This window comes from Pezoporus wallicus, unplaced genomic scaffold, assembly GCF_028554395.1.
Source record: "Pezoporus wallicus isolate ANWC-B61680 ecotype Strahan unplaced genomic scaffold, APGP_CSIRO_Pwel_v1 contig_5116, whole genome shotgun sequence".
NCBI classification, from domain to species: Eukaryota; Metazoa; Chordata; class Aves; order Psittaciformes; family Psittacidae; genus Pezoporus; species Pezoporus wallicus.
In genome coordinates, this window is record NW_026642000.1 from 987792 (window position 1) to 1131970 (window position 144179).

Here is a 144179-nt window from a genome sequence, read left to right on the forward strand (position 1 = left end):
ACCTGACATAGGTATGTTGGTTTTAATTAAGCCATAGAGGGTTCTGATGGGCAGCTGCCTCCCTCTTTGCTGGAGTATTTTCCATCTATCCAAGCAGACATTGGGAACTAAGGTCTCTAGCCTGCTGCAGGGTTACTGCTTCAGAAATGGGAGAAAAGCTTCCGAAATCTGCTGCTGTATCCCTTCTGCAGAGCAGGCTGAAAGGTTTGGCTTGTGTTTAAAAACAGCAGCAAAAGCACATTTCAAAATAATGAATCCTTTTTTTATAGCAAAGTACCTATCTTCATCAAATCCTCCTACAATAGGCATCTAACAACGTAATTTATAGGCTTAGCAGCTGAGTGAGCAAGAACTGTAAGTGGAAAAATGCCTGTTATGAAACTCTGCTGTGTCCTGAGCAAACTGGGAGACAATAGCACATCTGGTATGACAACATGGTTCATAAAACTCTTTTTCAGATAATACAGCAACAGCAAAACATGAACAGATTTTCAGCCTAGTGGTCAGCCCTACATTTGCCGTATGTAAACATTCACAAATCAAGAAAGGCCAATACCTACTCTGCCTTGTTTTTCCCAATGCTACCTATATGGTAAATCACTCATTTAAGAGAAATAAAATGTGAACTTTATCACTGCTTCCTGGTCTCCAGGCTTTTAGGATTCCCTCATTTGATTTCCATATTCTTTCCAGAAGACTGGAATTTTACTCCTGCATTTTCAAGAGGTCTTTTTAGTGAAAATTTGACATTCACATACAGTCATCAGAGCCATGAAAACTAGGTCTCATTGCAGAGAGACCTGGACTGCAACCTATACCACCTGTATGGAAACCCCAGCACCCATTCACATCAGTCTCTGCGTTGTCCAGTGTTTTCCCTTAGGGGTCTTTTTACCTAGACTCATGCTTAGCATAAAACTTGTCAATGTATTACTGCCCTACCCACATCTCTAAATCACTCTCTGTTCAGGAATTTTGCCTCTTGCTTCTATTTAAACTGAGTCAGCAGCTGCATTGTAATCGTTCAGTTTTGACCAGCAAGAATGACTTGTTAGGCTAATACTTCTTTAAGCATTCTTTTGAACAGGGTTTGTGTAGGGGGCAGAATGACAAGATCTTCTTCTTGCAAGAAGATTAAAGAACACTGTAAGTTACATCAGCCATGTTCATGTCATTTCTACATATAATCTGTAAAATTGCTTTTTAAAATTACTTCAGAGCTGGAATGTATTTGTTCATATTAATAATGTCCTAAAGGGTATGGAAAATGAACTGAGACTCATGTCATCTCCTTCACCAAACTGGATGCTCTGTCTCTAATGTGCAGCCTGTTTTTCCGGCTGGTAGTTTGCTGTGGATGGGTATCGGAGGATGTTTAGAACGTGGAAATGTTATTACAAAGACAAGTCAGGGCTCTCAAAGTCTGGTGTTTGGAGAGTTTATCCTGTTTATCACAGTGGCTGCACTTCTGCTTCCCTGTCAATTGTCCTGACGAGGCAGTGCAGCTCTAGGCCTTGCATCATGCTGCCTGTGAGCCTGTGGGCTTTCCCTGCCTTGCCAACATGTCCTATGTACTGACCACAGCTATTTTGTTGAGGCTGCCTGGAGGCTTGATCTGTACAAAGCACTTCTTCCATATGCAATGACATCAACCAATGAGTTCCTAAAAACTGTTTATTCAGCACCAAGCATAGGTTTTTCTTCTTCCATAATCATGGAAGAAGGGACAAAGCTACTCTCATTGCCAGCACAGGCCTCCAGAGAAGTAGCCTGTGTCATCTGAAAGACAATTCTACCCCATCTCAGGTGGGAGCCTGTGTTTTATGGGCTTCTAAGTTTTGGGATGTCCTTGATCCCCAGGCCAATGAATGCACAGGGCTTCAGCTTTGGTGGTACAGTTCTGCTCTGCAGTGCTGCATCTCGTGCTCAGGTGAGCGCCTCACCATTGTCACACCCTCTTCAGCTTTCTTCTCAGTGCAAGTTCCTACCAAGTGACTTCAGCCCAGCAGGAAATGCTTCAACTTCTACCCCTCAGCCTGCCATTGTGGCTAGTAAGTACCTAGCTGGGTTCTTTTGTAGAGCAGGGGCTGGAGTAAGGAGGTGAGAACTCCTGACCTGGGGTTTGACAGGGGCCCTCCTCCTCTTTGCAGGAGTAGGGCTATCTCAGGGACATGGCTGCTGACAGCATCTCCTTATTGCTGTGGTGGGGATCACAGGAATGACAGAGCCCCAGAAGGACTGAGGTTGACAGCAACCTGTGGAGGTCATCTGGTCCAACCCTGCTGCTCCCACAAGGCCCCTGAGAGACAGGTGAGATGTAAGAGTGAGCTGGAACTGCTGTGAGTGTTTATATTACAGAGGGTATGCAAACTCCCTGCAATTAAAGGCAGCTAATGGCTCCCAGACCAGTGTTAAATAAACATCCTACATTAATAATTATATGTGGTTTCTCACTTCTCCGTTGTATGGGAACTGACACTGTAGGTTTGTGAATAATAAGCTCTTGCTACTGAAAGGAAAGTACTGGTTTAGTTTTCCCTTTCTCTAGGGTTGTTTGCAAGTCGCTCGTATTCAAAATGATTACAGTAGGGCTGAGTTTGAACCATGGGGTGTGCTCTGCTAAACCAGTTGGTTTTAGTTTTTCAAAATCAGATCTTCCTTAAGCTACCTAAAATGCAATTGTAACTGATCATCTTTGAAGTCATGCTCCAAATCCAATAGTTTGTTTAAAGAATCTAATTCCCAGACTTTTTTATATTTAAAATTGAATTTGTGTTTTTGTGAGGGAAGTTTTAAAGACAGCTCTAGATAAATTCTTTAGTCCCGAAAATTTATTTGAATGGAAACAAATAGATTTTAAATCACTGTAAGTCTCTTAAGTAGTTTCTGAAAGGTACTTGTAAAAATTTGTACTAAAAGACTTTCAGCTATGTTTAAGAATTAGAAGGGTGTCCCAAGGTGGCAGTGTTAGACAGCCTTTCAGTTGTTTTCTGTTGGACAAGAAGACCCTGTGCTGTGGGCAGACAGGCAGTGGAACAGCATCCATTTTATTATGCAAGACTCTGGATCACTGTTTCACACATCAACATGTGCCACTAATAAAAAACCAAAATGAATAAATGCAATTATTTAGGAGGTCTCATGGCACAAACCAGATGACAAGCTTTTTATTTCTCTTATAAGGCCAAAGAAAATCAGACTGAACTTTAGGTAGAAGACAGTAGGAAGGAACACATGTACTCCAACATCCTTAGGAGGCAATTTTAAATGGTGTTCCCATGCAGTGCTGGCACAGCATTAAGGAACACCTTGCTCTGTGTCATACACACTTTGCTGTCTCCTCCTGGAAAAATCAGTACCTTGTGTACACCAGCTTCTAATCCAGGAATTCCTCTCTCAAACCCACGGGAGAACCAAGGCCATTGCTTTGGACAGCCCCAATAGATTAAGCAGCCTAAACGTGCTTCTGTGCCACTTCATCCTGATCCTTGGTATCTTACCCCTTGCATCAGCACCATTGAGCATGACTGCACCTGGGGACTTGTATCCAGTTCGGCCTTCTCAGAGCAGGGCAGCCATTGACTCCATGGAAAAACTTCAGGAGATGCCAGAGGGATGAGGAGGGTGCTGGAGCACAGCACAACTGGAAAGAGGCAGAGAGAAAGGCCTTTGCTCAGTATGGAGATAAGAAGGAAAAGGAGCACTCCTTTGGATGTCTTCAACTTTTTTTGGGTGGGGGAACAGAAGGAACACAGCTATACTCTTCTCAGAGGTGTAGAAGGACAGCACCAAAGATACTCATCAGAGACAAAAGGACTCTCCCCCAGGAAGATGCCTGACTCACAAAGAGAGCAAAGGGATCTCCACTCCCATGGATCTTCCTAGCTCTACTGGGCAAGGCTTGCAGCAATTCAGCTGGCACTCCTTTAAGGTCCATGGGCAGTGATGGGCAAGTAGTAGATCACAGACCTCTCTACAAGTCTCTTGCGAATGTAATGAACCTGTAATTCTACTGCACAGATTCCTGAATGTTGCTTCAGCTCTGCTCATTTTCCTGAAATACCCCTTTGCAATATGTTAGCTTTCTAGAGCTAACAGGGGTAGTACTCTGTGTGCTGACTGAATTACCCCTTTGGAGGACAAGTGAAGGCAAGGGGAGATAATTTGTTGTGAGGTTTCTTTGCACTGAAGTTGTAATACTGGTGACAACTATCCTGGCTTCAAATCAGCAAATGTATTTCTACTGCCTGTTCTTTAACAAACTAATTGAATCCTCAGATTCTGAAAGTTAATAGTGCTTTAAAAAAGAGACTTTTAATGTGTCATGTTACAGCCTGGCAAATAAGGTGTGATTCATCTACATATATAGCTTTAAGAAAGCCTTACAGGAGGAAAAGGAGTCTGGGGCCTCCATAGGTAAACCTACATGATGCCTTATCTACTGGAGAGGGGTAAGAATGATGGCTGAAACTGTAGTTGCAGCACCAGGTACAAGCAGGTAGAAAGGGCTAATGGCCTGCTCTAGACTCTCTCTTTACAGCTTAGCAAGGAATGGGACAGAGCTGGAATCTAACATGGGCATATGATTTCAGTTTGTGAAAAAAGGGGAATACTATCAGCTTGGCTTGCTGAGAACATGAAGGTTCTTCCAAGGAAATCAGCACAGAACTAAGGGTAACATGTTTCTCTTTACATACAGCTCTTCTACGAAATACTGCGTGGTTCATACCTAGATAGGAACTTCGGAATTATTTTCTAAGTCTTGGGTTTCAGTCTTCTGTCCCATGATTTGCCTTGGCTTCCTTAGTAACAAAACCTCGATGTCCATGCTGAAAAAAATTAGCTGTGATGTTTTTCTAATGAGAAGCTGAAAATGCTGCCTTTGTATTCCTCTGGTATCCAGCTTCACAAATGTACCCATTGTTTCTGCTTGTTTTCTGCCTGTTGCACTAGAAATGCTGAAAAAACAGTGTTGGAGTCAGAGAGCTGTTCTTGGAAATCCAAGAGCCCTCTCACCTCAGTTCCAGATTCCTACATGGCTGGGGCAGTCTTTCTGTCTGCATTTTCAGCTGTTTGAAACATCCTCTTGATCTTTTTAAAGTGTACTCAGCTTCCCTGAAGATCTGGCTGCTTCAGGAGCCATTAACATCTTTTACCATTACAGTCTAAATACGATATACGATATACGAAATACCCTGTGAGTCTTTCATGCATTCTTCATCATGCAGAAACGTGTCTTTTTTTTTTTTTAGATCTGAACTGCAGTAAGCTAGCCCACAAATGTCTTGGCATGATCACACTATTAATCACTGTCATTGTTTCGTGGGATTATGGCATCTCTGTTTATTCTGTGTTCCCAGTTTGCTCCTTGATACTAAGGCTAACCTGGGAGGAGAAGGCTGGGACAGCACCTTCCCTGCCCTCAGGCTTTTGCCCACTCAGGGCTGCAAAAGTTTGTGGAAGTCTTAAGCCACTGAAATAATTCTGCAGCCTGCAGATCCTCCCCCATGTGCTTGGAAATGTTGCACAGATGGAGCTGTGTGCTGTCAGGGGATTTCATACTGGGGGAGAGTGACTATGTACAAGAACCCTAGGAGTGTTTAAACCCACTCACTGGGGGCTCATGGGGGGAGTGGGAGGAACAGAACATGGGGAAGAGCTGTGACATCCCCTCTCTGTGCTAAGTCCTGTCCCAGGGAGGGAAGCACAGCATTATAGGCTCTCTTCTGACCATAGACAGAGGAGTACCTCTGGAAACACACAGTAAAAATGGATTTCTTATCACATGTAGGAAAGCCGTAAGTGAGGCTGATAAATAGATTTTTAAAGATTTTTTTTTTTTTGAATTTACAGTCATAGAATCGGAGAATCATAGAATAGTTAGGGTTGGAAGGGATGCACTCACAGCCCAGAAAGCCAACTCTATGCTAGGCTGCATCAAAAGGAGTATAACCACCAAGTCAAAGGAGGTGATCCTGTCCCTCTCCTCTGTTCTCATGAGACCCCCCCTTGGAGTTCTGTGTACAGGTCTGGTGTCCTCAATATAAGAAGGACATGGAGGTGTTAGAGCAAGTCCAGAGGGCTGGAGCACCCTTATATATGAAGATAGGCTAAGGAAGTTGGGGCTGTTCAGCCTGGAGAAGAGAAGGCTGCGTGGAGACCTCATAGCAGCCTTCCAGTATCTGAAGGGGGCCTACATGGGTGCTGGAAAGAGACTCTTCATCAGGGACTGTAGTGATAGGACAAGGGGTAATGGGTTTAAACTGAAACAGGGGAAATTCAGATTAGATAAAAGGACGAAGCTCTTTACTGTGAGAGTAGTGAGGTACTGGAACAGGCTGCCCAGAGAAGTGGTAAATGCTCCATCCCTGTCAGTATTCAAGGCCAGGTTGGACAGGGCCTTGGGCAACATGGTCTAGGGTGGGGTGTCCCTGCCCATGGCAGGGGGGTTGGAACAATCAAGTAAATAAGTCAAACTGTGTTATGTTTTCTGTCTGCACAGAGTGTATGTTACAACTCGGACCCAAAAAGACCAGATCAGGTCAAATGGAAGTAACTTCTGTCTATCCCTACTTCTCCCTGCAGAGCTGTTTCTTCAAAGCTCCTATTTTAGGGGTACAGTAGCTCCTGCATTGTGCACCACTTGAAGGCTACACATGCTACCACATCAGGATGTGCCGACGATCTTTTTAAGAACATCTCCCCTCCTCACAGAAGAATCATGCACTGATTTGTATTCAGGAGTTTCAAGGCTTCCAGTATGTGTCTTGGTGTTATATATAGAGATAGTAAGAAGGAATTACTTTTGAAGCCATTTACTCAAGCGTAGGTCTATTAGCTCTTGTAGGTTTTTTTATTGCTAGGCTTTCTGAACTATAGTTGAGCATTACATGTATCTCAGATAATATCGTAATTGAGCTGGCATTATTGGCCAAACAGGTTGTATTAATTAAGTGCTGGATGGCTGCACAGTATGCAAGTGTTATAATGACACTGAAGTCAGGAAAGAGAAAAGCACCCGTATGGAAAATGTATATTGTGGCATGCAACAAATCTTTGAATTAGCCAGTGTTACAAGAGCCAAGCTGAATCTTCAAATTAATGGGTATAGATTAAACAGAAACATGGTGGGATGGCTCCTACGACTGGAGTGTTGGAATGGAAGGTTACAGGCTCTTTAGGAAAGACAGGCCTGGCAGGCGGGGAGGAGGAGTTGCCCTTTATGTTAGGGATAGGCTGGAGAGTATGGAACTCTGTCTGGGGACAGGTGAGCAGTCCACAGAGAGTTTGTGGGTCAGGGTTAAAGGGAATACAGCTATGGGAGACATTACTGTGGGGATCTGTTACAGACCACCTGATCAAGGAGAACCTGCAGATGAAGCACGCCATAGAAAGACAGGAAAAGCCTCACGCTCACAGGCCCTTGTTCTCATGGGTGACTTCAACCACCCTGACATCTGTTGGAAGGATGGTACGGCCCGGCACAAGCGATCCAGGAGGTTCCTCGATTATGTAGAAGACAACTTCCTTCTGCAAGTAATAGAGTTGCTGACAGGGAGAGGTGCCATGCTTGACCTCGTGCTCACCATCAGGGAAGGGCTGGTTGGAAATGTGACACTCCAGGGCAGCCTTGGATGCAGCGATCAAGAGATGCTCAAATTTGAGATCCTCAGGACAGTGAGAAGAGCGTGCAGCAAGCTCACTGCCCTGGACTTCAAAAGAGCAGACTTTGGCCTCTTCAGGAACCGGCTTAGGAAGGTTCCATGGGATACAGCCCTAGAGGGCAGAGGGGCCCAAGACTGTTGGTTGATATTCAAGGATCACCTGCTGCAAGCTCAGGAGTGTTGCATCCCAACCAGAAGGAAGTGCAGCAGGAGGGCCAGGAGACCTCCTTGGATGGCTAAGGAGCTGCCGAGGAAAATTCAATTGAAAAAAGAGGCTTATAATAAGTGGAAGCAAGGACAGGTGGCATGGGAAGAGTACAGGGATGTTGTCCAGGAAGCTAGAGACCAGGTTAGGAAAGCTAAGGCTCAGTTAGAATTAAACTTAGCTAGAGGTATTAAAGATAACAGGAAGGGATTCTACAAAAGCAAATAAAAAACAGACTAGGGAGAATGTAGGTCCCCTCCGGAAGCTCTCAGGAGAACTGGATACACGGGATTTGGAGAAGGCTGAGGTTCTGAATGACTTCTTTGCCTCAGTCTTCACTGGCAAAGGCTCTGACCAAACCACCCAAGTCTTGGAAGGCAGACGCAGGGACTGTGAGAATGAAGATCTTGCGCCCACTGTAGGAGAGGAACTGGTTCGAGACCATCTTAAGAACCTGAATGTGCACAAGTCCATGGGTCCTGATGAGATCCATCCGCAGGTCCTGAAGGAGCTGGCACATGAAGTTGCGAAGCTGCTGGCCATCATATTTGAGAAATCATGGCAGTCAGGTGAAGTTTCCGATGACTGGAAAAAGGGAAATATAACCCCCATTTTCAAGAAGGGGAAAATGGATGACCCGGGGAATTACAGACCAGTCAGTCTCACCTCTGTGCCTGACAAAATCTTGGAGCAGATTCTCCTGGAAGGCATGCTAAGGCACATGAAAATCAACAAGGTGCTTGGTGACAGCCAGCATGGGTTCACTAAGGGGAAATCATGCCTGACCAATTTGGTGGCCTTCTATGATGGGGCTACAGAACTGATGGACAGGGGTAGAGCAGGTGATGTCATCTACCTGGACTTGTGTAAAGCGTTTGACACTGTCCCACACGACATCCTTGTCTCTAAATTGGAGCGACATCAGTTTATCGGTGGATAAAGAACTGTCTAGATGGCCGCACGCAAAGAGTTGTGGTCAATGGCTCAATGTCCAGCTGGAGACCAGTAACGAGTGGTGTCCCTCAGGGATCGGTGTTGGGACCGGTCTTGTTTACCATCTTCGTTGCTGACATGGACAGTGGGATTGAGTGCACCCTCAGCAAGTTTGCCGATGACACCAAGCTGTGTGGTTCGGTTGATACCCTGGAGGGAAGGAATGCCATCCAGAGGGACCCTGACACGCTTGTGAGGTGGGCTGATGCCAACCTCATGAAGTTTAACCATGCCAAGTGCAAGGTCCTACACCTGTGTCGGAGCAATCCCAGGCACAGCTACAGGTTGGGCAGAGAAAAGATTCAAAGCAGCCCTGCGGAGAAGGACTTGGGGGTGTTGGTTGATGAGAAAATGAACATGAGCTGGCAGTGTGCGCCTGCAGCCCAGAAAGCCAACCATATCCTGGGCTGCATCAAAAGAAGCGTGACCAGCAGGTCGAAGGAGGTGATCCTGCCCCTCTACTCTGCTCTTGTGAGACCTCACATGGAGTGTTGTGTGCAGTTCTGGTGTCCTCAACAAAAAAAGGACATGGAACTGTTGGAACAAGTCCAGAGAAGGGCCACGAGGATGATCAGGGGACTGGAGCACCTCCCGTATGAAGACAGGCTGAGGAAGTTGGGGCTGTTCAGCCTGGAGAAGAGAAGGCTGCGTGGAGACCTTATAGCAGCCTTCCAGTATCTGAAGGGGGCCTACAGGGATGCTGGAGAGGGACTCTTCATTAGAGACTGTGGTGACAGGAAAGGGGTAACGGGTTAAAACTTAAACAGGGGAAGTTTAGGTTGGATATAAGGAAATTCTTTCCTGTTAGGGTGGTGAGGCACTGGAATAGGTTGCCCAGGGAGGTTGTGAATGCTCCATCATTGTCAGTGTTCAAGACCAGGTTGGACGAGGCCTTGGGTAAAATGATTTAGCATAAGGTGTCCCTGCCCATGGCAGGGGGGGTTGGAACTAGATGATCTTAAGGTCCTTTCCAACCCTAATGATTCTATGATTTTATGATTCTAAACATTAGAGATGTATCTTCAGTAATTGATTCAGTTCTAACTGGCAGCACTCAACAGAATTGTCTTTGCCAGAGATTTGGGCTGCACAGTAGGACCTTCCCCATGCTCCGCAAAACTGAAAGGTCCTCCTGTAGGAATCTGCTGGGGGGTCCATCTCTAAGTGAGGAGGCTAGAACAGGTGTATTTCTGTGCTTGGATGGTCCAAACACTGTCCTCAATCTGTGCAATAGCCTATTGAGCAGAGTGCCCACTTCGGTAGACTGAAGGTAAATGCTGACTTTTGACTCTCTCTTTAACTGTAATGGAAATTTGATTAAAATGTCTTAAGCATAGATTAAGTACAGAAGTTGGTATTCACAAACCTGTTCAGGTTGACACTGGTGGCTGAAGCCAGTTTCAGAGTACCATATGATTGGTGTTAGCCCTGTTAACTTGCTCACCTTCTCCAGAGTCCTTTGCTCTCAGCCTGCTTTTCTCCCAGGTTAACAGTGAGAACCAACTCTCTAAAAAAAAAAAAATAAAAATTGTGATAGTAAGCTAGCGTCTGAGGTACAGAGAAGGCAGAAAAATCTTAGGAAAAAAATCTAGTACTAGGAACTGCTTGCAGTTTTATTCAAGTAGCCTAAGCAATCTTCTTTATTCTCATAGAAACATGGCACTTTTTTATTCAAGACAAAAACTTTAGGGAACCTAAAATGAGCTTTAAGAATGGAAGTAGGCTGCTAACATAATTTTGCTTCTCATTAAAGCAAAAAAAAAAAAAAAAAATTAAAGACTAAAATATTTCAAAAGGGACTAAAGGTATCAATTTAAGAAACCAAAACCAGATGCCTGACTTTCAGAGTGAGTGAGCAAGCAATACTTCCTGTGCTGCACCTCTTTGAAACACTCCAGATTATTAGTTACTCATTAATAACATCATCTTCATAGTTTACAGAAGATATAAATATGCTCCTGCCCATGACTGGGGACCTCAGCAGACTAAGATTCATTAGTCAGCACTGCTTTTTCCTCAAGGAAAATGACAGCACTTCTAAATTTTATCTGTAGTTTTCAAAAAGTGTGGGTGATTTGTCTGACTCATTAACCCTGGAGGAAGATTGTTAATCAGTGGATGACTGTTACATCATGGAATCATAGAATCATAGAATAGTTAGGGTTGGAAAGGACCTTAAGATCATCTAGTTCCAACGCCCTTGCCATGGGCAGGGACATCTCACACTAAACCATGTCACCAAGGCTCTATCCAACCTGGCCTTGCCATTCCAGTGCCTCACCACCCTTACAGTAAAGAACTTCCTTATATCCAATTAAAAGTTACGCTGTTTAAGAGGAAGTTAAGTGCCACAAGCCATGATTCAGATTTGCTTCTTTATGGGAAAGCCTGATTGAAATAAATTGCATGTTTTACACTAAGCTATAGTCTTCTCATTTTGATCCTTACTTTCCTAAGAAGGACAGCTTACTTAAAATGTCCCTGTCTTCTCTGCCATCCCAAAATCTTTGCTTTCCTTTGACAGTCTCCAAAAAATTAAGCAATAGTGACCTCAGTCTTTAATTGTCACCAGGTTTGTAATAGCAGGTGGGGTCAAGACGCACCACATTACTGTCACTCTCTTAGGGGAAACAGTTGCAGTCCTTACTAAACCTGAGTGACAGAAGGGGTACAGAAGCCAGGACTTCACCTTCCCTGTTACATCCAGTGAGTACATGACAGCGGGAAGCAGGTTCTCCTCCTGTGCATCTTTGTGGCCACTAAAGAAGAGTTTTTAGATATGCAATTGCAGATTTCCACAGGATTTAACTGCATTTTTTCCACTCAGACAATTGACTTATTTCTGGTTTTTGAGGTAAATAGTTCTTCTGCATCCCAGTGTGCAGTTACAGAACAGGAAAGACATTGCAGGCATGAAGGGCACTAAAAGGAGGCAGTTAGACTTTATCCAAGTCTTAGGATTCTCTAGTATAAACTACTGTTAAAAAATTATCTTAGTCATAAGCTTAAAGTACTGCAGGGCTTTGTACACACAGCTGGACAAAGGCTAGCTGAGTGCTCCAGTCTGGCAATTCCTTAACTAAAGCTGTTTAAAAGAAATCTAGAAAAGCTTATCCCAGAAGTCCCTGGGGTTTATAGTGGCTGGCTTTTAGAAGAAGGCGTACATGCTGAAATATCCTTTCAAAATTGGATGTAATTTAACAGCTTCAGCTGTACCTTAGTGCAGTGTACCTTGTCTGGAAAGTAAGAGAAAGCAATGCACTAGTGTCAATTTGCAAACACCATACAAATCCAACAAGTCAGGTGGCTTTAGGTCATGGCACATAATCTTGTGCTACCCTCTTAGAACCTCCTGGGCTTAGTCACACACCAAACAGAAAGGGGTCCACCCATTTCATTTTGCCTGCCAATGCTTTCAAGATGCATGCAAGAAAGCAGTGTGTTTGCAATATGGATACCTGAAAATGGTAAATGCAGAATCAGCTTTTATATATAGGCTCTACATGTTCTGCAAAACTAAAGAAAAAAAACAAATCCAAACCTCATATGCTGTCTCCTTCACTTTCTGTCTTCCTCCCCTTCTTTCCCGCCTACAGACTTTCACAACAGTTTATATTGAACTCCTTCCCATCTCTGCAATATTCTTTTCTCCCTCAGTATTAATTTGTGCTAAATTTTTCCCTGCTTAGCTTCCTAGTAGATCTCAGGGTGCATGTCTCCCAGCCTCCCTTTGCTCTTCTTGCACAACCCATTGCTTTGCTCATGGCTATTCTTCCTCACTCCTTGCAGCCATGGGCCCATTGATTTGCCACTCCTTCACGTCTCTGCCTCCTTGCAGTCCTTACTGTTTGCTCCTTCCCATCTTTTTCATTAGTCTTATGTGGTTTTGCCCAATTCTTTCCTTTTGTCTTGTTCCCCAAGTTCCTCAGTAACTTCTTCAAGTCTTGCTCCTCACTAGCGGAGGCTCTCATGCACTCCTAACCTCACTCCAGCTTTCCCCCTTCTTCCTAGGTAGCCACTGCTCCTTATCTCTCCATGGAGAAACCCAAACACAACCTGCAGAGTTTTTTCACTTGTACTGGGCTTATGTGACAAGGTTTCAATAGTGGAGGGGCTGTAGGAAGGCCTCTGTGAGTAAACGCCTGGGCTGCTCTGTGCCAGACCCACCACAGGGCACAGCTGAGCCCCTCAGCCAAGATGGTGGCACCTTAGGGAGGAAGTACTTCAGAAACAGCAAAAATGCCACAAAGGCAAAGAAAGGGGAGAAAAAAAGTGTAAGAAACAGTTCTGCAGTCACCAAGGTCAGTGAAGGAGGCAGATGGTGCTCCAGATGCTGGAGCGGAAATTCCCCTGCAGCCCATAGGGAAGACCATGTGGAACATGTTGTCCCCCAGTAACCCATGGAGGACTATGGTGGAGCAGATACTCACCCATGGAGGACCTCACACTGCAGCAGGTGAAGATGCCCTGAAGGAAGGCGCTGCAGCCTGTGGAGAGCCCATGCCACAGCAGGCTCCTGGCAGGAGCTGTGGCCCATGCAGAGGACCCTACTCATGAGCAGATTTTCTGGCAGAAGCTGCAACCCATGGGAGACCCACAGTGGAACAGACTGTTCCTGAAAGACTCCTGAAAGTGGAGAGGATCCTTGTTGGAGCAGTTTGTGAAAGACTTGATCCCATAGGAGGCACCCCATGCTGGTGCAGGGAAACTGTGTGGAGGAACAAGCAATAGAGAAGAGCTGTTATGAACGAACCACAACCCCCATTATGCATTTCCCTGTGTGTCTGGAGTGAGAAGAAGTAGAGGAGTTGGGAGTGAAGGAGTGGAGTTGAGCCTGAGAAGAAGGGGTAGGGTGAGGGCAAATGTTCTACTCATTTTTGTTTCTCACCATCCTACTCTGATTTGCAATAAATGCATATGATTTTCATGAAGTTGAGTGTGTTTTGCCTGTGATAGTAACTGGCAAGCAAATTGACCCATAAGCTTGTCCCTCGTATTTTCTCACTCTGTCCTGTTGGTAAGGAGCATCTTCCCCTTGCCCAGTTCCTTTAACTGGACTGTCAGCCCTGTGCACTTCCATTTTTAACTTCACCACAGATGTTCTCCACACTTACCTCAGTACTCTTCTCTCCTTTGCCCAGGACTTCCTGGTACTTCACTGCTTGTCTGTGATTTGCCTGCTAGCTGTGGGACTCCATCACTGTCCCATTCTGACATGGCACTGCAACTCTAACCATGTGGGTTCTCACTGCTAGTTCTCTGACCTAGCACATCCAGAAATCAGCTGCCTTCTGAAATCTGGTTTGAACTTCACCTTGGTGTCCACACTCCATTCTTTGATGTAACAACTTCCCCTACATTATCCCCACTCACTATAATCCCATACTGGCATCTATTGATTAGCTTCTTCCTGCTACCCTGGGCAGTGGCTGCCTAGTTTTGCCCTAAGATACTAACAGTCAAGCACAGAAGAAGAAGCATCACAGCAGCTCCTCCTGGCTACTAAAGGAGGTGACATCTAGAGGCAACACTGATGCTGACTGCTCTATCTAGAAAAAGCAATTATGGGCAAGCTGACACCACTCTGTGAAGACAACCTCATTTTTGTTACGACTGGGCTGGATTACCTTACAGAAATGGAATATAGTGTTATCCGCCATCTGCCTTTCCCATGCCACATAAGTATTCGGAGCTCTTTAGCATCACTGAGGCAAAAGACCAAGCTTCACCTCTGCCTCTTGGGAAAAGAGTGATCATAGTGTATCTATGTTAGAAATAAGGGCGATAATTTAGGCAAAGAGGAATTCGGTTTGCCCATCCCTCAAAATTAGCTTGCTGCTTTGAACTCCTGTCTAGTGAGTACTAGAAACATTTTAGCTTGGCCAGTCCTTTCAGGCCAATGCAGGACATAAATAAGGGAATGCATCAAGAATAATCTTGCTGGAATGAAACAGTACAAAAACTAACTTGCCCTGCTGGGAGGAAGGAGGACTCCTTATAGCATCTTTCCAGGCAAAATGATGATGACACCAGAAAAAGTGGCAACTGAGACTGTTTGGAGAAAGGAAAGAAGGTTGATGCAGTGGAGGAGAACTGGGAAATTTTGTCTTGTCTGGAAAAGACATCACTTGATATCTTGCCTAGCTCATAGGCAAAGAAGAGTTGCAGTACTCTGTATTTTACTTGGCAGTTGCCAAGCCCTTGATATGTAACGACCTGTGAACCTTTATCATATCTCTTGGCCATATGACTATTTGCCACCTTATTAAGCAGACTGAGTATTTGTTTTTAGGCTGCAGTTTCCATGTAAGGTTCCAGAACTCCAGTTTTCAGATCTGTCACTGGAGACACGGGCTTGTCAGTGGAGCTTGCCAATGGCTCAGAACTCCTTTTAGGACATGTTTTCTATTCCCTCTTGACTTTCTGCTTTGTTTAGTAGATGGTTCCTTTGGACTTCAACCTTCCCCCATGGCTTCTAGCTAGGTCTGTCCCTCTGTGGTCTTACTGATTCGTTATTTTCCCAGAGAAGTCAACCTGAGCTGTCAATGTAAACCTTGATGCTTGTCTCCATAGTCAGTAATAAATTATCCTGAAGTGGTGTGGTTGTGGCAGCTTGTCCAGGTTGCCTATAGTGTGCAATGGATGGTCCTGGCAAAATTTCTTCAGTAGCTTGAAGGTTTGGAGGAGACACACATTAGCAGGTACACCTTTTGCTTATCAGCTCTAAGTCTTTGTACCATTTGGGGAACTGTTTTTTGTTCACCTAAATTATCTAAAATTTCACCCAGAGTTGAGGTCTTGAAATTATTTTGTCTGCTTGTCCAAAGGGTAAAAACCCTTAGGAAACTGAGAGAAGCCCACCTGCAGCCTCCAAAGATAATCCTTTTCTCCTTAAACCCTCTTCTGTTTGCAGAACTATGAAGAGTGATCCGGAGCCTTGGAGTACATATCTGCTTAAAAAAGCAAATCTGTTCTTTCAACTTGTAATATATTCACTGAAACAGAGCTGTCCTTAGAAGGCTCAAAAAATTCAGCTTATATTCTAACTAAGAATATTTCAAAAACATTTTACATTGAAACAGATAACTTACATAACATCTGACCTCTGATTTAACATGTCCATTGACAATTGCGCTCCCATTTAAAAAGATTAGCAAGTACTGGCTCTGCACAATTGCTCTTGAGGCTGAAGTATCCTTGGAGGAACTGCTGGATATACTGCATGTTGGTGCAGTGGCAAGCAGAACTTAACCAAAGCTCGTGCTGCAACCAAAGTACTAACAAACCATAAATTTTCCTTGTTTTCAAGTTATTGTACATGTCCTGATGAAAACATAGAGAGATGCGCAGACCTCCCCCAAAGCAAAATTTAAACATGGGAAAACAGGGAAGAGCTAAGAAGAAAGCAGTAATGTTTGAAATAAGCTTCTTGAGAAAGAGTAAGTGTTGCACTGGTTTTGGAGTGTCCGTTATTTAGCAAGTTGCTTGGCCTGGTTTATTATAACATTGTCTATTTGAATTCAAGAAGCAGACTGTAGGAAACCTGCCCATGACCTGGTGTGGGACCTTAATTTTTCCAGTGGTACAGACAGAAAATGTACAACTACTTAATAATTTAAATATAAAACTGACAGTGACTTTTGTTGCCTTGAGTACTACATCTCCCCGCAGTGCTGACATGGGCAGACAACATAGATGGTTCTGCCTAGGGCAAGATTCTGCAAGGAGTGGCAAATATGGAGACGTCTGGCTGCAGGTGTATGCAGATGGTGGCCACTCCTGCCTTCCAGCTGTCTACCCTGCTTCTACACCGAAGTGATTTCCCCCTTGCTAGGGATGGCTGATTGACATGCCTATTTGCTTCTGGTCTCCAGTTACTAATTGCACGAATGTAAACTAGGAAGCTGTTCAGAAAGTGGGCAATGTATACTGTTCCCAGTAGGATGTGAGTTTGTACCAATGTTTAGTACAACTAAAGCCCTTCATTAGAACAGTAACATTTTTTTGAAACTTTTGTATGGTTTTGCATAACCCTGAGCCAGCTTTGTCTCCCAGATACAGACAAAACTGTTGTGTTTTTTTTTTTGTTAGATATTTAAATATCTGAAGTAATACTGTTAAATAAAGAATTGGGCAGATATAAACAGGAGGTAAAATGGTACCAGCTCAAAAATCAGACAACTGTAACTAAACTGTATTTAATAATTTCAAAACCAACTTTCATTCTCTTTTAATCTTTAACATTTTAGTTTTAGTTTTCTTGGTGGATTAGATGGTAGATAGGAATGTCAACGTAAAATATTCCCTTGTAGCAGTCAGCTGTTTCCTGTTTTCCCCTTATTCTTCACAGATAAAACAAACCAAAACAAGACTTAGGATGCACTTTCCACCCATCTTACCTCTTAGAAGGGGCAACCGTTTTGAAGCAATCACTGGAATGCTGACTCCCATTTACTTGCCCATCAATCCTGCAAATTCTAAGAATGATCTTATTCTGTGGCCCATATTTTTTTAATCTTGCTGAGCTCTAAAATTTGAAGTACTTTCAAAACGTCAGCTAGGACAAGAATGGCATGCTAGAGGGATGCTAATTTAACTGGTAGGGTTCAAGGCAGAAGCAACATATTTGTCCATTTAATTGTTAGATGTAAGAATCCAGAATCCCTCTTTTTCCGTCATTCTGTAGTTCAGAGGTTCCCAAATTATGCTGTATGTCCTAGTAATGATATGCAAACCATTTCACAATTTTTGCCCCAACAGACTTCAGCCTTCTCCCTCAATGATGGCTTAGTAGTACCTCAGAAAACTTGTAAACCTTTGATCAGACCAGCATAGGCTCTCCAGAAATGCTGAATGAAAGACTAGTGACTCTTCGTCTTTCTCATCTAGCTGAGAGGTGGAGGCACAGAAGAAGTAGTAGAGTCAGACATTGAGATTTCTATTCCGGTGTGCCTCAGTTGCTGGTCCACTGTTTCCTTCGTTGGGAGAGTTTGTCTTTTCCGTGATGAGTACACGGCACAAGGACTTGACTTGGCAATCAGAGAACCTTAAATGCAAGCTCCCAAGCCATGTCATCTCTGGGAAAAAAAAAAAAAAAAAAACAAAAAAAAACCCAACCCAACCCAAAAAAAAACAACAAGCCAAACCAAACCGAAACTAAAACACTCCCAAACACCCCCCCCCCCAAAAAAAAAAAAAATAAAACCCACCACAAAACAACAACAAAAACAACCAAAACACACAAACAATATATGATTAGGTTCTTAGGTAATAAAGTAGTAGAGTCAAAATGCTTACAGTGTTAATATCTACAAGAGATTTGCCTTGACTTGAGATGTCTAAGACTGCTTTTGGACAATTACTCCACAAAAGTATTTGCTTTAAGTCATTAATGTTTCCCATCCCAAAGAAACAGCTGCTCTGGGAACTTACACTCCCCACTAAAAATTTCTCTTTGTCTCCAGGCTACATCTCTTCCTCCTTCCTGGGTAAAGTAGTAAGTAAAGTATTGCAAGTAAAATCCATAAAAGCAGGGCACTTTTGTTAGCCTGTGAGACAGAATAATGAAGACCAACCAGAAAGAAATGGACTTAAAATAAACTGAAGTGCCATTGTGTAAAATGCTATAGGGGAATCTTGTACATAAATTGAAAGCTTAGGGGGGAAAGTCCAAGGATGCTCAGGAAAAGCCTAAAAATAATCTATCACAGGCCACAGGAACCCTCAGCCATACTGGAGATCACAGCATGGGCTATATGGGAAGAATGTGCTTCTTCACTCACAAGACATAAGGTCTTGTTCAGGTCTACAATAACAGTATTTTCTTTTTATTGTAGAAAATATTGACACTTAGGGCTCAAGTTCCTGTATTAGTAAGAGTATTATTATTCTATTATTCTATTAGTAAGCAGCAAAAATGGTTTGTGCTGATTAAGCCAGTTTAACAAAATACGCTGTTTTGATTTTAAAGTTGTGTTTTAAAAGACACTATTAAGAAACCTGAAGAGCAAATTTGTTTTTAGAAATGGAGAACCACATAGCAGATCAAAAATACAGTGAGAAGATATAACTGAAATTTTACAATCAGGAGTATTCAGAAAGAAATAAAAAATGTTGAAGGGGCACTGTATATAGTAATCCCTCTACAGTGTAGCGATTCACCCTAGAGCATGGGAAATTCCAATGCGACCTGATCGCAGTAAATGTGAAGCTAAAAAAGATGCTTGCAAAAGCAAATTAGAATACAAGAATCAAATATAGCTGTGGTATATGCATGAAGGGAAGGAAAACTGACTGGGAGCTGTCAGAGATGATCTCTTGGGCTAACAGGTTTGAATTGTTCACTGAAATTACTTTAATCCCAGAAGTGAAGGCTATTGTCATCCTACAAAATATAGTTCTGTATGATTGCTAAACTGTTCCTGTCTTGGAAATATACATAGAAGCAACTGGTGATTATACTAAGTTCACTTCAGGCAATGTTCTGATGAAGGCCCTTTTGAAAGAGGACAGTTTACTGGAGGATGCACTGGAAGTCAGATTCCCAGAAATAAAAAAATAGGCCACTCACCCCATGGTAAAATCAACTGGATTTACAGATATATCTGTTGTCAGCCTGTCAGATGCTTGTTCAGCCTCCTAGGATAGAGACTACACACCTTCCCTGCACCTTCACAGTTGGATACTGGAAAAAAAAAACATGCTCCACTAGTCTTTCCTCTTACATCTTGTTTTCTACACGCATTTATCCTCATATGCCTTCTCTCATTTCTTTCTCCAGGATGATACTTGACCAGTAGTGGTTCATCATGAACAGGTAGCATTCTATTCTGCCAAATTTCATTGTGGTATCATTGCTGTTTGCACCTCAGTTTTGTATCAAGGCTGCAACTCAGATTAAAAGAAAGGAATCCTCAAGGAAAAGATTACTGCATTCAAATACCTGGGAGCCTATCTGCTTAACAACCCCTTACCACCGCAATTTAGGAGCAGCACATATTGATAATTTCAGGAGGAATTTTGTTGAGCCTTTTCTAAATGTCTGTCACTTCCTCCTGTAGCCTGCTCCTCTTCTCACTATTTCTGATTTTCCATCACTGCTTTTGATTTTGTGAAGGTTGTCTGGGAGTGTATCTGAAACCGAATTACTGGAACTTAAATGGTATTCTTAGTAGTTTCTACATGTGTAGGCAATCAGAAATCTCACCAGTGTTCTGTATTTGTGTAGTCTGGTATGTTAGAAACCAAATGATAACTGGTGGTCATAAAGAACTGCACCAGTCAGTTCTTCCTCTTCAACGTTAATGAAGTAACTACAGCTGACAGTCAAAGGCACAACACATTGACTTGCACAATGCAGTAGGCTGCTGACAGCTTTCATCTTTCTGGAGCAAGCTCCAAGTTCTGAGAATGGAACATCCCAAATGCAGAACTCCTGGGAACTGAGTGTGGGTTTTTCTTTTGTTTCTCCCTGCTGCCCCCTCCCCTCAGTGTACATCTTTCCATTTAACAGTAAGGACATGGCTGAGCCTTTTTGTGTTTAAAAACAAAATCCCTGAAGGGATATAAGCTGTGCTTATGTAAGTAGTTAGTGGTAACAAACAGCTACTTATTTCCTGAGTCATTCTCTATTTCCACATCTCTATCTAATGCTCATCTGTGAAGCACAAAGAGGTCTTCTAGTGAGAAAGAATACATATCCAGAAGTTACTAATTGCTAGTTAACAGTTGCTGACATTCTCTGCCAATAGACTTGATCTTTCACTTAGCAGTGGGAATATTTGTAAACCTAGAGTTACATTAAGTGGCTAGTATTTGCTAAAGTAGTGTGCTTCATTTTTTCCAAATAACTGATTAATCTGTTTGTCTTGTAGACTTGAGTGGATCTGGCTAGAGGGCTTAATGAACCTGATTTATTTAAGTTTGAAACTAGAGAGAAAATCAGGGAAGTTTGGTCCCCCCGTCCCCCCCGTCCCCCCCAGAAATGGGGGAATTTGAAAGCCAAATAACAGTGAGGATTGAAGAGCTCAGGTGGGTTGGAATAACTGAGGGTATAGTTAAATACCTGACTCTTTGGTTTAGATCTCTCTTAGTTTTATTAAATTCTTCAATCATAAAAAAATGCTGCCGCTCAAAATAGCAATAAAACTGACAGGGCGAGACAACATGCCTTGTCAATACTATAGCAGAGAGAATGGGGAACTTCCTAAAACCTCATATGCTTCTTTTTTTTTTCCCCATATTCAAGAATATTGAAAGACATTGAGGTACCTTACTGCTTCACAGACAAAGGAGTTTGCCTAACAGTTATGAGATTAAAAACTGTTACGGATTACACTTAAAGTAAATTTATAACAAAACACCAATTAATACTTCAGAATGCGTTTGAATTTTGTGGGGCAGTGAAACTCCAAGTTGCCTCTGATTTACAGATCCCCAGCACAAGCACTGCATGACAGACTGTACTTTCCTGTTTGTCATAATGTTTCTGGGAGAGTGTGGGTCCCAAGTCAGATTTCTGTCAACAAACTGCATCTCTGGGTTTGTACACATAAGAGCAAAGCATCTGTAAAAGCAGATCCTGTTAAAGGTGCTTTCCTGAGGTAAGGCAAGGTGCCTGTCTGGAAAGAAATGACTGGTGCTGGTCACCCGAAGAGAAATAATAATCTATTGGAACAGGTAATGGCAATAGCTGTGGCAAAGAACATGATGCAGAATGAGGGGAACAGTGGTTATTTCGTCAACAGAGGACTGACTAGAGGTAATATCAGATATTTCACAAGTATTTGAGAAGACAAAGGGTATGAAGTACTTTGTCTACTAAAATCCTAGCAGGAAGAGCAAGGTTAGAAACTGGGAAATACTTTCTAATGGTAAGACCAACTAAGCAAGGTTAGTTGTCAAACCTATCTGAAAGCTTCAGTGGATGGAACACTATGTCTTCACGACTCACTTCTCAGAAGCTTACACAGTAGGTATCACTGATCATATTCCTCAGTAGATCAAATGACCCTTCATAGTCTTACCTCATCCTCCCAGCAAATGGTTGGGGAAAGGGTGAGGAAGTGAGCTCCTAAGGCTAGTATTGCTGGCAAAGCACATGAAGAGGATTTAATGCTAGTACCAGAAAGGCCACTTAGCAAACAATTCTTCACACTGAACACAGGTTGTGCACTGGTTACATGAAACATACCTCTCATCTACTTCAGCATGTTTCACTGCTGAAGCAACAGACGTTGTTTAGTCAGTTTATCTGGTTGATTGGCCTGTCACTTATGTAGCTGTGTGTAGAGGAAACACTAAATCATATTTCCTCCTGTAAAGGACCTCTAGGTCTTGGGTTTTAAATGAGAGGGATGATAGACTACATCTCTGAAGCCAAAATTTACTTGTGGTAAAAGTGACATTCAGAAGATTAGTCCTCAGTGGATTCTGAACAAGAATGAAGTTATAATTCATTCATTAGGTTATTCATACAGAACGTACAATGTAAGCATGGCAGTTTGATACTGTGATAAACAGAGGAAGCAAAAAAGCCTGCTCTACCTGACTGTACTTTGAGCAGGGAGGCTCTCATGGACGATTTCCAAAGGTCCCTTTGAGCCTCATCCATTCTGCAACACTGTCGTAGAATGTTGTGGACCACCTGATTCTTGTTTAAAGACTTGTATGGGCATTAGCAGGAGGATGGAGGCTTACAGGGCTGGAAACACCACCAACTCAGAAATGTCAGTGGTGTCTTCCCAAGATTTTAAAAAAAACATTATTCCATTCCAAAATACTATGACTGACTTAATGCCAGAACAGCACTTCTATATAATTCTGTTGTTATTAAACACTTGAAGCACAGTCACATTGTGTAAGCATTTCTCTAAAACTACATGGTTTTCAAGTTTGTAAAATAAATCTGGATATTCTTGCATGAACAGGAACTTCTGTTTTGCATACTCCAGGAACAGGAATCTTAATATAAAAATGCATGCTAACTTTGCAAAAGTTGGTAATGAAGAATATTTTATACTCTTGATGCAAAGATTCAGAGCAGCTAATGCAATATAATGCAGGACTTTGAGTGGAATATAATATATAGAATCATAGAATCATAGGTTAGGGTTGGAAAGGACCTTAAGATCATCTGGTTTCAACCCCCCTGCCATGGGCAGGGACACCTCACACTAAAACATGACACCCATGGGTTTTAACCCATTACCCCTTGTCCTATCACTACAGTCCCTGATGAAGAGTCCATCCCCAGCATCCTTGTAGGCCCCCTTCAGATACTGGAAGGCTGCTATGAGGTCTCCACGCAGCCTTCTCTTCTCCAGGCTGAACAGCCCCAACTTTCTTACCTTGTCTTCCCATGGGAGGTGCTCCAGTCCCCTGGTCATCCTCATGGCCCTCCTCTGGACTTGTTCCAACAGTTCCATGTCCTTTTCATGGTAAGGACACCAGAACTGTACACAATACCGCAACTGAGGTCTCATGAGAGCAGAGTAGAGGGACAGGATCACCTCCTTCGACCTGCTGGTCACGCTCCTTTTGAAGCAGCCCAGGATATGGTTGGCTCTCTAGGCTGTGAGTGCACATTGCTGGCTCATGTTAAGTTTCTCTCTGATCAAGTCTTTCTCCACAGGGCTGCTCTGAATCTCTTCTCTGCCCAACCTGTAGCTGTGCCTGGGATTGCTCTGACCCAGGTGTAGGACCTTGCACTTGGCATGGTTAAACTTCATAAGGTTGGCATCAGCCCACCTTACAAGCATGTCAAGGTCTCTCTGGATGGCATTTCTTCCCTCCAGCGTATCAACTGAACCACACAGCTTGGTGTCATTGGCAAACTTGCTGAGGGCACACTCTGTCCATGTCACTGACAAAGATGTTGAACAAGACCACTCCCAACACCATTCCCTGAGGGACACCACTTGTTACTGGTCTCCAGCTGGACATTGAGCCATTGACCACAACTCTTTGCGTGCGGCCATCTAGACAGTTCTTTATCCACCGAGTGGTCCACCTATCAAATTGATGTCTCTCCAATTTAGAGACAAGGATGTTGTGTGGGACGGTCTCGAATGCTTTGCACAAGTCCAGGTAAATGACATCACCTGCTCTACCCCTGTCCATCAGTTCTGTAGCCCCATCATAGAAGGCCACCAAATCGGTCAGGCAGGATTTCCCCTTAGTGAAGCCATGCTGGCTGTCACCAAGCACCTTGTTGATTTTCATGTGCCTTAGCATGCCTTCCAGGAGAATCTGCTCCAAGATTTTGTCAGGCACAGAGGTGAGACTGACTGGTCTGTAATTCCCCGGGTCATCCATTTTCCCCTTCTTGAAAATGGGGGTTATATTTCCCTTTTTCCAGTCATTGGGAACTTCACCTGACTGCCATGATTTCTCAAATATGATGGCCGACAAATATGATAGCTTAGCAACTTCATTCACCAGCTCCTTCAGGACCCGCAGATGGATTTCATCAGGTCCCATGGACTTGTGTATGTTCAGGTTCTTAAGACAGTCTCAAATCAGATCCTCTCCTACAGTGGACCTAGGGTCTGCATTCTCACAGTCCCTGTGTCTGCCTTCCAAGACTTGGGTGGTATGGTCAGAGCCTTTGCCAGTGAAGACCGAGGCAAAGAAGTCATTCAGAACCTCGGCCTTCTTCAAATCCAGGGTAGCCAGTTCTCCTGAGAGCTTCCGGAGGGGGCCTACATTCTCCCTAGTCTTTTATTTGCTATGCACCTGTAGAATCCCTTCCTGTTACCCTTAACATCCCTAGCCAAGTTTAATTCTAACTGGGCCTTAGCTTTTCTAATTTGGTCCCTAGCTTCCCAGACAACATCCCTGTATTCTTCCCAGGCTGCCTGTCCTTGCTTCCACCTTTTATAAGCCTCTTTTTTCCTTCAAATTTTCCTCAGCAGCTCCTTATCCATCCAAGGAGGTCTCCTGGCACTCCTGCTACACTTCCTTCTAGTTGAGATGCAACACTCCTGAGCTTCTAGTAGGTCATCCTTGAATAACATCCAACAGTCTTGGGCCCCCCTGCTCTCTAGGGCTACATCTGATGGAACCTTACTAAGTAGGTTCCTGAAGAGGCCAAAGTCTGCTCTTTTGAAGTCCAGGGCAGTGAGCTTGCTGCACGCTCTTCTCACTGTCCTGAGGATCTCAAATTCTCGACCATCTCATGATCGCTGCAACCAAAGCTGCCCTGGAGCGTCGCATTTCCAACCAGCCCTTCCCTGTTGGTGAGCACGAGGTCAAGCATGGCACCTCTCCTTGTCGGCTCCTCTATTACTTGCAGAAAGAAGTTGTCTTCTACATAATTGAGGAACCTCCTGGATTGCTTGTGCCAGGTTGTACTGTTGCTCCAATAGACATCAGGGTGGCTGAAATCTCCAATGGGAACAAGGGCCTGCAAGCATGAGGTGGTTCCTATCTGTCTGTAGAGTGCTTCAGCCACATATTCCTCTTGGTCAGGCGGTCTGTAACAGATCCCCACAGTAATGTCTCCCATAGCTATATTCCCTTTAACCCTGACCCACAAACTCTCTGTGGACTGCTCACCTGTCCCCAGACAGAGTTCCATACTCTCCAGCCTATCCCTAACGTAAAGGGCAACTTCCCCTCCCTGCCTCCCATGCCTGTCTTTCCTAAAGAGCCTGTAACCTTCCATTCCAACACTCCAGTCATAGGAGCCATCCCACCATGTTTCTGTGATGCCTATTATATCATACTAGATATAGTATGATAGTATATATAGTAGACGTGCACACAACTCTAATTCCTCTTGTTTGTTCCCCATGCTACGGATGTTTGTATAGAGGCATCTGAGCCGAACTGCAAATGAAGCCAGCTCATTGGCTGGAGTGGCTAGAATATCTCTACATTGCTCCGAGCATTTATTATAGGTGCTGGCAGCTGACTGGGTGTGTTGAGACAGTGATGCCCCCCTCCCCCAACACAACCGCTTTAAAGCATCCTTGACAAGCCTGGCAAGCCTCCTGCCAAAACCACAGACCAGCTCCACCAGCCCCCAGTAGACCTGGCCTACTAACTTGGGTCCCGTGTTCACACCGCCCAAACCCCTGACTATGGCACCACTGTTCTAACCATTTATTAATCTGGCCAATCCTCCTAGCCTTTTTGGGGTCCTCCCCTGTATCCTGGAGAATTAATGAAAAGACAATTAGAGCTCCAGAGCCCCTAACCACCTCTCCCAGGGCTCTGTAGTCCTTCTTTATGTTCTCCAGGCTACTGTTATCTATGTCACTAGCAATGACATGGACCACTAGAAATGGGTAATAGTCCGTAGGGCTTACTAGAGCAGGTAGCCTCCCTGCAACACCCCTGAGCTGAGCCCCTGGTAGGCAACACAGTTCCCTTGAGACTGGGTCAGGCCGAGAGATGGATGTTTCTGTCCCTTTCAAAGTAGAGTCCCCTACTACTACGACTCGCTGATTTTTCCTGGCAGTGACACATCAGCAGCACCAGTAGAGATCGTTAGCAGTGCACCAGCCGGTTGTTTCTGGTGCGAGGGTGTTTTCCTCATCAGCCCCCTGGAAAACAGCAAAGTGGTTCTGGGTGGGGACGACAGATTTAGGAGGAAGCTCCATGCTTTTAACTGTCCTCTTCCTCATTTTTTTTTTTCTTATTGCTGTTTCCCAGCTTTCTGGGTTAACGGCCTCCTTGTTTCCTGCATGAACTACAGGGGACGCTTGAGGCCCCTGCAGTTTGGGCCTGGAGCAAGCATTCCTACTTCCTCTCAGCTTCCCTGACATCTTGCAGCCCATTAACAACACCCTGCAGCTCAGCCACCTGCTGCAGGAGGACCTCCACCAGGGAGCACCGAGTGCAGCCCTGCCCATTGTGCACCCTCCCCTCACCAGACCAGTGCAGGCACTCTCTACACTCCGAGCTCTGCACTGCAGCCTCCCCTCTCATCGGCTCTGTCTGGGTGCCCACGCTGGCTACCGCCGGGGCAGCCAAAGCAGAACTCCCAGACCGGGCCCTGGTCATACAGCCAGCGCTCACCATCCCACTCGCCTGCCCGCGCAAACTCCCTCAACCCGCACTGGTCACTCGCGCTCCCTGGGGCAGGTTTTCACCCAGTCAGGGCTGGCGCCGCTCCTCCTGGCTCCGCCCCCTGCGAGTCAGCTGCTCTCGTCAGCTGAGCTGCCGGCTCCTGGTCAGGTCCCGTCGACGATTTGAGCCTCCCTCGGTGGCTCTCGCAGCTCCGAGTGGAGGCTCCCGGACGCTGAGCTTCTCCCCACTCCGGTGTTGAAGGCGTCCTCTCTCGAGATACTCACCTGAGCAATTTTTATATATATATATATATATATATATATAAAAATATATAATATAATATAAATATATAATAATATACATAACATATATATAATATACATAATATATATTGCATTTGAGGGGAAAACTCGCATACCTTTGTGCAAATATCTACAAAAGAAACATGACAGTGTATAAAGTGTAAAAAGTTACATTTCAAAATATAGGATTTAATTTATAAATCTATCTGTATATGTGCACGTTTAGTGTGTGGTTCTGATGTAATATTTTTGGGATGTTAATGCCCAAATCTTGTAGATACTTCCATAAGAATAGCTTACTCAAATAATCTGTGCACAGTACATTCACCTAGAAGACAAAAACTGGTGAATGTTTGGAGCCCACCTCTGAGATCTTTGGTTACTACTGCAGTGTTTTGCTTGCTGCCTGTTATTTGAACCTAAGTTAAGACATCTAAGTGAATCCAGTGCTAACTGAAGATTTATGACTGGGAAAGGGGTGATGAGAAATTATCTGAGTTTTCAGATCCAACTAACAGGTATCTGTAGTCAGAGTGCCAGTAATTGGTGAGGACCTGTCAGGATGTAATAACAGCCAAGCTGAAAGATGAAGCATGGAAAAAGCAACCAACAGTTTAACAAAGTTTAGTCTCCTAGAACAGCCTATATAAACACCATCTAAAAGAACAGTTTCAGAAATTTGCTGTCTGACCAGAATGATTCAGCCATTTTAGGTACTCTTTCTTCTCTTTATCTTAATTTTCCTGGACAATTTTGATTTCCCTGCTTTACAGTTTATCTCAGAATTACAAAAACATTTATATGGCAATGACATCCAGAGGTCTGTAGTACAACCTCTTTGTTAAAGCAGGGTTTTGCCCAGCCTTATCTTGAAAACCTCCACAGATGCACAAAGCACAGCCTCTTTGGGAAACCTCTTCCAAAGTTTAACTACCCTCAAGAGTGATTTTTTTTTCTTCTTTCTGTCCCATCAGAATCTTTCCCGATTCACTTTATGACCACTGGCTTTCATTCTCCTGCGAATTGCCTCACTAAAGGGTTTTGCTCTTGCATTTTGTAGGTGGACACCATTGTAAGTATTGAAGGTTGCTATTAGGTCCCCCTGAAGCCATCTCTTCTACAGGCTGAACTATTCCAGTTCCCTCAGATTCTCCTTGTAGAAGATGTTCTCCAGACCTACTACCATCCTGGTGGCCTCTGCTGGACTTGATCAAGTTTATCAGTATCTTTCTCATATTGGTGCACCCAAAACTGGACACACTATGCCAGATCTGTTCTAACAAGTGCCAAGTAAAGAGGAACAGCCAGGTTCCCCAATGTATTGACCTGTTAATACACAAGATGCTGTTAATTCTTATCAATGACAGAGCAACTGGTGGTTTATGTTTAGTCTATTATCCCCAAGAACTCACAAAGTGTTTTCAACAGACCTGTTTTACAGCTACTTGGTCACATGCCAGCCTGTACTGCTGCAGGAAGTTAAGTTTGTTCCAGCTGCAGGACTTTGTTTGTCAAATATTATTCCCACAACCTGTTTAGGTCCCTTCTAATGACAAACCTGTCCTTAGGCATATAGACTGCACTTTGGTGTTGTCCACAAACTTATTTCTGTATGTCCAAGTCACTGACCAAGTTACTAAACAGATCCAAGGGAAAACTGTTGAAGAATTTCATTCTCTCACCAGCCTATGACCCATTAACCAGTACTCTTTCAGACCAACAATCCAGCCAGTATTTCACCCATCCAGTAGTCATCCAGTAGTCATCCAGGCAGTAATGTCCTAATGTGGGGCAAGAATACTGTGGGACATTGTATCAAAAGCCTTGCTACAGCCTAAGTATACAACACCCACAACATTCCTGGCATCCACAAACCCAGTAATTTTATCCATCATTCAAGAAAATTAGGTTGTCTTCTATGCCTGTCTTCAGTAAGATATGTTCTTCTTCACACATTCAGAAATAGCATGGGTGGACTTGCTCCATGATTCTCTCATTGACCAAAGTAAGGCTATAGTTTCCAAAATTATCTTTGCTGTTTTTAAAGATGGGTGAAATGCAATTCTCCAGTGCCGGGGCACTCCCCTAGTTACCATGATCTTGCAAAGGTAACAGGGATTTGTCTTGCAGTGGTACCAACAGGCTCTCAGCACCCTTAGATGCAACCAATCTAGTCCATGACCTATGGGATCAATGCAGCTCTACCATTCTGAGCAACTACTGGAAATATTAGTCCTCATATTTGCTGTTTGTAAACACTGTATTACGGTCAGCCTTAAACTAGAATAATTTTGTCATACATTTGCCTACTTTGTGCTTTAAAACTTCATGAAAACAGCCATTTTGCTGTTTTTCTAGCCATTTCCCTGTTTGTACCATTACTATCAATGTGTTCATCCTGACCAATACCTTTTCACTGTTATCAGTCCTAAAGAAGACAATGAACTTCTTTCACCCGAGATGTTTTTTTTTTTTCTGTCAAGAGGTCTCAGATTCTTGTCCGTGATTTTTTTTTTCCAACTAGCAAATACATGCTTCCAGGAGACAGAGCTTCAATTTACCTGTGTTCACATTATGCTTTTACTTGTATAAAAACTATGAGGACTACGGCATGTAAAGCTCGCAGGAAAAAGGAAAAAAAAATCCTTTAAATGTTATTTCTAGTTCCCTGAGTCATTTACTGGACTTCTGTAGTTTGATCACAGCTCACTGACTGCAATGCTAACAAAAAAGTTTCACTTATTTCCTAATAAGAAGTGCTGCAGTTTAGACAAGGCACTTGTATCTACTGGGTTATGATCTTAGATAGTGTAGTCACTGGCTAAGCTTGTATTTCAGAAATATCACTTACAGGCTACCACATTCTTCAATGACTTTGCCAAAAGCATTGGAACTGGTATTAGGGTAACAAGGTTTTAAGAAGACCAAACCATTGCCTTGGGTGGCTAAGGGTCACCACAGTCCTGCAGCACAGAAAGACAATCGTTATCTTGGACTGCATCCAAAGAAGTGTGGCCAGCAAGTCAAGGGAGGTGATCCTGCCCCTTTGCTCTTGTGAGACTCCACTTGAGAGTACTGTGTGCAGCTCTGGAGTCCTCAGTACAGGAAAGGCATGGGCCTGTTGGAGAGGGCCCAGAAGAGAACCACAAAAATCATCAGAGGGATAGAGCACCTCTCATGAGGACAGGTTCATATGAGAGAGTTGGAGTTGTTCAGCCCCAGGTTCAACTGAATTTTTAAGTACTTGTCCTTGCTATTCAGCCACTTGGTGTGAAGTAGAACTTGGTGCGGGCTTCCCAAGCTTGATGCACGTTCCTTGACCTTTCCACTTTCAGGAAGCCAAAATCTTCATTTCATCAGCTGGAGTGTCTGACCCACCCGCAGTTTGTCAGCAAGTTGTCGAAGTTTCTATGGTCACCAGTTAAAAAAAGCACCTCCGTGCTTTTGAAGCAAACCTGCCAAAAACTCAGTCACTCAGTCCCCTCCACCAGCCTGGCTCTGCGCACAGGTCCAATGGATTTGCAGGACCGGGCTCCTCGCTCTGCCCCCGGGACTGCCCGCGGCGGTCACTTCTCACCCGACCTGCGGGGGACACCACACGCGCGAGGCAGGCCCAATGCTGCAGCGCCGGAGAGGAAGGAGGCGGCCGAAACCGTGCCAGGGTGAGCGCCCCGCGCGCATGCGCCCTTGAGCGCGGCGCCCCCGCTCGGCTACGCTCGGGCCGCGCTCGGCTATTTCCGCCTCTTTGTTTTAAACTCCGGGCCGAGCCTTTTAATTTCATCCCCCCATCACCGCACCCCCCCCCCCCCCCCCCCCCCTTTTTCCCCGCTGTAATTTCCCAGCGTGGCAGGGCCGCAGGGGCTGGTGTTCCTCCTTGCCCCCCGCCACCGCGCTCAGGTCCTCTGCCTTCTGCCTGTGGCGGCGCCTGGGGAAGGACGGGTCGGGGAGCGGAGGATCGGTGGTCAGCGGCGGGGAGGAAACCCCCCCGCCAGCCCCGAGTAGGCGACCGCGCCCCTCCCCTGTAAGGTCAGTGCTGGGCCGCGGTGTGGCGTGGTGGGGAAGGGGGGACGTGGGGGTTCTCCGGTGGCTGGGCCGGGGTACCGGCCTTCCCCGCCCCGCTGTGGGGCTGCGGGCCGTGCGAGGCCAGGCGAGGGGCTTGGAGGCGGGGCGGCCTTACCCCGCGTTCCTCTGAGGTGTTTGCGGTGGGGGATTGCGAGGGGGCTCCCGGCACGGGGGTGCGGAAGGGTGCGGGGTGGGGGGCTGCGGAGGAGCGGGCCTTCTGTCCTCCGTGTGTCTGGGGTTTGGCGGGGGGAGGGCGGGCACACGGTGATTGAACTTTCCGTGCTGTAGCAAGCACGCTGTATTCTCGGGGAGGGAGGAGGTGTTAGTAAGAGAGGTTGAGTTTTGTGTGGGGTTCTGTGCCTCGAACACCCCTCCCAGCTGAGGGAGTCATACGTGCGCCAGGTTAGCGTCTGTCACTTATCTTTCTCTCTTTATGGACAGCTCCCCTTTTAACCTCCCTCCCCTGCTCCAGCGGGAGGTGTCTCTTGTCTTCCGGGGGAAAGGAAGCCCCGACACCCCCAGTCCGCCCGTTTCTAACCCGAGATGAAGTGTCTCTTGTGTAGAGTGGCACACACTGGGGCAGCTCAGTTGCGGGCAAAGTGGTGCTGCCCGTGGGGACCCGGCGTGTATGGAGCTGTCCCGCATTGTCCCTCAGTACTTCTTCCTATTTAGGGCTGTGTTTGCAAGGCTCCAGACCCCCACAGCTTTGGGAGAAAGGGTCGCTTTGGGGAGGTGGGGTGGTGGTTGATAGTAGTTGAGATACCACTTCCACCAAACTAATTGGTGGAGGGGACATGTAGAAGGTGTGTATGACCTCAGCTGTGCCAGAATGTGGCTTCAGTGCTGTGTATCTGAGCGGCATATGGGATTTTAAGGTCTTGTGGGAAATAAGAAATTAAGTGGTATACGTAGGTAAAATATGGAATGCCTGTGGTCTGAGTTGGTTTAATGTTTAAGGATATACACACGTGTGCACACACACACATATAATGTATGATATTACAAAATTCTGATGTTTCCTCAATCACTGAGTTTTGACGAGTTGTGGTGCTGTCAGATCTGGTCTCTGATGTTGGTCACTTTTAGTCTGTTGGGTATTGCTTCACAGTGCCCTGTGTGGAAAGCTTATCATGTTCTGAAGTTGGTAAGTCTCACAGGAGATTTCATTCTTATGGTTTATGAAGTACTTGGATGTTCTTCTGTTGCTTCACATTTCACATGTCTTGGGTTTGTTTTGTTATTGTTGTTTTGTTTGGTTTTTTTTTTTTTGTTTATTTGGCTTTAGTTGTTAAAAAGCTGTCAGTCTCTGTATGCTTTGTGTCAAATCAGTTTAGTAATTTCCTGTCTCTGGGAAACCAGTTCAAGGAAATCTGTTTTATTATCTTAGTATGCGCCGGAATTTTCTTCTGGAAATAGTTTGTTTGGTATCTTTCAAAATAACCTACATAATTGTCTTCCAGAGTTTCAAAGAAGAATTCAGTTTGTGGATGAAAAGGTTTGAGTTGCCCAAGCAAACTAGCAAACAAACAAAAACAAAAAACCCCAAAACACACCTGAGGTGAACATTATGTTTAAGGAGCATCCCTTGTATGTATTTTCTGTTGTAAATTAGTTTCTCTTGTACAGCGTGAACAATTAGGCATATGCTAAATAAGTTGTTAGGAATCGTTTTAGAACTAGGTAGTGTGCTTTTTAAAAATTATTATTGGTTGTTGGGTGGGATACTTACAAATTTTATGTTCATTCCTTTAGTGGCAGGGCCAGTGAGAATCTGAACTGTGATACTTAATCATGTGTCTCATAAAGGTGCTCTGCAGTTCATAAAATTCTTTGATTGATAACCATGTGAGTGCCAATAGAAGCCTTGTACTCTTCCAGTAGCTTTGTATAAGTTGTACTTCTAGATACTTTGCAGTCTCTTTCAGACAGTATGAACCTGTGCAGAACTGAAGTTACTTGGTGAGATCATATACAACGCGTTAGAAAAGGGTCAGACAGTTTTCTGGAGAGATGCACAGGGGTACTGCAACAGGAAATAAAAAAAAGGCATTTCATAAACCACTTTTTGAGGAAAATCTGTTAGATTTTAAGCTTGATCTTAACTCTGCTGTCACCATAGAAAATCAAGACAAAACTTGTAACTGTTGTATTAAAGTTGACTTAGTGTTTGTAACGACGGTAGCCTAATACTAATGCCTAGAATGGCAGAAATTAATTACGATGCTATGAAAGAGACTGTAAAATACAGCTTCTAGTTGCTGCAACTGCCGAACCTCCTCTTAATTCTCCTGATTACTGTCATGATTTAGAGAAGTTGATCTCTAAACTTTATATTTGCCATATAGGTAAGCTTTCTTGTCAAGAAAGTTCTTAACATTTCTAAAGCAAAAGTTACGTATTTACTTTAATAGCTTCAATTTTCCTTTTCCCATATGATTGAGTAATCTAGATGGCCTTTTTAGCTTTTGTCAGGTAGTGATCTTCCAGGACTAAAATAATTCCATCTTGAATTCCTGATCTCTCTAGGAAACTCTGTAAGAAGTAGAAGCAGAATTTCCATTGAAGCTCTAAGCTAGATACCGCCTATGAAATGTGTGAGGACATGGTATTTTGAAACTCTGACAATGTTTCACTTCTCAGCTACTGTCTTAGATAATATATCTCAAAAAAAAGTGTCTTGTATGCTATAAAATAAACATTTCTCCTTTTTTTTTTTTTTTTTTTTTGGAACTGTTGTTCTATTAGTGTACATATGGAAGTAAAGTTACTAAATGGAAGTTTGTATTGATAAAGGTGTTTGAAGGTGCAATGGATTTAAGACTGTTGGCAGTCCTGAGAGATTAGTGGTTTGAAGTCTAATCTTTTTTTTCATTGCTAATAAAGATATTTAATGGTAGTTGAAAGTACTGGTTTGCTATGTTAGGTGTGCTGTCATGTTTAAAGGAAATGTAGAGAACACCTGCTGAGGGCAGTTTGATTAGAGTAAGTTAAAAGCCAGACAGAAGCTGTCCGTATCTTTTTAGCTTATCCAGAGCTCTGGCTTGACGTAAACATAGTTCTGTGTTCCTTGCACCCCCCTTCTTAAAATGCAAGCTTGCCGTATTAGACTATAAGTTTACCTGATATGTGGAAGTCATAGATGCAGTAAAAGGAAGGAAGAAAGAAAGGGGTTAATCTGCATTAAAAGTAATCTTTGCGATTGTGATACGTAACATTTTCATTGCTAGCTGAAGACACACTGTACGTGCTTTGTAATTGCTCTAAAAAGCCAAGATAAAACTTGCTGCTCTTACCTGAATTAGACTTTCTCAGGTGAATTTTATTGAATATGTGCATCTGTATTTAAATCAATAAACTATGAAAATTAAATACTCAGTGTGGTGAGAACTAGGGAGTTTGAAAGCCTTATTTGCTATGGAAAGTTTGACTGGAGTCTGCTACTGCAGAGACCTAGAGTCTTGCAATGGTGTTGCAGAGCCAGCACTGTAGAAAAGAATAAAAGAGCAGTGAGTTGATCAATGATACTGTTTTCCCTTTTTTCTTACTTTTTTTTTTTTTTAATCTTAATCAGAAAAAGTACTTTACACTACAAACTTCATACTATATGTAGAAACTTCAGGGTCTTTTTATTCCTTTGTCAAACACAGCATGTATTATTCAAAAATAGTGAGTACAAATCATTCAGAAGTAGAGAGAATGACATGAAGTATGGTGAGTTCAAGTGGCTGCTCTCAGTTGTGACTGCCCCTTTTTCAAGTCACAGTTATAAGTTGACAGAGTCAGTGGGGGAAATTGTTGAAAAGGTGGTGGGGAGACTGGAAGGTAATCAAGGTGTGTGTGTGTGTGTTGGCATTACTACAATGCTGGTTGAGATTGCAAGAAAGAAATATGCAAGTATGAAGAAAACAAGGCTTTTTTGTAGTTTTGCTGCTAGTGGAAGAACTTTCTTAAACTAGCTCTACCATTTTTTTCCACCTCTGCAAAGTGGCAAGAAGGAGACTTATTATTATCCTTACATACATATATTTAGGTTGATATTAACAGTCCTTGTGACTGACAAAAACTTAGATCTCTGCATTAAAAAGACTCATGTTTTGACTGCAATAAGGATCCCTCTTGGTTGAAATTGAGGCTCTCCTTATTGCGGAAAAATGTGGTATCTTTGCTTTGTGAACAGTACAAACACGTTTTGATTTAGGGAAGGAAACACTCTGTGTGTCTTGTGTGTGGGCAAAAATGTGCTGTGCTGTATTTGCTTAATTAAGATAGGAAAGCTATTTTTTCAGGTTGCCAGAATGAGTATCATGTTATTTGGTGACTTGCAAATGGCCATCCTGTCAAGTTTTTTACTTTTAGTTAAGAACTTGTCGCTCTCTACATAACCAGTCAGTCAGTGTATGATGCTATCTTTAGTCGATTATTATATAATCATTGTGATGTTGCTGGATATAACTGTGTGAATTATATGTGATGTTATGCTGGAACAAGTCATCTCTGCTGTCTTCTCTTGCAGTGTGCATGTGAACATTTTATTAACGTTTGCAACCATAAGCATTGCCATTGCAGTGTTTGCTGATTTGTTTTGTTTTTTTTTTTCCCCAGGTAATGTGATGTGCTGTACAGCTTTTTCTAGTTTGTCATCTGAGAGAACAAGCTGAAAGGTACAGTACAGCTGGCTAACTTATATATTCTTTATTTATGAATAATTGACATTTCTTGTGTCTGAACTATTAGTTTGGGTGCACAGATTGGCATAATGAAGCCATTGGTCAGTTGATTACTTAGTTGAAGGACGTGGCCAAATTTGTTTTAACTTACTAAACAAGATGCTTATTATAACAAAGCTCACTGTACTGAGCAGCAGCAATCAGTAGAATTTACTTGAGGAATAGATTTTTTTTTTTTTTTTTTTTAGCATAGTGGCATGCATCATTCATTCATAGTGAATTTTCAAAAAAATTATTTGCACCAAGAGACATTTGGAATTTAAAGTTTTGTCTTGGGACTAATGTCTGGGATCTTACATTAACTCCTGTGTTTCAGATAATTGTGTTACGTACTGTTTTGTTGTGATAGTAACTGTGGATTTTTTTGTTTTTTTTTTTTCCTAAAATATGAAGTGTGTTCTAGACACAGGGACTTCGATGTTGATTTGAGGATTCAAATTAGGCAAGAGGTAAGGGAATTTTTAATGTGCTTGCTTAAGTACATAATTAAGCTCACTGCTGAAAATGCCCGTTTCTAAAACAAATTATTTCTATTTAAAACTTTAACTTTTGTTAAACTGGTATATGTTAGAGATGCTTTGAATATTATTTCCTCACTTTTAAGGGTGTGCTAACACACTGTAATCAAATCAGTCTGCTTAATGCTTGAAATGCTTTTCTTTCCATCATTGAATTATTCCTTTCTGTCAAGGCGTGGACCCTGAACCAGTGTATAGTGTTTGCCTAGTCAGTTCTGTCTGCACTTATAAAAGCCTCCCAGTTGCACTGCTGCAGTGATTCCCTCAGTCTTTCTTGCTTTAGCATTATACTAATTGGTTGTTTACTGTTTTTCAAGCTTTACTGAATTTTTTTTAGGATCAGTTGCTTGGATTTATTTGTTGAATGAAATAAGTAACTAAACTGCTTTTTCCTGTAGCAGTTTCCTAAGACTGATTGCAAAATTGCCTCGCAGCTTTAATCAATTCAAGCTTTAGGATCACGCGTTTTATACTGGGTTGCCATAAGACTATGATGAATTCACAGGTGTTTAGTTAAAATCCTGGTAAAAGAAAGTTGTTTGATTTATGCTTATACTGCTCTCATGCAAATTGCAAAGAGATGCCTAATTTTTGTATTTTTTTCCCAGGAAAAACCATGTATGCATCTTTCTTCCCAACCCTCTTCTCATAATGTGTTTGGACTTGCTAAATTGTCATTATCTTGCCTTGAATCTGTACTTGTAAACTCTGAAGTGTGTTGCTACAAAGGGTGTCTATTTCTGCAGTGACATATAAAATTTAGTCTGTATGAAAATACTGTGTCAGTAACTTATTTGTCCTTGTTAATAATAACATTATGCTTGGTGACACCAGAGCAAATACTTTATTTGCATACTAATAATCTTGTACTTCTGTTTCTTGACTGGCTAGAATGAGATAGAAATACTTCTCACAAGATTAGGCCATTCTGTAACATTTTCAGAAAAGATATTTATGTTCATAAAATGCTTTATTCTGGACCAGACAAAAAGACTTCTGGGTAGCTAGTGGAGCTAATTTTCTTCAGTTCACCTTCTTGCATGTCAGATTCTTTCAAGATTTGACAGAAGTTACCAGGAGCAGTCTGTGCATATTGATCCATATGGTGTTAAGTGAAAGTTGGCATTTGAAGGTTTAATTTTATTAATATGTAGGTGTAAAAATCTCTGTATTAGTTGCAGTCGTTTTTAATGCAGCTTTCTAGGTATAATCTTAGGTGCTAACACCAGAAATTGTTTATCAAGAATATGTTTGCTGTGCACTGTAATAGTGTCCACTGGGCTTAAACCACGACAAATAATTACTCAGATTATTATCATCTGAGTATGATGTAGCTCATGGGTTGTCTGGTTATGATGTTATGACTAAAAGAGGCTTGAATTTGAATGAAGAGTTAGATGCAGACAGGAGAATGCCTTGGCTTGTTTATTTTTATTTTTTTTTTTTTCCACTAAAGGTATTTTGCCATGTCCTATTTTATTTTTCTATTGAAATTAACAGTGCAATGGGACACAAATAAGTGTAGAACTAACTCTGATATATAAGCCATGCTGCGGTAAGTTATGAAGACAGGCTGAGAAAGTTGGGGCTGTTCAGCCTGGAGAAGAGGATGCATGGAGACCTCATAGCAGTCTTCCAGTATCTGAAGGGGGCCTACAAGGATGATGGAGAGGGACTCTTCATCAGGGAAATGGGTTTAAACTGAATCGGGGGAAATTCAGGTTAGGTAAAAGGAAGAAGCTCTTTACTGTGAGAGTAGTGAGGCACTGGAACAGGTTGCCCAAAGAAGAAGAACACTGCCCATCCCTGGCAGTGTTCAAGGCCAGGCTGGACAGGGCCTTGGGTGATACGGTCTAGTGTGAGGTGTCCCTGCCCATGGCCTGGGGGTTGGAACTAGGTGATCTTAAGGTCCTTTCCGGTCCAAACCATTCTATGATTCTCTAATTTTTGCTATTTGTCTTTGGGAATGGAAAATACATTCTGTCCTCATATTTCAATTTCTCTTCCATTGCTTCACCAAATAGAATCGTAGAATAGTTAGGGTTGGAAAGAACCTTAAGATCATCTAGTTCCAACGCCCCTGCCATGGGCAGGGACACCTCCCATTAAACCATGTCACCCAAGGCTCTTTCCAACCTAGCCTTGAACACTGCCAGGGATGGAGCATTTACAACTTCCCTGGGCAACCCATTCCAGTGCCTCACCACCCTTACAGTAAAGAACTTCTTCCTTATATCCAATCTAAATGGGTCAGATGACTTGGCTAGTGGAACTTTCAGTAGACTTCTAAGGCCACCTCTCTGTCATGTCATTTATTTTCCAGTCACAAACATGAGTTGACATTGTACTGAGTTTCTGGAGGTGATTGGAAGGTTTCATGGAGATTTGTTTTATCTTTAGATATGAAAATACAGAGTATAAGCATAAGTAAAAAGACTCCAGATTTCTCTTCCGTAGCCTTTTAGATCTGATGTGACTGTAAGAGATATTCACTAGAAGAGTGAAGACGAGAAAAATGAGCTGTTTTTTCTTCTCCTTGAGATTCTGTAGCTACTTACTGCTTCCCATGATAAGTATAACCTTTTCTATGAGTTAGTCATACATTTTCACATTCTGCAGACATTGACAATTTTAGCATGCAAATGGGGGTGGGGGGGAGAATTTCAGCTCTCTTCCCAGCTTTAATCCAAAACCAAAGGAATAAACCTTTTCCCCGGGAAAATACATTATAAGCATTTGAAAAAGTATGAAAAGATCTACACGTGGTACATACTGAGACAAAAGGATTTCTTTGTTCTTGTCACACAAACTTCTAATGATGTGTGTTTCTTGTATTTTACTAATTTGTGTTCTAAAGAATGGAGGGAGAGAGTGTCCATGAAGATGTCATCTATTTAAACAACTGGTATATTTTTATTAATGTTTTTAAATTATTTTGATTGTCCCTTATGGGACAGTTCAGTCTCCAAAAGCAATTCTTGGTGAACTGCAAAGAGGAACCAAATTAAAGCCTATATAGATACTTCTTGCAGGCTGCAGTAGTTAACATCTTGCACTGACAGACTGTTTCTTCCCTTTTTACTGTACATGTCACACATCCATCTAGTCTTTGAAATTTGTTATAGGAAGAAATAAGGGTCTATGAAAGTAATTTTGCTTTTAAAAATTCTTGGGAGGAGACTTAAGGTATACCTGGAATACAATTATTATGAGACATAGTAAAGGTAGTGTTTGTTTATTTACTTATTTATTTCTTGCGCAGGCTGTCTGACCCTGTATAGACTGAACCTTTTCAGAGAGTGATTTCTTCCTACAGTTACTGAATGCTTTGAATCAATGTGTAGCTGAAGAGTTCTATTGGTAGCTGCCACCTCTTTGAATGCTGATTATCAATTCTGTGATAATTCTGTAAGTTCAGTGATGTTTTTAATGATGGATACCTTCTCATATAGAAGGAATTAAAGATTGATATGAAAAGCTTTAGCTTGTAGTTGTCTCGCCAAAGCTTTCTTTGTAATTTGCTAATTTCTGATCTGGTGTGGATTAGAAAGGTTCTGCAGTAGATCACAGAATCACTATGTGCATGTGAAATGCTGTTGTGAATGCCAGACTCCTCACAGCATAAAAACCATGAGGTAGTTACTTGTCTGCTTTCATACTAGTTTTCCACAAAGATGTTTCTTAAAAAAACCCAAACATTTTTATTGTCTGTTACTTTGTTTCATCTAGCTATTAGTGCTGTCTTTGTTTACTTGAAGTTGGAAAGAGCTAGCTGTTCAACTACTGGTTTTCTGTGTCAACTTCTCTTTAAAGACAATCTTCCCTTACTTATAAAAGCTGACATCTGTGCCTGGTTTTAAGGGGTTCTGAAGAGTTTTGTGCAAAGATCTAATCATAGAGCGTGTCTTGAGCTCGTTTATGGACTAGAGCTAAACTATCCCAGAGGCTGTAGAGTACCTTTATTGTGACCGAATAAATAGAAGCGACTTTAGCTTCTGTACTGTGCAGAGGTGTGTGTTCTATACTTCTGACTCTAGAGACAGGCTTGTGCATGTGACAAAATGACTATATGCGGGGCTGGAAAGGAAAACCAGCTGGTATATGTGGCTTGTTAGTGCTGTAGCAAGTACTAACTAAGTTGTACGAAGAAAAACTGGCAATCACTTATTTGGAGATTTGGTTAAGATTTTGGTGTTTGGGAATTTAGAAGATATTTTCATGTTTACTCCTTATTAAATTAAAAATCTTCTGAGCAAACGAAGGGAAATATAGACTATCATTTGGGAGGATCTTACTAATATATGCTCTAATAACAGCACTTGAGGGTTATGGCTGACAGGCAAGTTTGTTGACCTAGCTTTCATTCCACCTGCCTTTTTCCTGAAGAGTTTCCTCCTGGTTTTCTACACTGAGACTGTACTGTCATAAAGCTGCGGTCATCAGTGGTTTGTTCAAATATTCGATGCTGTTAAAATAAGCACCTGATATGTAAAGGATATTTTGCTTCAATGTGCCTTCTCCAACGGGGGGGGGTGGGGGGGTGGGGTGGTCAGTTGCAGCCTGTAATTCCTAAACCAGCAGAAATAAGGCTGTCAAAGACCTTACACAAGTGAAACTTGTAAGAAACAAGTGAGATTATTTTGTTGCCTTAATAATAGAGACCTTTCGGCTCCTCCTTACAGCTGAGGAGATTTTCTCCAGTTTAAATAGAATGGCAATAGTCAAGTTAAATGTCACAGCCGTGATTGGGTCACAGTGAAGAATTCAGTTTTATAAGGGCTGAATCCTCTCATGCTATTGGTTTCCAATGGATTTTTCTGTCTGGAGTCCTCCTTGTTCTTTAAACCAGTGTCATGTTGCAGTGTTAGGATTGATGGACAAGATGGTGATACTGTAATGGTATTTTTGGCTAGAGTTTGAAAACTACCTGTTAGTAATGACTTTGATCGGCAGTTTACATTGAATAATATTCCATATGTTAAGTGAGTTTTTCTTGAACTGTGACATATTATTAGATTATGCAGTGAAAAAATGTCTTTAACAGTTACATTTTGGAAATGTTTTCTTGCTGTGACATGGCCAGTGAAACCTCAGAAAATCCCCAAAGAATCTGGACAAAAAAAACCCCAAACCAACAACTAAACAAAGCCAAACAACTAAGCAAAGAAAGGGTTTCATAATTGCAGATGCCTTTTCTGTGAAGTGTCAAGTTTTCATATCGTTAGAATTTAACTTCTTCCCTTCCTTCCTACATGCATGCAGACTACTAGGTCTAATGATGAGGAGGAAATGAAAATAAATGACATGTGAGAGTTTAAAAGGCATAATTCCACAAGTGTAAGCTTTTAGTCACTGTTAACTTTGTTGAGAATGCTGTGAACCTTTTTGCACTGGAAAGTTTGAGCATTTTTTAATTTTTTGCAATGGGGCTGGGTTGGAAACGGACAGTTGTTTCAGTTCTTCAGCACTGTCTTTTCCCCCCCTTTCCCTCCCCTCCAAGATATAAAACTGTTAAAATGACTGGGTTAGACTATCAGTAGCTTTGGGCTGCTCCTTTTCTTTTTTAGTATGGTAAGGTTGGTATGGTCAGCATATCAAAATAAGCCAAGAGCTCAAAAACCTAGACTTACTGAGTTGGAGAAATGTTTTTCAATCTTACTGCATGAATGCAGACTTTCCTCTCTCCCTTCTTCCCCCTCCCCCTGTCTTTATGATCTATTTCATTATAAATAGGAAAGAATTAAAAAAACCTCACACAGTAAATTAGATTACATTTTGGTGTTTGTCTCTTTTCTAGGAGATTAACTTTTTTTTCTTCTTGCTTTGTTCAGACTACTGTTTTTCATTATCTATTACCTGTTGAACATTGCCATTTCTTTCCGAATACTTCTCAGCTATTCATTGTTCTACAAGAGGCATACATGCTTTGGTCACTCTAATGGCAGTCTTCATTGTAAGTGCTGTTTATAATGAAGCCAGTTTCTCAGTCAGTCATTTTGAGTGTGGGGGAAAACAAGAGAAAAGCAGAGTTGTGTGCACTTGTTTGTCCAGGTTGCTGGTTTTCCGGTGTGCCTGTAAAGGATTGACCAGTGCTTATTCATTGCTTGTGATTCTGCAGAGGGAAAAGGTCCTGAGGGTTTTTTTGCACAGTTGTGGAATAGAGAGGGATTCACAGCGTCTTTGCAGTTCAGCTGCTCTGTTAAGGTTGATGGAATGCCTTTTGGGCCTTCAGCATCCTCTCTGGCTGGCTGCTGTCTCTGAAGGGAGGTTTCACGTATAATGGATGATACTTGAATTGAAGACTGAACGTGAGAAATATGTATGCTGCATGAGGCCTGTAGTGCTAACACTAAAGAAGGGTCTGCTAACATAGGAGCTGATGCTGCTTCATGACAACTGTAGCCTCTCTAATAAGTGGTGATTTTCTCCTGGTATGTTAGTGTGGCTGTTACTGGTGGAAGGGGAGGGAGAGAGGAAGACAGCAAACAAATAAGTATGGTTTGGCTTAAAGTTAGGTGACATATAATTTGGGCTAGGAGCTCCATGGTAGGATTTGAAAAGTTCTATGTTACTGTTGTGATCAAAGTAGTTTTTCATAGCATCTTTACTGTGTGAGGCATTAAAACTAAAACCGAGGCACTAAACTTGAAATTGATATGTGAAGTACTGTAGATTTCTCCCTAAAAGATATCTGAAAAGATAGAATTCGGTATTTCAGATACTAGTTTCTACTGTCATAAGCATACTGAACTAAAGATTAATTTTGTTTTAAAAATGCTTAAATTCCTAATATTTATGCTAAAGATTCTACTCGGCAAAGAAATGGAAATGACAATTCATGTCTCACTGAAAAGTTGAAACTTGGTTTTGGTCTGGTCAGCCTAGGACTAACATGTTTTACTGGTTTACTTGACAGAGTCCAAGATACCTTTAATGAACAAAATTACAAGTCCTCATAACAGAAAAGTCAGATGTTACTCTGTTGTCTCCAAATATTAGGATTATTGTGTGCCTGTTATGAAAAATAATCAAGCCTTTTGCACATAAAATGGTGTTGAATTTGTCTAGGTTCTCTTGACTTGTACAGTCAGTTTTATCAGAAAGAAGTAAAAGTATACTGATGTGGTGTTTATCACCTGATGAGGTTTTCTGTACTTTGGAGCTTTTGGGCAGATGTATAGTTGTATCTCAGCTTAGTTTTGGACTGAATTGTCTCTTTGAATGGGTTGAGCGTGTGCTTAGGCTGGTGTGTTTGTTCAAGGAAAGGAGCGGATGTGCATAGCAGAATGAGAATTGCAAATTAGCAATCAGCAGGCCAGAACTAGACTGGCTTAAGCTGTTATCTGAGTCCTTGATTAAAATAGTGGACCTCAAGATGCAGGTATACTAGACTTAGCAACTTGTTTTGGCACCCGCAGCTCCTTCACATTATGCTGAGCAGTGGTGGAAATAAAAAAAAATTAATGGGGACATGTCAAGAAAACTAGCCCTGCTTTGCAGTGCTATTTGGTACTGCTCACCCTTCATCATAAATGGTGCCAGTGCAGGTAATCTGAGGATCTCACTCTCTGTTCTTCTGTTGTAATTGAGGTCTTAAAGCAATGATGAGTTGTTGCAACAGGTGTTTCCCATAAAACTGCCCTGGTTTCAGCTGTAACAGTTATTTTTTTCCTCCTTCCTAGTATCTGGTGCAGTGTTGTGTTTTGGCTTCAGTGTGAAAACAGTGCTGATAACACACTGATGTTTTAATTGTTCAGAAGTAATGCTTCCTCTGATCAAGGACTTTCCAGTCTCTCATGCTCTGGCAGTGAGGAGGGGCGCAAGAAGCCAGGAGGAAGCAGAGACAGAACACCTGACCCAAAGTAGTGAAAAGGGTATTCCATACCATAGCACATCGTGCCCGGTATATAAACTGGGGGTAGTTACCCAGAAGGGACTGTTCGCTGCTAGGGTCTGGCTAGGTCAGTGCATGGTGAGCAGCTGTATTGTACATCAGTTGTGTTTATTGTTTTTTGTTATTTTTTTCTTTTTCTTTCCTCTTTTTAGTTTTTTATTCTCTCCCATTGATATTTTCTTATCATTATTATTATTATCATTTTTAGTAGTAGTTTTGTATTGTACTTTAGTTCTTATCTCAACCTGTGGGATTTATATTTTTTTGATTTTCCTCCCTACACTGCCCAGAGAGGGATGAAAGGGAGAGGCTGGGTGAACGGCTGCATGGTTCTGAGTTACCAGCTGGGTTTAAACCACGACAAAAACTTTGAAAATGGTCACTGTGAAAACAGATTCTATTTCATTGGCAGTAACATCTAGTTAAAAAATGTTGCTTTATGCCTTGCATAGGAAAGACAAAGTTCTCTACTGTTTATGCTCATTGTACTTAGTATCCTCTAAACAAGTACTTGCAGAATACTGTCTCCTATAAAAATAGCAGTCGTGTCTAAAATTGATGCAATGCTTAAAAACCATACAATTTTCATTTTTAAAATCAGTTGGATTTATAATAGTGAAAAAGCTAACTATTTCTCTTAAGTTCACAATGGCTAGCAGTGGAAAGTCCTTTATATTGAACAAAGTGCAACGTTTGTAATGAGAGGAGACTGCTTGGCTACGTGAAAAAATATGCCCCACTAGTGAAATAAAGCAGAAAATTTTGGGGTGATGAATCCAGCCTTTTGCAGGTATATTGACAAAGAATTACAAGCTATTGGAGTAAAGTTCAGAGATTATGAGTATTTTTCCTGCTGGCAGGGATTGACAAGTGCAGCTTTATTCCAACTGTTAATGGGTTGATATATTATTGAAGTGTTTCATACGTCTCCTTTTTAATAAAAAGGAAGCTTTTAATAGCACATTCTACCATGTTATTAACAAGGAGAAATTTTGCAGTCACTGGAAGTTACACATACAAGCCTCTGGCTCTTTGCTGTTTTAATACCTGCAAGTCCCAGCTCAGATGGTCCTGCTTCTTTTATTGCATTCTTGGGTTCCTTCTTCAGTGTTTCACCTTAGCGATCATACTAGTTTTGAGAGAGGGGAAAAAAAGAGGGAAAATATTTTCAAAACTGAAGTATCAAAACCTCAGGATAGGAACTGAGGCAGTCTGATACTGGAAGATACAGAGGAGTGAATAGTTTTTGGTAGATATCACTATCGATTAAAGTCTTACTATATACTTCAATACTAACTAAATAATGCTAACTGTCAGGTTTGTTTTCACATTTGCAGTCAATTGAAAGGCTAGGACTGTGTCTGAAGAAAGCTGTATCAGCAAGAGTTCCAAGGAGACTAAGCAACTGTGTTTTCTCTTGCTTCAATTTATGTCTGAAATAGCTGAATGTTAGAACAATAAAGCGTGAGCAGAGTGCACGTTAAAGCCCTCGTGGGATTTCCAGAACAAAAGAAGAAAGATTTTTCCGTGGCTTATGAATTGTATGGTTAATGGGTAGATAAATTGATCAAAGTTACTATGTGTATACTTGAATCCAGGAAGAGTACAGAGTACCTACTAACCATTTGCAAGGTATGGGGCAATACTGGGAGCATTTGCTCATCTTCTGTCTTAGCAGTAGAGGCACTTATTGGGCAGTTCAGTGAAGTTAAAAGCTTTTATCACTGAGATTTTTTTAACCAAAGACAAGGTAATTTTTCCAGGTAGTTTTAAAGTTTTGTTTGGATTAATTAACCATCAAGTGCTGTTATTTGGGTTTAAACTACATGGGGTTGTTAAAAAGAAGAGTGATTGCTGATAAAATCTTCATTGATCTGAATTGTAGCACCTTCTTAGTTCTTACCTCCTGGTAACTTCTGGCTTCTCAATACAGATTTCTGTTTTGACAGCTGCTGCTTTACTGGGCTGCCAGTGTATCTGGACCAAGAAGTGGAGTGAGGTGACTGAAAATCTGTATTTTTAGAGGCTGTTTACTAAATATCAAAAGGAATTGTCTCTGGTTCCCACACGAGGATTCTTTATCCTCTCTTTTTCAAAAATAGGCAATATTTGCATGAGTATGGGGAAATTCTATATATAGAGACACATAACTGCTTCAGATAAAAGATATAAATGGATGAAAGATATAAAAATCCTAGTACTCAGGTTATCATACAGTTACTTACTAGGGAAACTCCTTTTCACTGTCTTTTTGTAAGTGGTTGGTTTCCGGGGTTGTGTAATCGCATGGAGCATTTTATGTAACCAGATATTTTCATTGTAAGATTAGGGTTATTCAACAATGGAAGTTTTTTAGGAGTTAATGGGATGGGTCCATAAGGCTTCTTATTTCTCCATGTTAAACATTTAAAGCCTTTGTTATCTTGGTTGGAATCAGAGCAGTCGGTGCAGATGTACACCATCAGTTCAAATGACAACTGGAAGTCACTTGGTATTTTGAGTTGCTCATCTGTTCTGCAGAGGGCGTAGTAATGAGATTACAATCTGTTTCAGCTGTGTTTAGGTTCTAAATCACTTTTTCTGAAGTGTATGGATATTAAACATTCAAAAAAATGATGCTCTGCAGAGGGCGTAGTTATGAGGATTACAATCTCTTCCAGCTGTGTTTAAGTCCTAAATCACTTTTTCTGAAGTGTATCATAGTAAACATTAAAAGACTGATGTGGGTGCAGATAGCAGAATCTCACTAAAGTTTTGTTTTTAAAGGACACTGTTCTTCATGGGATTCAAGGCTGATTTGGACTGTCTTTTAATTACACGAAGTCAAGGATCTCTTAATTTCTGTTTTATCTCTGTGTACTGAATTGGAACAAAGTGCCTTTTTAATAGCTTGTAGTTTTGTCCCTAAGTTCTTAACATAAGGATGTTGGAACATGTTTTTCCAGTGTATGAGAAATGTGTCTATAACATTTTATAAAGTCTTAATCTGGGATAGTACTCAGGTTAAGAATAGCCTTGTTTTCAAAAGCCTTCTGCTGCTGGCAGTGATTTTGATTTCTGATAATGAGCCAGATTTTATTTAGAGAAGGTTGTATTTGGTTAGAGAAGGTTGGTATTTGTTAATGAAATGAAGGTTACTCTTGAGATAATGCTATGTTTTCATAGTCTTTTTAAAGACTTTCAGAAGGCTGACACTTTAATACCTCTTCCCAGTTTTATGCACATTTTATATGTGTTGATCAGAAATTATCTTGCACGCTCAGCACTGAAAACAGGAAATAGGATGTAAAGAGAAATTTGAATGTAGTTAAATTAGTGATTCTTTATCAGAAAGAAGACAGAAAATGGAAGATTAATATTGTGGTTTTTATACTTTTTGCTAATTACATGAATGCATGATTTTTTTAATTAATGTTTCTTTGTGTAGGCTGATGGCTTTAGCCAATGGTCAACTCCTTAGCTCTTTTTATATTTTACATTCCCCCACTCTTTTGTAACATAGTAGCAGTCTTTTGGATTAGTTCAGATGACTTCTGAGTATTGATTTTAAGGTAACACATCATAATACAATGAAATTTGTATTGAAATCTATAAGCTTAAGTAGATCACTATAACCACATTTAGGGTAGCTTAAGTTAACACATTAATTGAAAGAAAACAAAGTCTCTATTAAAAAATTCTCATATCATGTATTCTTTTATGTTCCTGATCATGTTTTATTTCTTATAAGAGATGCCTGCCATCTGTTGCCACTTGAAAAGCTTCCTTTGCTGAATTATGAGAATGTGATCTCTTCCATAATTACACTTGCTAGTGTGTCTTGGGTGGATGTAATACATATTTATTCCTTGACTGACTCTACAAGAAGAGTTGAGGCAGTGCAAAAAGTGGAGGAGGAAAGATATGGGGAATAACACACTGGGGCTGACAGTTAGGATGGTAGGTGGAAAGCAATGAAGTAAAGTAGGCCAGGTTGCATTTAGTGTGTCTATACATTTTCCTTACTTTAAAGATCTGCCATTCTCTTTTTACTCTTATTCATCCTTTTCCATAACAGATCCTTCTGAAATGTCAGCTCTGATTCAGTATTGATGCTTTAGGCATGTTCATATAGGCAATTTTCAATGATCATTGCTTGAAGTCTGGAGAATCTTGGTCTTGCATTTCTTTGTGCTGTGTTTGCTTTCACCTTCAGAGCTGAAGGCAGCTAGTGCCAAAGTCTGTCTTCAGTTTGATAAAAAGCAAGGAGCTTAATTTCTGTGCTCCTTTGAATTCCCAGTTGTGCATTTTAAATGTCCTTTCATTTTCATTCCTTATATATATTCCTGCAACAGAGCTCCATAATGGGCTTCTACAAGAAAGATTTGAATAGGTTAAAGGTAGTCTTTGCAAGAGGGGATTAATAACGGATACACTGCAAATTATAGAGTTGAAGGTATGACATGGTATGTGTTTATTGATCTGCAGTTGACATACTAAGAAGGAAAACCATGTATTTATTCTCCTCTACCTGAGTTTGCTGTGACCTAATGCAGTGGATGGGAACCCAGCTGAGGCTTGATTCTCTCTCATGACTGAGAGACATAACAAAGTATGTTTTTTGTCAGAGTGATTCAGTAGAGTATATATGTTTATGTTCATCATTACTCTTTATCAGAAAGAGGCAGGAAAACATAGGTATGCAGCTGTTCTGTGACCTTCATACTTGCCCGCACAAGGGCACCTGGCCAACGCTCTCCACATGAAGAACAGAGAGATCATGAGAAACTGCATGGCCCTATGAGTAAACAATTAAAGATCTGGCATAAAGCTGATTGGTTTTTTGTTTGTTTGTTTGTTTTTTGTTGTTTTTAAAGGGCATGAAAGCAGGACCCTCTTGTGGTTGAATCTGAAGCCTCACCTCTGGGTGGACACACAGCACAGGGGCTCTCCCAGTTGCCTGAGACTCTGGGCATTGGCTGCAGCGGGGCTTCCCAGCTTGAAGTGCGGGCCTGGATAATGATCCACTGGTGACTGGTGATGTATTTCTTCTTAATCTCAGTTCTCTCTATGCAGTAATGATTTGATGCATTTCTAGTTTTCCTCCATATTTTACATGCATATATATATATATATATATATATATGATTTGCTTTATTGTACTTATTTACTATAGAGATATATATTCCTTATTCATGTTAGTGTGCATGTTTGCTTTAGTGTGCTTCTTCACTTTAGTGTCCTTGTTTAATAAACTGTGCATATTATACAGCTAGCATGTGGTCATTTTGTGGCGTAGCCTGCCTGTTAGCAGAACACCTTGCTGTATCAGGGTCTCCATCTTGGAGAAGCAGTAAAAGCCTGAAAAGTAGTTTGGATCATTTAGTTTGCTTATATCTCCACTATATCCTGCCATTTCTAGGTAAGTAAACAAGGTTCCTGATTACCTATGTTAACTGAAGTGTAAGGCTATTGCAGATATTTGGGAACGTTTTTCTGAAGTCTCCCTAAACTTAACTCTTAGATGGTTTAAGCATATGTTTTCTTTCCATTGTACATTTTTAACTTCCAGCTTTCTCCTTGTTTTACAAGTAGCACTCATGCTGCCTTCTTGGACCAGTATGTGATAGGTGAATATAGGAAACTCAGAAGGTTTTTTTATTCATGCTTCATGTTCTCGTAATTGTGATAACCTTTCCTGGTACTTGGTCCAGTTTCATGCCTTAGTGAATACATTTTTCCTTAATGTATTCAACTAGAATTGGACATTATTTCAGAAGGTGTTTCACCAGCAGCTTACAAAATTGTACTGACAGCAGACTGTGGCTATTGAAATTGACCCATGACAGATTTTGGGTTAATATATATCTGCTTATGGCTGCAGTAAATGCTGCTAATGTTCGAAACTTGTGCTTTCACATGTTTGGATGGAAGGCACTGCAAATGGGGGATTTTATATTACTAAGTCATGGTGACTCTGAATTCAGTTTTATTATCAGTCTAATAAAACTCAACATTTACTGAAAATGAAACAGATTCAATGCAGGGATAATGTCCACCTCCTTTGCAGTGTTCCGTTATGCTAAGGGGTAGACAAAGATGTAGGTGAGTTTTTAAACCAAAGTAAAATACTGGATATTACAACTCTTTAATCTTTCTCTTTTTTTTTTTTTTTTTTTTTTAGTGACAAGCTGGTATTTATTGTATTTAGTTGATTTTATTGCAGGAATAACAATTAATTATTTACTAGATTTCCAAAGTGTCATCAGCACCTGTTTCAGGTGAAAAGAACTACCATAATTTGGGTGTTTGTATACCTCTTTGGCTGCAGACACTTTGGGAGATGAGTTGTGTGACCATTTTTAGCTAAAATTTAGCAAGTAGGTAATAGATGTTTGACTGTTCAGGAGTCTAATAGAATTGACTTTAATACAGACTCCAAATCTAAGCAATATATAAGAGAAAAAAATTAAATAAAACCTTACATTAAAATGTCTTAATATCCAGGCCTGGCACCTGGTATTAAACATGTGTCTAGTAACTGAGCTATTTAAGATTAGATGCCAAAGTGAGATTCAGTGCCTCTGGTTTGTTTGTTTTTTAAATATATTTAATGTTTTGACAGTACTTACATTTTGTGACATTTCTAAGAAAGTTAATTCCTGTAAAAGCTGGGAAGAGGTGGTGTTTGATGTTCCTCATTCTTCTTTTCACAGTGAAATGGTGAAAAATGATACCCAAATCTGTGTAAAGGGGCATAGGTCCCAGTTTTGAGTCACTCAGTTGTCTTCAACTGCATTGCTATTTCTCCTTCCTCATATGTCTTACATTAATAATATGCAGGTAAAATTTTGAACTGTCATCTTTGCTGTTTTGACAGCCTACAGCAGGGTGATTTTGTATAGACATAAACAGGTGTTTATGTAAAACTATGATACTGATCAGTCTGTCATTGTGCCATAAAAGGTAAGTATGTGGGGGTGAATAAGGAGCAGATGGGTAGATTTAATACTGCTGTGTCCTGATTATTACTTCTACTTTACCTCAAACGTTTGTGTCATTTTTACTTGTAATTTATTAACAATGGTGTCTTTTAGTTTTCATTGAAATGAATTAGACCCATGTAAAAGTGAGTATGTTTTGCTTTGGGGTGGACATTTCTTAAGCCACGCTAGTGCAACTGTTAGTAATGGTGTGACTACACCCAAAGTAGTTTCTATTTAACCTGTTGGTCAAGTCTCCTCAAAAAAGACCAAAGTACTCCTGAGCATGACAGATAAAAGAAGTGGGTAGTACATGGCCATTTTTAGACGATGTTTTCGTGGAAGTTATGTGATACTAGAATTTCTTCTTGGTTTTTATTACCTGATGGCTGATGTTACCATTAATCATGATCTGCATTCTCTAAAATAACATGACAGACTTTTATTTCAAGTAAGTTTGCTAAATATCACATTATTCACATGTTGTTTGACTTGTCTAGTCAGGTATTACTTTTTGACTTTTGAACATGAATAATAAAAACTTGAGTAATGTGTACTGACTAGTGAATAGTAGGAATTGATGACTTGAAAATCTGACTAGTGTAAAACCCATCCCTGGAGCAGTCACCTGGGGAGTAATGAAGATAGAATTTTACTTACTATGTACAGGCATTTTCTCTACAGAAGTATTCAAGAAGTGCTTGTTTTAGTTGCCAGGTGGTTGCAGGGAGAGAGAGGGGAAAGATACCTCACTCATTTGTCTAGTTAGGGAACCCCGATGAGAGATTTAAAACCAAAGAAAAACCTCCACAAAAAAACCCTCAAACAACCCTTCTACCTTCTAGTTACCATCACATAGTTTAAAACTGGGATCAATGGTTTTGTTTGGGTTTTTATTATTATTATTATGTTCTCTAATATTTTTGTAGGGATAGCAATACTCTTGTATTAATTAAAAAATTTTAGATGCCTTTCTTGAAGGGGTTTTATTTGCTGTCCATGAAATAAGGTGGTTTTTTTTTTTTTGTTGTTCTTTTTTGCTAGTTCTTCAAAACCATGCTTAAAACAAATAGACTAAGACTTGGGGAATATTTCAGAGAGAAAAATGTGATGGCAGCTAATCATTACTACACAAGTTTAACTACAGTGATTAAGAAAGATGCATCACCAATTGCCCTTATACTTAACTGTCATCCTGATCAGCAGTTCCTGGGGAGCCCTGGTTGCTGCAAGGATTTGGAGAACATGTCCCAACAACTGGGAGGTCCTATGCAGTGCGTCCACCAGTAGGTGAGACCTCCAAAGTCACTGCAAGAGGGTCCAGATTTTATATAGTTAAATAAACATTGGCAAAACTTCAGGTGTGGAAACATCTGGTGTCACTCTCCCTGGCCAGGGTTTAAGGAGGAGCCCAAGGGAGTATCTCCATCTATTTTAGCTTTGATCACATATTTCTCATCAAGGGAGTATCTCTTATTTTAGATTTGATCATGTATTTCCCAACAAGGGAGCATCTATTTTCTGAACAAGACCAGATGCCTGATTTCTTGGCCTTGCAATGTGTCTCTAAATAAAGAAGGATCATTCTGCTGGTTACTATTACACAGTGAGCATTACAGCACAGCGTTCATAAATTGGCAAATTTGTACTGAAATAGGTAATACATTGCATATGGGATTAATGCTATGCCTATTAGATATATACCTTGTTGGGTTGTGGGGTTCATCTAGAGGTCAGTTTAGTTCAGGGCCTATTTTTCAGGTCTCAGTACTTCAACCCCTCATCCTAAAACTGCCAAAGCATGAGAACATATAAAAACAAACTAGTTGTTGATGCTTACTTGCTCTAGGAGGGCCTTCTAATATCCTAGTTTTTATCTTGATTGACTGCCTTGATGTCAATCCTATGACAAGATGACCCACTTAGTGGATGAGGGACCTGGACTTTAATAAAGCTTTTGATGCCTGTTGCCACAGCATTCTTTGTGGAGAAACTGGCTGCTCATGGCTTGGCCAGGTGGACTCTGCACTGGGTAAAAAAAAGAGGCTGGATGGCTGAGCCCTGAGAGTGGTGATGAATGGAGTTAAATCCAGCTGGTGGCACCAGTCATACGTGGTGTTCCCCAGGGCTCAGTACTGGGTCCAGTTCTACTTAGTATCTTTATCAGTGATCTGGATGAGGGGATCGAATGCACCCTCAGTCAGCTTGCAGATGACACCAAGTTGGGCAGGAATGTTGATCTGCTTGAGAGTGAAAAGATTCTACAGAGGGATCTGGACAGCCTGGATCAGTAGGCTGAGACCAATTGGATGAGTTTAAACAAGGCTCAGCTCTGGGTCCTGCAGTTTGGTCACAGCCACCCCATGCAGCGCTACAGGCTTGGGGAAGCTGCTGAAAAGCTGCTCTGGTAAATAGAACCTGAGGGTGCTGATTGATGGCTGCTGAAGATGAGCCAGCTTGCGCCTGCAGCCAAGAAGGCCAACAGCAACCTGGCCTGTATCAGCAATAGTGTGACCGGCGGGACCAAGGTATTGATAATATCTCTGTACTCTGCACTGGTGAGGCTGCACCTCAAATCCTGTGTTCAGTTCTGGGCCCCTCACTACAACAAAGACATTGAGCTGCTGGAGTAATTCCAGAGAAGAGCAATAAAGCTAATGAAGGGTCTGAAGATTAAGCCTTATGAGTAATGGCTACAGGAATGCCTTTGGGGTTTAGTTTGGAGAACAGAAGGCTGAGGAAGACCTTATCACGCTCTACAACTACTTGAAAGGAGTTGTAGAGAGGTGAGTCTTGGTCCCTCCTCATGTCAAGCAATAAGACAAGAGGAAATGGCCTCAAGATATGCCAGGGGAGGTTTAAACTGGCTATTAGAAAAACAGTTCTTGACCAGAAGGGTCGTCGTCAAACACTGGGACAGGCTGGTTGAGTCATCATCCATGGAGGTGCTGTGACATTGTTTAGTGCTGGACTTGGCAGTTAGGTTTGCAGTTGGACTCCGTGATCTGGTATGTCCTGTCCAACCTAAATGATTCTGTGATTCTATGATCTTAAGTGAAATTAACTTATATTTTGAAATAGTGATCATGAAGGACCTTAGGTTGGGTTGTAGTTAGCTAGAAAATAAAATAGTGGAGAATGTTGATTATATGAATTGTGCTGTTAACCCACACTTAGTTGTGAAAGGCAAGCATTTCCCTAAAAGAAACACCGGTAGTGGTAGCCAATCTGAACAGTTATGTGCACTCTGTGCTTTGTAATTGGAATGGTTAGGGGGCTAAACTAATCTTTCTAGCAGTAAAGGCAGCTATTATTTTAGATTTGATTGTAAATTAAGGCTCTTTAGGTACAATTTTTAAGATAACACAGACTTTGAGAGGCTGTATTCTTTCTACATGTTTTCAGCTTCCAATACCCAGAGTAAAAGATACCATGGCTGAGCTAAAGTCCTTGGATACTCACTATGCTCAGGTAAATTTGGTAGACTATTCTGGATTTGGATGATGAAGGAAATAGTCTTTGGTCTAGCTTCAACTGGATTAAAAAAAAAACCAAAACATAGATGATATATAGGCCTGATAACTATCATGTTTTGTGGGTTTTGTTTGTTTGTTTGTTTGTTTTTGTATTGTTTTTTTTGGTGTTAATTCTTTTTTTTTTTTCCCCAGTTGGGATAAACTGTAAATATTAAGGGATTTTCACAAGAACGTTCATTTAGCAAATTTTCTGGTGGATTTCCTGAAGGGATTATCTGCACTATCTTAGACCTGAGCTCATGAAAGTGAAGTTGCACTACTTTGTCATGCATAGGTGTTTCTGTTATTTTCTGAACTGCAACTGAAGTATGTATCTGTAAGCAGTTTACTCTGGTTTGGCATTAATATGCCATGCAGTCATTGCTGTGAGAAACTGAAGAGAGAGGACTATTTCTGAGCATGCAGTGGAATGCCCTACTTTTGATAGGACTGGTACAGAGAAAATAATGCTTGCTTGTTGGCCAGCTGAGGAATACCTTCTTGGAAGAATTGTTCTTGGTGTGGATCCATCCTGTGTTCTGTGCCCTCTGTTTAAGTATTTCCCTTTTGTAGGGCAGAGAGGGGGAGCAGGGTGAGGCTGTTGGTGCTGTTTGTATTCATAAGTGTACTGTGTCTCTGTCTTGGTTGATCTGTTGTCACTAGCTGTGGTGTGTATGCATGTTGTCTTCACCTGCTGGGCATATGTGCTCAGCCTCACTTCTAGTTGTATCTGTGGGCTTGGAGCTGCTGCAGCATTGCTTCTTCTCAGCTGCCATGTGCAGCCTGATTTTTCCTTCAGTGCTCTGCCATTTGCTACAGTTTTCACTGGTGGAGAGATTAATCATCACTGCTGAAACTTTGCAGAGGAAAAGAAAAAGTACCACAAGTAGGCTGGAAGACAAATGGCTTTGCCTGCAAGTGTACTGTAATAGAATACGGCTCTCAATTCTGTAAGTAATACTAAATGATATAAAATCTGTCTTTGGGATCAGTTGCATATCAATTTAGTCTTTTAGCCATGTAACAGTGAGGCAAATTCCCAGGAAAATTAGTATTGCAGGTCACCTCTATTTTTCCTGAGATGATAAAAAAATAATTCCTTAATTTCAACTGGAACTGGAGAAACCTGACCTGTCAGTTACTTCGTGTGTGATGTGATCTCTGCAGATTGCTGAGTGCACCAATGAAATGGGCAGAGAACTGAAATGCAGTATTCTAGTCCATAGAAGGTAAACTTAAAATAACAAACCCTGCTGAATAAATGTAGCAGGAAACATGCTGGTATCTCTTCTGAGGGTAGTGCTGGTTTCATAGTAGTGTCAAAATCAGTGTATACTGATTCAAATTAACTTTATGTTTGTACTCAGTAGATCTTTGCTTTATAAAAATGGAGACAACAAATATGTAAAGGTTGTTTTTAATTTCTTTTTCTGTTTGGGGGTGTGTCCTTTTTATTAACTGTTTTATTGAAGTTGGGGCACTGGTGCCATCTGGTGGTATTAATACACTTCCAGAAATTGGTAAACATAGGGGGACTTGAGTTCGTTGAAATGTAAGAAGTTGCTGGTATGATATTAGAGTACACAGATATATTTGCTGCCTTAACATACCATTATGTAGTTGAAGCAGGTCATATAAGGCTGTACATCGGCTATTAATCATAACTTTGCTTGCTACAGTAAATTTAAATCTTCAACTGTATTTCTGCTCACTAAAGAGATTTGTTTCTTGTAGTTTCTTTAATTAAATAGTGCTTTGCAAACACAACACAAAGAGTTTTGTTGAAGTTTATATTTTAATATTACTAGAAGTTAATATTTTAAAACTCAATTCGGAAGAAAAGTTTTCTTCTGTTACTGCATTTTTCTAAACGCAGTACAACCTTCTCACTTCTAGTATGCTCAAAGTTACTGTTCTCCTTTTTTAAGTGACTCCTATATTAAGTTTGAAAGTAAAAATTCACAGTATAAACCTGACAGCTATTGAAATAAACAACTTTAATGCCTGAAGCTAAAGCAACCAAATAGCCTTGTCTTTATGCTTACATCTCTTAAAAAGGTGTCCTGCATCTTAAGTTGTTTACCTGAGGTAATATCCTCATCATTCTGTAGACTACTGTATAGGCTGTATTTCATAGAATCATAGAATAGTTAGGGTTGGAGAGGACCTTAAGATCATCTAGTTGCAACCCCCCTGCCATGGGCAGGGACACGTCACACTAAACCATGACACCCAAGGCTCTGTCCAACCTGGCCTTGAACACTGCCAGCAATGAAGCATTCACAACTTCCCTGGGCAACCCATTCCAGTGCCTCATCACCCTTACAGTAAAGAGCTTCTCCCTTATATCCAATATAAACTTCCCCTGTTTAAGTTTTAACCCATTACCCCTTCTCTATCACTACAGTCCCTAGTGAAGAGTGCCTCTCCAGCATCCTTGTAGGCCCCCTTCAGATACTGGAAGGCTGCTATGAGGTCTCCATGCAGCCTTCTCTTCTCCAGGCTGAACAGCCCCAACTTTCTCAGCCTGTCTTCATACGGGAAGTTTGCCTTGTTAGCAATGAAAGTAGGACTATGACTAGTTCTCCAGTTCTTTTGAAACAAATTCCTGACTTGTAAATATCTTGCCCTGTGATGGAAAGATTTGAGAAGTGCAAGGTACTTTATATAAAGCTGGTGAGGGTTTTCAAGTTGTTTCATTTATTCATAATTCTTTTGATCTGTTGCAGTCAATGTGACATTATTCTAATAAGTTACTGCTAAATAAATTTCCTTATGGAATAGAGGTCTGTCTCTTCAGCCATTAACAACTTATATCACTCTATTGCGCTTTATTACAATAACAGGCTATTTTTATGTTTTAATCCAGCGAGTTGAAAAGGCAGACATTCCAGCCTGGTTGTTCTGTGATTACATTCTGTGCCTGTATTCCTCTATAATCTCCATGCAATATTGCCTTCAGTTGCATTGTGCTGAAAGCCTGAATTAGACTTTCCTTTTAACCAGGCACTGGCTTTCTAGTTGTGTAGTTATATTCACAATGTCAGGAGCCTTTTTTGGATCCTATCTTGATGGAATGAGGTGTTTGCAGGCCTGTTCAGATACTGTAGATTGTGGAATTAGATGGAACATCTCCCTTATGAGGAGAGGCTGAGGGAGCTGGGTTTCTTTAGCTTGGAGGAGACTGAGGGGTGACCTCATCGGTGTTTACAAATATGTAAAGGGTGAGTGTCAGGATGATGGAGCTAGGTTTTTTTCAGTGATGTCCAGTGATAGGACAAGGGGCAATGGGTGTAAACTGGAGCATAGGAGGTTCCATGTGAACATCAGGAAAAATTTCTTTACTGTGAGAGTGACAGATCACTGGAACAGGTTGCCCGGGGGGGTTGTGGAGTTTCCTACACTGGAGATATTCAAGGCCCGCCTGGACAAGTTCCTGTGTGATGTACTCTAGGTTACCCTGCTCTTGCAGGGAGGTTGGACTAGATGATCTTTTGAGGTCCCTTCCAACCCTTGGGATTCTGTGATTCTGTGAAACAGCTGTTAAAATTGAAAATACTTCACAATATTTAAGAATTTAAGGTTAATATTTAAATTAATATTTAAATAGTTAATTTATCGATGGTTATTGGATATCTCTGAGTATAATTAAACTGACTGCCATAGCAAGGGCTCTTTTTTCCTACAGTTTAATTCAGCTCTGTAGACCTGTTGGCATGTCTACTGGATTTTATCTACTTGCAGCTACTAACAAAAGTGTGTAGGGCTTGTGCCTGCCATCATAAGCATCAGATTTGAAAATTTTGCTTCCTACACTAAGTATTGGGTCTGAGCCAAGTTCCATTGTTGTAGTGTTTTGTTCTTACAGCTGTGACTTTCACTTTAATGACACAAGTCTTTGCAAAGTGAGCTATAAGTGCTGTTTCTATTACTGTTGTAATTCAGCTTTCAATGCTGTATGACCTTTGTACCTTTCAGTAATTATTCAGCAAGATTACTAGCATTGGCCAAATAGAGCTTTTTTCTTCACGCACTCTCCAGTGTGAGCACCATATATTTGCTCTTTAATGAAGTTGCATGCTGAAGGCATTTCTGATTTCAGCACTGCTGCACTTGTCCACTCCAGTTTTATCAAAGTTCATTAATATGGCAGTCAAAAGGAAGTTGGGTTTAGATCCACAAATCCTGACTGTGCTGTGAGATGCCCAGTGCAGTGATGGGCATATAGCTCCTCTAGAAGTGATAATACACAGTTTATATAGCAATTAACATAATGCAAATTAATTTATTGGTTATTCTCACCCCAAATCCAGTCACCTTAGAATTACACACTGGACTTCATTCTTCTGCATTGCTCACCACCTGTACTCAGGTCATTAAGCAAAACTAACCCCAGTTGGGTTTTCCTTGCCTGAGACAGGAATAACCCAAACTTTTCTTCCTAGGATATATTTTTATGTATTCTATGGGACCTTTAACCCCTTCCACAGTATGTAATAGTTCTGATTGGGCCGGCCAGCCCTGTTGGCATATCCTCAGGTGTTGGATGTTTTTAGAGCCTTTTACTAAATGTGTATCTGAATGTTTGAAAGTCGCACCACCCATTGCTTTAAGTGTAGTTTTTAACAGCCCATTCGATTTTCACAGAGGCAGGTGAATGATAGGGTATGTGATATACCCGCTCAATGCCATGCTCTTTAGCCCAAGTGTCTGTAAGGTTCTGGAAATGAGTCCCATTGGCTGATTTAGTTCTTTCTGGCGTGCCGTATCGCCACAAGACTTGTTTCTCAAGGCCCAGGATAGTGTTTGGCCAGTGGCATGTGGCACAGCGTATGTTTCCAGACATCTGGTGGTTGCTTCCACCATGGTAAGCACATGGCACTTGCCTTGGCGGGTTGGTGGCAGTGTGATATAGTCAATCTGCCAGGCCTCCCCATATTTGTACTTCAGCCATCATCCTCCATACCAGAGAGGCTTTAACAGCTTGGCTTGCTTAAGTGCAGCGCATGTTTCACATTCATGAATAACCTGGGCAATAATGTCCATGGTCAGGTCCACCCCTTGACAACAAGCCCGTATGTTGCATTTCTGCCTTTATGGCCTGAAGTGCCATGGGCCCACCAGGCTAAAAATAATTCACCTTTATGTTGAGTTTGCCAGTCACAATGGGGTCCTTTTGCCACTGCTTCCCAGTCAGGCTGATTTCAGCCTCTAGTACAGTCAGCTGTTGGGATCCCCCTGTCACTCCAGAAATACAAATGGGTTCTGCCCATTGATGGCTTGATGGCACGTTATGGTTTAACCCTAGCTGGCAACTAGGAGATTCTCACGCACTTTCCCCTCCCTCTTTCTAGTTCAGCTGTATTGCCCATGACCAGGGTCAGAGTAGCTGCAGTGCCTGTTGCTTGGGGAGTAGCTTGTCACAGACAGTGAAGTGATGACAGTTTGAGTAGCCATTGTGCTTTTCACACAAGTTTCAGTAATCATAGTGCTTGTCACAGGCTGGAGTAGCTGCAGTTAGTTGCTTAACCCCAAGCAAGATCTGGATGATGTTAGGCAATATACTGGTTCCTAGCAATAGGACCAATGTGGTTTTAAGGTTATTCAAAATATATTAAAAAACTTTTAAATTCACAAATGCTATGGTAATTAGCTTGGAGGAGAAGGAGGGAGGATGTTGGAAGGAAGGAGGGAAGAGAGAAAGGAAGATGTAGAAAGATGTCTCCCCCATAGGCTGGCTTTTCAAGGAGAAAAGGTAAAAGTGTAGTTATTAATAGTTCCCACTAGATGACTCCTGAAGTGAAGAGGTCACAGCAATGCTGAGTTCACATACTAGATTATTCACGACCAATGGTGATAGCATATAAACCAGGTCTACAGAGAACAACAAAATTATAATCTTAGCCCAGGCCCCAAAGGTAATGATCATCTCCACAGAGAATACATACAGCAAGTAAGGTATCACATAAAGTACCTGTGAGAGATGTGCAGGAACTCTGAAAGTAAATAAATTGCATTGTGATGTTAATCTTAAACCAATACAATGAATGCTTATAACACATTTGGCTTAACATCAGGTCAGATCTGTTATTATCTCAACTTTTTGTGCCCCATTTTGGGCACTAAACAGGACTGTCATGGTTCACCCTCAGCAATCACTGAAGTACCACACAGCTGCTCGCTTACTTCCCACCCTTGAGAATTGGAAGGGTAAGAGTGAGAAAACTTATGGGTTGAGATAAAGGTAGCTTAATAAGTAAAGCAAAAGCCACGTGCAGAAGCAAAGCAAACAGGGAATTCGCTAGTTCCCATCAACAGGCAGCTGTTCAGCTGTGTCCAGGAAATCGGGGCTCCATTACACATAAGGGTTATGTGGGAAGACAAACACCATCACTCTGAAGGGTCCCCTCTTACACTTTTTTTCCCAGCTTTATATGCTAAGCGTGAGGCCTTGTGATATGGAGTATCCCTTTGGTGAGCTGATGTCAGTTTTCCTTACTGTGTCACCTCCTAACTCCTACATCCCCAGCCTTCTTGCTGGTGAAGCGGTTTGAGAGCAGAGAAAGTCTTGACTCTTGTGTAAGCACTGCTTAGCAGCAACTAACAACATCAGTATGTTATCAACATAATCCTTATACTAAATCCAAAACAGAGCATTGTACCAGCTATTAAGAGCAAACTTAACTCAGTCAAAACCAGGGGACATTATTATGCTATATTTCAGCAAAAGAAAAATATATATGCATATCCTTTTAAAATAGAGCAAGGTTGTAATGGTTTGTAACTTCCTTCAGGCATTCACTTCAGTTCTGGATTTGTTCCTGGTAAGAATCCTGTTTTGCTTTACAAAGCTAGGTGGTACAAACAAGAAATACAGTTTGATAATCAGTCAAATAATCAATAGCTGTCGTAGCAGTTATAGAGTCCTTTAAAGAAAATCCGTTTGGGAATATTAGTTCTCAGTTCTGACTTGTTAGTGTGCAGGAGCAGTAGAGTCATTCCCTTGTCAGGTCTCCAACAAATGTCTAGATATAAAAATGAACCGAATTTCATTTTTTTTAAAGCTTTTATAGCACATCACTATCTTCTTGTAACCAGAATAATAACACTATGGTGGGGATTTAAGGACTGGCCTGGTTGTTGGCTTTTTTCTCTCAAGTTGAGTGCACTTTCTTTTTACAGCTGAACCAAACTGTTATCTTGTCCTCTTACAATAGCAGTGAGGAAAGATGCAAGACAATTCCTTTTGAAAGACTGTTATTCAGAAGTTTATCTTGTAATCTGCTCTTGGAATGGTGATAAGCCTCTGACTGTTTCTTCAGAAGCAGTGTCATTCATTGTTCCATTCTCCACATTGTGCTTCAGAAAAAGGTCTTTTTTTCTGTGGCAGATGCCTCATGGAGTTTGGTCTCCTGTCCATATGAGGGGCTTTTCATCCTCAATATGGACTTTTTTTTGTGGATTCCAATAAAAGAGTATCTCATGCAACTCTGCATTGCTTTCAGTTAATAGTAATTTCTTCTCTGAATGCAAAGAAGTTCACAGTGTAATTTAATTGCTAAGAGATTTTTATTTGCATTGGGCTGAAATTCTTGCCAAGTGCTATCATTAAAATCTTGATTCATTGTATTTGTAATTCCCTTAGCAATATCACAGTAAAATTAACTACAGGTTATGCCTTTGATTTTTCTGGAGCAGGAAGACAGAAGTAGTATATTGTGGTGCTTGTTGTTTTGTTTTGTTTTGTTTTTTCTAAGTTTGTTCTGTTCTTGTTGTGTTTTGTTGTTGACGGGGTTTTTTTAAATATAATTTTATTTCGGAATATATCTAGAGACTCTGGAAATTTGTATTATTTCCTTGAAAGTGTATTTAGAAACTTAAATCACAATGAGCAGATCACTTGCAAGCATAGGTTGAAAACTGCGAATACTACTCATCTGGCTATGTATCTTCAAAATCTCTTTTTACAGACTGATCACTAGTCTGTAAATTGTGTTTCAAGGTTTCTGCTTATTTATTTGGTCATTTCCCCTATCATTGTGAAGATAATGATTTTCTTTTCATTTGGCATCATGGTGATAGGACCTCTTGGATTTTTGAATAGTTTTTATTGTTTCTGTGTGTCCTTTCATAGTAGACTGTATTATTCTGTTTGTTTTTTTGGTGGGGTTTGTTTATTTTTTTTTTTTAATTGCCACAGATCTAATTCTGGCAGTCTTTCCCCCCTTTCTTGTTCTTACTCCCACTGTTTAATTACTATAGATAATTAGATACTTTTAGGTAAATTTACTGTGCTGAGGTTTTCTTTGCGGCAGCTGGATTTTGAGGAATTTTGGATGTTAACTTTCAGACTTTTCCTGTTTATTTCAGGTCTCTGGATGGCAGACTCTGAAAAGAAATGCTGTTTTAAGAGGTATGCCACATGTAAGCCAAAATATTCTGGACTAATTTATATATAAATGGTATGGCCATACTTCTGAGGAGTCCCTCCGCTGATGCTTTCTGTTAACTTCTGTGAATAATAGTTTTCAGTGCTAAATTCTCTCTGAAAGGTGAAAGCTTGTACAGAGGTACTTGGGCTTGTCTTACTGGTAACAGTTTTAGTAGCGAGAGCTGTAATATACTGCTTAACCTTTTTGCTTGTTCACCTGACCAGAACACTTCCTTAGTGGGTGTAGTGGCATCCACTTCATCACAGCATGAACAAAACCAGTTGGCTATCTGATGTGTCCATATCTCCTGTGGACCCCTCCTGACTGTGTGTGTTATTTTTGTTCGTTTGCCTGTTTTTCACTTGGGAATTTAGTCTAGATGCCTTTGTAATTGTCTTCACTCACTTCTTCCTAGTGTGATATAAGACTTAGCATACAGTGAGAGGCTGACACCATGCCAACAGTGTGGAATAAAATAGTTCGAACCAAAGTGAAGAAGTACTAATCTTTGTGCAAGTTATAATTTTTGCATATTAGCCGGATGGTTGGAACATTTTGTGTGTTTGGATTTCACGTTCCAGCACTTGAGGTTACTGCCTCTTCTTTTTCTATTGTTGGTATGTTGTTTCTGAATATTTCATTGTTTCGCAGCTGTTAGGAAAGCTGTCTCTTCAAAATTGAATTTAGTTCTTCTATTATGTCTCCCATCCAATTCAGAAATCATAAGTGGCAGATTTTAGGAAAGTAGGCTTTGTTTGTCCTTCAGAGAGAAAGATTGATGTAACCCAGTCTTTCAAGGCTCTTGGTTTTTGTTTTGTTTGGCTTTTTTTTTTAAACAGGACCTCTTTATTCTCTTTTAGGCACTTTAAGAAGCTTTCCTATTTATCTAACACAGTTCAGTGTTGATTTGTTGGGTTCTGACCCCAAAATAATACCTGGTGTGAAGTACTAACAACTTGGGTTAAAAGTGGCTCTGCAGTTATTGGCTGAGATTCTGGTGCTGCTGGTTCTTAAGCTGTGCTCACCAAAGTCCTAAAGAAAATGAGGCTAAGAAGAAGGGAAGAGATTATTGCTGTTTGCAAGACACCTGTGGACAGAAATCAAGAAGATAGTGCTACACTGTTCTTGGAGGTGCACAGTTGTAGGATGAGAGGGGTTGCAGCACAGGGCATTCCTTCGAGACAGTAGGAACACTTTTTGCCAATAAGGGTTGTCAGACCCTGGAACAGCTTACTTGGGTTGTGGACTATGCATTCTTCAAGGTTTTCAGAATGCAGCAGGAATAGGCTTACAGCAACTCAAATTATGTGGGCCTACTTTGAGTGCAAGGTTGGATTAGAGCTGTTTGGAGATTACTTCCAATTTACATTATGCTGAGAATCTATGTAACCTGCTAGACCTGCTGAGGGGGCAGTTTTTTGCATTTTACATTTCCTGTAAAAACAGGTAAGGCTCAGGCTGGTGGTGGTGGTGGGGGGAGGTGTTTGGTGTTTTTTTCTTGTTGGTTTGGGTTGAGTTTTGCTTTTAAAGAAGCATCTGTAGTTGAGAAGTGTTTTGTGATTACGGAACTAAGGAATTAGAGTAACTTCATCCTATTCCACCAATATGGTTTTGGGGAAAGGATTGTGCTTTGACACTAGTATTCACTTACTGGCTAGGTTAAGAGTGAGAAACTTCAATTGTTTCTCAAATGTCATGGTTCAGTCAGTGGATTGAGAGTCTCAGGAAGTTGCCTGCAGTTCTTACAGTTTATTTTAAATTGTTTGCTGTAGTATGGACTATTCAAGCAGGTAAGTGTGCAGAAGAAATAATGATCTTCTGTGTCTTACATATTTGCCTTGATTGGCTTTGGTGTTCTAGAAACTAAATTAAGGTATGGTATTTTTGTGATCTGTTACCTGCTGTAGAGGCTTAGTGGGAGCCTAAGGTTTGCAGTGTTCAACTGTGAAAAAGGGGGTGTTAAGAGTCATAAAATGATGAAAATATTCAGGTTACGGTCCTTCCTCTGAAGTTGCCTTCTTTTGCATAGGATAACTTCATTGCATGGTTCATTCATTGTTCTTACAATATTATGTATGCCCCATCTGAACTGTTTTTTTATTTGTTGCAGGTTTTTTTTATGTGTATGGGGTGTTTTATTTTGTTTTGGTTGTTGTTGTTCTGTGTTTTTAGTTTTTTTGTTTGGTGGTTTTTTTTTTCTCTCTCTCTCTAATTGCAGTGATTGTTTCTGTAGTGTCTATTTGCTGAAGTGTCATGCATTTTCTGGAAAAAAAAATAATTTGTGTTTCAGTTTTCACTGTAATATCTTTGGCTCTTCTGCCTTATTAGTGCTTGGATTCAGTCTGTGGTGATCCTGAACACCTTTCTCTGAATTCTTGCCTAGGCAAGTAACTACAGTTGTATTGATACTGCCTTTTAAAGCATTCTTGTACCTTAATTTCTCTTTTTCCTCTCATGAATTGCATTTTTCGTTGTGCTTTCTATTTAACTGTTGGTTTTAAGAAATCTCCTGAACTCTTCTTAGAGTGATACTCAGTAGCTCTTCCCCTGTTCTATTGACATGTACTTGCTTTATGCAGTAACTTCTTTAAGTGGAGACCTCATGCATGCAAGGGTTTAATGTGTGGCTGGCTGTCAGTTGGTTAGAAATTGATTCGGAGAAAACTCCAGGAACAAACTTGCCAGCAGAGTTTCAAGTTGACAAGCAGGTATTCTTTATTGCGGCGCCGGGAGACACGGAGGATAGCTCCTCCTAACGTGTGTCCCCGAATTGCTATACAGGTCATCCTTACATGGTCACTGAGCATATTACATCATTTTCCAAAAGGTTTCCGGCATGCATACAAAATGTGGTGGTCTTTAAGGGTCGTTTACTTTTCCCAACAAGCTTAATTAACATTACAGACATAGCAATCATCCTGGCCTTATCAGTTAGTTTAACTGCTCTCATCCTGGACATCTGCTAGTCCGGGGTACTCCCTAGTAGATGCTTACACCAGTTTAATGGGTTTATTAACACCTCAAGTATAGCAATCATCCTGTCCTTTTACTTATCAGTTAGTTTATCTGTGCCCACCCTAGACATCTGCTAGTTCCAGATACTCCCCATCCCCAGGTCCTGTCCTTCTATTCTGCTTTTCTCACACCTTTTGTACTGAGGTCCTGAGGGCCTGAAACTATGTCAATTACCTTCAAGTACCGCAGTTATTTTCCATTACAAAGCCATCAAACTTAACATTACTTAGAACTAATTACATTTTGTACTTTTGTGCCTCCTTCTTTCAAAATAGACCTATAAAATACAGTTTAGAAAAGTAATTCAGTTTCTTAACATAGATTCTGACCTGTCTTGTGTGCTGCAAAACCAAGTAGTGCTTTTATTCTTCTGTAATGGCTAGTTAGTAGCTTAATTAAGAAACCTCAAATACCATAAAATAAATTTGGGCTAGTGTCATTTACTTCTTAGGAGTGAGAACTGTAAGTCTGTCTAGTCACTTTTGTATAGGACAATACAGATTTTGGTGGGTGTTGGATGCGGTTTGCATGGCATATAAAGTACTTTGCCAGTGTTGGTGTAGTTCAGATTAGTGTGGAATTTTGCGTTTTACTAATTCCTTTTGCTTAATACTACTTTATTAAACATGGGAGTATAGGGGGGAGGAGACATTTAAAGAGCAGACAACCCTGTTATGCTATTACTACGTGAAATTTGAGGAGCGTGTTGGTTGCCATTTGTATTTTGTATTGAAGTCCAGTTTAAGCTACGTGAAAGCTAGTATTTGTGAACGAGGGATAGTGAAGTCAATTTAATGGAAAACAGTGTAATTTGTTGACTTCTGCAGCATGGGAACCAAATGTAGTATGTTGTAAGCTCGTTTGGCCTGCTCTGTTCATTAACTCAGATGCTGTCCAGTTGTGGTAAGGGCACAATTTTCAATATATTTTGAAAAATAAAATACAGCTATCTTTAGAAGGCAACTGTTTGTTAAGGCATGGGTATTGTGTGGTGGTTTCTCTAAAAGCAGTTGGTTACTAAAAAAAGTTAAATGAGGTGCTTAATGTTTAATTTTGGATTTAACTGCCTTTTAACGGTGGTTATGTCATCCTTTTCTCTGATCTAATTTGGATTTCTTAGTACAACAAACTGCAGCTCTGCCAATGAGACTATTGTAGCTTACAATGTGTTCTTTAATTAACTTGAGTTTAAACAAAATGGTATTTCGGCAGGTTTACTTCTCAGCTCTCTTACTAAGACACAGCTTCAAAATTATGCTTTAAATATACTGGCACAGAGCAAACACGAAAAAGCATGGTTAAACCTACTATGCCAAATCAGACCCAGTAATTTTTACCTTTCAATTATGAAAATGCTTTCAGTTCTCAGACAGCTTTGGGGTTTTTCTGTCTCCAAATTTTTGTGAATGTTTCCTCAACGCTAGGCTGAATGTGATGGCACTTAGATTGCTAAAATAGTAGGGTTTCACCTTAAATCCAAGTCCCGTGGTTGGTAAAAGGAACTCATTAACAACATTCTATAAAGACTATTTTCAATGCTGTTTAAATGTTTAACATGCAAAATAGTGTGGTTTTTACATTGATTCACTTCTGGGAAGGTCTTTTAAAGTTAGTGCTATCATTGTGCATGCACACACATATACAGTATATGGGAGCATAAAGCTGTATAAACATCAGCAGGGTTAATTCTGGTTGATAATTTATTCCCAAATGACTTTGACCTGGTCACTACAGATTTGTTACTTCATCGTATGTCTTTTCTGCAGACACCAAAGATGTTAACAAGAAAGATTAAGCTTTGGGACATTAATGCCCATATAACCTGTCGTCTGTGCAATGGGTACCTGATTGATGCTACTACAGTAACAGAATGCTTACATACCTGTAAGTAGAATTATAATTGAGTTATTCTTTTTTTTTTACTTGATGTGTAACTTGTTTTAATGGTTTTTATTTCAAATAAAAAACGTCTGCTGTGCATCAGCCAAAATAAGGTGTGCTTTACTAGACACTGCTTTTTTAACAAAGCAAATGAAGAGAACATTAAAGTTGTTGCACAAACTTGAAGCCATATACAAACTTGCTGACGACAGTCCCACTGCCTGTGTTGTTGATGAAGATACTAAAACAGTACTGGTAACAGTACGGACCCTGAGAGGGTCACTGATCTCCATCTGGACATTGAGCCATTAAGTACTGCTGTCTGGATGTGACTATCCAGCCTATGGCTTATCAGCTGAATAGTCTATCAATCCATTTCTGTCCAATTTAGAGAGGATGGACGTTACTGGAGACCATGTCAAAGGCCTTACAGAAGTCCAGAGAGATGACATCTTTGACTCTTCCCTTGTCCACTGATGTAATCACTCCACCTTAGAAGGCTACTAAGCTGATCAGGCAAGACTTGCCCTTGGTGAAACCATTGGCTGTCTTGAATCACCTCCCTGTCCTCCATGTACTTTAGCATGGTTTCTGGGAGGCTCTGTTCTATAATCTTCCTATAATGAATGACTGCTTTAGCAACTTCTGCAAAGAAATTTTAAAAATACTATAAGTCTGTACCAATGCAATTTTTTTTCTGGTGGAAATTTAACTGTTGTGTGCCCTGTGAAAGTGAGAATTAAAATGGCACCTGGATACCCACTTCTTAAAAGTTTTCTTTTCTTTTAAAAAGTATCCGATTTTGGAATATCTCTTTGTGTTGGGTTCATTGCAACTGTACACTTCTCTATGTGGCCATGCCTAAAGCAAATAGGCTTAGTATCTTAATGGCATACAGGCCCTTATGATAGCATCTGTGGAAGCTGAATAGCGTAATTAATATCATGGTAACCTGCTAAGAGTTTGGTAAGCTACTAGAACCTTTTGTTTTAGTCAATTCCAGAGTGGGACTGTGTGTTGTATGCATTATTAGGAAGACTCTGGCTAGGTACAGATGTCTTATTTCTAGTGCATCATTTCCCTGCATCAAGAACATTAATGAAGGACACTGGAAACTATTCTGCATGATTTGACATCATGCTTGCATGATGTAAAAAATGACCTTTGTGTACATGCAGTAAGGTGTGTTTCTCTGACTGTATAAAAACTTTTTTTCTATTATCAATATTTTTTTTTAATTATGAATGACCTTGTTATTAGTCTGTAGAAGCTGCCTAGTGAAATATTTGGAGGAAAACAACACCTGTCCGACCTGTAGAATTGTTATACATCAGAGCCACCCGTTACAGTATATTGGGTAAGTATGAAAGCAGAAGAGCAACTATCTTCACTGTAGACTTTCAACCTCTTTAATGCAGCACAGCTTTTTCCTAAATTTTCTTACTTATCAGCATGTTAAACGTTTAAAAGGAATTTTGAAGGTGATTGAGGAAATACAGAATCAAGCTTTGCTATGAATTTGCAAGTCCTTGAGATCTGTTAGCTCTTGTCAGACTTAAAAGCAAGGAAAGTATGCACTTTACTGTTTAATATCTGTGTGGGTTATAATTGGATTTAGTAATCTCTCATTTTGTATTTCTGTCATAAAAGTTACATAAACAAAACATTTGTAGAAATCATACTTTTACAAAGTCTTCAAAATAGTCTCTGTTGAGCACTGCTTTTCAGTGTCCTGACAGTAAGGAGAGAAAAAATTGTTGGTTTTATTGTTCAGCTGATTTTCAAAGGTCTATTTAGTACATAGGAAAAGGTAAGAACATGGCAGCAGCAAAAATATTAGATCAGTGGCTTAGATAGAATGGAAGAATCTTGTCCTTTGTTCTATTTTGATTCCTAGACAGACTGCTCTCACTTTCTGACCTAACATGAATGTGGTATTGTTAATCTGTTCCCTTTTTAATTTCTTTTTAACTAAGGGGTTTTTTTTTTGTTTGGTGGTGTTTTGTTATTTTTTTTTTGGTGGTTGGTGTTGTTTGTTTGTTTTTTCCCTTTTGCTTTCAGAAAGACGTTCCTTTTCCTTTAGTGCTTTCCTTTGAATTTACTAAACTATAGTAATTTCTGATGAAAATCCATTGTGACAGTGTGATTGCAATAGTTGTTGCTGCTATTAGGTAGTGTTCTGTCTTAACTTTCTGTACAGAGTTTTTTTTCATTTGTGACTGTTTCAGTGTGCCCTTCTTAGTTCCATAACAACTTCTGAAGCAATGCTTATAGGAAATGAGTTTGATTTCTGTTCACTTTCACAGAAAACTGTTGATGTTCGATACATGCTTACACTGCTAAAGCTGATCCTGAATCGGGAGCCTGAAACTAGCTATGCCGTTTTTGCATTTGAAGAATAACAGTGTACACCGATAATATGTTGTACGATACACTGATAATACCCTATATGAGTGTATGCTTTGAAGGGACAAGCAGATGCTGATAGGATAGAACTAATAAATTACACTTACGATAGCATGTTTTTCCTAACTATGCTATGGTTCTATGTAAAGCTACAGGAATACACCAGTGCCTTGATTCAGAAGCCATTTTCTGTGCCAAAAGGGGCCAGGAAATAGCACCAAATAGAGAACTAGAAAGGAATTTGTTACTTGGTTTTTGTCCTTGAATACACTTCAAAGGAAGTGTTTTGTCTGAACTAGTTATAACATGCTGACAAGCCTATTCTGTGTATAGACACACACACATTAATAAAGAATTGACAGGTGGTTTGTGTCTTAAAATGTAGATTTACACTCCTGTTCATCTCCCTCTCTCTGGAAAATAGGTAAACAAAATGCGTCTTCTATCTCACGGTTTTGAATGCTGTTAAATTCTCACCTCTGACCTAATAGTGATAGCTGATTGTCCCGGTTTTGGCTGGTATAGAGGTAATTTTCTTCCTAGTAGTTGGGGCAGTGCTGTGTTTTGGCTTCAATCTGAGAAGTGACCTATTTTAGACTAAAACAGAATTTTGTCTAGGTGAGCTGGGAATTAAAACCAGGCCTGCTGCTCTAGTTTCAGTAGAATTATTACCTTTCTTTTATTTGAGCCACATGACAGGCTTCTGAGCTACGTAATGTTGGTCACAATTAAAATGTTGGTTTTTAGGGCAAAGTAAGATTTTTATTGTTGTGGTCTTTTTCTGTGAACTGTTGTGGTTTTGGAGAAGCTTTGTAAATATAACTAAGTAATCTAGAAATGTGAGAGATGAGTCTGTAGGGAAGAAACAGACTGTTCTGGATTCGTTTGTGATAAAATGAGTTTACTGCAAATTTGTCAAAGGATTTTGAGGGTGTTAGTGTCATATTTACCTTATATCAGCAAGTATGTCATTTTCATCCTCCTCCACATGTCCAGGACTATTCTTCCTCAAACTTCAACTGGGTTTCTGTCTTAGCCTGTAGTTTTTCATAATTTGTTTCATGTTACTGTTCTCTCTTTTTTGACATAAATACTGACTTGAGAATATTAATTCTTCTAGGTGAATTTAGAGATTTTTACATCAATTTAGTACTGGAATTTTTTTTTAAGAGAAATGTTTTGAATCAAGATGATTGGCTTAAACTTTCAATTTTGTTTTTTTTCTTGCTAGTCATGACAGAACAATGCAAGATATTGTTTACAAACTTGTGCCAGGCCTCCAAGAAGGTGAGTTGTAGTCTGCCCTTTAGAAGTCATTTTGTACATACTTCTTCAATGCTTAAGAAAAGTTTAAGGTGATGAAAATGATGGGGGGAACACTGATGCAAAATCTGTTCCTTATTTGTGTAATTTCTGGTGATTATTTTCATACCTGTGCTAGCAGCAGTTGGGGTTGGTGGGATGAAGGACGGTGTATCTTCTAAAAGTAGCATTAGATAAAGCATAATAATAATAGTTTAGCTTTCGAATGTTGGCACAATGTAGCTGTCATTTGTTCTTGTTAAACTGTGTACTTAAACCTGTTGTGCCAATTTTCTAGGATTCTCAGAGGTAGAATGTAATGCAGAACAGCTTTTAGTTTCAGTTTCTGCTACTGTGTGATTCCTTTTTTAGCAGATAATTTTCACTTTGTTTTCAAAATTGTTTTTGAGACTGGATCTGTTCAACTAAATAAGTCCTTTTAGTATCTGCTCAGTATTTTTTGTCTTAATGTATGTTACCACTTTAATTTAAATGCAGTATTTTAAGTCACTTGAGCTGCGAACCCAAAACATTCTCAAAGATCAGTAAGACTGAATAGAACATCGAAAAAATTTTCTCACACACTGAAAATTTTAACTATAAATAAAAATTGAGAAAGAAAGGTTTGACAGTGGGAGGGCTTCAAAATAAGGTGTAGTATTTTAAATACTCTCATTCTAATAGGAACATTGTAATGATACAGATGATTTTGTAGTATTCTAACTCCAAAAAACAAGATGAGGTGTGATGACGTGAGAAATAGAGGTAGAAGAACAGTAAATCCTGACACCACCACTACTTTTTGGGAAGCCTGTTTCACTTAAGAGGAAGGGATTTGGAATAACTTCATAAATATTGCATTAGAACTTTGTTACAGGGATTAATATTTACAATTTTAAACAGCGGAAATGAAAAAACAAAGGGAGTTTTATCACAAACTGGGCATGGAAGTTCCAGGGGACATCAAAGGAGAGACATGTTCTACAAAACAGCACCTAGATGCCCATCGAAATGGTAAATGGTCCTTAATTTATTCTGTCTTGCATGGGTGACAGCTAGTAAATTGATGAACAGAGCTGTTGGAGGTAATGTGCCTAGTTGGTTTATTACAATTACAGTTGGTGTATAACACGAAAGAGTACAGTGAGTGTCGGATTGTTGCTTTGTCCCTTACTTGTGTACAGAATCTTTCTTTTCACCTGGTCGTAGCATATGAGTGGAGTAAGGAGATCTTCCATAATAGTGCCTACATGGGGACCCTCTGAAACTATCCAGCTTCTGGGCAGCTAATGGTTGGACTGAAGGTTGTGTATTTTATGTATGTATTTCTTTCTTTCACACTGTTGGCAGCTAGTGTTACGTAAGCAGACAAGCATCATTTGGGAAGAGCAAAGCTTGTTTATATTGCAATTCTGAACTGTGCTGTTTTACTCATATCAGCATTACAAGCTGCTGCTGTTATCGCATATATCTGGTTTCTTATATAAGGTGAAACAAAACCAGATGAAAATTCAAACAAAGAAACTTCAGAGGAAAAACAGGAAGAAGATAATGACTACCACCGAAGTGACGAACAGGTGAGCTCATAAGGGCATGTTTTAGTTTTATCTTGTAGTTTCGCTTTAGTGCTTTGGTTGGCAAACAGAGAAGAAAAGTAACTGTTACAGGCTACTTTTTCTGTCACCTGATGCAAACAAGATACAGTGTTGCCCAATGCTTTTGTGCAAGCATGAGTTCCATCTCTGTGTTTTGTCAGGAATGGAGAGTATGTTAGACATTTGCATTAGCATTTGATAGTTCTGACTGCTTCTTCACGAGTTTCCAAAGTATTTATTTACTTTCAAAACAAATTCAGGTTATTTGGCCTGCCTTGTGAAGGAGTATATCCCAGTGTGCTTGTGATGCATTCAGCTGAATGCGTATTAATAATTATGAATAAAACCTTTTGCACTTTCACTAACTTAGTTTATTTTGTTTTAAACCTCTGATATAAGGACAGTGTTATACCTGTACCATAAAAGTAGTATGAAAGCTAGTAAGTTCACCACTGGGTTGTCAATACAAAGCGTGTTTGAAAGTTAGATCTCCTTTTCGAATAAGCAAGCATTCCCTTTTAATTTTTCCTGTTAATGTGTGCCCAAGGCAAATTAAACTTGGATGTTTTCTTTTAAATTGCAATGTAAGAGAACTTTGAAAGTGATTGTCCCTAGTACTAAATCCTCTCAGTGGGTAAGTAAATCATCACAAAGAGTTTAAACTAAGTAGTGAATAGCTGAATGAGAAGAGGTGAGAACTGAAACACAGAAATCAGAGATACCTTTTGGAGGGATAACGTTTAGAATTTTGAAAATTTCTCACGTAATTTGTATCCATTCTTTTTAAACTTTAAGTTTTTTTTTAAACATCTGTTAAAATTGTTTTAAACTGAATTTAGCAATTGCATTAAAAGCAAGAAATCACATTAGAAGCAATCATTAAAAATAGGCAGCGGTATTCTTACTGCATATCTTACTCTAGCTTTTGATATAGGGTCCTCTTGAGCTATTGGCAGCCAGTGAATTTGTATCGGAGCAGTCTTGTTCCAACATCAAAAATTCTTTCTTGAACTTTTTTGTCTAGATCTGTTTTGGTTGCAGTTTGGTTTTATCACTAAGCTGACCAGATGTTAGGTGATGTTGTGTTTTTTTTTTTTTTTTTTTTTTAATGGGCATTTCAGTTTAAGAAATACTAGTACTGTACTTTTTCACTTTGTTGTCTTAATGAAAACTGCATATGGAATACATAGAGGGGACTGCAGTAAATTGTTCCAGCCAACCCTGTTTGCTTTTTCGTGAAGGTAAGCATCTGCTTGGAATGCAATAGCAGCAAATTGCGTGGACTGAAACGAAAATGGATTCGTTGCTCAGCACAAGCAACTGTCTTGCATCTAAAGAAGTTCATTGCCAAAAAACTAAACCTTTCTTCTTTCAATGAGGTAATATTTTCTTTTTTTAAAGTTATTTTGCAGATATGAAAGCTTTGTGAAAAGTGCGGGGTTGTTCTTTTAGTCTGATTCTATTTTCAGAAAACAGAAGTATACACTATTTCTTTAATTATATGTTGTATATCTGTTTTCATATCCTTTCTTGAAGATATACAGGACTTGCCCCTTAGTTTGCTGTGCACCTTTTCATGTCTATATATATAAATAGTTGAGCGAAAAGTCTTGGCTCTGTGTTTCCATGTGTGTTGAAATGCACTCTGGCAAGGTGCTTTGTTTGACACTGTGTGGTGGGGTGTACCCTAGCCCTTCAGAGATTCCACACACAGTGCAGGGGACAGGCAGTAGCAAACACTTGTACTGCTGGAGCTCAGATTAAGAGAAAGCGCCACAGGTATTTGTTCATGCTTTCAGTGAAGCTCAGCCTGAAGTTTCTGCTTACCGTGGCTAGAGTGTTATCAGGTACCTACTTTTCCCTTCCTCTGCAGGGAATACTTCGAATTATGGGAAGAATTTATGGTGAAAGGTACAGAAAGAAAGGCAATTCTTTGCACTTTTAGTTCAGATTCAAAATTACCAGTGGTGAAACATATGAATGCAGCCTCTGTTTACTGCTTTGCTGGGTCTTGGTCACAGTCTTTAGACATCTCAGGTGACTCTGAGCTTGACATCTCCCAACCCCACATTATGTCACTGATCCACTGAATTTCAGTAAGACTTTTCAGTCAGATCATCTGCTTTCAAGTCCATTGTTAACACCTTTCTGCTCAAGCTTCTCCAGCAGTCAGTTTGCATCTGTATCACTCTTCCTTCTAGCTTCTGTGTGCTTCAAACCAACACACTCTTTTATGGTCAGAGTATGTCCCCAAGCTCTGCTAGCCTTCTTAAACAAAACCGTATTTCCTGTGTTGTCCTCAGCTGGCTTAGAAGTGGTTGACTGCTGGCTGTAGCACAGCATCAACATAGCCACCATCACTGTTCAAAAGGGAGTATTTGTGTGTTTAAGCTCTCCATTCCACTGTGTCAGTCTGTGGTATAACAACTTGCCTGGCTTTTATTAAAGGAAGAAGTTTCAGAACTACTGTTTATTCCTTTGCTATCCCTCCCTGCCTTCTTAAAGAGTACATAAATTGTGGTGTAATCTGTGTACAATTACCAAGTAACAGGTGCATAGTAGAAGGATCTAAGCTTGTGGGCATATTGACTATTACAGGTTTGAGCTATTGCCAGTTAGATGAGCCATGTATGTGAAATGCATGCCCAGTAAGGCCTTTTTCTGTTGTGTGGTAAAGCGGTATTGATACAAGTCACCTTGGTGAAGCTTAGTGTTTTCATGCATGTTCCCTGTTTTAGTGCATGTTCAACTGATTAGGACTCATATGATTCTCATGTTTTTGTGTTTATATCCTCACTGCTTCTAATATCAAGAGCTTTCAGCACTGAGATAGGAAAGTGAAAAAATGGGTATTGAGTATCTGCAAAGGACCCATAAATATAGTGTATGAGGGAGGTGGCAGATAGGTTTGGTTTTTTTTTTTTAAATGCATCCTTGTAGCAGAAAACCACCTGGCTGATGTCAGGTAAAGAATTTTCATCATATGTTAGAGCTGTCTTTGAGATCTGTGAATTCTGTTTCTTTGATCATTTATGGGGCCTTTTTAAAAGTGAAGCTTTCAAGAAAGGGCATTAGTATTGCTTGGGAAGCTAAACCAGTTAAGTCAGTCAAGTCCAGTCCATGCAATATTTCCTAGGTAGGCACAAGCATAGTGTTTTGGCACTCTGTGATAAGAAAAGACATGCTTTTTCTCTCCTGGTACTCTTTTTTGTCTATAGAGCAGCTGCAAGATGACCGCTTCCAGTGTCTTCGAAGAAAAATAAATCTTGACAAACATTTGTAGTATTATCTGAAATATGTTGCTCCATGTACATGTCCCAGTGAATTAATTGTTGCCTTTGTTTTGTCAGCTGGACATATTATGCAATGAAGAGATTCTTGGCAAGGACCACACACTCAAGTTTGTAGTTGTTACTAGATGGAGATTTAAGGTATGACACAGTGGTTCCTAGTAAATCATGAAGTGGCCAAATAAAATGTTTCTAAAACAAGCATCACTTGGAACTATTTTGGAGTAACTGCAGACTCGATCAAAAGATTCTTCAATAAGTATCTTGTACAGCATACCTTAACACCAAGTATTGATTTTCATTTACAAGAAAATGAAGGAAAGAGGAATTAAGTATTAATTGCAAGGGAAAAGGGAACACTGCCTCAACTGTCAGAATTGTTACCAAGTCTGGCAAAGGAAGTGGAAGCCACAAGAAAGTATTATTTTTATCTATTTTAGGTAAAACTGGTTTTAATCCACATAGGTGGGGAAATCAACTGTGATGCAGAAAAGGCAGCAAATTTCAGCACAGCTGTCTTCTGTACCTCAAGAAATCTCTTTCTCTTCTAATGCAGAGGCAGTAACTGCAGTTCTTGTCTGCCTTAGTTAAGGAAACTTCTAGTAGCATTTAGTAGGCATAAACAAGGCCGATTAAAAATGTACATCTTTGACTTGCTTAATGTGGTTTCTTTAAACAGCTTCCTTCAGACTGAATAGTAAACAGTGGAGCATTCATTCTGAGTATAAGCTATCACATTAATAATTACAGCTGAAGTAAAATGAGTGTAAGAATGAATTGCAAAATTGAACACTTAGGAGGCAAGTCACACAGAGTCAGTATATGTGTATTTGGAGATGTTTGAACTAAGATGTAGTATTCATAAAGGACGAGCGACACAGTCAAAGTTTACAGTGTACACTGAGGTAGAACCACTTGATGGCTTTTGATGCGTATCTAGAAGAGGTGCAGGTGGGAGCAGGGAATTGTTTTTTTGTCTTGGCATAGAAGAATCAAATTGTGCATCTCTGCAAGTCTGCAAGTTTGCCTTGATCATGGAAATCTACACAACTGTGTGTCAGTTGCCTTCTCAAGTGAAAGAGGTGGGGGATGTAAAATGTAACTGGAGGGTGGGAGGTCTAGAACAGACAAGAGGAAGCAGTTCCTGACATGAGACACAGAGCTCCTTCATACAGGATGTTGTGGATGGTAAAAGTTTTACCTATTTGTAAAAAAGCAGTGAATACACTCACAGAAGAGGAATCGTGAGAGCTGTGTGATGTGAAGTACCACGTGCTCATACACTGTTTTCTAGACATCTGCATTTCTCCCTTAATGGGAGTGGGTTTTATGAGTTAAACAGATCAGTTCCTGAGACAAAAAAGCAAAAGGATTCTTCATCTCTTCTTTGAGCTTCACTGATGAGATTGTATCTTGTATTTGAATTTTTGACAGGGCAGATAGCTACTCTGATCATTCATTTAAGCTTTACTTTATGAAACAGAAGTTTTGCCTACTGAACAGGTTATTTCCGGTTTTGTTTCTGAACTTACCTGATATTTCTGTCTTGCAGAAAGCACCATTACTGCTACACTACAGACCCAAAATGGACTTGCTGTAAGAGAACTTTACTGTCCTTCTGGACAGAGTTTTTTGCAGAGACTATCATCTGGCACCTTCTTAGTGCATCACTAATCAAATGACACAAACCAGCCGAATAAATTTAGAAGACTGTAGGGCTTTCATAGCGGACTGTCCTTCTGAATATTTCTTCTAGGGATGTACTACCAAGAATTCTGAACAGAAAATATTTATACTTTTTTTGTACAAAAGAAGTAAGTCGCAACTCAACAAGACACTACCAGCACTAAGTTTACAGATACTGAAAGCACTTCACAGTTCTATGTAGCTCAGCCTGATTTATCTCTTACAGTTACACAGAAGTAAGTTAGAATGTTGTGGAGTGATTTAAAAATGTTGCTTTTGACACCAAGTTGCATTTAGTTACTTTTCACATTCTGAATCTTTAAAAACTATATTTTTGCAAAGTGTTATTGTCTTATATAGTATGCCTGATTGCATTGGCTTTATTCAAGTTATCATGTAGACCATTGAAAATACCTAATATGGTGATAATTTATTATGCTGCATTGAAAACTTCTAAAAATCTGGGAAACCAATAAGTTTGTCATTTTTCCCAGTTACTGCTCTCCCTTGCTTTGTGTTTTAGTAAAGTTTTGATACTCCCTGATGCATGTTGATTTGGTAAGATTAATAGAAATTATTGCAGTTGATTTTAATGTGCCCTGATATTTTGCTGTGGCATAAATTGCACCACATAATGACGAATACTCAAAAGTGCTAGATTTGTGAACTTTAAAAAAACAACCCAAAACATTTCTTATGAGTTGTGGCTTGCAGAAATCAGTTTTTAATTTAGAGAGAATTTGCTCTCACTAGCTATTGAAGCACTGTCTTTTGGGCTACTTTGGGTGATATCACAGTTTTCATTTCATTTATTAAGAATTCCATAGATCATTATGAGCAGGTTTATATTTCCTTTACCTGTTTTCTTATGAAACCATAGTATTTTTTTAGCACAATTCCTAACTGTTAGGGGGTGGTCAGACAAGATTATGTTAGCACCTTCTGGCCTTAACTGGTAATTTTGTTTGCATCAGCACTAGTGGATGCAAGGTAATACACATGCATGCATGTATGCATACATCTGTACACACATTTAACTACGTATGTTATAGAATGCACCCTCAATAGCATTTAGCAGGGTTCACAGCACTTTTTGCAAGGCTTTTTGAGGTAGTTGGCTTTTCAGAAAAAGTGGCTGAAAGTGATTTCTGCAAGCTGCATACATTATGATACAGCATATATAGTAGGATAGAGTGTTTGTCTGGCATAAGTGTCAAGTCACTGAAAACAGGCTATGCCATGTTATTGACAGCTGGAAATCATTAACTTTCTAATTTTTGGAAGAGTTTTCCAGTGAACTGAAAATGCTTGTTGCTATTCCTATTATTGAAGCCTGTATTTTTTTTTTTTTTAATATAAATTGTCTTTGGATAAGAAAACAAGTTTGTCTGTAACTGTCCTGCTTCCTCTAGCTGTGCTCCTTCCCCTCTTCTGCTAGAAAGTGTTACTTGCTACTTGATAACAGGAGTTTGATACTGCAAAATGTTTATCCAAGCATTTTAAATCCTCTTTCTTTTCGTGAGTTTTCAAAGCACCACATTCCTCAGCATGTGTCCCAAAGACTCTGTCTGTCTTTGGAGTCTTCAGTCCTCTGCTGCTGCAGAAGGGATGTTCCAACTTGTGTTTATGTTTGAAAACAGGGTTCCTCATTTTTAATTACAGTCACAGATGTCAACGGGAAGGAAATCAAAAAGTGTGTGAGCAGAGAATGAAAGGGATTTTACTGAACTGTGGAGATTGAAGAGAGAACTACACAAAGGCCAAAAAGTGCTGCTGTCCTTGCACATGAGGATATGGGGATAGCTGCATTTGAACTTGGGTTATGCAGAATTCTACAGCTGGGCTTGGCTGGGTTGGGAAGGCAGGTGGGGAGTGGTGTACATCCATATGAGCAATGGGATCCAGCTTCGCTCTGGTTTTGTCTTACTGTTTGTGAACTCAAATATATGTGGTTTGGATTTTTTTTTTTTTCCTGTCTTTAACATTACTGGAACTGGCAGAAAAGAACAAATGAGATAATGAGTCTACCATTTTTTCTAATCTTTTCACGAAACAGTGAATGCAGGTGGCATGGATGTGTACACAAACTGACATTCTAGGCCTTCTGGAGGTGTTTCCGTGATTGTTAACTGTCCTACTGTAAATAAGGACTTTCTCTAGCCACTGAGGCACTGAGAATATGAACAGGGCTGTAAGTGTTCTCCCTCTGTGCACGCTGAGTATACAGACACTGGCTGTACCTGATGTAGACGTAAAATTAGCGCATTCTGTTTAACTGACTTAATCAGGATACATATATACATAAAAGCAAATATATATATATTTGTGTGAGATCTGCCTATCTCAGAGTCTATATACTGCAGAAACTTTGTACAATGATATTGACGTGGTGCTTTTGAAGCACATTGGGATTTTAGTACTTTCCTATGCTTAAGTTGTGCAGCTGAGAAATCAATAACAAACATGTAAATTCACAAGTCTTTCAAATCTCTCTCTTGCTGTAACAGTCTACAGTGTAGAAGATATATTTGTAAGTTTATAACCACCTTCAGAATCACTTGAATTTTTATGGTGCTATCAATATATTGAAAACTCTGCTTATACCTGTATGGATACATACATTCAAGCCAGTATTCATAGAATCATAGAATGGTTTGGGTTGGAAGAGACCTTAAAGATCATCCAGTTCCAACCCCCCTGCCTGCACCTGTTGTTTTTTTTTTTTACTCATAATTGTGTGTTACTGCTTTTGCAATGTGCTTAATCTGATAAAACCTCACAAGTAAAAAGAAGAAAAATAAAAATGACAAACAAATAAAAAGCCACCCAGTTATTTTTCTAAATCACGTCACAATGTATTTCCTGCAGAAACCGTGACTGTGTCTGGACTATATATTTATTTCCTTTAGCCTTACTAAAAGACTACAGTGCAATTAAATGGAGGTCAGAGGGAGGTGTCCTAGGGTCACAGCCTTTTTTCACTTCTGTGAAGCCTAAGAGACAATTAGTTTATATCAAGATTAGATTGGGTAAAACAAGTCTGATACTTTTCAGAGTTAAGACTCAGCATAGGTATCTCTTTGTCCTCGTGAGATCAAGTTAGTTTATTTTGGCTTTCGTGAAGATGCCATTATGGTGAATTAGTTATCACAATTGCTTCTGCTGGTAAATAATTGCAGTAAAGAAGTATCTTGTTGCATTATCCTCAGCAGCAATTGAGACTGATAAAATCACCCAGGCTCAAGAGTCTCATTAAATATAGTTTCATTAAAAATAGATAATTCAGACAGAATATATAGTATTGAATTTAAATAAGATTGGGGGTTTTAAATTTTAACTTTATAAAATTATTTATTCTATTTTAAGCCTTCTGTCTTATTTTACCATCCAAGTATTTTTCTTTCAGTGATCCAGCTTTATTTACGGGCATATAAAATGAAATTGTAAGATGTTTTTACAAGCTTCTTCCTTTTACATTGAGTTTGAGTAGCTTTTGTTTGTTTTTGTTCTGTATGGATAAAAAGCATTACTTATGCTTTTGTGCAATAGGTTTGAAACATGCATTTATTAGACGTATGTTTAAATTGTAAATGTAGCATCTACTTACCGTTAAAAGGAATGTAGATGGCTTTTCTGAGTTGTTCAAATGGGGTCTTTTATTTGGAGCTATGATTTGGGGGGGTTGTTTCATGATTTGTAGTTTTGGGCTTGTTTGCTTTTTAGTTTTATTTTTTTATTTTTAATTTTCAGAGTGAAGTGTGGGGTTTAAATTTGTGTAAGTACAAGAACTGTCTGTCAGCAATATTTTAAAATAAATGATCTTGCAAGAAACCTTAATGTGAATTGTGGAAGCAATCAGCAAGACTTGCAGCCTATCTGAAGATGCTTTGTGCCATTGTTATGTCTGGTATATTTGTGTACCATCAAACCTAGGAATATTTGTTTTTATTGGTTGTGCAATAGTATACACAACACTCACCTCTGGGGATATTGGACCATAAGAAATATCAGACCACAGCTATAATGGTGCTATTTTTTCCCAATAGGCTATGAGCCTTTAAAAGATTATCTGGCTCTTATTGTCTTTATAACATAGTCGTAGGAGATTGATAGAGTTTTTTTTCTACTGGATGATTAATAAAATTGTACAACTAGCCTGTTTTACAGCATTCAGCATCTTACCATTGAGCTAAAGATAATAGGAAAAAGCCAACCAATCTGTACATCAGCAAGATAAATCTTACTAAGTACTTAAAATATATTTTGTACAGAAGCCTTGACTGTACAGAGAAATCAAGTTTCTGTATTTCCTCAGGTAATCAGTTTGGATGTTTCAATGGAAATGTTGATGCCACCTACGCTTCAGTTAAGTCTACCTAGAGTTGGTAGCAGGGCAAAAGACTGTCCCATACACTAGAATCCCTACATAAGCTATAATTAACTGTAACTAAGTTTTTTGAGATCTGTTGTTGAAGTAAGAAGTTGCAATGGGAAAAACATGAAGAAACATGGAACAGAGCTTCAATCTCTGCTTTAATCAAAACTTGCCAGTGACACAGATGCTTTCTAGGAACTTGCGTCTTGTTGCAAGCCAACAGTAACGTTTTGCTATGGACTTCCAGTTTCATCTGTACACAGATTAAAGCTCTGGTCCTGCTATTTGAGCCATGCTTGATCATTCTTAGGGCTTCTTGGAAATCTTTTGAAGCCACAATGACCTGAGAAGACTGTAGTGGTAGGATAGGAACTAAACATCCAGTTCTATGGAAACTTACATTGGCAACTTTATGAATAGCTTCAACAGTCCACAGAAAGCAGTGGGGTCATTTGTGTGAACGGTTAGGCTGAAGGAAGGATTTTTGAGTACTGATGTTCCACTTTTATTTTTTTTTAGTCTGGAACTAAAGCATTGGTTTAGTGGAATCTTACATTCAAGTGATTTACCTGGACAAAAGGAGAGTTTGTTCTTTTTTTCCTGCAACAAGATTTTATGGTTAAGGGACAATAAGCCAGTGCAACCACTAAGCCTTTATCCTCATATGTGGCATAATAAAGATTCTGGAACTGTCACAGTGTAAAACCATATTTTTGGCTTAGCTTCATTTGAAAGTTTACAATTTTTTATGCTTTGTGTTGCTGTGTAATTTTTGTACTATTGGTGGCTAGTTTTGTCTGAATAGCCGTTGGGGATTATTGCTTAATGTTTTGATTTTATGATAGTGAAGCTTGTATCCAGTGTTTTGCCAATTAATATTATATGCTTGTTAATAAAAGCAGAGAAACTAACTGAAATACTGTCAGGCTGGAAGTTATTGTCCCATTTTTCCCCAAGAACATAAGGAACCTAGCCATCATAATACCATAGTGTTGAATAAAGCGTGACGGAAACAATGGTGGTGAGCCACTGTATTATGATCGGCCTTTTACTCAAGACACAAGCATGCCCAAAGCATTACTCCACTACATGGAATGGCCATATGTCTGTGACAAATGTGTGACAAGTAACTGCTGGTGAGGAAATGAAATGGCTTCAGCTAGAAAAAGGATAACACAGCTGTCCTGATGTCTTTATGTGTGGATGGAAAGGTACTTACCCAACCTGTATGTATTGAACACTTCAATATTACGCTTACTTGGCAGTGTTGATGCACAGGGGCTGACTGCAGCATAACAGAACACATTCACTTAGATACGTGACAAATAGAAAAGCATATCCACACACATTCCACTTTTACTTAACTTTAGTTTGATATGCTGCTAGGGGGGAAAAAAGGTCTCTTACTTAGAGAAGGCTTTGACTAATGAACTGCATATATTTTGCCTTTTAAAAAAATCGGTCTGTTGTGGTATTGCAAACATTGGTGCTTGCCCTCTTCATAACTTCAAGACCTTTTTTCCTTCAAAATCCTTGAGACTTACTGTACGAGGTTCAGCTGTAATAGCTATTTTTCTCCTTCCTAGTAGGTGATGCAGGTCTGTGTTTTGGGTTTAGTCTGGGAACAGTGCTGATAACACACTGATGTTTTAGTTGTTGCTAAGTAATGTTTACTCCAGTCAAGGACTTTTCAGTCTCTCGTGTTCTGCTAGTGAGGAGGGGCACCGGAAGCTGGGAGGGAGCAGAGACATGGGACACCTGACCCAAACTGGCCAAAGGGATATTCCATACCACGTCATGCGCAGCATATAAACTGAGGGACATCATCCAGAAGGCCCAGATCACTGCTGTGGTCTGTCTGGGCATTGGTTGGTGGGTGCTGAGCAATTGTATTGTGCATCACTTGGGTTTATTTTTTTTTTCCTCTATTTTTAGTTTTATATTTTCTCCCTGTTATTTCTCTTATCATTAGTAATAGTTTCATATTATACCTTAGTTACTGGACTGTTCTTTTCTCAACCCATGGGGTTTACATTCTTTTGATTTTCCACCCTAGAGATTTTCCACCCTTGATTTTTGCTGGGGGGATGGGGGAAGGAAACACAGGGAGGAGTGAGTGAGTGGCTTCTGAGTTACCAGCTGGCTGAAACCATTATACTTATTTTAATATCTGAACAGAGCAAAGGTATGGAGGCATTTTTAGATAAAATTAATTGAAATGCCTAGTTGAGATAATACTGCTGCAAAGAGGATGATGCCAGACTCCTTCCAGTGGTGCCTAGTGACAGGATGAGAAGCAATGGCCATGAAATAAAGCACAAGACGTTTCACCTAAACATGTGGAGGAACTTTATGTTGAGGATGTCAGAGCAGCAGACAGGTTGCCCAGGGGAGTTGTGGAGTCTCCCTCACTGGAGACATTCAAAACCCGTCTGGGCATGTTCCTGTATAACCTGCTCTTGGTGGCCCTGCCTTGGCAGAAGGGTTGGACTGAATGGTCTCCAGAGGTCCCTTCCAACCCTAATGATTCTGTGATTCTGTGAAAACAAGCTGCAAAGCAGATGCTACACTACTTGTATTTCTTACAGGATCTATTTCAGTACTGCAAAAGTATAGTTGTGAACTGCCCTATAGATAGTAGGAGGGGCTTTTATTCCTGCTATTGGCTTGTTAGGAACTACTGACGACTATGAGCTGGTTTTATTCATACATACGTATTTCTTAGTTGCACTGACAGTACCAACGTGTAATTGTCCTGAAACCAGGCTTCTGCCAGTTAATAACTTCACTTAGACACCAGCATGAGAGACTTGGAGCAGAAAGGTCCCTTTGGCTTTGTAGAGTCACTTAAAAGTGACTCAGTGTTACCACTAATTAAGCAAGGTTATGTTTTGTAAATCTTCCATGCGCTCAGTATTAGTGGTTCTAGTACTTCCCTGAACGGAAGTTCCCTGGTTCTAACACTTCCCTGAGTGCTGGTTGCTTCCATCTACTCTGCGAGAGCTGCAGGCAAATGTTTGGTTGTTTTGGTTAGCTAGCAGCAACATATGCAGTGGGAAGCACACGTGTCTGAGACAGCAGCTTACTACTGCCACCGAATTTTTTGTACGCTGTTTGCTTACAGCTCAGCAACAAGAATCAAGAATCAGAATCAAGAATCAACTAGGTTGGAGAAGACCTTAAAGATCATGAAGTCCAACCATTACCCCAGGACTGTCAAGACCACCACTATACCATACCACCGAGAGTTTCATCTACATGGTTTCTGAACACTTCCAGAGACGGTGATTCCACCACTTCCCTGGGAAGCTTGGTCCAATGCCTGAGCATCCTCTCTGTGAAGAAATTTCTCCTAATATCCAATCCAAGCCTCCCCTGGCGCTGTCTGAGGCCGTTACCTCTTGTCATATTGCTTGTAACTTGGGAGAAGAGACCGACCCCTACCTCACTACAACCTCCTTTCAGCTTGTGTAGAGAGCAATAAGGTCCCCCCTGAGCCTTCTCTGTTCCAGACTAAACAACCCCAGTTCCCTCAGCTGTTCGTCGTAAGTCTTGTGTTCCAGAACTTTCACCATCGTTGCCCTCTTCTGGACCTGCTCCAGGACCTCAATGTCCTTCTTGTAGTGAGGGACCCTAGAACTAAACACAGTATTCAAGGTGTGGCCTCACCAGTGCCCAGTACAGGGGGATGATCACTGCCATGGCCCTACTGGTTATGCTGTTTCTGATACAGGCCAGGATGGAGGCAAGTAGCCTTTTACTGAGTGCTGAGCTGCACAAATACTTCGGTGCTACTGCAGTGCTCTTAGTATTCACCATGTGTTTCATTTGGAGTTCAAACCAGCCACACAGAAGGGAGCGAAGTCCAAAAGGTGTCCTCCATACAACTTGTAACCCAACAAGAAATGCAACCTGAACAGAATTGCTGGAGAGCGATGCCAAATGTGGTGAAGGAAATGGCAAAATAGACTGACCAGATCATGGCCAAGTCAGATAAGAAAAGGCTTCAGGGAGACCTTAGAACAGACTTTCTACAAGGGCATGTAGTGATAGGACAAGGGGAAATGGCTTTAAGCTGAAAGATGATAGATTTAGATGAGACATTAGGAAGAAATTCTTTACTATGAGGGTGGTGAGGAACAGGTTGTTCAGAGAAGCTGGCAGTGTTCAAGGCCAGGTTGGATGGAGCTTTGAAAAAGCTGGTCCAATGGAAGGTGTCCCTGCCTGTGGCAAGGGGCTTGGTACTACATGATCTTTAAGGTCACTTCCAACCCAGACCATTCTGTGATTCTTCTATTAAGTTCATGGGACCTAGTGAGAAGCCTCCCAGGGTCCTGAAGGAGCTGGCAGATGTCGTTTCCAAAGCACTCTCCAGCATATTTGAAAAGTCACGGCAGTCAGGCAAAGTTCCGGTGATTGGAAACAGGGAAACTGCACCCATTTTTCAAAGGAGTAATAAGGAGGCCTCTGGGAACTAACTGAGTGGTCAGTGTCACCTTAGTGCCTGATAAGGCCATGGAACAGATCCTTCAGGAAGTTTTGTTGAAGCATATGGCTCACAGAGGGGTGATTAGAGACAGACAACATGCCTTAACCAATGGCAAAGCATGCTGGACTAGCTGACTGGATGCCAGTTGACTGGTACCAAATGAACCACAGTAACTGTACTCACAATGCCCAAATTTTTTTTTCTGCTCCTTTTGGCATGATCCTTTATAGAGTGCTTCATAGGAAGAGCTGCCAGATGCCAGCAGTGAGGCAGGAGGAGCTCCTGGCCGCCCAAAGGAAAAGAGCCACCATAGCCAGGTAACAGCCCTTCCATCTTCTCCACAGGAGGCTGCAGGGCCACAGGCTTTGGCCGGCCTCTTGCCTGAAGAATGAGCAGAACTTCTTTAATGAGACCAGTGTCTGCTTGATCCCAGTGCCCTGGCTGCTCCAGCAGCTGGGGGCAATATATGGGGCCCATTGGCGCGTGGCAGAGAATGCTGAGGCCGCAATGTTGCATGCCTTCTGCCTCTATGGCCTGAATAGGCAGCTCATGGTCCCAGTTCTGCACCCCTTCCTAGAGGAATATGCAGAATTGCTGGTCAATGGCGTCATCAGGATCACTGAGGGCCAGAGCACTGCAGAGGCCCAGAGACTGCTGCTCTCCTGCACTGACCCAGAGGAGGATGTCCGGTTTGTGGCCAGCTCCACCCACTTCAGCCGTGCCAGCTCCCTGGCCTCTTCCAGCAGCTCCAGCCGTGCCACCACCCCAGCCTCCTCCAGGAGCTCCAGCCACACCACCTCAGCGGAGGATGCAGAATGGGAGCAGGAGCAGGGCACATTCAAAACCACCCTCCACGGGGTTCCCGGCTGCACCCCACCGGTGCCTGCCTCTGTGGAGCACGAGCAGGGGCAGCTCCAGAAGGAACCAGGGCTGCGGAGGCAGCAGGTCCCTCTGCCCAGGGCTGCAGCTGCTCCCCTCGGAGCTGGGGCAGGGACAGCTAGCCCAGGAGGCCCAGGCATCCAGCAGCACTAGCAGGGCTGCTGCAGTTCTTCACTGAGGGGAATAAAGTTTCCCCTCACAGAGTTGCTGGCCACTAAATTTTTTGTTAAGCAGAACTTTATAGTTTCGCTGATCAACAAAGAGTGGTATATAACTTACGTCCCTCCTCACTTTTTCTTTGCAAACCAAAAAGGGTTAGGAAAGACATACAAGCCCACAAATACTCTCATCTGTCATGCTTAGCACCTCATTTGTCTCTGAAAAATCAACTAATCAGCTCTTAGAAACAAGAAACAGAAATGCTTCAGCATCAATAAAATCACTGACAATATAAGCTGCTTTACCTAGACTGTATAGCATGTGCTATATAAGAGCCCTCAGGCTTTTGCTCATACTGTGAAGAATATCATAGAAAGAATGAACAGGAGTTAAATTCTTATGTCCTGGGTTTTATTTCTTTTACTGCCAGTTTATTTACACTGCCTAAGCTGTGTTTTGTATTTCTTCAGGTGGTGATATTTATAAGGCTGTCCACAGAAAAACATTAGTAAAATAAATTTGTTGTGCAAAAGTAATAATTTAGCTGTGGATTGCTGTGATTTCACACAGTGATTTATTTGTCTTATTTTAACAGAAGTGTGTTACAAATTGCAAATTGCCTTGCTAGAAGGGGTGTCATATATGATCAGGTGTCTCTACAAAGGCAGATTCTGTGTTGGTTCCTGTGAGACAAGTTTTTGACAAATATTTCACAAAGGTGTCACTGCTGTTACCTACTAACAGAATATGAACCAACAGGTGTATAATAACTCACTAAGGTATGCATGAGATTACAAAGCAAAACTCTCCACCCTTAAGACAAATCTCAGCAAATGCCACAGATGCAAAATAGTTGCAGCCGGTGGCAAATTGCTACAGCATCACCACCCCTGGGTGCTGTGTACATGAATGGATCCCATCGTGTTTTCCAGTGAGTTCACAATCATGGAATCACCCAAGTAAGATATTTGTATTAAAAATCAGTGCTGTTAAATCTGCCTCTAAAACACTTTGTATGAGTTCCCTAAAAGTTATTAATGGTCTGTAATACTTTTATGCAATACATTCCAACCAGGCTGCTTTTGTTAATGCAGTTACTTCAGCTCCTTGGACACTCAGGGAGGGTTGTAGAGCTTCTGCTTCAAGTACCTCTAAGTTTCTCACCACTGGATAGCTTGTGTGTATTTTTTTTTTCATGTGATATGAAAATCCATCAGTGAAAAGGGTTGGATCAGAGTTGTTGTGGTTTAACCCCAGCTGTCAATTAAGTCCCACAGAGCTGCTTGCTCACACCCCCCATCCTAGGATGAGGCAGAGAATCAGAGGAGCAAAAGTGAGAAAACTTGTAGGTTGAGAAAAAATTTAATGGGTAAAGCAAAAGCCACACACATAAGCAAAGCAAAAAATAGGAATACATTCACTACAACCCATGGGCAGGTAGGCATTCAGCCATCTCCAGGAAAGTGGGGCTTCATCGCATGTAACGGTTACTTGGGAAGAAACGCCACCACACTAAACATTTCTCTATTCCTCCTTCTTCCCCTGGCTTCATATGCTAAGCATAGTATCATGGTATAGAATATCCCTTTGGTCAGTTGGGGTCAGCTGTCACCTTCCAACCTCTTGTGCACTCCCAGTCTACTCTCTGGTGAGCTGGTGTGAGGAGCAGAAAAGGCCTTGAGTCTGTAAGCACTGCTCAGCTGTAGTTAAAACGTCCCTGTATTATCAATACAGTTTTGTCCTGGGTTCAGCAGTAGCAATCATTTTTTCTCCTTCTTCGTAGCTGGTGTAGTGCTGTGTTTTGTTTCCAGGCCAAATCCAAAACCTAGCCCAATACTAGCTACTATGAAGAAAATTGACTCTATCCCAGTCAAAACAGCACATGAGTTCTCCAGAACCTGACCTTGCAGAACTTCTCATAGGCAGCTGGAATGAAACACTACATTAGCAAAGTCATGATGTGGCCCACCATCAGAGCAAACAGGCAGTAAAGTTGCTGGCTTAAAAACATTACATCTCTTTCAAGTGATATTGTCTCCATTTAAAATTGTTAATTCATAACTGTGTGCCTTTTGTAGGCACAATTCTTGTGTAGCATGTTGTTGAAGAATGAATTATACTTCATGTGGTACATACACAGTAGTTACGTGGCCCGGAGCTAATGGTCTGCTTCTTTTTATGACATCCTCTCTTGAGGCTCTTGCTTCAACACATTTTTCTGCGCAGCTACAGGACCTAGTTGAGTTACGTCCTAAACCACAGGGTGGCGGTGTTGACTTAGATTTTGAGTGGGGACTGCTGGTTACTCCTTGCTCTGAGGCACAACTAGTTCAAAAAGGCTTGGAGGAATCCGGCAATCCCAGTGCCGGAGCAGAAATTAAATCTCCTTTTATAGACTGGAAAGCCTTTTCTCTCGCTGGACCTCAGCGTAAAGGCTCCCACTTCCTTTGCTTTGGTAGCTTTTGTTAAAGGCTTATTTAACTCCCCCAGTCCCTTTATCCAGGGTCTGCAGTATCCTACTATGCCTAAAAATCCTTGCAGATGTTTTTTTTTTGTTAGTGGTTTAGGTATTTCTAAAATAACCTGCACCAGTTGTATTAATTTTTGTCCTCAACATGAACAGGAAACATTCTACTTTCTGCTGACACAGCTGAAGCTTAGAAAGAGATGCAATGGTGACTTTGATCTGCTAAACCTCCAGTTGTTGAGATGAGTAGCTCCACAGTGGACGCCTTCAACACCGGAGTGGGGAGAAGCTCAGCGTCCAGGAGCCTCAACTCGGAACGGCGAGAGCCACCGAGGGAGCCTCAAGTCCTCGACAGGACCTGCCCGGGAGCCGGCAGCTCAGCTGACGAGAGCGAGCAGCTGACTCACAGGGGGCGGAGCCAGGAGCAGCGGCACCAGCCCTGACTGGGTAAAAACCTGCCCAGGGAGCGAGAGGAATCAGGGCCATTGGCAGGCGAGCAATTGCCAGATGACCAGGGCCCGGTTTGGGAGCTCAACTCTGGCTGCCCCGGCGTAGGCACCCAGACAGAGCCGGTGAGAGGGGAGGCTGCAGTGCAGAGCTCGGGGTGTAGAGAGTGCCTGCACTGGTCTCGTGACGGGAGCGTGCACAATGGGCAGGGCTGCACTCGGTGCTCCCTGGTGGAGGTCCTCCTGCAGCAGGTGGCTGAGCTGCGGGATGCTGCCAATAGACTGCAAGATGTCAGGGAAGCTGAGAGGAAGCAGGAATGCTTGCTCCTGGCCCAAACTGTGCAGGGGCCTCAAGCGTCCATCGTAGCCCATGCAGGAAAGAAGGAAGCCGTTAACCTGGGAAGCTGGGAAATAGTAACAGAAAAAAAAAAGAGAGGCTGCCTGCTCTAGTAAGGCCCACTGACTACTACCCACTTCTAGTGGTCCATGTCGTTGCTAGTGATACAGATAGCAGTAGCCCAGAAAACATTAGGAAGGACTACAGAGCCCTGGGAGAGGTGGTTAGGGGCTCTGGAGCTCAGGTAGGCTTTTCATCAATTCTCCAGGATAAAGGGGAGGACCTCAAAAACGCTAGGAGGATTGGCCAGGTTAATAAATGGTTCGAACAGCAACGCCACGGTCAGGGATTTGGGTATTTAGAACATGGGACTAGATTTGGGAGGCCAGGTCTACTGGAGGCTGGTGGAGCTGGTACGTGGCTTGCCAGGCTGGTCAAGAAAGCTTTAAACTAGATGTGTTGGGGGAGGGTGGGATCATTTCATCCCAACACACCCAATCAGTTGCTGGTAGCTATAATAAATGCTCAGAGCAATGTAGATATATTCTAGCTGCTTCAGCCAATGAGCTGGCTTCATCTGGAGGTCGGCTCAGGTGCCTCTATAAAAACACCCATAGCATTGGGAACAAATAAGAGGAATTAGAGATGTGTGCATGTCTAAGGGGTATGATATAATAGGTATCAAACATGGTGGGATGGCTCCTATGACTGGAGTGTTGGAATGTAAGGTTACAGGCTCTTTAGAAAAGACCAGCAAAGCAGCCGGGGAGGGGGAGTCGCTCTTTCTCTTAGGGATAGGCTGGAAAGTGTGGAACTCTGTCTGGGGACAGGTGAGCAGTCTACAGAGAGCTTGTGGGTCAGGGTTAAAGGGAGAACAGCTATGGGAGACATTACTGTGGGGATTTCTTACAGACTGCCTGATCAACAGGACTCTGCAGATGAAGCACTCTACAGACAGATAGGAACAGCCTCATGCTCGCAGGCCCTTGTTCTCATGGGTGACTTCAACCACCCTGATATCTGTTGGAGGGATGGTACGGCCTGGCAAAAGCAATCCAGGAGGTTCCATGATTGTGTGGAAGGCAACTTCTTTCTGCAAGGAATAAAGGAGCCAACAAGGAGAGGTGCCGTGCTTGACCTCGTGCTCACCAAAAGGGAAGGGCTGAGGTTCTTAATGGCTTCTTTGCCCCAGTTTTCACTGGCAAATAATCTGACCACACCACCCAAGTCTTGGAAGGCAGACGCAGGGACTGTGAGAATGAAGACCGACCTTGGATAGGATCTGGTTCGAGAACATCTGAAGAGCCTTAATGTATGCAAGTCCATGGAACCTGATGAAATCCATCCGCGGGTCCTGAAGGAGCTGGCAAATGAAGTTGCTAAGCAACTGTCCATCATATTTGGAAAATCATGGCAGTCAGATGAAGTTCCCGATGACTGGAAAAAGGGAAATATAACCCCCATTTTCAAGAAGGGGAAAATGGATGACCCAGGGAATTACAGACCAGTCAGTCTCACCTCTGTGGCTGGCAAAATCTTGGAGCAGATTCTCTTGGAAGGCATGCTAAGGCACATGAAAATCAACAAGGTGCTTGGTGACAGCCAGCATGGCTTCACTAAGGGGAGCTCCTGCCTGACCGATTTGGTGGCCTTCTGTAATGGGGCTATCGAACTTATGGACAGGGGTAGAGCAGTTGATGTCATCTACCTGGACTTGTGCAAAGCATTGGACACTGTCCCACACGACGTCCTTGCCTCTAAATGGGAGAGACATCAATTTGATGGATGGACCACTCGGTAGATAAAGAACTGGCTGGATGGCCACATGCGAAGAGTTGTGATCAATGGCTCAATGTCCAGCTGGAGACCAGTAACGAGTGGTGTCCCTCAGGGGTCAGTGTTGGGACCGGTCTTGTTCAACATCTTTGTCAGTGGGATTGAGTGTGCCTTCAGCAAGTTTGCCAATGACACCAAGCTTTGTGGTTTGGTTGATATGCTGGAGGGAAGGAATGCCATCCACAGGGACCTCGACATGCTTGTGAGGTGGGCTGATGCCAATCTCAGTTTAACCATGAGAAGTGCAGATTCCTACACCTGAGTTGGAGCAATCCCAGGCACAGCTACAGGTTGGGCAGAGAAGAGATTCAGAGCAGCCCTGTGGAGAAGGACTTGGGGGTGTTGATCGGAGAGAAACTTAACATGAGCCAGCAGTGTGCACTCACAGCCCAGAAAGCCAATGGTACCCTGGGCTGCATCAAAAGGAGCGTGACCAGCAGGTCGAAGGAGGTGATCCTGCCCCTCTACTCTGCTCTTGTGGGACCTCACTTGCGGTATTGTGTACAGTTCTGGTGTCCTCACCATGAAAAGGACATGGAACTGCTGGAAGAAGTCCAGAGGAGGGCCATGAGGATGATCAGGGGACTGGAGCACCTCCCGTATGAAGACAGGCTAAGGATGTTGGGGCTATTTAGCCTGGAGAAGAGAAGGCTGCGTGGAGACCTCATAGCAGCCTTCCAGTATCTGAAAGGGGTCTACAGTGATGCTGGGGAGGGACTCTTCATTAGGGACTGTAGTGATAGGACAAGGGGTAATGGGCTCAAACTTAAACAGGGGAAGTTTAGATTGGATATAAAGAAGAAGTTCTTTACTGTAAGGGTGATGAGGCACTGGAATGGGTTGCCCTGGGAAGCTGTGAATGCTCCATCGCTGGCAGTGTTCAAGGCCAGGTTGGACAGAGCCTTGGGTGAGATGGTTTAGTGTGAGGTGATCCTGCCCATGGCAGGGGAGTTGGAACTAGATGATCTTAAGGTCCTTTCCAACTCTAACTATTCTATGATTCTATGATTCTCTCTTGCTTGGACTCTATGTAGTTCTCCAGAAATGTGTGGGTTACTTATATGTACTCATATGTGTCAAGTCTTGTGGAATTGTGTGTTTCTTTTGCTACCCAATCACTAACTTCTAGCAATCCTGAAAAAAAAAATGTATACATAATAAGTAACTACATGAAAATCTTTGCCTCTCTCAGGGAATGATCTGTAAAAAAATATGTTTTCTTTATCATATGTGCTGAATGGCAACAGTGAGTGAGTAGCTACTACGCTTTATTCCTACTGCATATTCAGGGAGTTATCTTTCAATACCTGACACCTAGAGCTGTGTTGACTAACCTAGACTGGTCATACAGGTCTCACTCTTCTTCTGTACCACAGTTCTGTTTTATCATAAGGATTTTATGGTTTATATCTGCTTTTCCACATATTTTTTAAAAAAATTGCTTCTGATAGTTCCTTCCTAGGTAGACCAACAGATAGATACCTTTCCCCTGTCATTGCCTTGAAAAAGTTTTAAAGTATGAATATGAGGGGAGAAAATTTGTTTTGGTATTTCACTTCTAGTGGGAGTTTTGTTAAGGTCTTCTCTAATTTCTATCCTAGAACAGCGGTGAGAGATATGACTCAATCTTTTTTGGTAATGCATAGAATAAAGTAGTGGCACTAGTGACGAGTGCTGAAAAAGCAGCACCCACCAGCTGCCATATTCTACACTAAGCCACTCCTGTTACTCACAAAATCCTCCTTTTTGTTTTTGTTGGAATTATTTTAGATTAGCCTCTTACTGCTTTCCAGTAAGAGACTAATTTTTGTTCTTGTGCCATTATTCTTCACATAACTGATTTTCATGCTCAGTGGCTGAGAAACTGCCATTCTTTAAAGCTCATCCTGTTGTGTTGTCCCCCTTATTAACTTCACATCAGTAATTACTGACAACCTGTTGCTGCCTTGATAACCTATTTTTCAGATAAACATGGAAAATATGTGTTGCAGTTAGGGTTTGTGCTTCTTTAGAACAGATTTCACTTCAGGTGGTGTACCTTTTTCCTGGGGGTAGAACAATTAGACTCTAATTTTCTTTCTCCTATTTGCATGTGGCTGCTTTACCTTTTAGTCTGAGCAGTCTGAGGATAAACAGTTCTCCCCTATCTCCTACTTCTTTAACTAAGTAGCTGGGTACCAAGCAGCATTTTCTCCAGCCCTTTGTACAGTCCAAGCTGATGTGATAGGCTCAAAGGTATTCCTAGCAATCACTGCTACCAGTCTCTGGCATGAAAATCAAACCCAAAAAGCTCTGGGGCAGCACAGCTGGAGACTGCTTTTCCTTCACAGAGAATGCACAACTGAGTGCACTTGTCTCCACACACATGTATGGGTGTACTTAGGCTGTTAGAAATCAATGTACAAAGGACATGATGTAAAAGAATAGAAAGCAAATATGGGCAAACAACTAAAAAGTCAAGGGGACACTGAGGTAGGGACAGGAAAAGGTGAACTCTTCTTCTATGTACTCATGTTAAATCTCTAAAACTGTAATTTTGCTTAGTTGCTGATGAATAAGATTTCTACATTTTTAAGTACCATGGTTTTTTTTTCATGCCCCCCCCCCCTTTCTGCAATTCATTTCCCCTCTCACTTGCTTTGCTAATAGTCCTTGGTGACTGCCTTGTCTCAGCAGAGGTTTTATAAAAAGCCTTTATTATAAATTCCACTGCAGCACAATAAGATTATTTTTCTAAGTTGCTTTTCTCTCTCTTGTCAGTCATCAAAATGACGCTTCAGCTTCTCTGTTCAGCCACCATTAAGCTTCAGCTTTATGCTATATTTCCCAAGAGACTCATGATAGTGGAGAGAAAAGTGATCCAAGTCATTAAAGGAGGAAAAAATGCATTTCAATAAAAAGGAGTGATATAAAAATAGCATAACTAGATCATTTTAATTTCTTCTCCACCTCAGTCCCCTATTATAACACATGTATGCAATTACAGCACCTGTTATCCTGGTAGCCCAGAATGTAGTACTTAGTTCAGCTATGTGATTCTGCGAATTTCATGGTGTTTCAATATAGGGACACAAAGGGCACTATTAAAATTGAGTGTAAATGAAAACTCATCTAAAAATTGCTAAATAATAGGCAGGGGAAAAGCTATCGCCTTTACTATTGTTTTATTAACAGTTGGCCAGGCTGCTGCTTTGGTTTGAGTAAAAAAAAAAATGTCCTGAACTTTTTTTATCCTTGGCAGCTTCTAAACCTGAAGATGAAATTATTGCTAATTAAGGAATTCAGTGAAGAAGTTATTTATTCTCTCAACTCTTTCCAGCCAATTAGACCTACAAGTCTAAACAGTTTCCTCTTTTCCATAGTATTAAACATATGAAAACTTTTTTTCATAAGTCAGAGTCTTAATTTGGTCTGTAATTTGAGGCAGATTCTGCTAAGTTACACATTTGAAAAGTAGCCACTAGAAAGGGTAAGTAGGAGAAACATTTTCCTTGATGTGAGTTATGTTCAAATGCAAAATATTGGAACAACACTTTAACAATGAATTCTGGGATAGGCTGATAATTAGGGGCTTTATTACTTTACAAGCTATTCTGTTATGAACTTTGCAGCACCATCTTCATTAAAATGACATGACTTCATATGCCCCTTGGTATTTAGCAGCCATGTTGTATAAAAACTGCTGTTCTAGGTAACTGCACAAACATTTTTACAAAATGTCAAAGAAGTAGGAAGAAAAGGAAAAAAAAATGTCTGGAAAACAAAAAAAAAAGTAAACTGTTGTTTTAGAGTTGTGTTTTTGTTTTTTTTTTTCCCCCAGATTAAGAACATTTTCTGCAAGAATAAAGGAAAATAAGACAAGGCTGTTGAGCCTGACCTTTGTTGTTGCCAATATTATGGCAGGGAAAGAGGGAATAAGCAAAGATTAAGTGATTTGTGTCAGACAAATCAGGGTGCCTGGAGAAAGGTGTCAAAGATATCTGCATATTAAAATTTGCTAAGTAGATTACCTTTTCTTGTTTACACTGAGATAAAATTCTGAACTGATTTTTTTCAATTTTGTATTTGTTTTTAGTCTGTCCCACTGTCCTGGTTTCAGCTGTAACAGAGTTATTTTTCTTTTTAGTAGCTGGTGCAGTGCTGTTTTTATTTGACTTTAGCCTGAGAACAGTGCTTATAACACACCGATGTTTTTAGTTGTCGTTAAATAATCTTACTCCAATCAAAGACTTTTTCAGTCTTTTGCTTCTTCCACGAGAAGCCGGAAGGGAGTGGAGACAGGACAGTTGACCCAAAGCAGTCAAAGAGGTATTCCATACCACAGCACGTCATGCCCAGTATATAAACTGGAGGGAGTTACCTGGACAGCCAGATCGCTTCTGGGGTTGGGCTGGGTATCGGTTGGCAGGTGGTGAGCAGTTGTATTGTGCATCACTACTGTTTATTGTTTCTTTTTCTTTTCCTTTTTAATTTTATATCTCTCTCCTTACTATTTCCATTATCATCATTATTAATGTTTTTATTATTATTGTTGTTGTTTTACTTTAGTTATTAAACCATTCTAATCTCAACCCACAGGTTTTACATTCTTTTGATTCTTCTCCCCATCTCACCTCGGAGGGGAGGAGGAAAAGAGGAGGGGTTGAGTGAGCAGCTGCTTGGTACTTAGTTGCCAACTGGGTTTAAATCACAACACTTGCATATTTACTTGGTAGGTTTATGTCTGTTAACTCCTATGAAAAGGCAGGCTTCAATTATGAGTGAAAATTATGCAAAATATGTAGCACTGGCAGGTGAGCACAACAGTGCTGATGGCAAAACTAGAATACGCCTTTATATAAGAATGCTTATGTCCTTGAGGAACTCTAGGACAAAGAGCATGCAAGGTTACCATCCTTCCATATACTGGCATACATACATTATACATTAATACGTGAAATCTACACATTATTATTGTTATTGTCATCTTAGTACATGATAGTATGTGTCCTATGTGATATTAAAGTACATATTTCTGTGTTATTGTACCTGTCTTCTTTCCTAGTTAAACCAAAAAGCCTTGCCCATAATTTCAGGCTTTAATTGTCCATTGCGTTTTCTCTACAACACAATTACTGTTTTACTTTTTTTTTTAAATTTATTTTTAATGTGGAGATGGTGGAGAAGAGAGGAAGCAAAAATCAAGGATGGAAAGATGGGAACAAAGGCAAGAGACTTGTGGCTTTCTGGGTTAGGAGTCATTCTGTCTAGTTTCCATTCATATTTCTAGTTTATAGAATCATGGAAAAGCTTGGGTTGGATGGATCATCTAGATCAACTGCACTGCCATGGGCGAGGACATCTTCCACTCGATAAGGTTGCTCAAAGCCCCATCCAACCCGGTCTTGAACATTTCTAGAGATGGGGCATCCACTACTTCTTGGGCAACTTGTTACAGTGCCTCACCACACTCACAGGAAAGAATTTCTTCCTAATATCTACTTTAAATCTATCCTCTTTCAGCTTAAAGCCGTTATCCCTTGTCCTATCACTATATGTCCTTGCAAAAAGTCCCCCTCCAGCTTTCTTGTATTAAGTATTGGACAACTGCTAAAAGGTCTCCTGGGAGCCTTTTCTTCTCCAGCTGAACAACCCCAACTTTCTTGGCCTTTCTTCATGGTAGAGGTCTTCCAGCCCTCTGTGCATTTTCCTTTCCCTCTTCTGCACTCACTCTAACAAGTCTTTCTTGTGCTGGGGACCCAGAACTGGTTGCAGATGCCCAGGTGGGGTATCCTGAAAGCACAGTAGAGAGAGAAAATTGGCTTCCGCTACTGGCCACCCTTCTCAAACCGTCAAGGTCCCTCTGGATGGCATTCTTTCTCACTAGTCCATCAGCTGCAACACTCATCTTACTCTTACTGAGAGTGCACTCAATCCCACTATCTGTGCCCTTAATGAAGCTATCAGTGTTATCTCCTATATAATTTGATACCGACTGATAATATCTGATAGCAATCTATGATACCTGAAAACCTCTGGAAACAAAGTGGTCTTCAAAAATCTTGGTATGAAGTATCTAGGCACACATTCAATCCAGCTAAATTTTACAATCTTCCTTTGGGTCAGTGCTGCTTTACCACATACTGTAAAGATATCTGACATGATTTGTTATAACTGTATATCCAGCAACAATTCTGCTAACAGGCTTAACTATTATTAAGTCATAGATCCATTTTTTATTAACTATTGTTAAGCCATAGATCCACCATTTTAAATTTATAACCAGTGCTGTTGAATATTTACTGAAATGGCCCAAGATAAACCTTGTCCTATTTCCTTTCCTCAGTGGGGGTTATGAGACCCTTCCAAGTCATCACTTTTTTAAATTATTAACTTCATATAAAATTGAAATACTTACAAGTCCTGTTTATGCACTGATATTCCATATAATCAATATGATATAACTAAACCAGAAAACATATGATTTTTTATCTCACATACAACTTCGATCAGGGAATGTACAGGTGCAAAGACACACAGGATATAGAAACTGAAGATGAAATGTTCATACTGTTTGGCTTTACAAATTTTAGGAGGTTAATGTACTACTGTTCTATAATAACCATAAACAAAGGTCTCCAAAAGGCAATTGGAACTAACACATAGCAGTACCATTTTATGTTGGAGCCTTTCCCTTGACTGACTTTATAGGAAGCCTTCAGTGACCAGGTCCCTCACCACACACATAACATTTAGACAGATGTGACTTTGCCTTGGAAAATACCAACACTCCATACTCTTTACCAGGAGACACAGTGGATGAGCAGTAATTACCCTCTTCCTGTGAACCTGGGTGGGTGTACACCTATCCATCTTTACCTTCAGCTGTAGTCTGAGCTTCCTATAATGAGTAACATATTTTCTGCAGCTTGTTTCATCTGAATGCAGGTAATTATTAATAGGAAGACACAAAGCAGTAAAAAAAAGGTGCTTTAGGAAATGCGTTACAAGCATTTTTCCAAGTAGTGTAGATTCAAATGTAGATTCTTCTAATAACTATTTGTCCAACTCCAGTAACAAAGATGAAAACACTCCATATTATTCAATAAACTTATTCAGAAAACAGCACTGACAATTTGACTCTTGTCTGTGATTTGTTACATTAATTACTACCCTTGCTTGTGATAATTTTAAATAGCATTTAGTGGTAGTTATTTTTATATTCTGCAATAATGACTTAAATTTCATTTTCATTAAGTAGAAAGCATTTAAAGAAGGTCATTAAATACAAAATTGTTTGATCATAGTCATTACACAAATTAACTTAATGCCTTCAGCAAAATTCCAGGCAGTATATGAACTAAACAGTTTTACAAAATATTCTTAATCTCAAAAAAAATTCTTATTTTTTTTTTTTTGTTGCGGACATGGAGGAAAGTAGTGCTGAACTAGTAATAGCAAGAAGGAGTATTCTGTTGTTTTTGTCCTTTTTTAGGTTTCTATTATTAAAAAAATTAGAATTAGATTTCATGTTCCTAACGATGAAAGAGGACTGTGGGTTGATCTGTCTTTGCTCTCAGTAAAAAAGCTAAAAAAATGATCTTTCACAGTGAAGAAGAACAGTGGTTGGACAGCATGAAGTGTGTCTGTGAACCCCAGCCTATCTTCTCAAGGTCTGCTATTGCTCCCACTGAAATCTGATGAAATTATTTCAATTGATTTGTGATGACATGGAAACCAGTAACAAATTCCTTGATTGTTAAGATTAGAATGTAAGTCAAAAGGGAACTAGCAGTTTTCAAAGTTGAGGAGCAGCTGTGATTCTGTAAAGCCTGAATTTTGTTAGCAATATTGGCATTTACAAACTCATTGCTAAGCTTTCAAGGCTGCCCTGCTTTGAAGTGAAAAATACCAGGGCAGAGGCATGCTGTAATTATTCATAACCACAACGTTAAGCTGATGACAATTTACTGTGAGGATGCAGTACATCTGTGTATTTGCATTACAAAAGATGCATTTGAGTTTGTAAGTACAAACTCCACTGAAGTTGCCAGAAATATATGTGAAAATGAGGTAAGGATAAGCTTCCAGCTGTTGAAAGGATCTGCAGCGTCTCAAATTTTTACTGAATTCTTCTATTTGTCAGCACAAGCAAAGGTTACAGGCAACAGCTTAATAGAGTTAGAAATGGTGAAAAAAAATGTACTCTCAAACTCATAGTTAAATTAAAATCATCCTTTTCATGGCTTTTTTTTCTTATACATTACTAGAAGATGAATTGCAGGCTGTTTTTTCAAAAGCATGATATCATGGGTAAGAAACACTTGCAATTAAACCCCAGCTCTTATAAGAGAATCACAGTCATTAATGAGATAACTGAGAGTAACGTAGCTTAGAATGTCCACCTAGGGAAAGTTTCTTAGGGAAAGTTTCTTCTAGAAAGAGGAGTACATTTAAAATAAAAAAGTAGAGATCAACAATATGAAATCAGCAATTTTTTTTTCTCAACTTGAACCTCAGTGTCTCACCATTAATGTTGTTGGTTGGAAAAGCCATCCTTCTCTGTTAAAATGTTATTTAGCAACCACAACTGCAAATTGAAACATCTGAAATAAAGGTCTATCTAATGTATGGCATGAACCTCTATGTCTCAAAGAGCTAAACTTTCCAGGAAGTGACTGGAGAAATCTTCGTGTACAGCCAGCCAGGGCTCAGTGTATACTGACATTGTCAACACATGCAGTAGTAACTGCTCACTAACCAGCTGCTGACCACCAGTGATAAGTGACTTCTTATAGTCTCCGCATGAAGAAAAGATGTTCACTCAGCTCTTGAGATAATGCCAAAAGGATCACAGCAGCACTGTATAAAGCCTTACTTCTACATGCTTGGAGTTTGCTTCAGAGTGAAAAGCTTTTATGAAAAATAAAAAAGAGAAATTGGAGTTTTCCAGAGCTAGACTTTAAGTGTCTGGGAGGCAACACATAGCACTGCAGGAAGTTATGACTGTGAGAGTCAAGTACATAGCAATTCACCATCTGCAGAGATGAGCAAAGAAGCTACTGTAGAGCTTCTGTAGAGTGATGCTCATATTTACTGCGGACTGCAGCACATTTATAATATTCATGGCTATGTCTTTTTTTCCTTATGTTTCTGCTGAAATCATGGAAGAGGCTAATTTACAGTTCCATGAATCTAGGTGTCATGCTTTCTTTCCTTCATATAAGAGTGTATCTGGCGGTGAGCTTATTACCACACTGAGTTAGAACAGAGACTCTACAATCAGTGATATATTTATCACAGACAAACCTTTCAATCTGCTTTTTTCATGTTCTTGCAGACAAAGTAGACTCAATAGATATTGAATTGTACAGTGAAGTATTAAAACAAGAAAATGGATTTTCAGTTAGGAAACATAATGCAAGTTTGCATGCTGAGACACGCAGTCAGAAGTCCATCTGCTGGCCTGGTATCTATCTCGAAGAACACATCAGACTATAAAAATTTTTTCTTTTTCTTAGGAAAAGTAATCTGATTTTAAGAGTTAAAAATGCTCTGTATGTTTTAGTTTTTTTATTTTTAGCTGTCTCCCAGATTCATAATTTGGCATGTATGGAGCACACCTGCAGGTTGACCTATGCTCCAGTGCTTTTCTACTTGGGTGTTGTTTTGGTTTTTTTTTTGTTTGGTTTGTTGGTTGTTTTTTCTGCGTGTGTGTTTTTGGTTTTGTGGTTTTTTTATTTTTTTTTTTTTTTTCAGGGAGTAAGTCACAGTAAAAGCATAGACTGTGCTTATGTACAACTCATAATGATTTAATACTTCAGGTAGATATATTTAGCAGAAGATAATTTTTATAGTTCTAACAAAAAAAAGCCCTGAATTTTGCTTGAAACAGCAGTTTCATGGATAGTCCATATAGTGAAATAATACTCATGTGATGTGACTTGAGGCAGACCTCCAGTTAAACATGGCTCAGGATCTAATTCTACTGTGTGCAATATTCTCATCTATTACAGACATTTGGTACAAATTACTTAATTTGAAAACTGCAGCAAAATATATTGGACCTTTTTAGTTAAATTAAAGCCATTCAAGAGGACTTGATTAAGATTATGCTGCATTAATTAGTTTTAGATCTGTTCTTTTTGCATTTCTAGAACAATTTAAATATGCTAAGTCTTTTATAATCAGGGAAGTATAGAACATTTGCAGGAAACCTAGAAAAGTGCAGGGTCTTCTCTGTTGAAATGGTTAGCAGAAACATCATAGTCTTTTCACATCCTGTTTTTTCCTTTAAAGTTCTTGTTATATCGTCAGAATGGTCTGGAATAATTGTTGCGTTAAGCTCCAGATAGTCCTTAGCTCAATGGACACGTGTTCCAAGGGACACCTGTGGGTGCCTACATGCCCCAGTAATACTTGCATGATCAATTCATGGAGTATTGAGGATGAAAGCAACAGAGGAACTGCGGACATTGGCTTTGAAGATTTGAGAGTGGGTCAGGATTCCTGCTCAGATACAGACTCCTGTAGGATATAAGAATATCAGTCAGGTTTTTCTTGTCTCAGTTCCTCAACTGTAACATGAGAAAAAGATAATAGTCTTGGTTTGTTTTACAATACATCTGGAGTGCTTAATTTCTGTATCAGTGTGGGCAATAACAAAGCACTTAGATAAACATAAAGTTCCAAATCTCATTCTTAAGTATGAAGAGTTATCAGCCCTATGCTATTTAAATGAAAACAACATAGTAGGTTTGATAGAAACCCTAAAGTGCTTGGTAGAGGTGATTTCTATTGACTTTCTTTTTTATTCAAATACATTTTTTAATTTTTGAAGGCAAAAGTTTCCTGCTAAATTATGAAGGTTTTTCTTTTGCCCCATGTGAGGTCCTACAATGGCTGTGAGAAGCTGCGCTTTTCACAGTGGCAAGGTATTGCTGATCAGGGAGTTTCTTCTGTCTTTTACAAGTTGAAGCCCTGAATTAAAGGATTAGAACAGTAAGTGATGTTGGTCAATTAACTGGTCCAGATATGTCTTCTCTCCTGCCTTGCTTCTGGGGGGTTCTGCATTTACTGATGAGTCCTCAGGAAGCCCTTCTCCTTTGCAAAGGAATTTATGGAAGTTCAGCAAGATCTGTGAGTGTTCCTGAAAATACAAAAGCCAACAGATCAGCTTGTATCAGCCTGCATTCGAGTCAGACATAATCTGGCCAACATGGTCAAGGAAGCTGTAAGAACATTTCGTTTCATCCCAAAGCAGTCATATTCATCTGCTTCTATGAATAGTCCTACGCAGGATGGTGTAGGTACTGACCAGTGATGGTCCTGACCCGATCTCTACTAACTGCATGAAACTAAAATGAGTAGCTTATAGGTGGACACCTATACTGCAGATATTTATGAATAACTGAGGTGAAACCTACTTTTGAGGTAAGCCAGTTTGTGCTTTGCAGAGATTAAAAAAAAAAAAAACACCAAAAAAACAAAAACCAAAATCAGATTAGTCTGTCCTTATGAGTTTTCTTTTATTATTTTTAATTTCATCTGCATTTTTCTTACCAGAGGTAAAGGTTAAAGCTGAGACTTGAACATGTGTGGTTACCTGTCTAAAGGAGTCCCTTATCCATAGGAACTATACTGATTATCCTGAATTCATTATCCTGAATTTTCTCAGAAAATTGTCCCAAAGAATGTTCTGAAAAAGGCAGAAAGACTGTGGATTTTGTTTTGATTTATCACAAATAAACCTGTCAATCTGCTTTTTCATGTTCTTGCAGACAAAGTAGACTAGTGTAAATATTGTGTAAAATGTCTTTAGCTGGAAGTGTCTTGACTAGCTTTGTCTTCACTTATTAAGTGATTCTTTCTTTGGCACCATCACCACAATACTTGAACAGGTAATTTTGGTGTTTATTGCTGAAAAGTCCACCATGAGTTAAATTCTGTGCCTCGTTACTATCTTACCTAAAGAAAGTGCATGTCATGTTAGGCAGGTGCTTTAGTTGTCAGACTTGTCCTTCTGCTATAATTTCCTGAAGCAAAGCAATAAACAGTTGCTGGCAGTGGAGAGTTCTATAAAGTGTGAAATAAAAAAACTATGTTCAGTTCATGGCATGACCTCATTTTCTTGTCAAATTAAATATTAAATGTTGTTATGGTTATTTTCTGACAATCTTTTTTCATCCTTTCATTTTATACAGGGCATATGATAGATAATATTCAGATAGAAGTGAAGGATACCCTAAAAAATTGCAATTAATATAGTCCAATGAAGTTTCTTTCTCCTCCATTTCCTTTTATTACAGTTCCATTTCTGTTCATAATTGGAGCATAGTAGTTTTGAATAAATGAAAGTAAAGCTGGCAGGAAGGCAGGGCCCAGAACCAAATAATAATGTAAATGATGGGATTCATCTTTGGAAGCTAAGAGGGTAAAACTTATTTGTATTGTAGGCTATAAATTGATGTATCAGTGGACTGAGAGGTGTAAAACATTCTTGATAATTTAAACCTGATCTCAAAAGTCCTCTACCTTCCTATTTATTATGTTCTTGATGTTCCTTATGGAGGGGTTAATTTTCTTAAGATTCACATCTTTGTTTTCACAGTATCACAGTATCACACAGTATCACAGTATCACAGTATGTTAGAGATTGGAAGGGACCTCGAAAGATCATCTAGTCCAATCCCCCTGCCGGAGCAGGAACACCTAGATAATGTTACACAGGAATGTGTCCAGGCGGGTTTTGAATGTCTCCAGGGAAGGAGACTCCACAACCTCCCTGGGCAGCCTCTTCCATGTGTTCCGTCACCCTCACTGAGAAGAAGTTTCTTCTCAAGTTTAAGTGGAACCTCTTGTGTTCCAGTTTGTACCCATTACCCCTTGTCCTATCATTGTTTGCCACTGATTAGAGCCTGGCTCCGTCCTCGTGACACTCCCCCTTTATATATTTATAGACACTGATAAGGTCACCCCTCAGTCTCCTCTTCTCCAAACTATAGAGACCCAGCTCCCTCAGTCTTTCCTCATAAGGGAGATGCTCCACTCCCTTAATCATCTTAGTTGCCCTGCGCTGGACTCTCTCCAGCAGCTCCCTGTCCTTCTTGAACTGAGGGGCCCAGAACTGGACACAATACTCCAGATGCGGTCTCACCAGGGCAGAGTAGAGGGGAAGGAGGACCTCTCTCGACCTACTAACCACCGCCCTTCTAATACACCCCAGGATGCCATTGGCCTTCTTAGCCACAAGGGCACAGTGTTGGCTCATGGTCATCCTGTCGTCCACTAGGACCCCCAGGTCCCTCTCCCCTACACTGCTCTCTAACAGGTCGTTCCCCAACCTATACTGGAACCTGGGGTTGTTCCTGCCCAGATGCAGGACTCTACACTTTCCCTTGTTATATTTCATCAAGTTACTCCCTGCCCAACTCTCCAGCCTATCCAGGTCTCGCTGGATGGCAGCACAGCCTTCTGGCATGTCAGCCACTCCTCCCAGCTTAGTGTCATCAGCAAACTTGCTGATAGTACACTCAATTCCCTCATCTAAATCATTGATGAATATATTAAATAATACCGGTCCCAGTACTGACCCTTGAGGCACTCCACTAGTTACAGGCCTCCAACTAGACTCAGCCCCATAGACTACAACTCTCTGGCTTCTCTCCTTCAGCCAGTTCACAGTCCACCTCACTACCTGATCATCCAGTCCACACTTCCTCATTTTAGCCGTGAGGATGCTGTGGGAGACTGTGTCAAATGCTTTGCTGAAGTCAAGGTAGACCACATCCACTGCTCTGCCATCATCCATCCACCGTGTTATTTCCTCATAAAAGGCTAAGAGATTGGTCAAACATGATTTCCCCCTGGTGAAGCCATGTTGACTGCCCCTCATAACCTTCTTATCCTTGATATGCCTTAAGATGGTACCAAGGATAAGGTGTTCCATCACTTTCCCAGGGATGGAGGTGAGGCTGACCGGCCTATAGTTACCCGGGTCCTCCTTCTTGCCCTTTTTGAAGACTGGAGTGACATTTGCTTTCCTCCAGTCCTCAGGCACCTCTCCCGTTTCCCAAGACTTGGTAAAGATGATGGAGAGTGGTCTAGCAATGACTTCCGCCAGTTCCCTCAGCACCCGCGGGTGCATCCCATCTGGACCCATGGATTTATGGATGTCCAGATTGCTCAACTGGTCTCTAACCCATTCCTCATCGACTAAGGCAAACCGCTCCGTCGACCTGACTTCATCTAAGGTCTCAGGGGTACAGGGCTCTTCAGGACTGCCCGCAGCAGAGTAGACAGAGACAAAGAAGGCATTCAGTAACTCTGCCATCTCTTTATCTTCTGTCACCAGGGCACCCATCCCGTTCATCAGTGGGCCTACATTGCCTCTGGTGTTAGTTTTGTCTGCCATGTATTTAAAAAAGCTCTTTTTGCTGTCCTTGACCCTTCTTGCCAGGTTTAATTCTAAGGATGCCTTAGTCCTCCTAGCTGCCTTCCTACATCCTCTAGCAGCAGCCTTATATTCCTCCCAAGTGGCCAGCCCCTCCTTCCATGACCTGTAAACTCTCCTCTTCCACTTGAGCATACCCAGCAATTCCCTATTTAGCCACGCAGGTCTCTTGGCCCTCTTCCTTGACTTCCTACGTGTCGGGATGCTCCGATCTTGAGCACGGAAAAAGTAGTCCTTGAATGTCAACCAACTATCTTGGGCCCCTTTACCTTCAAGCAGCCCTGCCCATGGGATTTCCCCTAGCAATTGCTTGAAAAGGCCAAAGTTTGCCCTGCTAAAGTCCAGGGTTGCAATTCTACTTGGTATTCTACTAGTCCTGCCACACAAGATCCTGAACTCCACCATCTCGTGGTCGCTGCAACCAAGGCAGCCCTCAACCCTTACTGCTTCAACCAGATCCTCCTTGTTAGTGAGGATGAGATCCAGCAGCGCTCCTCTCCTGGTCGGCTCATCCACCATTTGCAGGAGGAAGTTATCATCCATACACTGGAGGAACCTCCTGGACTGCGGCTGGGTTGCCGAGTGGTCCTTCCAGCAAACATCAGGGAAGTTAAAATCCCCCACGACGACCACGGCCTGTGACTGTGAGGCCGCTCTCAGCTGCCTGTAGAAGGCCTCGTCAACTTCCTCACCCTGATCCGGTGGTCTGTAACAGACACCTACAACAGTATCCCCCCTGCCAGCCTGCCCCTTAATTCTCACCCACAGACTCTCAACTTGCTCATCATCTGTCCCTGGACAGAACTCGGTGCACTGTAGTTCCTCCCGCACATAAAGAGCAACCCCACCACCCCGCCTGGCTGGCCTGTCTTTCCTGAAAAGGACATAGCCTTCCATGACTATATTCCAGTCATGTGAGCTGTCCCACCACGTCTCTGTAATTGCCACCAGATCATAATCTCCTGACTTAACACAGGTTTCCAACTCCTCCTGCTTATTTCCCATGCTGCGCGCATTGGTGTACAGGCATTTCAGGGAGCGAGCTGAGCACACCGATTTCACCCTAGGATTGTAGGAGGCCTCCCAGTCTTCATTAATTCTGGAGCGCTGCCCCACTGGGGCAAGCCCAGCTACAACCCCATCCCCCTTCGAATCTAGTTTAAAGCTCTCCAAATGAGCCCTGCTAATTCGTGCCCCAGCATCCTTTTCCCTCTGTGAGACAAACCTTTCTCACTTGTCATTGTCCAGACTGGTGCCCTATAAAACCAGCCGTTATCAAAGAATCCAAAGCCCTGCCTGTAGCACCAGTCTCGAAGCCAATTGTTCATGAACTGAATCTTCCCATTCCTTCCCACATCATCAGTGGAAGATGGAAGGAGAGAGGAGAAGATCACTTGAGCCCCAGACTCTTTCACCATCCGCCCCAAGGCCCTGTAGTCTTTCTTCATCCCCCTCAGATTGCGGGAAGCAGCTTCCTCCCCACCTGTCTGGAAGACCAGCAGCGGGTAGTAGTCTGTCGGGTGCACCAGGTTGGGGAGCGCCCTGGTGATATCCCTGATCCGGGCTCCAGGCAGACTACACACTTCCCTATGATGAGGGTCAACTCTGCATATCGGGCCCTCTGTTCCTCTCAGAAGGGAATCCCCTACTACAATGACCCTTCTTTCTTTCTTAACAGAGGCAGTCTTGAGGTGCAAAGTCGACTCCCTTTTCCTATGTGGCCTTGTGGGCTGGCCTTGCCCCACATTCTCACCTACCTCTCCTTCAAGATCCAGGGCCTCGAACCTATTATGGAGGGACACCTGGGGAAGCAGGGCAGGAAGGGGGGAGGGTTTCCCACGACGTCGACCCGGAACTCGCTTCCAACCCTCGTCGTCTTTTTGGTCCCCTACCTCTGCGCAACAGCTACAGGGCAGGGGCTGCCTCAGGCCATCCCCCTCTGTGTGAGAAGGCAGGGGGTCCTTCCCCTTTTGGGGGGTATCTCCCTGGAACCGTTTCGACTGGCCCGCCAGGGAGTTACTCCACCAGTCGATCTCCCTTTCACACTCCCTGATGGTCCTCAGTGTCTCAACCTCCTCCTTAAGTCTTGCCACCAGGCTAAGCAGATCTTCTACCTGCTCACACCTCACGCAGGTGGAATGCTGTCCTCCCTCCCCCGGCAGCAGCAGGCTCTGGCACTCCCTGCACCCAGAGACCTGAACAGCCACGGTCTGGGACGGGGTCTCTGTCTGAGTTGCTGCAGTCACCTTACTGCAAGCTCTCTTTCTGGAAGCAACCATATTGGTGCGCAGTCTGGGACACCAGCAACACGACCTGCTTGTTCCTCCCTGTGCCCGGTGGGCACCGACCCGTCGCTGCCCTCTCAAAGGCTTTTTCAAGGCAAGCAGCAGGGGAGTGGTCGCCGTCACCGTGGGAACGCCCCCCGCCACGTCAGCCTCTCTCTCGCAAGGGCTGCTGGGGCTTCGGGGATCGGGAGATGTCGGGAGTAGCGATGTCTCTGCGCTGTCCCCTCTGATTTTCCTCATCTCCGTTGACCCTCGCGTCGCTGAAGCGTGCCGGCTGTGGCTCTAGCTAGGCTAGCTCCCATCAGCTGACTGAATCGTCAGAAACTAGGAGTCAAGAGCATCCTAACAAACAGTTACATTACTGAAGTCCCATGTTCTGGGGAAGTGCTTAATTGCTGTTCTGAAGACAGCAGTACATGGCCCTGAATCAGGGCCCAGAATCAGGGCCATGAACAGTCTTTAAGACAACAACCTGCTGGGTGGCTTTAGAGTAGAACCCACTGCTTAAGTATGGTGTTTACTTTAAATTCTACTCGTTCTCCATAAGACTCAGTTATAATTTTAGCTCAGCTGTAGATGCCTAGACATCAGCTACTCTGCATAATTTAATCTGAAAAGTAGATACATCATATAAGTGATCTTATATGTCAGCTAGGAGCATTGTGGCTGGATGTGAATGGATAATAATTTGCATTGCTACCGTATCTCACAAAAACTAGTATGTCAGAGAATTGCCAGCAACTCATAATTAGCTTCCTTCCAGAAAAAGCTGGGGAAATCTGTTTTTTATTTAAATCCATAACAGGGTTTTTTTTTGAGCTATGTGCAATGGGCAGCTGAGCTGGTACATCCAGCCAGAAATAAGGCAGACTCTCTCTACAGCATCTGGTCTGTCCTCTCTTCATTTTTTTTTTTTTTTCCCCATCTTAGAGGAAACAGACTTATGCTTTCAAGAATATTTGTTTTTTAACCATCTCAGCATTTCCCTCATCTACCTCTTGATGCAACCTGACCTCATGAAACAGATGTATTTTATTTACTATGAAACATAAGAACAGCTGTGTCATGCCAATATCTGTCTCAGTATTTGATTTCTATTCAGACAAAATTGGATAGGAAAGAAATCCCATCCTAGCAAAGTGTCTTCTGAATCAAAGGAAGTTTGTTAAACTTTAGTTAACATGAGTTAATTTTCAGAACCACAACACAAAGTCAGGAATGCAAGTAAGGCATGAAATGATTATAAAAAAGAGTTGACAGATTCTGTAAGTTCAGGCTGAGCATTACTGATATGTAATCAAAAGAGGAATTTCTTGGTAAATCATTGCCGTAGCTTCAAAATATATTCACATTCCTTGTTTGCAATTATTATTTTTTTTTTCAAATTTAAATAAATTCTAAGAATCCAGGATTCAGTTCCCAAAAATGCAGATCAGGAAAGTCTGAGTAGGTGTCAAGTCCAGTCCATCAAGCTGATAGCTGTCTTTGTTCCCTGGATTGTCCCTTTCCTTCTAGCCTCCAATGTACAGAGTACAGTCCTGTAGGCTCTCCACAGGGTTTTGTAAATTTTGTAAATACAGGGCAACTCTCAGTTTACGTGTCAAGAGAAATGTCTGTGGGATTATGAAGGTAATGAAGGTTTTTTCCCCCCCCATGGTAATGAAGTTTAAAGAACAAATAGACACTCAAATTCTTTGTAGTCTTCCTGCTAATTATGCAATTGCTTAATAATATTTTCCATCTTCTCAGTTTTTATCCTGAACTGTAAGTCTGACAACTTGTTTTTTTTTCATATAGGAGCTTTCACCAATTGATGCATCCACTCAGTTCCAGCTAATTAAGCACAAGAGAGGATCAGATGTTTTTGTTTACTACAAGGCCAGAGTCACCTTGCAACCAACTCACCCCACCTCTTTTCTACACTGAATCAAAGCCTGAAGTGATCATTGCTGGAAGAAAAAAAAAACAAAAAACAGGAAACAACCAGACCAGTGAAACAAAATGATTGAACAAGAACTCTTGGTGAAGTGATAGCGAGAGATCCCAGGTAACTGCTAAATGGCCCATGTAGAGTGTAAACCAGACTATTGGTAAAAAACTAACCTTCAAATTGGAAATAAGTTCATCACCTCTAATTTTTAAACCTACTCTTGACAGGCTTTTAAATCTGTTTTTAGATCTACTTTTATACCTTTGGTCTTGACAGGCATTGGAAGCAAATTCTGCTTTATGAAATGAAAGAAGGACCTGAAATCTACTGTCCTGGGTTCAGCAGTAGCAGTTATTTTTCCCCTTCTTAGTAGCTGGTGCAGTGCTGTGTTTTTGACTTTAGTCTGGGAACAGTGCTGATAACAAACCGATATTTTTAGTTGTTGCTAAGTAATGTTTTACTCTGATCAAGGACTTTTCAGTCTCCTGCTCTGCCAGTGAGGATGGGCAAGGGAAGCTGGGAGGAAGCTGAGACAGGACACCTGCCCAAACTAGCCAAAGGGGTATTCCATACCACAGAATGTCATGCCCAGTATATAAACTGGGGACAGTTACCTGGAAGGGCTAGACTGATGTTTGAGTTGAGCTGGGTATCGGTTGGCAGGTGGTGAGAGGTTGTATTCTCTTCCCTTGTTCTTTTCCTCATCATTATTATTACTGGTGGTAGCAGTAGTGGTTTGTGTTATACCTTAGTTACTGGACTGTTCTTATCTCAGTCCGTGGGAGTTACATTCTTTCGATTCTCCTCCCCATCCCTCAGGGAGTGGGAGAGGAAGAAAGTGGAAGGAGTGAGCGAGCAGCTGCGTGGCTCTGAGTTACTGGCTGGGCTTAAACCACGACAGCTATGATGAGATCTTTTCCCCTGAGCTTTAATGCATTTTTATTTTTACTTTTTTACTTCAGCAACATTTGGCATTATGCTTGCAGGAAAAAAATATTTTCTTGCTTTCGTATTTCAAGTCTGTGTTAAGTATCAAAACAAAAAATGTCAATATTTTTCCTTTGTCTTTTAAACTAGCCCTGTAAGTAAGAAATACTGATATTACTCAACTTTTAAGTTACAGTATTTTACTCCAAACCAGCTAATTTTGGTTTGAGATTGCAAAAACACTTAAAACTGCAGCATTGTGTGATGTCCTCAGGGTGTTAGCCTACCAGGCGGGCACCTCAAGAAAATGTGAAACTTCCAGTGATGAAGAGGGGAGTTAGGTTTGGCTTGATTTACATGGTCCTACTACTCATAAATCAAGTAGTCTATAAAATATAAGCAAAGAAGTTGGGAACAGTAATGCCTTAAATCCTGCAGCTCAAGAGCATTTCTACCAGGGCTCTGCCCGTGTGTTGTGCCCATCAGTGCCTCCTTTTTTGTACACAAAAAAGTGGATTTTTTTTTTGCTGAGGGCTTTTGGGAAGGAAATATTCTGCTGAGACTCAATGTAGCTGTTGTGTTCAAAGTGACCTGGATATGTGGGGTTCAGCCTCCTTTGTTTTCCTTCCATTGTTTTCATCTATAGTTTGGCTGAAGAATTGCATGAAAATGAAGCTCTGTTTTATACATTCATTTGAAAAAGGCAGTCACAAGCTATATATTCTGGCAGCAATAGTAAAGATTTTTGTTTTTTTTAAATGATAGCCATGAAGAACATCCTCGCTCTTTGATTTTTAAACCAAAGTGGCATCTTCAGGGTTCTTTAGAAAGCCCCGCCCCAGGCCCACACAACACAGCAGTGCTGAAGAAATTGAAATCACAGTTAACATTATGGGGAAATATGAAGCAAAGCCAAGACAGCTGATCAGGTGGGATCTGGTCACACCGTGTAAACTGTTTGTTTATAATATATAAACACTATGTTCTAGAGTTGCCTTATAGGATAAAGACAAACTTGTGTACTGAAAGAAAGAAAAATAATATATTTAGAAAGTAATTTTTTCATGGTCTCATTATCAAAGATGTCTATGGTATGAACTGAGGAAACTGAGCTCAAGGAGAGCTGAAAACCAGGTGCCAGGAAATCTGGTATGGGAGGTGTTACCTGAAGTGATCAGAGTACAGCCTACAGGATGTATTAATTTCATTAAATGCTGTTTGTGCTGGTTTTGGCTGGGATGGAGTTAATTTTCCTCATAGCAGGTAGGATGGGGACTATGTCTGGGATTTGTGCTGGAAACAGTGTTGATAACAGAGGCATGTTTTTGTTACTGCTGAGCAGCCATTGCACACAGTCAAGGCCTTTTCTGCCTCTCACTGCACCCTACCAGTGAACAGGCTGAGGACGGACAAGGAGTTGGGAGGGGACAGAGCTAGGACAGCTGACCTCAGCTGACCAACGGAATATTCCAGACATAGCACTGAACCATGTTTTCCTAGATAGAAAGCAAAACAAGAATTGAGCAAAGTCTGTTTTTCTTGGACCCAACAGGAAGAAAAGAATAGAAAATCTGAAAACCAGTTTAATTCAAGCCAACTTTGGGTTAGTGATCTAAATGAAAGAGGCATCCATTAAAACTTTTTCTTTTCACCCACACAACAAAGTGAAAAAGTTTTACTGAGCTTTACAGTGTTGACTGCAGTGAAAATGTTCAGCTGAAGTAAATTTTTATACTTTGACCAGAAAAATGAAGATATGACATGTATATGGGATGTGGAGCTGATCCAAAGTGTGAAATGTTATCTCTCTTTAAATCTTGATAGTATGTGATTGAATTTCTTTCTTCCTGCTTTATTATAGGATGCACAATATTTTTGTTCTGGCTCTAGAAATCAAGTGATAGAAAAGTGCAAAGTTTATCGCACTTTCTTAGGTAAATTTTTAATGTTCATCCATGGCGTGAAAACTTTTATTATCTCTACGACTTTGTCCTGAGTCCAGGCATAGCAGTAATTTTTCTCCTTCTTAGTAGCTGGTTCAGTGCTGTGTTTTTGACTTTAGCCAGAGAACAATGCTGATAACACACTAATGTTTTAGTTGTTGCTAAGTATTGCTTACTCTGATAAAGAATTTTCAGTCTCCTGCTCTGCCAGTGAGGAGGGGCACACGAAGCCGGAAGAAAGCAGAGACAGGACACCTGACCCAAGCTAGCCAAAGGTGTATTCCATACCACAGCATGTCATGCCCAGTATATAAACTGAAGAGAGTTATCCGAAAGGCCCAGATCCCCGCTTGGGTTGGGCTGGGTATCAGTTGTGTGGTGGTGAGCAATAGTATCGTGCATCACTTGTGTTTGTTGTGTTTTTTGTGTTTTTTTTTCCTTTTTCCCTTTTAGTTTTATATTCTCTCCCTTTGTTATTTCCTTTATCATTATTATTATTGTTGGTAGTAGTAGTAGTTTTATAATATGCCTTAGTTACTGGACTGTTTTTATCTCAACCTGTGGGATTTACATTCTTTTCATTCTCCTCCTGTCTCCATGGGCAAAGGTGTAAAAGGAGGGCGAGTGAGTGAGCAGCTGTGTGGTTCTGAGTTACTGGATGGGCTTAAACTGTGACAGACTTCTTATTTCTACGCGCAAACTCAATCTGTTTATTAAATGAAGTGAATGTCCAAGTAGTGATATCTCAGTATCTGGTTGATAAAATTGTGATCCTCAAATCCTTTGGAGATGTCTGATGGCTTTTCATTTCCTTTTTGTCTTGGATTATCATTGGCCAGGCTAGTGGGAAGTCCCAGTGAATGGCTAAGTACTAAATTTAAAGAATGACTTTTCTGGAATTTAAGCTCTGCCATTTTGTGAACATTACTGACTCCTGACACCTCTGCTGACTATTTACATTTCACTGAGAATTTGTGTGTGCATAGATATTTTTTACAACATATACCTTATTTTTCCTTTAATGAAAACTAAATTTATCTGCTAACTAGACTCCATTAGACAATCTTCCTGCAACTTTTTAAACCAATAGCTAATACTAATTTAATAACTAATATTAATTTTTTTTTGTTGTGCATAACTTGACATCTCTAGTGAATCTCATCTTTCTTTGCATTCCAGTTTAAAAGAAATAAGTTTGAAGTGGAATAATACCCTCAAAATTGTGGCCATACAGCTCCATGGTTATGCTTAATAATTCTGTCTAACAGAGTGTGACAGGCTATAAACTGCAGATTTGCTTATTTACATTCCTGAAGGTTGAGGACATGATTTTTAAAGACTGAAAAGCTTACAGAAGAAGAGCATCTTTCCAGTGTTCAGTGAAGATTCTGATGTGCTGAACAGTCGTATAGGCAGAAAGAACATCTGAAGTTCTTGTTCTCAAACTACTCCTACTCTTGATCTGCACTGGAGGCGTGGGAGCTGTAGGCTAAAAGGCTGGTGACACCATTCTGCACTCCCAGCTGTGCAACTATATGAAGAGAAGCTGCGTGTGCAATGAAAAAACATTGTTCTCCCTGAAATTCCATCAGATTTTATTTTCTAGAAAGAAAAGACTAGACAAGGTTTATGAAGCAACTAGAGAAAGTACTACTACCACCAATAGTAATAATGATAAGGGAAATAACAAGGGAAGAGAAGACAACTGCTCACCACCCACCAATCAGTATCCATCCTGACCCAAACAGTGATTTGGGTCTTCCGGGTAGCTCCATCCAGTTTACACACCAGGCATGATGTGTTGTGGTATGGAATACACCTTTGGCTAGTTTGGGTCAGGTGTCCTATCTCTGCTTCCTTCTGGCTTGTGTGCCCCTCCTCACTGGCAATGGAGGAGACTGAAAAGTCCTTGAGTGGTGTAAGCATTACTTAGCAACAAGTAAAATGTCAGTGTGTTATTAGCACTGTTTTCAGGCTAAAGCCAAAAACACAGCACTGAACCAGCTACTAAGAAGGAGAAAAATGACTGCTACAGCAGAACCCAGGAGAGGGTATTAAGAAAATTAAATAGTTTTGTTTTCATTCCCCTTTCCTCCTCCCCCGGCAACGAGGGTGCAGTTTTTCACATTAGAAAAAAGTGTGCTTTATACTGAAAAGTGCCACACCAGGTTATTCTTGATAAGTAGGCAATTAATTATAAATTAACTGTGGCTTAGCCAAAGCTAATTAAATGGAAACAGTTCTAAAATGCAAAACCTTACATGAAATTGAGAAGGTCTTTAAAATGTCTCATTCTAAGCAGAGGAGAGAGATTTCATTTTGCAGTGAGTAGTTCCCATAGAAGAAGAGGATGAAGAGCTCCAAGGTTCCATCTGCACCTGCTTTAGACTGCAATCTGCCCACCCAATTTTTTTTTTTTTTTTAATGTGCTATACTGATATATATAACTTGAGAGAGAGTATTAAAAACCTGAAGAAACAGAAGAAAATTAAGAATGTCACTCTGAAATAAAGCCAGAAGGAGATCAGCCAAATAAGATCTCTTCAGTTCCCTAGAGATACAATCCTTCTGGGATTAGAATCATAGAATAGTATGGGTTGGAAGGGGCCTTCAAAGATCATCTAATCCAACCCCCCTACTATAAGCAGGGACATCTTCAACTAGATCAGGTTGCCAGAACCACATCCAGCCTAGACTTAAATATCTCTAGGGGTGGTTCATCTTCCATTTCTCTGGGCAACCTGTTCCAGTATTCGGTCACCGTCATTGTAAAGAATTTTTTCTTTGCATCTAGGCTTAATATCCCCTCTTTTAGTTTAAAACCACCACCCTATGTCCTATTGCAACAAGCCCTGAGAAAAAGTCTCTCCCTATCTTTCTTATAGTCCCCTTTTAAGAACTGAAAGGCTGCAATAGGGTCTTACTTGAAGTGATGGCAAATCTGTCTGCTGATTTGTCACTTAGGTCTTAGCTGTGTAACTCTCCTCACTCAAATGGTCTTGGTTTACGTGTTTCACTGAAGTTAAGCGGCTATGCTTAGTGCATTAAAAGGTGAATTCAAATGGGTATGACTTGCCTTAGCACCTGTAGTGATCAACATACAACTGCACTGATCTGCTCTTTGAGAAGAGAGTAACTTCACATCTTCTCAAGAGACAGCCTAGACTTAGCTAACTTCTCTGATCCTGTTATGCGCACTCTGCTGCAGCCAAATTACAAACTGGGCTGGAAGCAGGTTGGAAAAATCCTTTAAGATTATCACATCCAACCATTACCTCAGGGCTGCCAAGTCCACCACTAAACCATGTCTCAAAAAAGGGCCTCATCTACCTGGTTTTTGAAAGCTTCCAGGGACAGCCTGTTCCAATACCTGATCACCTTTTTGGTGAAGAAATTTTTCCTAATATCAAGTCTAAACTATCTCTGGTGCAGCTGGAGGCTGTTTCCTCTTGTCCTATCACTTGTTACTTGTGAAAAGGGACTTGTCACCTCCTTGCTCCATCCTCTTTTCAGGTAGCTGTAGAGAGCAATAAGGTCCCTCCTGAGCCTTCTCCAGATTAAACAACCCTAGTTCCCTCAGCCATTCCTCATTAGGCTTATGCTACAGACTCTTCATCAGCTTCATTGCCCTTCTCTGGACCCACTGCAGCACCTCAATGTCTCGTACTGAGGGGCCCAGAACTTAACACAGTTCAGATGTGGCCTCACCAGGGCTGAGTACAGAGGGATTATCACTCCATGGCCCTGCTGGCTACACTATTTCTTATAGAGGCCAAGATGCTGTTGGCCTTCTTGGCTGCCTGGGCACACTGCAGGCTCATCTTTAGGTCAAGGCAATTCCTACCAGCTAGTGGATGCCAGACCACCAAAGAAAAGTTACTGAGTTCACTGTAGGAGTGTGTTTGCAGAGGCACTCCAGTGAGGATTTTGCACTTTCTGAGCTCCTTTCCTTAATACAGTCTTCTACTATGTGTGCAGAATTTGAAAAACTTCCTTAATCAGCCTCTACTGTGGTGTGTGTTTTATATGAAGTATTTAATAAACAATTTGTATAGCAGATGTTAGATGTCCTACAAATAATATGTATTGTGTTTATTGATAATTTAGACCAAAAAGGACATGTGTCCAATTAATCTGTTTTATCCAAAGCTGAAGTTCAAGCTCTTACCATCATGGAGGATAGTGGGGAAGGAGTTTACCTCTAGCAACATATTGCTGGAATGGTCGGTGTTTCATTGCGCTATACACCAGCAAGCCTCGTTTCCCTCTTCAAAACCCATTTGGAACTTTCTCTAGTAATAGGACAGTAGAAACATAAAATCATAGAATCATCTGGGTTGAAAGTGACCTTCAAGGTCATACAGTCCAGCCCCCCTGTAATAAGAGGGGATATCTTCAATTAGATCAGGTTGCCCAGAATCACATCCAACATGGCTTTAAATGTTGCCAGGGATGGTGCATTCACCACCTCTCTGGCAATCTGTGCCAGTATTTTACCACCCTCATTGTAAAGAATCTTTTTCTCACATCCAACCTGAATCTCTGCTCTTTCAGTCTTAGACCATTAACCTCTTGTCTTGTTGCAGCAGGACCTGCTAAAAAGTTGCTCCCCATCTTTCTTATAGCCCCCTTGTAAAAACTGAGAGGCCGCAATAAAGTCTCCTTGGAGTCTTCTCCAGACTGAACGACCCCAGTCATCTCAGCCTTTCCTCCTAGGAAAGGTGTTCCACTGTGTGTGCTAGAGAACTGTAAGGCCCTTACACACGTACTTCAGACATGGAGTGAAGTCTTGAAACTCTTAGGAAAACATAGGATAGCTTGGCTGCTTTTCCTATTTTGAGCTAACTATGAAAATGCTGTAATAGCTTTATTATTAAAGAGTCAAAATGTTTTTAAATATGATCTCCAAGCACATTCACTGACAATTTCAATGATGCTGGAATAAAAGATTTAATAAACAAATATGTCAAAATGACAGATTCTACAGCTAGTTACCATACGGTAAGAAGCTGCTTTGCTGTGAATGTGTGTAAAGCCACCTAGTAATGTCTAAACAACTGTGACCCAATGCAGAAAAAACTATTCTCTTCCACAATACTTAAGGGATTTTGTCTTTTAACATGAATGGTTTAGCTTTCTCTCTGAGAAAATGAAACATCAGTGATACTATGGATTAGACTTATCTGAGGCAGCATGTCAGCAACTAATGAATAAGCACTAATGAAAATGGAGATTATAAGGAATGCGCCAATCAAGACAAAAGCCCCAAACAAAACCCAAACAAACAAGCAAAAGGCACAGAGATATGTACAGCCTATATATATATATGTATGTACAGCCTTATATTTTTCAACAGAAGAATTTAAGTGAAGTACTACAAAGAACAAGTAAGGAAAAGCAGCTGATATTTCAGTTTGGTCTCATTGGACAAAATGAGGTCTAGATTTCTGCTGCACTAGAAAAAGATTCAAGGTACCCTGGAATGAATAACTAAAAATATACTACTCATGGCTTTCAGTCTCATTAAAACTTCATATACGTACAGTCATTTTAAACTCTTTTTTGAATAAGGCAAGTCTGAAAGCAAAAATTTTCTATCTCTTTCTCATTTACGTCATCTGTTATGGTAAAGGACAGTAATGTTTTATGTAAAGTTTGCTGCTGGCTGCCCACAACTAAAAATATCTAGAAAGAGCAGTCTCCTGGCTCATCATTACTTCTGCAGTGGCAGAGAAAGATGCAGCATGCTTAAGCACCACTCATAATTAATCAGAAAACATTTTAATATATGGGTTTGGTTTTTTTTTAATTTATTTTGTATATGTATGAAATTAAGAAGGGAAAAAATCTGCATTTTTAGATTTTAAATTAATACATGAAAAGTTTTTCTAAATTCTGCAAGAGTTAAACTACATGTTTGTGGAAAGATAAAAGAAACGAATATTGACAAAAAGAATTAAAACAATGTAAGACCAGTTTCAAGATGTTCACAGGTATAATAGTCTTAAGTAATCAAATTAGTTTATTTATTTTAGTTTATAAGATTTAGACTTCAATCATTTAAATCCTCTTGAATTGGCCTGCATTTTATTGTATTTATATTTCTGATAGAATAATATTTATGTTTCTGTGGCTTTCTCAAAACAAATACATAATTAAGCATATAACTACATTTAGAGACACTCAGAAAAGTCAGGATCCTCTGAATCGGGCACTTATTTGGAAAACTGTTAACTACATCCTTAGTTATACCCTACTTCATTCCTCTCTGTCACTTCTTCCCTATAAGGAAGAATGTTTTTGCCTGAGTATCATGTGAAGAAACTGAGTAAGAGAGAAAATGAGTAGGATCTTGATACATGAAAAATTAATAATATGTGCTAAAGGAAAAAGTCAATAAAAAGCGGACCAATCAGCCTTAACAGAATTTTAAATCATTAGCACTGAAATTCATGGCAGACGATTTTATTCTGTACAGGTGGCAGCGCAGTCTTTGGTTTGAACCTAGAGAAATATTCAAATTTTAAATTAACTGGAGAACAGTTCCCCCATTGTTGCCTGGCTTCATGAAAATCATATTTAGCATGGAGATGAAAATGAGATTAATATTAAAGTTCAGATAAGAGTTATATAGTCCATAAAGACTGCTAACATGACAAATTTAGGAGCAAAAATTAGACGTAACTTGATATGTTATTTGGTCTCAAGAGAAAAGTATTGCATGACCCTGTTCAGTGATATTTGTACCAATGATAATTATTAAGATGACGTGCAAAGAATGAACCATTTTTTTTTATGGCTACATTGTCCTCACAGAAAGGTATATATTAGTTCCGTGGACTTCCATGAGGTTATGAGTTCAGACCAGCTGAGAACATTAACCACTCCAGGACTCTGAAAATATGCTGTGCTTACTTCAGCTCTAATTCTGGATTCATAAATACAGGTGTATTTTAATTTCTCCTATGGGCTAGATTCTTGGATGTGCTCTATATTTTGCTTTCATTCTGTCTATTGAACATGTGACCAGTTTTTCAAAACACATGATAGAATACTTCTGAAAATTGCATGTTAAGTGATTAGAAAGCATAATCAATTATTTTTGACAATAGAATCTATGGTAACAGGATCTTAGCTTTTAAAAGCAGGCAGAAAAATATGCAAACTATTTTCTCTCTTTGGGGTATATCTTTAAGCAATACACTACATGTAGCCAGACTGTATCCATATACCACACACCTTTATTTTTGGGTGTTTTGTTTGCATTCCATGACAGCTTAGGTTATAATTGACATCAAGAGAAAAGCTAACAAATAAAACCCCAAACATCTAAAGGCAAGGGATATTAGGTAACTCCAAGTTAATTTTCAGTGAGTTCACTTGCTGTTCAGTCAAAGAAGTGAGGAATATTAGGATGCTCCAAGTTAATTTTCAGTGGGTCTACTTGATGTTCATTTAAAGAGGTGATATTAAATAAAATTAATTAGAGATGTATATTTGCTGAAGACCATTTTATGTAGTTTGCTCTAACAATAAGCAGATTCATTAGCTCAAGATATGTTCCAAAACCACAGATGATCTGAACAACAATGCAGATCACCTCATTGAGTTAGTAAATCCAACTGCTGTGCCATTAACTTGGTTTGAAATTTTCAAAAAACAAGCACTCAGGTTTTAATTGATGGCTGTCATCTGGGCTGTGAGCATTCAGCTCCTCCACAATATATGGACTTGGAAACTACAGCCAAGCCAATTATAAGAGGGTGAAGTATATGGACACTGTGGTTGGAGTCCCACGTAGAGAGATCAAGTTCTTCCATAAATGGAGACCTGTCAATGAAATGCAGTAGTTCAGCACTTACTATTATTATTATTATAACGCTCTAACAAATGTAATAATGGAGTAGGTATTAGTGCATACCTCTCAGCACAATTCAAGAGCTGTACGAGAAAGCTAAGGACTTTTTTGAACTGAATATTTATTTTAACTGACAGTAGTCTGATATTAGTGTTCTGCTGTATTCAGGAAGCATATAAAATTTTCCCAGACTGGTATTTAGCATGTCACTTGCTAGACTTGAGCTGCGTTCAAAGCTTAATACCTCTGTTTGGAAGAAGAGATGGGTGAAAACCTATTTTGTATGGTAGTTTTGTTTCTTTCTGGCTGTTCGTCTCCTGGCAGTTGCACTGCTGAAACATGGACATCCCTGCTGGGTGTGCATCCTGCTGCAGCGGATGGTTGGGATCAAAGTGTTCCTTAGGGAGGATCCAGCTTTCCTGACCCACAGAACCAGGTCCTCCAGACTGCTTGAAGCAGCCCCAAACAAGCCTTTATCAAACCATGTGCACAGTAACACGAGTTACTGAGGGCAGCTACTAAAAAATCCCCCCCCCCCCTCCCAGTAAAAACAAACCCAAGTTAAAACACTGTAGGGAGTTCACAAGGTTACCAAGAAAACAGGTCATTGTTCATGTTGCATTACAAACGTGCCAACCAGGGACCCACATGGGATAGAAGTCAATTGAAGGAGTGGCCCTGACTCACTGAGTGTGGAGCACTGCACAGATGAGACACGGAGACCTGCATTCCAGCCGTTTGCCATGTTGCCTGTGTGAAGACCAGGTGAAGCCATTGGCACCAGCCTCAGATCTCAGCCCTCTGCTACCTTTGATGGGCATGGACATCCTGCTGTGAGGATGCAAGAGAACAATAGCAAAGGAAGTACCTCCTGTCTGTCTTTTTTCCTTGTGAAAAATAAGACAACATTCTCAATGACTTGTTTTATTTGAAATTTCTGTTGCCTGGTGAATCTGAAGCTGTACCTTTATTTGCAATGTATTTCACAGCTTGCTTCAGCCTTTATTCAAGTATTACATAGAAAATCACTTCTTACTCCTAATATACCATTTTGTAAGGTTAACTATGTTTGCTTTGTTCCCAGAACAAAACTGTCTCATTCATCCCTAGAAGAAAGGTTTCCGTGATGATTCTGTATTCACAGAGGACACTGAGATTTTAAACATGTTTAGTTCAATTATTAATGCTATACTGAAGTGACAAAGAATCCTACAACTCTGCCCTGGGTTCAGAGCACATTTTGGAGAATATCCTGCTCCAGTTTCCCAGAGTCATAACTTGTTCTGGCAGCCCCAGTTTTCCCATCAGTTACAGACAGTGAAGTAAAACTCCAGACTGAAAACTGAGATGTCATAGATGCTACACTACCGAGTACAGAGGTGTCAGGAAACTGGGTAGCTGGTGCATGGGTTGAGACTTAAATCCCAAAGCTGGTTAACTTGGCTTTCTCTGTAATGCAGACGCTGAGCAAGAAGCCAGAAAGTGACAGGACATTAATAAAATGCTGAGGGCATCAGCAAGTGAGATGGTCTTGAATTCTTCTGTGTTGAGCACTTTCACAGATGTTAAAGTTCAAGGGGGAGTTTGAAAGTAAAAATCTGAAGTTTGTGTGGAGCCTGACATCCTCCTAAAACAGAGCAGGTTAACTCACTTCATCTAATTCAGGGGGAGTTGCAGTGGGAGAAGCACTTTGCCTCTTCCTGAATGGTTATCACTGTACAGTCCAACACATGGCTGTTGGAATAGGTCCTGTTTCATTAGGCCTTTCCCCTTCAATGTATTTTAATTATCAGAATTGTGCCCAATTCCCATCCCAGTACCCTCAAAACAGTGGCATGCAAGCACGTAGAAACAACTCAGTTCAGTTAGTTTCTTCCCTGGGTGAAACAATAATTATTCCAGCCTTATCTACAATTAATTTTGTATGTATCTAGTTACAAGGCTTGGCAACCAAATATGCCTCTGGCCCAGCCATATGTTTTCTTATAGCTACAGAACAAAGTTCTGTCAAACTGCATTCAAATTAACTAAAGCTTGTTATAAGATGAAGTTATGAAAAAAAAAAAAAAAAGAATTACAACAGAGAAACTAACAAAAGGCATAAAAATAAAAGCAAGTAGAGGAGATGTGAATAAAATGTACCTCCAATGTTAGGGGGTGAGTGAACCAGTGATGACAATGAGAATCACAAATCTTTAAAATTACCAAAACCAGACCTAAAAGGCCCAGTTGTAAGGTAAATAAGCAATAACAAATGCAATCCAGAATTTTCAGTTCTGGAAAACCAAGTTGGTTAAATGAATTTTAAATTATGTAATTTTAAATTATAAGTCTGCTACATTTTTTAATGTGTTATATATTTTAGAGGAAGAACTTCTTTATGTTGAGGGTAACAGAGCATCAGAACAGGCTGACCTGGGAGGGTGTGGAGTCTCCTCTGGAGACATTCAAAACCCACCAGGACATGTTTCTGTATAACCTGCTTTAGGTGGCCCTGCCTTGGCAGAAAGGTTGAACTGCATGACCTCCAGAGGTCCCTTCCAACCCTAATGATTCTCTGACTCTGTGGAGATAATGCTGCGAAAGCCTTCATCGCTTTAGTGAATAACCTCACTGGTTCATACATAATGAGATAGGGAAAGAACAAGAAATACGGAATGAAGGACAGATCACTGTATATGGAACGAACCTTCTGCTTGCAACTAATCAGCCTGGATTCTAGGTAGACTCTGTAACAATAATAAGGAAGAGAACTCTTCAGTTAATGTTTAGGGAAACCAGTCAGAGCCAGCAAAGGAGCTGGCAAAAGAACAATAAGGCTAGCCAACCCCAAAGTTCAGCCAGAGGACAAAGCGATGAAGAGGAAGATGATGAAGAAACTACCACCAGGGGTCCCAAAGACCACTACCACATTATTGTGCGCATGCGGGAGGAATTTTCTAGAAGAATGTTGTCATGTATAAGTTGTTTTATGAATATGCATGTAATGTAATGAATATAGAATCATAGAATAGTTAGGGTTGGAAAGGACCTTAAGATCATCTAGTTCCAATGACCCTGCCATGGGCAGGGACACCTCACACTAAACCATCTCACCCAAGGCTTTGTCCAACCTGGCCTTGAACACCGCCAATGATGGAGCATTCACAACTTCCCTGGGCAACCCATTCCAGTGCCTCATCACCCTTACAGTAAAGAACTTCTTCTTTATATCCAATCTAAACTTCCCCTGTTTAAGTTTGAGCCCATTACCCCTTGTCCTGTCACTACAGTCTCTAATGATGAGTCGCTCCCCAGGATCCCTGTAAACCCCTTTCAGATACTGGAAGGCTGCTATGAGGTCTCCACATAGCCTTCTCTTCTCCAGGCTGAACAGCCCCAACTTTCTCAGCCTGTCTTCATACGGGAGGTGCTCCAGTCCCCTGATCATCCTCGTGGCCCTTCTTTGGACTTGTTCCAACAGTTCCATGTCCTTTTTATGTTGAGGACACCAGAACTGCACACAATACTCCAAGTGAGGTCTCATGAGAGCAGAGTAGAGGGGCAGGATCACCTCCTTCTACCTGCTGGTCACGCTCCTTTTGATGCAGCCCAGGATATGGTTGGCTTTCTGGGCTGTGAGTGCACACTGCTGGCTCACGTTAAGTTTCTCGTTGACCAACACCCCCAAGTCCTTCTGCGCAGGGCTGCTCTGAATCTCTTCTCTGCCCAACCTGTAGCTGTGTTTGGGATTGCTCCGACCCAGGCGTTGGACTTTGCACTTGGCACGGTTAAACTTCATGAGGTTGGCATCAGCCCACCTCACAAGTGCGTCAAGGTTCCTCTGGATGGCATTCCTTCCCTCCAGCGTGTCAACTGAACCACACAGCTTGGTGTCATTGGCAAACTTGCTGAGGGCACACTCAATCCCACTGTCCATGTCACTGACAAAGATGTTGAACAAGACTGGTCCCAACACCGATCCCTGAGGGACACCACTTTTTACTGGCCTCCAGCTGGACATTGTGCCATTGACACTCTTTGATGACTATACAATCATGGCTTGTTTGGTGCTTGAGAGAGACACGCTTGGAGCAGCTATCCCCAATGTCTCCTGGTGCCACAATAAAGAATACCTGCTTGTCAACTTAAACTTTGTTGATGAGTTCTTAGAGTTTTTCTACAAATCAACGATCATATAGATAGTTGTTGGTTAAGCAGGGAAATTAAAACACAACTCTGAACTTAACAATTTCTTTTTCTGGTCTCTAAACTTTTATCAGTGCATAGCAGTGACATTTCCATTAGCAAGAGCTGTTTCCTAAACTAACTGTTTCTGTGAGAGTTTAAGGTCTTAGTTTCAGCTCTGGTAAAACCAGAATGAACCATCCTGCATTTAGGGAAAGCTTTCAGCACCCTTCTTTTAGAGCTAATTTCTTTGTTAGAGAAAAAGTTTAATTTACTTTTTTTTTGTTGTTGTTTTCTCAAACAGATTCTGTATTTTTTTTCTGGAGATTTTTGAGCACTAAAGAAAAACTTTTAGAGCAGTATCTCTCCATTATTTGGGACAATTATTTACAAAACACCATCTGCTGCTCTGTAAACTGTAAGGGGGACAGGAGACCTGGAAAAAAGCTTTGTCAGAAATGGCAGCTGGACAGAGCATTGTTTTGCTTCTGACATTCCCAGATTGAATCAGTCTCCAAGACAGTGGCTATGTCCCTTCCTCCTCCAAAGCTTTTGTTTTCATAGTGTCTCTCTGGCTTTGCAGTCGGTGCAAGAAAATGTAAGTGTGTAGAGCTGTCTTCTAGCTCCTTTGGTTACATCTCTTTCTTTTATTTATTTCCTTGGGGCAACAATGGGGAAACCATTTATCTGCGATCTATAGAAACTGACTTTTTTCACCTTTCATCTTCAGCTTTTTCTGATTTACGTCATGCTGTCATAAATGTCAATATGTCATTTACAGATGGAAAGTTTCTCGGCTACTGTCCATCAGCTAACTGACTTCTGGGGAGAAAAGTCTACATTCAAGAGCTGAGTCTTGCCTTTTAACTTACATGGGTAAGTGCACTGGCCATCTGGGTTGTCGTGTCTCATTCTTGTGCATCACAAGAAACCGAGTAGCTTTCCTTGTATTGGTGGCTTATATTTATTTCGTGTTTCACTCTCCAAGCTAGTGGTTCATCAAGAGAAATTAAGTTACTCTTTCAAATTCTTACAATATATTATGGAACTCCATGCTTTTAACTATTTATTTCACTAGAACAGTAAAATCCTAGCTTTGTACATGATAAGATAATTTATCAAGATTGTGTATATGACTTGAAACAGAAACAGGGACTCTGTATTCCACTACCACAGGCAATCCTATCCCTCACACAATGCTTTTAGAAGATTTCCTGATGCAAAGTTCAGTTATTTTTAAAGTGAAGAAATATCTGAACATAAAATTATACTCCAGTTAAAATTCATATATGTCATTACTTTTAATTTGAAGCTTAAATCTCAGCAGTGTCTTTCTAGATGAATTTTGTATGAATTTAATTTCTTCTATCATGTACAAAAAGCAGTTGTTATGACTCATGTTTCTTGTGTCTGTTATGAATGACAAATAAATGTAATCTTTTTTCTTCCGACACAGCTCTATTTGTGATGTAATACAACACTACTTGTACCCTGCAGAAAAAAAGGCAGAAAATAATCAAGTTGGTTGTAAGTATACATTTTTTTCTGCCAAGGCATGTCTTTTTTTTCACTACTTAAAATTGTGTATAAAAGCTGAAATGAATTAATCTCTGTAAAAGTCAAATATACAGCTCTGCTTAACCATGGCATTCATGTTTTTCTGTCAATCTGCTACCTGTGGTGATTTAGGTAGTTGCACAAAACAGTGTGTGATGTCATCCCCTATGTTAGGCAATATAAATTTCATGAACCACAAACAGACAGACTGCTCAAAGATACTGGATGAACTAGAGCCAGGCAAAAATGCACAGAACATTTTATGTTCACAAGTCTTCCTAGAAAAAAAAAAAAGTAGAAAAAGTGTTTGCCCTGTTAAATAATAATTTTGCTTTGCCTTGGTAATATTCTCAAGGTAGTCTAAGTCTCTGTCTAGACAAGATCAAGTTGCTGACATACTCATCCATGTTCCTTACCTTCCCACCTCCTCTTGCTGATGCTGGTGTATGAGGATGCAGCTGGTACATTGCCAAGCCAGCAGATAGATGATCTTTGTTGGTTTTGGTTTGTTTTGTTGTTTTTTTTTTAATGTTGATAGAGATTTAAGACAGAGAGAGGTAAGTAGAGAACACAAGACTTCAGAGCCCTTTTCAGGGCTGAGATTGTGTCATCCAAAGCAGCAGAATGAACCCAGCAGAGAGCAGACAGAGACGAGTGATGGACTACTGCAGTAGGAAATAGCAGCCTTGGGGGTCTTGCAGCCTTGGTCACTTCTTGCAGGATTTTATGTAACCAGAGGTCTTATGTTCTGCTCATTTACATCTTCAAGTGTCTGCCTTTTGTTTGCTCTCTTCTGGACCCTTATTTCTCTAAATTATAAGAGTTTGTAAGACACATTAGGCAAAATCTCCACTGTTCCCAGAACTTCACTTGAGAAGAAATTCAAGGAGGTCAAGAAAGCCTCTATTCTATAGTGACAAAAGTTGAGTTGCATTTTTAATAGAAGGTAGTGTTATTTCTTCTTTTTTGTTCTCTATTTTACATAATGGATAACTTAAGATAAACAAAACCAATCCAGTTTTAATTTTTTCCTTCAAGCTTCTGGGAAAAAAAAATTGAATATTTTTACCTTTTACATAAAGCATACTCAGATTTTATTTTCTACCCTTAGAGTGAAAAGAAGCTTTCTTTCGTGTTTCCTTCTACCATCTAATTCCAAAAGTGCAACAGAAGACAACTAGAACCCAGCATACTCTCTCTCTGTGTATCATACATGAACTTTGAGAAGGACAAAACCACAACCAGATCCCACTCTGAGAAGCTTTTGAAAACTGGTCTTGTTTCTCCCCTCTGAAGGAGAGCCCTTTTCCCTGTGTCAGAGGCAGGATGCCAGAGCTCAGCTTGTCTATGGCACAGGTACATTGATTGTGTTCACATCCCCAAGAAAGTAAATCTGCCTTTGACTTCTGAGCTCAGACAGACCACCTTCTGAAGCAGCCAAGATAACTCTCACAAAGGCAGTTTTCAGCATGTCTCCTTTCCTAATAATTTCAAACCAGATCAAGAAATAAAAGCAGAAACAACAACCTTAATGAAGCTAACTCACTGTTAAGAACAAGTGAAAGCTACATATACTTCATTATGAAAGGTACTGTTTCAAATAAAGAAAATGAGAGAAAACCATATGATGTTCCTCAGAAACTTCCAGGGCTCGGGCATACACACTAAAACCCACAATCCCTTCAAAGCCTCCAGCAGATGTTGAAATAAGTCTTTAGGTAAAACATCACTTGCTAAGTGACCAGCTGAGTATTTAGGTCTTGAAAATCTGACCCTCAGCCTCTCTAGGGGTGTAAGGTACCTACTTATTTTTCGGAAGAGTAGTCCACATTAAAGAAAGCAACATATACGGGCCTTCGGAGCACCTAATAGAAGCCCTTCCAGTTTTACATATTCAAAGAATTCTTAATTTCTCAAAATTTATTTTCTGGTGAGAAATGAAGTGAAATATGACTGTGATAGTCTAATATAGAATTTTTTTTTTTAACATAGATTTAGCCTGCATAATCTCAATGTTACCTTTAAACAGAAAATTCTAATTAAAATACTTTTATCTCCTGTTTCTTCGTATTTATTGTTATCTTTTCACATCAAAAAATGAAACAAACCCTGAAAAAAATCTACTGTTGCATGTGTGTATGCAAGGAATGAATTTACCAGACAGCCCAAGTTCTTAGGTAACTTCCTAGAGGGCAGCGAGCTCTTTGGATTATGTGGTTCCAATTTGCTGTTAAAGTGAGGGCTAGGATAGGTGTTTGTATCTGTTCATCTGTGCATTTAAAGAATAAAACATATAAAAAAAAATCTGGGTTTCATTTTTTACTTTTGCTTAGTTTGGCCAGAAAAATAACTTGTAAGAATAGATAAATATATGATCACAGCGTTTGTTTTTAAGGTTTTGTTTATAAGAAAATGCAGAAAAAAGAATCTCAGGTATAATGTTAGAAGGCAAATGTCAGGGCTCAGGAGTGAAACGAGATGGTGGACATAGCACGGGAAAAAAACCAAAACATAATCATAACAGAGAGGTAAACACAAAGAATTATGAACATGGGAAAGAAAAATAGTAACTTCAGCCTATGGAGAGGGGCTGAGAAAAATGGTAGATTGTTAGAAGAAGAGAGTGAAGAAACATGTGATGATAGCTTGAGAGCATGTCTTACGATAAAGCCTATGTACGCATTGCCATGATATGGAATGGCATAGATGAGCATGTTTGTGATATGAACCGCAGCAGCCACCCATACAGAAGTCTGAAGCCATCTCATTTTCTTGTAGGGCTTGGTGTAAAATATACTAAAATTAAAGCAGATGAGATCAAGAGTTACAGAAAGTCAGATGAAATTAATTATTTCTAACAAAACAAAGAAAAAAAAGAAATTAAATTAAATAGATTCTATTAAAATATATAGGTAATCTACAATGCTTTCTTAAGAAATATGAGGTACTATTTCCCAATTTTTAAAAATGGCTAAATATATAGTTTAAACAATGTTTTGCTGTGGATTTTTTGTTGTTGATTTGGGGCGGGGGTGTATGTGTCTTTTTTGTTTGTTTGGGGTTTTTTGTTTGGTTTTGTTTTGTTTTGTGGCACTTATACTGACAAAAAGAACTCTCTGTCCTGGTACTTGAGTTGTAAGATACTAAATATTAGACAGCAGTCCTACAATGTCTGATACATGAAGATAGGGCCAGTTCAAAACTCTTCCATGTCTAATGCAGTTTGTTCTTTCTGAAACAGACAGTAGGCAATTGTTTTTCCTGCATCAGAGGGGTATCCATGAAGAGAACTGTAAAACTAAGCAGATGACTGGGAAGTGCTCAGATATGGTAATAGAAACTGACATATAACTTAATCCAGGTCAATGTTAGCAGCATAGTTTTCAAGTAAGTGCAAAAATATAGGGTCTTAGTGGTCCTTGGTGAACCTATAGAAAAGACACTGTCATGCATAGTGAAGAGAGGCACAAGCAGAAACCAAGGAAACCATATAATGTTTAATGATAAAATAAGCACAAGGCTAATAAGTCATAGTGCTGGGAGGGTTGATAAGAAGTTTGAATATTGTATGAAGGTAAGAGTCTGTGTTTCGGAAATTGAAGCAACAATTATGCAGTTGAAACAATAGAAGAAGCATTGTTTAAATGGATGCATTTCTCATATTCATTATACAGAACATATAGGTGAGAGTAGAGATTTGAACTTTCATCTCCTGTACATTTGAAAAAAATATTATATCCTCTTATAAGGGTGATAGAACTAGTGTCCTTCTGGGCACAATTCATATTCAATTGTGTATTCATGTGGAATAGCTCAAATCAGTGCAGAAAAGAAAAAACGTTGAAATACATAAAATGATTTACTGTATAAGAAACCCATTTCCTGCTCAAATAAATTCACTTTATTACACAGCTACCTTCCACCAAATTCACTTTTAAAGGGTGAGCACTTTTAAACTACAGAATAAAACCTGCCTACCTTTCCTCACTATTTGTATGTCTTCACACATAGCATGGAATCATTAAATGCACTTGAAGAATAAAAGGCATCTGTACCACAGATAGAGGGAAAGCCAAGAACAAACTACTCTGCTGCTGATTAGTCTGAAAGTAGCTGAACACAGGTATTGTTTTTGAGAAAACACCACATTCCTTTTGAAGCTGAATTATAACTGACTCAGTAAAACTTTGTAATTCTATGCAGTGACTTGTACTGGAGCACAGACTAATGGGCTAAAGAAATCCAGGAGCCCCTAACATGCAAAGGAGCAGAGGTATAATGGATACCTGTAGCAGTAACAAAAGATCAGCAGGAGGTCAGCTACAGCCCAGCTGAAGGGATGGCTAATGAACAGTGAATGCTGCTGTGTTCTTGTCTGCTTAAACAAACATGCATGCACATTCTCACTCCTTTGTCCAGCTCATGTCATATTGTTTTTTATTTATGTACTCTAGCAGGTGGTTCTGACTGTTACTGAGAAGGCTGGGAGACTTCCCCTCAAATCCAGAGCACACATAAATATGAAAATCAAGAGTATCAGCCAGGACATGATACATTAGAGGAAAGAAAACTTTGTGAGATGCCTGGGCATATTTCAGTACCAGTAATGAAGAGCAATGAGAAACATCCTTGTAATAAAAAGTTATCTGTGTAATTCTGACCTCTCACTGGACTTTTCGCCAATGTCTTATTTTCCTGAAAAACATTTTTGTCTGGTTTATGAGGTCTGCATTAAATCATCATCATCACCATCAATCATCATCATCATAATATCATCTTCCTTTCCTGCTTAAAAACCAAACCAAACGAAACTGAACCAAACCAAAACTCAAAAGGGTACTTAAAAAGTGACCATTTTCATTACTTCCTTCAAACATTGCGAAGGTCTTCAGAGTCAAGTACAAACCCACATCAAGGTCTGGGGAGTTAGGGCACACTATGGTGAAATCTTTCTAGTGTAACTCAGAGTTTAAGATGGATTTAAGCAAACAGGTCAGGAAATCTCTTCCTCAGGTAAAGAATTAGGGCAGAACTACGCAAAACTCTGTAGCTGCCATGTCAGCCTGGATTCAGTGACCAGCTGACAGTGGCTGTAAAGGTGAAAAATCAGTCCCTCTCCATCTTTCCTGGGTGTTTGAAGATTCCTGTTTCCATTTGGGCATGAGATGTGTAATGAGACCAATTCAGGAAACACTGGGCCTTTCACATATTGCATCATCAATATTACTCTCACAATCAGGAGATTAAAGGTCAAATTATAGGAAAAGTAGGACAACTGCAGAGCTGAACTGAAGTTATATGTTGCAGAGAAAGGGTTATGGGGTGGAAGACTGGTCAATTGATTTTCATTTCAGATTGGAAAAAAGGTAAGAAGACTCTTTGAGTTGAGGTGATTTCTAGAAAATTAGTGTGAGTCCACAGTAAAGAGATTTAAGTAATTCTGTTATACAAATCCTAGGTCAGACCGATTACCTGATGTAAATCAGTATAGTTCAATTTCCATATATCTACCCTTATTTATACTATCGGAGAACCTAGTTGTTTATTTTCTCAGTCTGACTACACTATGATTTTTTTTTTAAGTGTGTGTTTTGTTTGCAATACTCTAGAGATGCAAAGCAATCAGGTTTCAGACTTAATTTCACTGAATATATGTTTTTTGTATTATCCTTCTACCTGAGCAAAAATCATAGGAAAACATTACACTTGGAATATTTTTTCAACTGCTATTACAGAAATAATTTTACATTAGCTGTCTATTCAGAAAGTCTAAAAAGCATTAAAACTGAAGTTTTATACAATAGAGCATATGAGAAAACATATGGAATGACTTGTCTTTATTTAAACATTGAGTTGCGAATCTGAATTGCTATAGCTGTTCTGCGCAGCTTTACACATAGATGCACTTCATCCAGAAGAGGACAGTCTCAGTTAGATGAGTGTACAATGTTCTGTTTTCTGGGATATAACTGTCCCTTGGAGGTATTTGGGAGTGATTAATATGGGTCAGTGTTATGAACAAATTATCTTCTCTCTAAAGCTCTATGAAATCGTCTTAGGAGGAATAGAAGAACTACTATTGTGTTCTAGCCAGGCTAAAGTGGCAAGGACAGCTGGAAAACCAATGCTGCACCAAGAATTGCAATCCCCAGCATGCCTGGATTTCCTTGAAAATAAAACTCAGAAGGAATTGGACTGTGCATCTGCCATGACAGGGAAACACAGCAAAGAAAATTGGATGTGGCATTTTCCTTGCACAGTCATCAGCTTCAGAGAGGAAAAGCTCTACAGGCTTATGGTATACACCAAGGTTTTATTGCTGTGGTTGGATGTTGCAGGGCCACATTAAAAGAGCTAAAATGCCAAGAAGATCATCTCTCATTCTTTGTTCTCTTAACTATAGGAAAGTATAAAGAGGTATCAGGCAAAATTAGGAAATTGGTTTCTATGAAACTCACACTCCAGCCAAAGCACCAGGAGATAAAAAAAAAAGGGAAAATTATGTTTATGCCTGAGCAAATATTTTAGCCACATCAGACTAGCCATGTTTAAGTGTGTGTCTTGATCAGTATTCACAGTTGAGCTCTTCCATAATTTTTATTCTTGTGTTGGTTTGTTTTAACTATTTTGTCATGGTTATGTTTGAAAGCCACATGGGTATTGCCTTAAATCCAGATTTTTCCTCCATCAACTGGGGACTCACAAGAGGGCTTTAAAATACCCTACCTGTGAGATGTGGGTTTTAGATATTGTCCTCTTGCTCAGCCAGTAAACCCCAAGGAGAATAACAGTAGGAAAAACTAGGCTGAAGTGATGTTGATATACAAGTCTTTGACACATATTTTTCCAGATGATGCCTATGACAAACCTACTAGACAAATGATGTGTGACTGTTAGACTCTCAGCAGGCATTCTTGTTTCCTTACCTGGAATCAGAGGAGCTCTGGTTTTATGAATGTATTTCCTCTAAGTGACAAGGGTGTCTCGGTTCTGCCCACAGTGTATCAGCCAAGATGGTGGCTGTAACAAAGATGCAAATGAAGACACTTTTTAGATGCTCTTTTCATCAAAGCCTCCTACTTTCTTGGGGCTGCCATTACCAATCATACATCTATAAACAGTGATGGGAAATCATATCACATCACAGAACATGTGACATCCCTGCATGGGTCATACAGTGGCCAGCCCTCTCTGAGCTGTTTCCTTCTTAGTGATCCAAGTCTTTGTAGAGTTTATGTTCTATCTGCTACCAAAAAATTCATTGACCGAGTTCCTGCTTGATTAGTTTCTTGACTGTCAATAGCCACAAAAGGCCTGTTTCCCATTTTTCTTCTGCATGCCTTCCCTTTCATCTTCAGAATGAAAAGAAAGAATCAAAAATGAAAGCTGTCACACTGTGGCTATCAGTAATGCGTATTCAGTGTCTGATAACACTAGGCAAAGGACCCATGGCATTTGAAGCTCGTTCCCACTAGAGAAGATTTCCAAGATTTCCTTCTTTTTGCTGTTTCACAATAAATAATTTATTTTATAGAATTCTTTCTCCTTCTCCTTGTCTTCTTTTTTTTCCAGGGTGACTTAAAGAACAAGAGTATCACTACATTGCAGAGTTCAGCTTTTTGTACATATTTTATATGTCAGTTCTAATAACTCCAATATATACTCCTATTTTATTTACAATGGTATTCTTACATTATGAGGTTTAGGGTGTTTTCATTTTCAGAGGAACATATGGGTGTTTCCATTGTATGAGCTAACATACCTTAAAAACAAATGAATCCCTCTAGGAATGTGCTTCTTGTTTCTTCTGACAATAGACAGAGCACTGAGCATGAGGTGTTAAGATATCTGATGGTTATACCAAGACAACACACAGGTTTTCTTTGGAAGCAGAAAGAACAGATTTGAAAGGAAAATGAATGGTTTCCTTCATTGCCTCCACTAGTGTCAGCCATCAGAAACAAGGGTCTTGTGTTGCATGAAGTCCAGCTTTTTATGCTGGAGACATTATCATATGTTCCAGCCCATTTCTTACCTTGGATTTCACAGCTGGCTCGATTTGTACTGGTAGGCTTGAAAAGAATTCATATAGTTTTGATAAACATCTACATTGACAGGGGAAAAAGCAAAGTAAGATAAAAAACTGTGGTCACTTATTTGACAATTGTGGTCAGTTTGTGCAAAGGTAACTATTTGAAGGTTCTTCTTCTTTCAAATATTAAGTACCAGGACAATGAGGTGTATTAGGAAAGGGGAGTGCATGACTGAGGACGTGATAATAAACATGTTTTCAGCCTTTCTGCACACAAGACAGGTTTGGAGAGCTGCTTCTGTGACTATGGAGAAGCTGAATGGCTCTTGGTGTGGCGTCTTGTCCACTTCTTCAGGGACCGGCACTGGAGATGTCTGCAGGTGTGTGGAGGACAAGCTCCCTGAGCAAAGAATATTGACGAGTGGGAGTCAGAAACACCATGGTGCAGGCAGTTCCCCAGTGATGAGCCAATTAAGCTGTTAATTAGCAGCACTGGCAATGACCGACGCCAGAAAAAACACAGAAAGAGACAGTTCTTTCTCTGTCCTCTTTGTCACTTCAGCTCTCATCCTGTGCATCATCCACACATCTCCTCATATTAGAGCCCCATGACTGTGTTTATCAACTCAGGGTTAGCCAAGTGGCTTGGGTGCAGCTGTGCCTTGTAATTCTCCTGCTGCGAATCACCACAAAGTGAAAATTGTATGTGAATTGTGCCCTGGACATAAAGTATTCAGCAGAAACACAACATTTTATCCGACAACTTTGTGACTTGCTATGTGGCAGGAAATAATCTATCAATGTAACACTCCTCTAAGAAGAAAACCAAAACCCAGACAACCCCCCTGTCTTCTCCTGTGATATCAAAAGTATTTTTCACCTGACATTTTTGTAATATTTTTATGGTTGATGAGTTCTTCCTTTAGAATAAGATATTAACCTGAGTTTGAGCTTAATTTCAAGGGAATTTTCCTACTTACCTTCTCACTATGAACTAAAAATTCAGTGTTTACATCCTTCCTTGAGGATTTGTCTTAGGTAGAGATGAAATTATAATTTTTCTAATATATATTTTTATCTTCGTTTTTAAGAACATTTTCTGAACATTTTTCATCCTTTTTTTTGAGAACAGGTGAAGCCATGAGACCACACACAACCAAGGCACCAAGGCATCACCAGGGCTGATGGCTTCTACATTATTTATACCTGACAAGTCAGCTCAATTGCCTCTTTTGAAGACCAGATTCATTTTGGTGGTGGTGTCTTTCTTCATTTTGGTCACATCAGCACCAAAGTAGGGACAGCCTTCACCTGTGTTATACTTGTGATTGTGGCAGGTGACCAAAGCAGTGTACAAGATATAAACCCGTATTTATGGAAGAGTGAGACTCCATTCCTGCTTAGTAAAATGTTGACTGTCTTTCTGTTGATGTGCACACAGGGCTCACCATGATGGGGTCTGAACCTCATGGAGTCTTTTTGCTCCTGTCAGCAAGCATTAAGGAATGCCACCTCTGAAACTATCCAGAAAACATGCCTCTCTGCTTTGAGAAACATGCTGGCACTGTGACAAGAAAAATGTTCCCCTCTTATAATTTTGACATGCTGTTGACATATGTATCTGTAATGTTTCAACCTGAAAATTACCCTTCCGCCTTGTTGAATAAGGCAATTTGTTCAGTTGAAATAGCCCATTCTCTTGACTTAGTGTATAAATCAAAGTGTTGCCTCTCTCGAAAAGCAATTAAAATGTGCTTGAAATATAGCTAACAGTTCCTAAGTTTGGCAGGAATATATGAGCTCAGGTCCATCTGACTTTGTCTAACAAGCAAAGTCTGTCTCATTAACGAATTTGTCAGGAACTGGGCTCCCAAGACAAGAAGATCCCTGTAAGGATTTCAGTAAAACAAATTTCCGTATTGCAAGCAACAAATCACATGGAAATGCTTTTTCATTGCAGGAGAATCATGATGTTTTCCCTCTCTGGCACAAAGGTCTATGCAAAGTAAAGGCATGGTGAGATAATATGTGAGTCTGGATACTCTCAAACACTATGAAGTGCTTAACCTTGGTCTCCTATCCACCACTGAGGACTCTAACAAAAGAAAAAAAAGAAAAAAGAGATTATGTTGGAGTCTTTCTTCTTCTCAAAATAGGATCACCTACGAGATGAAAACAGGTTACTCAGGTCTGGTCCAGCAACAGCCATTCCCTAACCACTGCGCAAACTTCTCCAACGCTTGACTTTCATCTCAGTGAAAAACATTTTTTCATCTCCAGGTTCATGTTTCACTGATGTCTACTGTTTCTTGTCCCAAAAATGCAGAATTATTTTTCCGTAGGTAGACTGATTTTATCTGCACTTCTGCTTAAACTGCAGGAGGATCAAAATCATGCACTTCATCATGTTCACAGGTAGGCAACCCAAATGGCATCTTAGAGGCTGCTGGTGAAATAAATAGTAGAAGTAGTTTATAAAATGTACACCCTGAAGTGTTCGGCTGCAGAAGACTTGTAATGAGAAAAATAATTTTCAGGAAAGCAAAATAAATGGGTTTGTTTGCTATCCCTCTTGCAAATATTTAGCCTTTTGTATGGCCCCCGTTCTTCCCTTTTTGTACTGCTGTGCTGAAAAGAAAGTGAGCTGTCAGCTTATTTCCTGGAGGTGCATAGACTGCCTTTGTTTTGTCATTACCATTGTGTAGTATGAAGTATAGTCTTTGCAAGGAAATGGTGGTCAGCATTTCTTCAGCAGATCACAAAGAAATTTGAAGCGATCTTTTTTTACTGATTTGTAAAAATAATAATGGCTTTATATTGCAAAAAATATAAATGACAAGTGAAGTTTTATTATGCCTGCTGTCTCTTCTAATGCAGATATCTGAAAATGACTAAAAGGAAATGATTTTTATTATCTTTTTCTTTTTTAGGTGAGGACAAACAACCAATCTTCTAACATCCCTGACTGTTAACATTATGAGAGAATCAGGAGAGGCTTTATGTAGCTGAGGCAGCTGTGTTTGCTATTGTCTACAGCTGAGACCCAACTTTCAGATGTTACAGGTGACTTCCACACAATAACAACAAAGAAAATTAGGGATAACATGGGGCTTTGCATGGACTAGAAGAAAGAAGGAAGAGAGGGAGAAACTGTTTGCTGGATGTATCCAGGGAACATTTAGGACTATTTTCACTTTTACCTGCTGGTTTTCCAGGAAGCCTTCTGTCTGCATTCTGCCTGGTCTTTGGAGATTAGCTGAAAATGAGGCCACAAAAAGACTCCTTAGAGTTTCTTTGCTCCACAACATCATTCAATCTCTTTCATCAGGGTCGGCATCTCAGACAAAAAAGTATGTCTTTTTTTTTTTAAATTTCTTTTTTATTTTTCCCTTGTTGCTGAATCAATAATGAATATTTGGTGTCTAGCTGATATCCTTGAATTTGATCAGATTTGGTTTTGTTCACAAATCTCTTGTATTTTTCCTGTGCCTCATGTTTCCTTCTGTTTGTCAAAACCTGCTTTTTCTTTATTTGCAAGGAAAATTTTGACTATTTAGTCAAAATTACTAACCCTTCCTTCCCCCCATCTTTTCTTCATTTTTAGGAGTAGGAACTATTTCCCACTTCTGTATTTCTGGCATAAGGCCCACTTTCAAAACTAGAGTCCTGATCCTGTCATTGTATCTCCATGTTCTACTTATCCAAGTGAATTAAAAAGATGGTATCAGCAAGAACATCTGATCACTAGACTTTGTGACTAAACTTCATAAATCAGCACTGCCAGTGTGATCTCCATTCAAATGGTGCAGTGACGGAGAGCAAGGTGAACTTAAATGTACAAGATATTGAAACATCCCTCTACCTGCAATGTTAACTTCCAGACAGATGAAGTACTGACAAAGAGTAACCCCTAATTACAGATGATCAGAATATCTGGGACAACACTGAAGATTTCTACCACACTGGAAAGGAAAAAAAGGGAAGATATTTGCCTGTTAGGCAAAGAAAGACCTGGCCCTTGGGAGACGGAAAACTGAGTTCTAATTTCAGTTAATTTGTGGTCAACTAATGAGTTCAGAATAGCTAAAAGCAAAATCAGGCACCTGTACTTTCAAATGGTAGATACAGCCTTTGTATCAAAGGACAATTACTATAACAAGATCTCACAACAGTAACTTCTCAAATGTTAGGACAGAAGTTGTCTCCCTAAAAAAAAGCCAAACCCTTTTTAAAATTTGTTTTGTTTTTAATGCAGCTGTCATGAATTTCACTATTTGAATAATGAATTTAAAAAAGAAAAAAGGTTGTGAGGTAATTTTCTATTCCTGTTGTATTAACTGAGCTGTTTTCCTGAATTTCCTCTTCATTGTTTTCTCTGACTTTTTGTTTCCTGGTGTTGTAGACTGTGAAGGCCTTGACACTGACTTGCCTGACATAGCTACTCTTTAGACAAAGTCTACAATACTTCGAGAGGGCCAAAGGAATATGACAAGATAGGACTGACCATGCCACCCCGGGTCTAAAGGCCAGTAAATCCAGGATGATATCCCATAAAATTTTGTAAGAGATATGAACAGTTCAAGCCTAGAACTCACTGATGCTTGAGGTTAATACTTTCTTTGCAAGCAATTAAAATTTATGAAGCGTATGTGATGTACTGCCAGAGATTTGTTGCTTGTCACATCCACATTGAGAGACTGACACAACTTCTACAGTCTGTAAATGTCACTGAGTGTGTTCTCACTGTTACTAGATTTCACCAGTTTGGTTGAAAACAAAGTAATAAAAGAAGATAGGGAGGCTTATCAGGTAAGTTAATTAAGTATTACCTATAATTATTCAAGTCTGTCATATAAGAGAGAAAATGATAAATATCAACCATGGAATTAAAAATAAGTGACCCTCTTAGAGGTCTTCTAGTTGAATATCCAGAAAAATCTTTAATATAAAAAACATGTCAAATTATCAAATGTAATATTTAGAGTGGATCTGTCAACAAAAAATACACAGAAATCAATTACCCATCTTCTAATGAGGCTGAGAAGAAAAATACCTTTCCACAAGCTGAAAGCTATGAGAAATGACCCAATCTTAGTTTAGGAGTGGAAGCCGATTAGAATAATTACACAGTGCAATAGAGGTAATTCTTTCTGCTCGTTGCAACTAGGCTAAGCTGCATTTGCCAGCTGCCATATATATACAGAGTTTTGTCTTAGTTTAGTGCTTACCTCCAAATGGGCATTTTCTTTTTCTTTCTCTGTTATGTAATACAGGAGCTACATAACCCTTGTGATACAGAATAGGTTCAGATCTTAACTACAATCTAGCATTCACCAGGAAAGCACAAGATTTATGTTAATTTCAACATACACTTAAATAAGGGGACTGTTTCTTCACTTGGTATGTGTTTAGGATCAGATGCATTTTGAGATGATCTTGCTTTGTGTATATACTTTTGTGAGAACATGAGATGGTAATCACAGTTCATAATCTCAGAGACATAACATGCATGCCAAACACAGAACAACTTTACAACGTAGTCTTCAGGGTTACTGGAGAAAAAATCTTGAACATTATCTTTTTAAAATTTCCTTTAGCATAAACCCCTTTATTGTTACTGAACGTAAGTGAAGCTTAAGGAGACAAGGTTTAGTTAATTAAAGCTTGGTATCACAATGAGTCAGCTGTCAGAAAGCAGAAATAGCTTTGTCTTTACTAAAGATGACAGAAAACAGTGACATGGATACTCTTCTGTACTGGATGGTATCATTAAAAAAAGTAGTGAATATGGAATTATACATGCCTTTTAAAAGCTGATATTTTCCTCCGATATTTCAGAAGAGATAGGCAAGGAAAAAGAGGCGGTGGAGTTGCGTTATATGTCAGGGAGTGCATTGACTGCCTTGAACTCAATGTTGTGAGTGAGAAGGGCCCAGTGTTTGTGCGTAAAGATCAGCGGAAAGGCCAACAAAACAGATAGCCTGGTAGGATTCTGTTATAGACCACCTAGCCAGGATGAAGCTATGGATGAAGGCTCTTCAGAGAACTGAAAGAAGATTCATGATTGCCTGCCCTTGTTCTCACGGGAGACGTCAACCTACCAGATGTCTGCTGGAAGTACAACACAGCTGAGAAGAAACAATCCAGGAGGTTCTTAGAGGGTGTGGAAGATAACTTCCTAGCCCACCTGGCTAGTAAGCCAACTAGGGGAGATGCCTGTCTAGATTTGCTCTTTGCAAACAGAATAAAGCTGGTAGGTGATGTGATGGTTGGAGGCCTTCTAGGGCAAATTATTATGAAATTATTGAATTTTCAAACTTTGGAGAAGCCAGGAAGAAGGTCAGCAAAAAGTCCACCTTAAACTTCCAGAGAGCTGACTTTGGCTTAAGACGCTGGTTGGCAGAATTCCTTGGGAAATATTACTAAAAAACAAAGGGGTCCAGGAAGGCTGGACACTCTTCAAAAATGAAATCATTAAAGCACAAAAGCAGGTGGTCCCTATGTGCTGCAAATCAAACCAGAGGGGAAGAGACCAGCCTGGTTAAACAGAGAGATATTGAACTCAGGAAAAAAAAAAGAGAATTTATCACATGTGGAAGAAGGGACTGTCATCCCATGAGAAGTACGAGCTTGGTAATGGAGAAAGTTAGAAAGACGAAGGCATAGATGGAACTAAATTTGGCCACTGTCATAAAAGATAAATAAAAGTATTTTTGCAAATGTATTAGCAGGAGGGACAAGGAAAACCTCCATCCTCCACTGGATACTAAGGGAACCTAGTGACTGAGGATGAGGAAAAGGCTGAGGTACTTGATGCTGCCTTTTCTTGAGTATTTAATAGTCACACCAGCCATCCTCAGGATATTCATTTTCCTGAGTTGGATGCCAGAGATGGGGAGCTGACTGAAGTCCCCATAATTCAGGAAGGAATGGTTAGTGACCTCCTTCTCCACTTAGATGTACACAAGTCTATGGGGCCAGATGGGTTAGACCCAAGAATGCTGAAAGAGCTGGCAGAGGAGCTTGCTAAAGAGCTCTCCATCACTTATCAGCAGTCCTGGTCTAGTGGGCAGGTCCCAGAAGAATGGAGATTGGCCAATGTGATGCCTCTGTACAAAAAAGGGCCGGAAGGAAGACTACATGCCTCTCAGTCTGACTTCAGCGCCAGGGAGGTCATGGAGCAGATCATCCTGCATGTTATCACACAGCTCGTTCAGGAAAACAGAGGCATCAGGCCCAGTCAGAATGGGTTCATGAAGGACAAGTCCTGCTTGACCGACCTCTATGATAAGGTGATCCACCATGGACTTTGTCTATTTGGACTTCAGTAAAGTGTTTGGCCCTGTCTCCCACAGAATTTTCCTGGAGAAACTGGCTCCTCATGGCCTGGAATGGTGCATTCACTGGGTTGGAAACTAATTGGGTGGCAGAGCTCAAAGAGTGGTGGTAAACAGTGTCACATCCAGTTGGCAACTGGTCACTAGCTGTGTCCTTCAGGGCCAGTGTTGTTTAATATCTTCATTGATGATCTGTATGAGGCGGTTGAGTGCACCCTCAGAAAATGTTCAGACAGCACCAAGCTGGCTGAGAGTGTTGA

The 144179-nt window shown here is 40.5% G+C and overlaps 1 protein-coding gene across 7 annotated transcripts; it reads left to right on the forward strand.

The window, feature by feature from the left end:
• Positions 1–31057: 31057 nt before the first annotated feature.
• PCGF3 (polycomb group ring finger 3) lies at positions 31058–80795 on the forward strand. Of its 7 annotated transcripts, none has more exons than XM_057426473.1 (12): positions 31060–31205; positions 35844–35902; positions 36362–36417; positions 63228–63319; positions 68071–68188; positions 69446–69542; positions 71823–71878; positions 72797–72907; positions 73382–73470; positions 74730–74867; positions 76839–76919; positions 78331–80795. In XM_057426473.1, exons 4-12 carry the CDS (start codon positions 63317–63319, stop codon positions 78376–78378), a joined length of 741 nt encoding a protein of 246 aa, XP_057282456.1. In that variant the 5' UTR covers positions 31060–31205; positions 35844–35902; positions 36362–36417; positions 63228–63316; the 3' UTR covers positions 78379–80795. The 7 variants fall into 7 exon arrangements, with proteins under 7 accessions (XP_057282457.1, XP_057282460.1, XP_057282456.1 ...); XM_057426475.1 differs by having other exon boundaries at positions 63228–63270; XM_057426474.1 differs by lacking the exon at positions 35844–35902 and having other exon boundaries at positions 31058–31205.
• The last annotated feature ends 63384 nt before the right edge of the window (positions 80796–144179 follow it).

Coding starts and splice junctions, on each gene's coding strand:
- PCGF3 (XM_057426480.1), top strand. CDS start 68,056: ATGTCTTTTCTGCAGACACCAAAGATGTTAACAAGAAAGATTAAGCTT. Junction 71,879..72,796: donor TGTGCCAGGCCTCCAAGAAG/GTGAGTTGTAGT, acceptor AATTTTAAACAG/CGGAAATGAAAAAACAAAGG. Junction 72,908..73,381: donor CCTAGATGCCCATCGAAATG/GTAAATGGTCCT, acceptor TTCTTATATAAG/GTGAAACAAAACCAGATGAA.